Below are 144,179 nucleotides of genomic sequence, written 5' to 3'. Positions count from 1 at the left end.
TATTTTGTTTTGGGACAAATTCCGCAACACTTTTATTTAAAATGTTACTCTGATTTTTAAACAAAGCATAAACAAAATCGGTCTTTTCTGGCCATGATTTTGGGGATGTCACAGTTGGTATCAGAGCATTAGTTTAAGCGAACTAGGAATTTGTAGGATTTCTAGACTTAAACTTAGAATGCTAAGCGATGATTGTGAGGTGTGAGCACTAGCTTATTTTAGGAACTATGCCTAAAATGCTTTTACGTGCTAAATGCTTTGTGCCTGATATGCTACTATTTGTTCGGATCTATGGTCTGTTGTCGACCGGATCTGGAAACCTTATGTGTTTAGGATTCTAAACGTACGACTACGATATTAGAACCAACATATAAACATTTCGGAGAGATAAGGATGATTTGAACATCAGTCCCAAATAAAGATCTAAATTCAACTTATTCGGTGTATAGATCAAGATAGAAAGGACCCGTAGCGGAAACGTGAAAGCAAATGGAAACAGAAACCAACCCCCAGTGATTGAGCAAATACCAGTTGTGGATGCCGCTGCTGAGCCATAACGATGGCCGGAGTGCAAGCGATGATCCAGGCGATGTTGGATCGTCAAATGGAGGAAACCAGACGTTTGCTCCAGCAAAATCGAGAGGAAGCGACTATACAGATCGAACGGCCCGAGTCGAACGAAGGGCAGACTGAGGAGGGGAACTATAGTGGAACCGTTGGTCAGGTCAACCCACCAATAGTTCGACAAAACAACCAAGATGACGAAGTCGAGAGGAATGGATGCAAGTACAAGGATTTTCCGACTTGCAAGCCATCGACTTTCACTGGAAAGGAAGATCCGATCGGGGTCGTGGATTGGATCTCGGAGATGGAGTTAGCTTTCATGACGTGCGGTTGTAGAGGAAAACAACATACCACATTTGCAGTGCGTCAGTTTCGAGGAGGCGCTGTACGTTGGTGGAATACCTTGGGGAAGACTCTGAACCCCAATGAGCCCCTGCAACTGACATGGGCAGAATTTCTGGTGCAATTCAAACGAAAGTACTGCTCAGCTCAAAACCTGCTCGAGCTAGAGAACCAGTTTCTAACCCTGAAGAAGGGAAGCATGTCAATCGATGAATACACGAACAACTTCACAGAAAAGATGGAGTTTGCCTTGCATCTTGTTCCGGATGAGCTGACAAAGATCGACAAGTACGCTAAGGGACTCCCATGGGAGTATGCAGTGCCAGTGCGTCAGGCACCTACTCTGGAGGCAGCTATCTGGGCTGCCAAGTCTGTGGAGGATATGATTAAGGGAAGAGCTGCCAGCAAAGTTGAGGTTGGCGAGAAGAGGAAATTTGAAGGGTCTGATAAACCCAACAAAAAGAAGAGCAAGTTCGTTTCAAAGAAGCTCGGGGGAGGAGGAAATGAATTTAAATGGTGCGAGAAGTGCAAGAAGAAGCACTCGGGAAAATGTAGCGAGGAAATAACCTGCTACAAGTGTGGGGAAACGGGGCACTATGCCAATGAGTGCACCATCAACAAGAGGGTGTGCTACGAGTGCCGTGAAGAAGGGCATATTGCTAAGGATTGCCCAAAGAAGAAAGATGCGGGAAGGCCCAACATACCACCAAAGCCGAAGGCGAGAGCCTTCCAGATGACGCTAGAGGCTGCGAAGGAGGCAGCAGACGTCGCTTCAGGTACCTTTCTTGTAAATGGTTTGCCTGCAAATATACTATTTGATTCCAGAGCCAACTATTCCTTTGTATCACATAAATTTGGTGGGAAATTAGCATTGCCTATAGAAAAACTAGATAATGCCCTGATTGTAGAAGTTGCCAGTGGCAAATTCGTACCTGTTAGTGATCGTATTAGGAACATCGTCATCGACCTAAACGGAAACGAATTCCACGAAGAGCTATTACCCATAGAGTTAAACGGTTTCGACATCATTTTGGGTATGGATTGGCTAAGCGTCAACGATGCCGAGATATTATGCCGAAAGAAGATAGTTAGGATTAATCCCCCTAGAAAGGAGTCATTTATGGTGTATGGGGACAAACATAGAGTGAATTCTAGAATCATCTCCCTGATGAAAGCCAGAAAATGTTTGTCCAAAGGATGTGCATCATACTTGGCATTCGTAATCGATGCTAAGAAGGAAAAGAAAGAGGTGCAAAATATACCGGTCGTATGTGATTATCCGGAAGTCTTTCCCGAAGATCTTCCCGGATTACCACCTGATAGACAAATGGAGTTTCGTATAGACTTGTTACCAGGAACAACACCGATAGCAAAGGAACCTTACCGACTAGCACCAACGGAGATGAAGGAGCTTATGACGCAACTCCAGGAGCTGTTGGACAACGGTTTCATTCGACCTAGTTCATCACCCTGGGGAGCTCCGGTGTTATTCGTGAAGAAGAAGGACGGAATCATGAGGATGTGCATAGACTACCGAGAGCTTAATAAGGCAACAATAAAGAACAAGTATCCATTTCTGAGGATTGATGACCTATTCGATCAGCTGCAAGGTTCGAGTTACTTCTCAAAGATCGATCTTAGGTCAGGATATCATCAGCTGAAGGTAAGAGAGCAGGATATTGAGAAGACTGCATTCAGAACTAGATATGGACACTACGAGTTCTTGGTTATGTCATTCGGACTAACCAATGCTCCCGCAGCATTCATGGATTTGATGAACAGGGTTTGTAAACCATTCCATGATAAATCCGTGATAGTGTTCATCGACGACATTATGATCTACTCGAAAAGCCAGGAGGAGCATGGCAAGCATCTACGGGAAGTGTTGGAAGTGTTAAAGAAGGAGAAGCTTTACGCTAAGTTCTCCAAATGCGATTTTTGGATACAAGAAGTCCAGTTCTTGGGTCACGTGGTTAACCAAGGAGGGATAATGGTTGACCCCGCAAAGATCGAGGCTGTGATGAAGTGGGAACGTCCGAAAAGTCCCACGGAGGTTCGGAGCTTTCTAGGATTAGCCGGATATTACCGACGATTTATCCAAGGCTTTTCTTCGATAGCTGCACCATTAACATCTTTGACCCATAAAGGAGCTACGTATACATGGAGTGAGAAACACGAAGAGGCATTCGAGAAACTAAAGAAGAAGTTATGCGAAGCACCAATACTTTCTCTACCCGATGGAGTTAAAGACTTTGCGGTATATAGTGACGCATCTGGAGTCGGGTTGGGTTGTGTTCTGACCCAAAGAGAAAAGGTGATAGCATACGCATCTCGAAAATTGAAAGAACATGAAAAGAACTACCCCACTCATGATCTGGAGTTGGTAGCGGTAGTATTTGCCTTAAAAATATGGAGGCATTACCTCTACGGCACGAAGTGCAAGCTTTTCACTGATCATAAGAGTCTCCAGTATCTCTTTAATCAGAAAGAATTGAACATGAGGCAACGACGCTGGCTAGAGTTACTCAAGGACTACAACTGTGAGATACTTTACCACCCTGGTAAAGCAAATGTTGTTGCTGATGCTCTCAGTCGGAAAGTCAACCGTGAAAGGAAGAGGCCAAGAGCGTTGAGAATCGAAGTCGTCTCGACAATTGTGGAAAGTATCAGGAAAGCCCAAGAAGAAGCTTTAGGGAAGAACGACCGAAAGGAAGAACGTTTGGGCAAAACGTTAGTATTCGGTACAAACAGTCGAGGATTGAAGGCATTCCAAGATCGGATTTGGGTACCTAAGACGGGAGGAATAAGAGATCTTCTGATGGAAGAAGCACACTAGACCATGTACTCGATTCATCCCGGTAGCACTAAAATGTATAGGGACCTAAAACCCTACTACTGGTGGCCGACGATGAAGCTCGATGTTGCGAAGTACGTGGCCGAGTGTGTAACATGTGCAAGAGTTAAGGCACAACATCAGAAACCGTATGGGAGTTTAGAACGTTTACCTGTACCCATGGGTAAATGGGAAGACATCACCATGGATTTTGTGACTAAACTACCTAGGACAAAGAACGGACACGACATGATTTGGGTGGTCGTGGATCGTTTCACCAAGAGTGCATACTTCATAGCAGCCAACGAGAAGTGGTCTATGGATAAGCTCGCAAATGCTTACGTGAAGGAAATTGCAAGACTTCACGGCGTTCCTCTTACGATTGTATCAGATCGTGATAGTCGTTTCACGTCGAGGTTTTGGAGGAGTCTACAAGAGGAGTTGGGTACAAAGTTGTGTTTGAGTACTGCTTACCATCCGCAAACTGATGGCCAGAGCGAAAGAACGATTCAAACACTGGAAGATATGCTAAGAGCATGTACCCTCGAGTTCCAAGGGAACTGGGACGAGCACTTACCTCTGGTAGAATTTTCGTACAACAACAGTTTCCACTCGAGCATCAAGATGGCACCTTATCAAGCCTTGTATGGACATAAGTGTTGTACGCCGTCTTGTTGGCTTGAAGCCGGAGAAAAGCATTTTATGGGCCCCGAGATAGTCCATGAGACTGCTGAGAAACTAAAGGTGATTAGGGAAAGGATGTTAGCAGCTCAGGATCGTCAAAAGAGCTATGCTGACAAGAAAAGACGAATGATGACCTTCGAAGTTGGGGATTCGGTTTTGCTAAAAGTCTCACCGTGGAAGGGACTTATAAGATTCGGGAAACGAGGAAAGCTAAGTCCAAGGTTTATTGGACCGTTCAAAGTTCTTCAGAAGATTGGGAACCAAGCTTACAAGCTGGAATTGCCCGAAGAACTGGATGGTATTCATAACACCTTCCATGTTTGTTATTTGAGGAAATTCACGGGAGATGTTCCCGACATAATTCCAATCTCAGAGTTAAGGATGGATGAGAATAAGAGGCTGATCGAAGAGCCTGAGGCAATTATTGACCGTAAGACTAAGAAGTTACGACGCAAGATGGTCGACTTAGTGCTAGTCCGATGGAAACATTCGAATGGGCCGAATCTCACTTGGGAAACAGAGGATGACATGATGAGTCGCAATCCACATCTGTTTGCTGATGCATGATTCCGGGACGGAATCATCCTAAGGGGGAGAGAATTGTAACGCCCGGTTTTCAGGGCTAAGCATTTTTGACGATGTAATAGTCTAGGTCAACTATTGTAACTTTTTTTATAAAGATGAAATATTTGAGTATTATGTGAATTATGTGAATTTTTATGCTTATTATATATTTATAAATATTTAATAAATAAAAGATAAAAATAATCGTCAAAATTAAAGTGTGAGATAAGTCCGATATCTCTACATAAAGTCGTAGTGGTCGAAACAAGGATTCCGAGGATATAAAGAACGCCGAAATCCGAGTTATAAAGAGGAAGTTATGACCCGCCGAAGTTTTACGGCAAAACCGGCACGACACCGGGAGACGTAAATAGTGAATTTATGATGGAGGACTTTTTAGCCTTAGTGATGTAAGCTAAATTTGTACTATATGTTAAATCGAGAACATCCATAAAAAGAACGCCCAAATCCGACTTCGTATGAGGAAGTTATGATTTTTCTAAGATTCGGCTTAACAGTGCACGACCCGAAACTCGAGTTTTAGTTCGAGCGGTTTTTGACTTACGCGACCTAAATGAGAGTTGAATATCTCATTAATAGGAATTCAACGGTAAAAAGACAGAAGAAAACAGAGTCCGTATGTAGAAGTTATGAATTTTACGCGGACGTTTAACAGTATAATCTCCTTGTACTGTTAAATTTAAGATTGGTCGAGAATTAGCCGACGGAGTAAAAATGAAAGTTATAGATATTATTTTTACCTACGCATGGATATAAAGAACGTCAAAAACGGAGGTCGTATGTGAAAGTTACGGATTTTAGAAGTCGGAAGTATGCTGTGCGAAAATGGGTGATGTGGCACAATCTTGGCCATTGCTTTCTCCCCAAGTCTTACCACTAGATGGTGACATGTGGCACCAAGTTCAGCCAATTTTCACCCTATAAATAGAACCTCTCCCACCCTCATTTTCTTCACACCTTTCTCATTCTTTCTTCTCTTTACTCTCTCTCTAGAACCTCTCTCTAGCCCCGAAACCCCCCGAAAAGCCTAGGGAACCTCCCTAGCACGAGGCAGAAGCCCCGGAGTGCTCGAAGGCTCCGAGAAGAATAGCTTTTCAGCTCGGGAACGCTGCTCCAAGCAAAGCCCGGTTTTCTATAAAACCCGCTGTAAGTGAGCTACGTCTACGCTATTTTTAATATAACGTTTATTTAATTATAGTAACGTTATTAGGAACTGATAATAAGTATTTGGGCTATTATTATGGGATATATGAAGAGAATTGTTATCGAGATTCCGAAAGCAATTATGATTGAATGATTGAAAAGTAAGAACACAGAGAGTAAATATTAATCAGATCTTATATTGATGAAGAACTGATTACAAAGTTTAAGCAGAATGAATACTCTCGTTCAAAAGTCTCTTCTACTTCTAACCTCAGTCCCTATTTATAGGCAACCTGCGTGTACAAAAAATATACTAAGTCTAGAGCAATACGCTTCACACAAATGAAGACTTAGTAAAATAACTAACATGCGAAAACAAAGAAACAAACACTTCGACTTTTACAACACTTAGACTCTACATTATCCCCCTTTGTAAAAAGTCGAAACTATTCAGTTTGTGAGTTTCTGAACAGCTGAGTGTATTGTCTTCCGAATTTCAGCATACCAGGTAATAATCTTTTTAAGCTCCTTCTTGTCTCCTTCGTTGTTCTTCTTGCAGTTATTCATAGGAACAATGAAATTCATATATTGCGAAGAAGTATATCTTTCAATCTCTGAGACTTTAAAAAAAAACTTCTTGGGCTTCCCCTTCGTATCTTTCCCTGCAAACACCATGCCAAAGGGTTTAAGGCAAATTTCTCCATCAGCATACTTTGATAATGCTGATTGAGTTAAAGTAGTCTCCCAATGAACATTCACTTTCCTTCTTAAGCCTGTTGCAAGTTCTTCATCGGTTAACGCTAAGCAATCATAGTAGTTATCTATGAATATCTTGATATGTGCGAAACCAAGTCTGAACACTTCAGTCTCATATCCTTTCAGCTTGTTGTCTTGCATGTGTTTCAAAATCAGAGCCACTTGAATGAGATCATTACAATTCATCAAGGGAAAGTCGGCTATAGTGGAATCATAGTGCTTGTCATCAGCTCGAATCACAAAATATCGAAAATTTTGAAGCATGTTCTCGAACATCACATCCTTCTTGATTGTTAACACCTTCTTAATCTTCATTAAGGACCAGACTTCATCTTGATTCTTTGCTAGTACAGCATGAAATCTAATTTTCATGTGAATATAATCATCAACATTTTCAAATTTCTCACTGATCTTGTACTGAGCCGTAATGAACAACATTTCATTGATCGGAAAATCCAATTGGCATTTGTCCAAATTTGCAATATCATAGCTCCTTCTCGGCTTCTTCTCAAACTCATACATTTCACTTCCCACCACCTTGGATTCAGTTGTTTCATAAGAGTATAGCTTCGCAGGATCACCCTTGTTCATTGTTGGTGGATCATTTGCCCTCTGCCTCATAATGCTCTGTACTTGTCTCAACCTTTCAATTTCAGCTTCTGCTTCTGCTTTCTTTTCCTCCTTTGATTTTTCATATGCAATCCCTTTCCCTTTACCAATATCTTCTGTTAGAGGTTTCGCACCTAAGGTTCCTCCTTCTTTTGAACCAATAGGAATTCCTTTGGTAATTGGTCTTGTGGTAATTACTGTTGAGGAAATCGGCATTGTGAACACTGGCAGAGTGGTTTTAAGTTGAGTAGAAATCACCTTTCCCACTTTTTTCGCATCATCATCTTTACTTCCTTTTCTCTCTCCCCCTTGCACCCCTGTGAAAGCAGGTGGGGCATTTTTCGGTAATAGAGAAGTAAAGCTGGTGATTGGAGCTAAGGCCTTTTGAATTGCTTGTTCCAGGATGTTGACCTTGAGAGTTAAGAATTCAGGAGTGAGAATAGATTGATGAGAAGTTTGCAAAACCAAAGTTTTTAATTTAGTCACCAACTGAATTAATTTATCAAACTGCTCCTTGTTTTCCTTTTGGTTGGCTTCGAGAAATGGAGCAGGTGATTGATAATCAGTGACAACTTTGTTAAGAGTTGTGGCAACCACATCAACCCTCTTTTGTACCTCCACATTTTGAGAATTAAGATCTTGAAGCTCTTTTGCAATGTCCTTCTTTAACTCTTCCACCTTAAGATTAACATCTTCCCGGACCTTCTTGACATCCTGTACAAAAAGAACATGACGTTCTTTTGTAACAGTTTTCAACTCAGGGACAACCCCATTAAATGATTTTCCTTGAGCTTGAATGCGAAGCTCATTGTTCTTGTCAGATTGATCAACTTTCTCAAGTATTCGCTTCTCAGCTTCTTTGATCATATATTCCACCTCCAATCCCGACATGGATGACTTTGTACCAGAATCAGCTTGTGACTGAATAATGGCATTCAATTTTCGATTCAGGATTTTAAATTGCTTACCTGACATAAGCATATGATCAGGTATCTCCTCCTCCTCTGAATCAAAATGTAGGGCCTCAAAAGTCCCTCCAAAACCGCCTCCTTCGGTTTCATCATCGGACATTGGTTGCGAAGGTTGAGGAGTTTCGGCTGATTGTGATGGAAATAAGGTGGTAAATGGATGTTGTAGAGGATGATCAAAAATTGAGGAAGTAGTGATTGTAGAGGTTGGAAGAGAAAATGGTGGTAATGAAGTAGATAGATTCACAGAAGAGATGGGTAATGAAGAGATGGTGGTAAATGAAGCCTTATTGGGAAGAAATTTTCATGTGATAATTTCATTAAGGCTTTCGTTTCTCACACATAGAGTCATACGAGGCTTGAGTCAACATGCTGAAGCATGCTTCTAGGGACATCCTAACTAGTACAAAGTTGAAAGAAATGATACCTTCCCATAGAAACATACAAGCATGACTTCTTCACATTAAGCTCTGGACTAAACTAAAAACACACAATACTTAAAGAACAAAGTTAACAAGAAAAAATATTTTTGTGATTTTTGAATTTTTCGAAAATAAAAACATAACAAAATAAAATCTTTTTGGATTTTTGTATTTTTGAAAATGAAAACAACACAAAAAAATATTTTTGATTTTTCAAGTTTTTCAAAAAAAAAATTGAACCTTAGTTACCAGTTGTACGCATGCGAAGCCATGCGAAGCCTCTGAATGCACAGTAACTTCTGAATGATTCTGACTTAGAGCTACTGAATGGACCTTTCATTCGTAAATTATTGATTTTGAAACTGAATTCACATCGATCATCCCCAAACCTGCTAAAATTCTTACAAATGATTTTTCATCAAGAGGTTTAGTAAAAATATCAGCAAGTTGTTCAGTGGTTTTAACAAAATGAATTTCAATATTCCCATCTTCCACATGATCTTTGATAAAATGATATCGAAGAGCTATGTGTTTTGTCTTTGAGTGTTGTACTGGATTATGAAAAATGCGAATTGAACTTTGAGAATCACAATACAAGGGAATCTTTTTCATATTGATAGCATAATCACGAAGTTGACTCTGAATCCAAATGATTTGCGAAGTGCAAGAAGCAGCTGAAATATATTCAGCTTCAGCAGTGGATATAGCAACACAAGTTTGCTTCTTCGACTGCCAACTCACTAATTTCCCATCCAATAGTTGACACCCACCACTTGTACTTTTCCTATCCAAAGTACATCCTCCTAGATCAGAATCTGAAAAAGCTTGAATGAAGAATCCCGATTTTGAAGGATACCAAAGTCCTAACGAAACTGTCCCCTTAAGATAGCAAAAAATATTTTTCACTGCAGTTAAATGAGGTTTTATGGGATTAGCTTGATACCTAGCACAATTACATACCGAAAACATAATATCAGGTCTGCTTGCAGTTAAGTACAACAAAGACCCTATCATGCTTCAATAAAGAGTTAAATCAACAGCAGGAGTGTCTAATGAAGGAGTTAATCTTGTTCCCACTGCCATTGGTACTCTCAGCTTCGTGCTGTTGGTCATTCCAAACTTTTCAAGCAAGTTCTTTGTGTATTTTTCTTGATTGATTAAAATTCCATCCCTGTTCTGTCTTATATTTAAACCAAGAAAATTATTAATTTTTCCCATCATACTCATTTGAAATTGACTCTTCATTAGATTTTCAAATTCAATTGATAACGTTGGGTCAGTTGAGCCAAAAATAATATCATCAACATAAATTTGAACAAGCATGAGATGATTCCCAACTTTCTTGCGAAACAAAGTGGGGTCAACTGATCCTTGTTTAAATTTAGATTGTTTCAAAAAATTTGTAAGTGTTGCGTACCAGGCTCTTGGTGCTTGTTTTAACCCATAAACTGCTTTGTCTAGAATGTAGACATGATCAGGATGTTCCTCATTTATAAATCCTGGTGGTTGTTCAACATAAACTGTTTCTTCAAGTTCTCCATTTAAGAATTCACACTTAACATCCATTTGAAAAACGTCAAAGTCTTTGTGAGCTGCATAAGCTAAAAATATGCGAACTGCTTCGAGTCTTGCAATAGGAGCAAATGTTCCTTCATAGTCTATGCCTTCTTGTTGCGAATAACCTTTAACAACTAGCCTAGCTTTATTTCGAATAATATTGCCATCTTTGTCGGTTTTATTTTTAAAGATCCATTTTAATCCGACAATTGAAACATCAGAAGGTTTAGGAATTAATCTCCAAACCTTGTTTCGTTCAAATTCAGCCAGTTCAGATTGCATAGCAACAACCCAATCTGAGTGTTCCATAGCATCCTTTACTGTCTTTGGCTCTATTTTCGAAATAAAGACATTAAACATACACAATTCTTGGTTCGCATTCAGTACCTCATTTTCCGCACGAATTTGAGCTCTTGTCAACACACCATCTTGTGGATTCCCAATTACCTGTTCTTTGGGATGATTCCTTGTCCATTTCTCAAGTGGTGGAAAATCAGTATCAAATTCCAATGGTTCATCCGTTGGATTAATGTCTAAGTCCATAACTATTTTGGTATGTACTTGACCCGATGGTGCATGGTCCTTTTGGGTTGCCTTCACCAAAGCAACTTGATAGGATGAATTATGGAGAGAAATGATTAATTATGGTTTATTAATATATTATGAGAATAATATATTAAAGGAGAAATCATATTGTTTAATTAATATTAGTCAAGAATTAATTGATAATTAATTTTGTGGCTAAAAGAGATTAATTAAACTTAAGGGACTGGAATTGTAATTATACGATAATTGCAATTGGGCTATGGATTACCTTATAATATAAGGTTGGACGAATTCTATGGGGAAACCCATTAGAAATCGTCCAAGGCTTATTAAAGAAGTGTCCATGGGCTGCTTAGGGATTAAGCAGTCAGTTTAGGGTTTCCTAGTTCAAAACCCTAATAGCTTACATGTATATAAAGGACCCTTAAGCCCCAAAAACGTGGTGGACATGTTCCTTAGGGTTTTCACATGTTTTGGGCAGCCTCCTTCTCTTCTCCTCTTCATCCTATTGCTCTTGGTGTTTGTGAACCATTAGAGGAGTGACATTTGTGACTCTAAGCTTTCAAAAGTCATTACAAGGAGGATTTGAGATTGTTATTACTACATAACAATCAAGGTAATATCTTAAACCCTATTTTATGTTAATATGATTAATTGTATGCTAGATCTAGGGTTTATAGCTTTGGATATTCAATTGCATGTTCATTAGACAAACTAGATCCAAAAGCTATTAGGGTTTGCATGTACACTATAGGAACGATGTATAGTCTAAAACCCATCAGTGGTATCAGAGCCTAGGTCGTTTTTCTATTGAATAGATGCAAAAAGATCAGAAAAAACGAAATTTTTTTGTTGTCTGCGCCGCTAACTCGGCGAGTCCATTTATGGACTCGGGGAGTAGCCCCGACTCGGCGAGTACATCAGTTGGACTCAGCGAGTAGGCTGAACTCGGCGAGTCCATCAGTGGACTCGGCGAGTCCAGAGTGCTGTTGACGAGATTTTCGATTTTTTGAGATGATTTTGTTAAGGATAATTACCAAAACTCGTTTTTATTGCCTAAAATCAATTTTTTATGTTTGGAATGATTATCCATATCAAAATTAATGGATTTGGTTAAATATGGATAATATAGGATTATTATTAGATAAATATTTGACCTATTTAGTTTGAAAAGTTTCAATTTGCACCCTTAGGTTTTATAATTTAAATTTGAACTTAAAAGTTTTGTTTTTGAAATTTAAATAGTTAAACCCTAATGTTTTGAAAAGGTTTCAAAACTTGCCCTCAAGTTTTGGAATTTAAATTTTTGATTAAAAGTTTAATTTTGATGTATATTTAAATTCTAAACCCTAATGTTTTGAAATGTTTCAAAACTTGCCCTCAAGTTTTGGAATTTAAAAGTTGATTAAAAGTTTAATTTAGGAATGTTAAATTCTAAAACCCTAGTATTGTTTTGAAAAAGTTCAAATCACACCCTTATGGTTTTATTAATTAATTAAAGTGTATAATTAAAAGAGATTTAGTAAATCCATAAAGTTTTGGTGTACAATTTAATTAAATTAAAAGTATAATTATTAAATTAGAACAGCTAGTATTTTAAAAGTGTAAATTACACCCTATACTATATATAACATTAAAAGTCTAACATTATATATATGTATGAGTAAAAGTCAATCTTACCGTTAGTAGGCCTCATTCACGAAGCTGGTCTATAATGGGTGTTTAAGGAAATTGCCTATAAAATGGCGATTGAATGGGTATCCACTCTTACCCACCGCACTCTTGACTAGTGGAGGGTCGTTAGCCGAACGGGTAGGATAGGACATAAACCTTCCATTATAAGTATAATGAAGTACAAAAGTAACTAAATGCTTTTACAAAATTCCCAATCTTAGTTACTTTAGGCAAAAGTGAATTGATGCAATTCCATGAAATTACACTTTGTACCCTTGCGAAGACGTTAGTGGAGCGTGTGTGGTTAACCGACACACTAAATGGTTCTAAGCGAAGGTAGCAAAGGGTGACTCAATGTTTGTCATAGTTCGGTGGAGCGTGTGTGGTTAACCGGCACATCGAATAGGTGACTGTAACATGTGGGGGCACCATGTAAGTTTGCATGGTTATTCACACCCGCTTTGTGATCCTCGGTATCCCAGTCAGAAACTAGAGGGGCATATCGAGATTTAAACATGCCATTGAAAAGTTCAATGAATCTCAAAGGATCTAGGAATTTTCATAGATTTAAAACTTAAATTTCCTTTTAGTTTTTCATGGTGGAAATTAGTGAATCGTCATTCACTTACCTTCAAATATTCTGCAACTAAATTACGATATCCCTTTTCTAGGTTGTAGCGTATTGTGTTGGGTCCTAGCCTTAATATCTCATTTGGGTGATTTATTAAGGACTCAATCAATCAACTAACTTGAATTTGCTTTCTCCCATTTTGTAGATGTCAAGGTATGACAACTATGGTATTCCCAAATCCCGTGGAACAAGCTTTCCACATGAAGATGATATTCCACGATTCGATCGAGGAACAAGAGATCATGCTTCACTACCTCCACCTCCTCCAATTATTCTCCCTAACCCACAAGTTCGAAGGTTTGAAAAGTTCAAGCTCACTCAAGCCCTTTTGGCAAGTAAACATGAAGAAGGAAAGTCGGTGTGTGCACACGTCCTAGAGATGAAGTCACACATTGATAGGTTAAGAATGTTGGGATCCATTGTCTGTGAGGAGCTAGCTATTGACTGGGTTCTTCAGTCACTTCCTAACTCGTATAGTGAGTTCGTAAGAGAGTACTATATGATGAACCATGACATGACCCTTATAGATCTCACCTACATGCTTATTGCTGCTGAATCAGTAATGATTTGGCGCACTGGAAAAGCAAAGTTGATTGGTGAATCTGCCTTCCAGACCTCTATGGATATAGGCAATGGCAACGAAAGTCATGCCATGATCGAAAAGTTTAATCATAAGAGACAGGCAATGTCTGAAGTAGTTCCATGTGCTGTTCCAAAAGATTCAATTTGCTTTTATTGCCAAGAGAATGGGCATTGGAGGCGAAGCTGCCCTATTTACCTAAGAGATCTAAGAGATGGGAGAGTCAAAATGTATGGCTCTGCTTTAGGTAAAATCCATTGACTAACTCTTTTAAGCTCCTATTCTAGATTCTTAATACATAATGTGATAAGATTACAATTGATGTTTTGTAGGATCGAAGAAAAGAAAGGAAGCTTAAGGGAAGAAGTGAGCAGAATCTAACCATGAAGAAATGGATTTCGATCGCATTACTTAAAGATTAGATTCTTAAGCTACTACATAGAGTTAGAATAAGATTGCTAAGAAATATGTATTAGCATAGTTTTTCAATGAATTGCATTGTAAGGACAAACTTTTCCGCAATAAAATAAATTTTGATTTTATATTATTTATTTATCCTTGCGACGACGTGTATGAAAAATTGATGTTTTGAATGCTTCTATTATTAGCAATAATGGATTTGATTCTTAATTATGTGGAAATGTCGAGAATTTACCAAATAGGGAGAGTTTCTCATCGCCCAAATTTCAATTTGACAGAAACTTGGAATCATGCAACTTGGTTGCACGATGAATGAGAAATTTCATATTTGGAAATTAGACTAATTCGTTGACAAAGTGTCAAGTGAAGGACTAGGAGATAAAGTACACAAAGTTGTGTGTTGATCAAGTCCACCACAAGAGTAACAAAGATATCCGTCATGATTTACTAAAAGTTTAGTAAATATGATTATACTTATAATATTAAGTGTAATTCTGAATTGATTGAAAGAGTTTAAATCAATAGCAGAACGAATAAGAAGAATCAAGTAGGCAGCAAGATAAAAGTTTCTCTATTCTAAGAAGAAGGGAGAGTACCTTTTATTATGTTTTATGATAAGTCTTAATGATTAAGAACCATATCTCAATTGATCCTCTAAGTGAGTCTTAGTACAATTGTATGTCTGAGAAAAGGAATCAAGAATTGAAAAAAAGGGTTAAATCAAGAAGTCAATCATACTTCGTTCCAAAAACCAGTCTTAGAGTTAAGATTGTGACATTGAGTGACAAGTCTTAAGAAGGTTTATAACATTCATCAAATGTGGAAAATTGTGATGTCTTGGATTAGACAAAGACCAACTAGGACCAAATTTTATGAAGTGTTTTGTCTTGATAAAAGCTACACTAACTCTTGAATATTTGTTTGTCGATAAATGTTTATTGACAAGAGAATCTTATATGTCAAGGAGTCAGTGGGAGTCTTAATGGTCTTGAAAGGTTTCAAGAACAAATCAAGAATAAATCTTATCGACCATCACTAGCACATGACTTGAGGTTTATAACCTATCGTGTTGACACTATTTTGTTTCTGTGTCGTTCCAATCGAGTTAATTATGCATGTGAGTTCTATGAGTTCTCATTTGAACGCATAAAAGGCAAGCACCTTGATCAATGAAAGGTACATTGATAGGAAAGGGTGAGCTGCTTAACTTCTTGGAAAACATGGTGGGCACTCGTGTTGCAATAAGGCAAGAAATCAAGATTAAGAGTTCGGTCCATACGAGTTTGGATTTGTCGCATACCTTGGTTTTGACAAATTCACATGGATAGGAACACATACACCATTAAAATCTAAGTGTCATAAGATTCCCTCCTTCATGAAAATGATTGTGAGGAAATTCTTTCACTAAGAGAGATTTTAAGAAGATAGTGATTGTGATAATTGGATTCTCAAATTTGATTATGGTTACGGTATCCCTTTCCATGATTCGAATTGTGAGATTTAGCAATTAGTCTGAATTGTTTAGACACACATACGAGCTATCTAAGGCAAAAGTGTATAAGCTTAGATAAAGGATTATCAAAGCATTAGGTATTAGAAATATGAACTTAAGAAATTTAATTGGTATTGTTTTTCTGGAAGTTAAGCTGGTTTCTGAATACATGTCAAAGCTAGTGGGAGCATAAGAGTTATGCTTATATGATAATAATCATCATGATAGTGGGAGCATAAAAGTTGTGCTTGTATGATTATTATGACAAGTATTGCAAGTTAGCATTATTAATTATAGAAAACAAGAGTTATACTTTGCAAAGTCGCAAGGGTTGAAAAGTTGTTTTGCTATAATTATGGGAGAGAATATTATGCTTCATTTCAAATCTAAAGGCTTAGGTTGTGGAATGTTAATAAATTTCGTCAAGGATACATAGTGCGTTCTCAAAATTTCGATTATGATTATGGAATCCCTCTTCATAAATCGAATTGTGAGAATGTGACATATAAAATATTATGGCAAAAGATTGATAAAGTATCAGATCTTTATGTAAGACATTATGCATCGTGTCCAATACGCCTCGGGTAAAGGATCGATTGCAAATGCAATAATATTCGACCATTCTAAAATTTTCCAAATGTCTAGCGCATTAAGAGGGAAAAAGGACAATAATCGGTTTTGACTAAGATAATTAAACAACTATCAAAGGACGATCCAAAGCTCGCTGAGGATTGGTCGCTTGTGAGTAGTTGGAAGTATGATATTGGATGGACCATATCGATATTATTATGAATAGATAAGATTCTATTAAGAATGAGTTGTCATATGGAAAATATGGAAATGTTTCCATATTGGGAGTTGGATATTGAGAATCTATGTCTAGATTAGAAACTTTTATGCAAAAGGATGTTCAAAGGAATGTACTTTGAGTGAGAGACATCACATCTATGGAATTGTCTTGTAACAATTTCTGATAGAGAGCTTTGTAATTCATTGGCAATAGTCATTGTGACCTTAGTGCAGCGACATTACAAAACAATCATTGCATAAAATAGAATCTAACATATTCTATAAGTGGCAAGAATTTGATATTCTTACACTTATGATAAGGATTGGGAGTTGTGAAATGAGTATGATTGGAAATGTGTTCATTTGATCTATTTCACAAAGTAAGGACCGTAGGTTAGCATTGTGTGCATGCTAAGAGCATGGGACAAGTGTAGTTATAATTCAAGTAATAAGTTGATTACCCGAAACAACAAATAATGAGTAATCGATATGGTGATAAATAAAAGGTGTTTTATTTATACTCAAGGGTTTGGGACCATATAGGATTAGTATTATTCTTGTGTTTCACTTTGCATGTTTTGACTTCCTGAATAATTAATTATTTCAGAATAATCGAATTATTCGAACCGACCATAGTCGTTCATATGTTGGAAGTAGGTATGAATGAAGACTGTCGTGAATTGGTGTGTGGATTGTCTAAAGTGTATTAGACATAAGTAAATGTTTGCTGCAACGTTCATGAGTGCTTATGAATATGATTTGAGCATTGGATTAAACCCACACTCACTTGGATCACTTCATGGATTTTATCACGAGTGATTGGTGAGACGATAATATCTTATATTCTTGAAACCGAGATGTGTGAGTTGTATCTTGCAAGTCGGTTGCACATTGATAATATGTAAACGCACCAGTAACTTGGTGTTGTAAAACATATTGTTGTGTGTGATTCGGTGAGTAAGTGCAAGCGAGCATTGAGTCAAAGTTCATCCGTTCCTTTTATCCAAAGTAGGATAAAAGCGATATCTTTGGGCCCCTCGATGATTTAGTGATGGCACCCAAGCGCTTGGCCAAGCCGGGACTAATTTGATGTGTTCAATTGTAGTCTGTTGTCAGTCATCATAAATCGGAAATCGGGAAACAGTATAGAGAGAATGATTATATTTCATGTCTCATATCTATATGATATCTAGAATGGAGGAATATATGATCCCTTATCTAAAGGACACACGTATCTGATAAGATCAGAGTTGACAGCGGCTTTAGAAAGCTACGATTGCAGATCAGGATCTGAAGTCATACGCAGAATAGTTGCTAGACTTATCCAAGTGGGAGACTGTTGGATTAATGTCTAAGTCCATAACTATTTTGGTATGTACTTGACCCGATGGTGCATGGTCCTTTTGGGTTGCCTTCACCAAAGCAACTTGATAGGATGAATTATGGAGAGAAAGGATTAATTATGGTTTATTAATATATTATGAGAATAATATATTAAAGGAGAAATCATATTGTTTAATTAATATTAGTCAAGAATTAATTGATAATTAATTTTGTGGCTAAAAGAGATTAATTAAACTTAAGGGACTGGAATTGTAATTATAAGATAATTGCAATTGGGCTATGGATTACCTTATAATATAAGGTTGGACGAATTCTATGGGGAAACCCATTAGAAATCGTCCAAGGCTTATTAAAGAAGTGTTCATGGGCTGCTTAGGGATTAAGCAGTCAGTTTAGGGTTTCCTAGTTCAAAACCCTAATAGCCTACATGTATATAAAGGACCCTTAAGCCCCAAAAACGTGGTGGACATGTTCTTTAGGGTTTTCACACGTTTTGGGCAGCCTCCTTCTCTTCTCCTCTTCATCCTCTTGCTCTTGGTGTTTGTGAACCATTAAAGGAGTGACATTTGTGACTCTAAGCTTTCTAAAGTCATTACAAGGAGGATTTGAGATTGTTATTACTACATAACAATCAAGGTAATATCTTAAACCCTATTTTATGTTAATATGATTAATTGTATGCTAGATCTAGGGTTTATAGCTTTGGATATTCAATTGCATGTTCATTAGACAAACTAGATCCAAAAGCTATTAGGGTTTGCATGTACACCATAGGAATGATGTATAGTCTAAAACCCATTAGCATCTTCGTACATATCTTCATTTTCAGATCCTGCAACAGAAAAATTATCATTAATTTCATGAAATTCATCATTTTCATCAAGATTATTTTTCTCTGTTGTATCATTTTCCTCCTCAACATGATGTTCATCTTGATGCTCCCCCTCAAAATGATCTTCCTGTTGAAATTGCAATGCTCCCCTTCAACTTGATGATTCAGTTGAGATTGCGAATGCTCCCCCTCAACTTGATGATTCATATTTTCATTCTCCCCCTCGAAAGTTTGCTGTCTTTGTTCATTGATGATCGTATGCTCCCCCTCCATACGAACTTCAGGCACACTTTCGCAAGATATTGACCTTGTAGTGATTGTTGAATCATCAGTATGTTTTGAGGATTCTAATATTTGATTATCAGGAGCATTAACTTCCGCATCAATTGCCCTGTCAGGAATTCCGAAAATTAATTCATAATCAAAATCATTTATTTCTGAATTGTCAATTTGAGTATCTGAGTTAACAAGAATTGATTTATTTTCAAATTTACTATCTGTTTGTTTAAGATAGTAATCATCGAAGGTTAAGTTGAAAGTTTCTTCAACTTTTCTTGTTCGCTTGTTTAACACCTTGTATGCAACTGAATTTTGCGAATATCCTATGAATATGCCTTCATCAGCTTTAGCTTGGAATTTGGTCAAATTATCTTTTAGATTCATTATAAAACACCTGCAACCAAAAACATGAAAAAATTTGACATTAGGTTTTTGATTGTTGAGTATTTCATATGGAGTGACATTGAATCTTCGATGAATGAATGATCGGTTCTGAGTAAAACATGCAGTCGAGACAGCTTCAGCCCAAAGATATTGAGGTAAATTCGCATATGTTAACATGGTTCTGGCTGCTTCGCATAGAGACCTATTTCTTCTTTCAACAACACCATTTTGTTGTGGAGTATATGGTGATGAGAAATTATGCAAAATGCCTTTGCCTGTGAGAAAGGAGTCAAGTGTTTGATTTTTAAACTCTGAACCATTATCACTTTTAATTCTGCGAACACTCTTTTTAAGACTAATCTCAATCTTTTTGATAAAATCAATCATTGTCTGAGCAACTTCAGATTTTAACCTGAGAAAAAATACCCATGTGAATCGAGAAAAATCATCAACAATAACTAAAATGTACCGCTTTTTATTGATTGTAGCAACAGTCGACGGTCCACATAAGTCAATGTGAAGAAGTTCCAATGGTTCCACGATCTTTGAATGTATCACAATTGGATGACCTTTTCTATGTTGTTTTCCTTGTTCGCAAGCTGCACACAAAGTATCATTGTCAAATTTTAGTATAGGTAAACCTCGAACTAAATCTTCAGTGACAAGTTTGTTAATGTTGCGAAAGTTCAAATGCGACAATCTTCGATGCCAAAGCCAGCTAACATCATTAGAGGCTTTTGATAGTAAACACACTGCAGGTTTGCCCACGATTGGTTTGATGTCTAGTGTAAACATGTCACCATATCTTCTGGATTTGAGAAGTACTTCATTTGTCTTCGCATTTGAAATGATACTTCCTTCTTCGTTAAACATAACCTGATTTCCAGTACCCACAACAAGTTGCGAAACACTAATCAAATTATGTTGAAGACCTTCAACATAAGCAACCCTGTTAACTGTGAATTGTACATTTGTGACTTTTCCATAGCCTTTTACTTGACACTTGTGATTATTTCTGAATTTGACTACTCCTGCATTTTCCAAGCTTCGATAATCTCGCAAGTTTTCCTTTCTTCCAGTCATGTGACAAGAGCAACCACTATCAATATACCATTTCGCATCATATTGCTCGTCACACATCACCTGTATTTATTGAAAAAATTTAGGAACCCAAGACTTATTGGGTCCTTCATTAGTAGTTTTGAACAAATGCTTTGAATTTAAAAACCATGTTTTCACTTTGTCTGTGACACTATCTATTATATCAACTTCATCAGATATAGATATTGAAATATAGTTGTTCAACAGTTTTGGATTTCCATTGACTTTCATCTCATCCTTCACAACATTCGCAACTTTGATAACTGGTTTCCATTTTTGTACCGGAACTTGCGAATCATGAGATGATGAACTACCAGTAGAAGAGTTATTCACGAACTTGTCAAATGCAGTCTTTATCTGTTGCTCTGAAAACTTCCCATTTTGATATTGTCTTCCTTTCCCTTTAAGCCAACGGTTGATCGTACATACATCAGATTTTCCTTTTGTATACGAAACTTTGGTCGGTTTTGAGACTGAAGGATTTGGAAAATTTGGTTGTTTAGGTGAAAATTTCATTTTTTCCTGAGTTTTGACATCCAAAGGTGATGAATTATTCTTGAATTTGCCAACATTTTGAAACTTATGATCATTCAAAAATTTTTGCGAAGTCTCAAATTTTCTAATGTTGTCATATTTCCGAACAAATTTATTATTATTTTTCATTGGAATTATGTCAACAGAGTATATTGGTTTGTGAAAACTTGTACCCTTTTGTTTATATATTCTCTGAAATTTTGATGATTTTGATTTTGAAATTTGTGCTTTTGCAACTTTTGGTTTATCATTAGATACAACTTGCCAAAAGATTGCTTTTCTTGCTTTTCTTTTTGAAACATTATTTTTTGTTGAATAATTTCCAACCATCAATTTAAATTCATGAGAATTTAATTTTACTTCAATCTTTGGTTTTTCAACTCTTCCAAAAATTTTGTTTTCTTTTTCACCTTTAACCACCCATTTTTGTGATGATTTTCGTCCTTGAAAAACATAAGAATTTTGAGTTAAATTGTTTTCTACTGTATTTTGATTTGCAAAGAAACCTTCAGTAGTCGACCTTTTATTATCATTTTCAACCATTTTGTTGAATTTAGGTTTAATTTTCTCAGCATTCCTAGTTGTGACAAAAACTTGATTTGGAAAAATGGTGTTATCTGTGCATGTAAAATTTGGATAAACCACAGTGTTAGTTTCCAAATAATGTGCACCTTTGTCATTAAGAATTTTGTCGAATTCTTTTGTATCACCAAACACTTGATCAACAACAACTCGTTGAGGTGTTTCATGTGAATCCTTCACATCTTCTTTGTCTTCATCAGTGTCATCAGTCTTCCAGCTTTCAACTTCCACATTATCAAAATTACTATGTTGTGAAGTAGAGGGTTTATCATTTTCATCCTTTACTATCGAATCAACTATAATTTCTTTACCTTTGATCTTAGATGTGATATTAATGATTGACAATTTAGAACAATCGACATCTTCTTCCTCTTCGATCTCACTGATTTCACTCACATTATCTGAATTGTCATTGACATCAGCATAATTGAGTTGAGAATCAAGAGTTGAAGTTTCGGTTTTCTTTAAGATTTTCACTTGTTCATTCTTTGTCAAACTTTCATTGACAATACTAACCAACTCATCAGCATTCAAGAATTCATCAATTTTGACAATACCATATGCGAATCTATCATCAGGTATTATGTCAAATTGAGCAATTGTGTTTTCGCAGTCATAAGAAAAAACATCAACTTTTTCACGTTCATATTCAAGAAAAGGTAAAAGTTTCCTATGTTGTTCTTTGCTAATTTCAGATGAATGATGTAAAGCTGTTAATTTTGCATACAAACGCTTAGCAGAGTTACAGTAGATATTTCTTTGTGCAAGTAACAACCTAACTTCTTTTTCAAGATTGTTCCTATCACAATTTACATTTTGCATCTGTAATTCTAGTTTATCTACTCTGCTTCGTTTATTTTCTAATTCTCTCCTTGTCTCAACTAGTTGCAAATTTAGATTTTGAGCTTCAGTACTAGCAGACACAATAACAGAATCAAAATAAGCCACAGTATCATTAAATGAAGTTATTTCAGCATCATGAGCAGATAAAGGAATGTTAAAAGATTCAAGAATAGCACGTACCTTGGTAGTCATTGGAGATTTGTCTGTGGATTTGGACACAAAGCATCGTCCTGATACATCTTCTTCGCAAATGTCTTCAAAGCTTGCGAACATTGCACCATGAGTTGGATGCCTCATTTCTTCATCATCAGATCCTGAAGACCAGATCTGATATGTTCCACTCTCTTCTTCATCAGACTCTCCTTTCGCAACTAATGACATTCCTTTTGCCTTCGCACGCACTTCTTCAAGATTTTCTGCATAGTAGGCTTCATCTTTAATTTTGCTCTTCTTCTCCTCTTTCTTTCTCAGCATGCAGTCAGATGCGAAGTGATTTGCACCATTGCAGTAGTGACAATAAATTCCTGAATCACCTTTTAACTTCTTCACATCCTTCGCATCTTTTTGCTTTTCATCAACCTTTTCCAATTTCTTCTTCTCCTCACCTCCAGCTTTTGCGACACCACTCTTCGCATCATTTGGCTTTCCTTTTGGATTGAAAGGCTTTTTGAAAAATTTCTTAACTCTGTTGTTTGCGTAAAATGCCACAGCTTCATCATCAGAATTCATTAAGAAACCTTCATTGTCTGAACCATCTGTTTCATTATTATCAATTTCTGAAATCTTTGAAATCAAAGCCAAAGGACCTCCTAGACTTTGTTTTGATTCTTCAAATATTTCTGAAACTTCATTTTCGTGTGTTTTCAGCTGGTTGTAGAGATCATTCAAGCTGGTTGTATCAAAACTTTGTTGATTCTTTATCATCATACTCACACTTCGCCATTCCTTGCGAAGGCCCATGATGAATGTTAGATTGAATTCCATGAGAGACCTTGTGATTCCATACCTATTGCAACGATAAACAAGTTCATTCAGACGATCATAGTAGTTTTCAAGAGTTTCAGCATCCTTTTGTCTGAATTCCTTAAGTTCAACAAGACATTGCTTAACAGAGTTGATCTTCGTCTTCTCACTACCTTGATACTTCTCTTTCAGTGTGATCCAAATTTCCTTGGCTGTTTTACAACTACGAATGTAATTGTAAACCACAGGAGGTAGAGCACCTCTTAGTTCCCTCATACATCTCTTTTCGTTCTTCTTCAAGCGGTTTTGTTGTTCAACAACTTCAGCTGATGTAGCAGATTGTCCAATTGGTTAAACATTTGCTGGAGCTTGAACTGTTCCATTGATACAATTCCAAAGTTCTTCATCAATTCTATTTAAGTAATCCTCCATTTTATCAGCCCACTGATCATAGTATTCAGGGATTAACATCGGAATTTTGGTTGAAGAACCAAGTAAATGAGAGAAAGAAGTCATGGTATTCATGTTGAAGTTCGCCATTGATGAACACGAGAATTTTTTGAAAGCTTGAAAAACTTGATGAATTTGTGAATTGATCAAATGAAATGATCACTGATTGCTAATCGATCACTCGACTAAACAATTCAAAGACAGAATCGATTCAAATCTTAAGATCAAGAGTGATTTTCAAAATCAAAATGCGCAGAAAATTTTGAGTAAAGTTACTACTCAAAAAGCAAATTATTCTAAAACGAAAATCAGATCAATGCAGTTTGAATCCTGCTCTGATACCAATTGAAGAGAATTGTTATCGAGATTCCGAAAGCAATTATGATTGAATGATTGAAAAGTAAGAACACAGAGAGTAAATATTAATCAGATCTTATATTGATGAAGAACTGATTACAAAGTTTAAGCAGAATGAATACTCTCGTTCAAAAGCCTCTTCTACTTCTAACCTCAGTCCCTATTTATAGGCAACCTGAGTGTACAAAAAATATATTAAGTCTAAAGCAATACGCTTCGCACAAATGAAGACTTAGTAAAATAACTAACATGCGAAAACAAAGAAACAAACACTTCGACTTTTACAACACTTAGACTCTACATTATATAAGTATTGTTTGACGCTTATATAATAGTAATAATAGCTAGACTATTAATTAGTCTCAGCGAATAATAGACTAAACTCTAGTGGTAATAATACTAGGTTTCGTCGAAGGAAATTATTTTTAAGAAGCGAAGCGCTGTCTGAGTTCGGATTCACCACCTTTTCAAGTGAGTGCATACTTACTTTCAGCTTACACATAGATATGAAGTATTTTATATAAATTACGTGCTATGTGTGCATATTACCTGAATACTTGCTATCTATGCTGGATAAACATTTTTATACATGTTTTCAATGATTTAAACTATATATTTATTTTATATCTACGAAAATGTTGGGGTAAAACATGGGTAGATGTATTAGTTGTTGTGTGATAAAATGAAATAATGAGAGGCCTCGTTATAGATGTTATTGATGATCCAGTCATCTAGCGGAGTATAGATGACGACCACGGACTATTCTAGACAGTCCAGTGGAACACTAGCAGGCTCGCAACCTGTAAGTGTTTATTTGAACTGTGTGCTCACCAGATGTACTCCATCCCCCACATGGTTGCCTTAAGGACATTTATTGCTGAGGAATCCCCTTAGCAGTAGTGTCCGTCCTGATGATAATCCTTAGGATATGTCCCTTATGATAGATGCTTAGGGACGTAATGTGAGGATAACGGGAACGGGTAATCGGGTTATTGTTGGTTGAGGAAATTAATAAACTTATTTATTGTGGGTTGAAAACCCTATGTTCTCACCAGGCTCCCAATCCTGACCCACTCAGTTTCTTGTATTACAGGAAGTGGCGCATGAGCATAGATGTGATGTCTTGGGATGAAAGATTAATGGATTTTAGGCCTGTAAATACAGAATAATGTAGTAAGGCCTATATTGTATTGTTTATGCTTATGATCTGTATCGAACATGACATCCCGAGTCTTTTTAATGAAATGCATTTATACGGAAATGCTTTTGATAAATCTCTATCATATTTTGTTCTGGGAAAAATTCCGCAACACTTTTATTTAAAATGTTACTCTGATTTTTAAACAAAGCATAAACAAAATCGGTCTTTTCTGGCCGTGATTTTGGGGATGTCACATAAAACATCCCAGACTGACTAATCAATGGTGTGTGCCATGCAATCACCCTGAGCTCTTCCCTCCGCTTCCGGAAGTACCTGAAACCAAAACTGAAAATCGTAAGCACGAAGCTTAGTGAGTTCCCCAACCTACCACATACCCTGCATAAACACATATTACAGATATTGGGCCATGCCCGCTACTTTGGGCCTCGCCCACTACCTCGGGCCTCCCCCGCTACGACGGCCCCGCCGCTCCAGGCCCCGCTCGAATACATATCTATTTCTCTTAGGCCCCGCCAGTCTCTGGGCCCCGCCCGCTAACCATATAATACAAAATAGAATATACCACATGACTGAACATGCCCTATTGTATTCCTGTCCTAAGGCCTTGCCTGTCTTGGGCCTCGCCCCTATCCTGTTACTAGTGAGTCATGGAACCCCGTCCAAGCTCCTACTGTAAGTGAGATACGGGCCCCCGCCCACACTCACTCCATACCTATCTTGGGCCTCGCCCCTGCTCTGCTGCTAATGAGATATGGAACACCGTCCATACTCTGATATTGGTGAGATACGGGACCTCACCAACACTCACCTCCCTACCAGGCACATACATGCATCACACAGACAACAAGTATACTCTATCATGCAAACCATTCCTTGGGCACCCGCCCGACATTGGACCTTGGTCCTGAATATCATACTAGCAAACAGTGCCTAGGGCTAACCCCCGGGTCTTCCTACTCATAACTACATGGGCCGGCATTGTGGCCGTAGACCCATTCACACAAAAGGGAAACTCACATTCACTGCTGAACTTTGCTGATAACCCTCTGGCTGTTGTCCGATAATTCTCTGAACGCTACTCCACTAGCTCCCCGAGCTACCAACATCAATATATATCACTTAGGTCCAAACTGAACTCTAGAAGCCAACTAAGTCCACTCTTGTCAAAGTCAAAGTCCTGGTCAAAGTCAACCTTCCTGACTGACTCTACTCGCCGAGTCAACCTGTTGACTCGTCGAGTCCTTATACTCTGAAACTCTCACAGTACGCCTCAACTCGCCGAGTGACCCCGTCGACTCGTTGAGTTCAGCGATCTCTGGAGTCCCATCCTGTCCAACTCACTGAGTCACCACTCAACTCACCGATCTAAGTCTTAACCAGAAAAGGTTGAGGTTGTGCGATCCATCTCGTCGAGTCCAAGAATAGACTCGCCGAGTCCACGACAAAATTCAGCAGACTCGCTGAGTTGTTCTTCCAACTCGTTGAGTTCCTGCCTATCTTCATACAACTCGCCGAGTCCACCCATGTGACTCGCCGAGTAGCTTCAGTTCTTAATCTATACAGTGGCTTTTCGAGCCATGCAGGGACTCCAAACTGTAGATCCACTCTTCTAAGGCCCATCCTTCACGTAAAGTTGCAAACTTTACGTCAAACCAAGGAGCTATGGGCTTAAAACACTCTAGGGCTAGGGTTTGAGGCAAACATGCTTCACCAACACACCAAGGACTGATACTTTATAGGTCTCTGGGCCAAGACACACCTAGATCTGAAGTAGCAACCTCAGATCTGGACTTCTAGAAATGGCTCCTTAACATACCAAAATGGCCCCAAACATCATCCAAGAAAAGATCTAGAAGCAACAAAGGCAAAGCAACAGATTGTTACCTTCAAACTGAGGCTCTCAACAAAAGGGTTGGATCCTCCAGCTCCTTAGTGGCCAAATCCTTCAAATCTTCCTCTTGCAAAAGTCCCAAACTCACTTTCTTCCATCTCTCACTCAACTTAGGGTTTGGAATCGTGTATAGCAGCTTCTGGCCGACAAGGGGGACTAAGGAGAGGACATAAGGCCCTTTAAATAGGGTGCAAACCCTCGGATTAGGGCTTTTCTCGTTCAGACCAGACACGCTGAGTCCACTCGCCGATTCGCCGAGTCGGTCACTAATTCCATAACCCGGATCCCGCTCCGACTCGTCGAGTTCACCTATGGACTCAACGAGTTGACCCCTTGACCTAGGGTTTTCCTTCCCTTTCTTAGTCTTTCTGATTATGGGTGTTACAGAAAATGTCAAATCTGCCAACAACACAAATCTCTCACCATTTTTCTATGGGGCTTCTACAACCAATACCTATACCCACCCAAATTTGGAAATGAATCACTATGGAATTCATTGAGGGGTTGACCAAATTCGAGGGCTGGAACACCATTTGGATCGTTGTAGACCGGCCGAGTAGGCATGCATACTTCATCCCTCTCTGCCACCTGTTTTCAGCCAACACATAATTCAAAGAAGTGGATAGATTACACGAGATGCCTAAATTCATTATAAGTGATAAGGATCACATCTCTGTTAGTAATTTGTGGCAAGTGTTATTTCCAGTTTATGGAGTTCAACTCAAAAGAAGCACCTCTTATCACCCCCAAACCTATGGACAATCAAAGGTAGTGAATAAATGTCTCGGGACCTACCTTTGATGTTTTTATTTGGAAAAACCAAAACAATGGGTCCGTTGGTTGGCTTGGGAGGGGATTGGTATAATATCTCCTACCACACATCTACCAAAAGCACTCCCTTCAAGACTCTTTATGGATGTGACCCAACCCTAATTCTAAGGTATGAGGGACATCACACCCCGATTTATTCCATTGACTAAATGCTTGAGAACGTGATGCCATATTGGATGATCTTCGGGTGCAAGTAATTCAAGCCCAACAAAAAATACAAGTTGAAGCTAATAAGAAACACGGAGAGGTAGAGTATATGGAAGGTGACTTGTTGTCCTTGAAATCCAGGCCTTATACGAAACAAAGTTTGGTTTGTAGGAAGTATAAAAAGCTAGAAACAACATATTATTACGTGAGCATTTTTAATAAAAAAAAAAGTAAGGATGAATCCTTACAAGTATTTAGTTTAGAACAAAAGTGGAAGCCGAAATGAAAAAAAAAATCATAACTTTCTAACAAAAATACACTTAAAAAAATTAATTTTCTATTTATTTATTTATTATTATTTTTTGTGTGTGTGAAATCAGATGGGCGCGAAATGATTTTTGTCCTCGTTTAGGACACTCATCCTTTCATCCTCACCTCCATTTTCAAAGCTATCACTCCTTCTCCTCCAGAAGACTACCAAGCACCACCATCTGTCCTCCTCACAATGACCACCGGAATACCGGCTTCTTCTCCTCTGTACGAAACGAAAACCATCACCGCCTTTTGCCCTAATACCCTGTAGTCGTTATTTTGTAGCTTCTTAAAGTGGTTAATTAAGGATGTTGTAAAATCATTGCTTTTTTCTCATGATATCTCCATATTAGAACAATAGAAAACACTCCATAAAATTTTCAGGTACTATTTTGCTTTATAAATAACAATTGCTTGATGACCAATGAACTGCATTTTAGGGATTTGCATATGATGTTTGATCTTCTACCAGAAGAGGCAAATTTCGTAAACTTTGACTTCACCTAAACTAAAATTGATTCTGAATTAAGAAATTATCAAAGAATATATGTGCAATGGAGATGTCACTCTTGTATGTTTCAGCCTGTCATATCTGCTTCCAATCTAGTGTATTCCCCAAACAGTTGAATGTTGATTAGTTTAAGTTTCATCACATTATCTAGCATAATCAACCTAATTAACTTTGTGTTTCCATTTTGCAGGTGATTATACCTTTTGGAGATATACATGATGTATGCAGTATCTGACTCTCTACTTTCATTTCCCCTTATTATAGTCGATCTGTAACTCTATTTTTGAAGTAAATCAAAGTAATTAACATAGAGTGTTAGTTGTTGAGTTGATCAGCGTTTCTTGAAGTGCTACACTGTTTCATATTACAACTTTTGAGAAATTTCAGCCTTTCTTTCTAGTTCTGTAGTGACAGTTCTCTGTTGATTTGTAATTGCATCTAATGTGTTTGATGTATTGCCTCAATGACATTCTTTTTTTTTTGACTTACATTTCCGTTCTGTTCCTTACCTTGTTCTCCTTATTTCTTTACTGATAATTCTTTTCTATTAATGTGTTCGATATATTGCTATTTTTTGCATCAAAACCTCTTTTTTTATGTTGTCTAGTTTTTGGCTTTATTAATCATCTAATAATAAATGCTAGTGACTGTTTACAGGGAGAGACTGAAGTATTGGAGAAATGTTGTTCCCCTGAAATACTTCAACAGTGTAAGCAGAGCACAGGGTTGGTTAGATAAAGAGCACCTTTTATGATAAAAAGTTTCAGTGTTTTACTTGTTTAAATTCACATGAGCTACTGCAAACATTATTGTTTATCTTCGACTGCCAAAAAATTGTAAAATTTATAACATATAAACTAGGGGAAATATGTAAAAGTTTAGGAATTAATGAAGGTAGAACATATATGGATGTATTCTTTTGAGTTGATGAAGAAAGAATGATTTAATAGATAAAGCAGGGAAAATGAAGCTTTCCCCATTAAATCCTTTTTACAGATTTGCCCTCTTATATTTTTCTCCATTTTCTCAAATATTTTTAGACATCCTTTTTAAGCTTCTTTAGTTTACCCCTATCAGACGATATATAATTGCATTTATATATTAGAGGGTTTAGAGTGTAAATGTGTATTTGTATATATACTTTTGTAGTCGTGACTTATTATTGACATAATACAATTACCAAGTTTAACTTGGTATCAAAGCCAAACTCTAATCGGCTGCCATGCCACAACTTAGCCGCCTTCTCTCTTCATCGGTCAACAAACAACGACAATCCTTCTTTGACAATTCTTCTCCACCATCTCTAGTTAACAGCAAAGGTGACAACCATCACTGTGTTTCCTTCATCTGAGAAGACATCTCACAATACACACAAGTTCAGTTTCACCCTATCACCCACGAATTATGGGTATTGGAAGACAATGTTGCAACCTTTTCTCGTTACAAACAACTTGTTTGGCTATGTTGATGGCACAATTCCATGTCCTCCTGCCACCAATTTTTCCGTTGCCACATTAGGAAAAGACGGTCCCGAAGTATCAGTTTCATTACCCAATCCAGAAAACACAGCTTGGATTAGCAATGGTGCTCACGTTTGGATGCTAATCTTGTCTACCCTCTTTGAAGCATCGTTTCAACATGTTCAAGGCACTACCTCTCGCGACCTTTGGCTGTCACTTGAACACGCTTATGCTCCTCATACCTCCTCACGAGAATACACACTCAAAACACAACTTCTTAAAATAACAATGGAAGGTGACGAATCCTCCTGTGCATACCTTACATGTGCTCAAGAATACTAAGAGGCTTTAGCCAACATCGGTGAACCAGTCAAAGAAAAAGATCTCGTTATGCTTGTTATTTCCAAATTCACAGATGAATACAATGGATTAAAATCTACTCTTTTTGTCCGCCAATTTGCTACTGCTTTCTCTCTGAACTTAATGGAATTTTAGTTTATCATGACTTCATGATCAAGAAAATACCTACACTTTCACCAGCCCAAGCCTTTACGGCTACATCCTCCTCACTTACGCCTACTTCAATCCCTACCAATACACTTCATGCCATCAAACAACTTGCCCAAAAGTTGGGCTTCCAACTTCAACCGTTGGGTAACCCACCGATGCCCCAGGAAAACTTCACACAACGCTTGGTCAACAACCATGAACGTAACTTCAACAACAAGTCCAGTCAGGCGAGAGGAAATCGACAACAACAAGGAGGCGGAGGGGGCATTAGAGCCCAATTTACATGGGCATCAAACCAAACACAGCATATGGGACATGAAATAGGTGCGGTATTGGTCACCTCCCGTCTTAATGCCCTAAACGTGATCCATCAACCATACGCACAAGACCGCAGCCTACTGCAAATTTTGTAGATTTTCGTTCACAGACATCCAGCTCATGGTTGCCAGACACTGGTTCTAGCCATCATGTAGCTCCTGATCTATCATGGCGAATATAACATCCATGTTGGCAACGATAAAGGTTTACCCATCATTCATATTGGTTCTTCCAAACTATATTCTCCAAATAAATCCTTTTCTCTCAAAAATATACTTCATGTTCCAGAAATCAAACAAAATCTTCTTTCTATTCAAAATTTTTGCAAAACAACAATGTCTATTTTGAATTCCACTCTTCATTTTTTACTATGAAAGAAGAGATTACTCATACGATCCTCGTGGTTCCAAGTAATGGTGGTCTTTACTCTTTTTAGCTACCACATATAAAATCAGTTCCTAAAGTAACTTTATCCGCTAACCGAGCTTCTTCCATCACTTGGCATCAACACTTAGGACATCCTCATTCTCAATTGTTGAAGTCAGTGTTCTCTAAATATCATTTACCTTTATCAGATACTTTTGATGTCTCTAGTTGTGATTCATGTTCTATAGGAAAGTCATCAAAACTTAATTTGTTACCTTCTTCTTACAAAAGTACAACTTTTTTAGATCTATTGTTTTGTGATCTTTGGGGACCTATTCCTGTTAGCTCTTTTGATGACCATAGATATTTTCTGTTATGTGTTGATCATTTTTTGAGGTTCGTGTTAGCTCTTTTGATGACCATCGATATTTTTTTGTTATGTGTTGATCATTTTTCGAGATGCATGTGGTTTTTACCGTTAAAGTCTAAATCTAATGTTTATGACACATTCAAAGCATTCATGATTACTATTGAATGCTAATTTCAGACTCAAATCAAAACTATTCAAACTATAATTTTTTTTTTTTGGGGGGGGGGGGGGGGAGAAGAATTCTGTAACCTTTCTCAGTTTTTCTCAAAACTTGGCATCACCCATCGGCTCTCATGTCCACACACAAGTGAACAAAACAGTTTTGTTGAGCGCCATCACCGTCATGTGGTTGAAACTGGCCTCACTTTGCTCGCACAATCTCATGTCCCACAACGCTTTTGGCATTTTGCTTTTGATAAGCCTGTGTATCTTGTCAACCGTATTCTATCTCGAACAAACTCCAATACCCCCCCCCCCCTTTGAACTTGTGTACAAACATACGCCTAAATTTTCATTTACGCGTTTTCGGTTGTAGATGCTATCCACATCTTCATCCTTACAACAAACATAAAATGGATTTTAGGTCCATGTGTGTGTTTCTTAGTTATAATACTTCACATCATGGGTGCCGTTGCTACAATCCTCTAAATGACTCTACATTGCTCGACATGTTCAATTTCATGAACAATCCTTCTCGTACCACAATGTGCCTCCTACAAGATCACCAGCGCCAACATCACATCCTTATGTTTCATTTTACCATACACCACCACCCACTATAGATGACCCACATACCATTACTTCACCACCACCACCCACTACGAAACCATGTACCCACACCGACACCAATCCATCATTGGTTCCGTCAACATCCTTGCCACGACCACCATTGCTTTAAACTTATCATCGACGAACCAAACCCACAACCACCACTCATATGAACTTGATGTTACCCGATTCATCTCTGCCACATCCTTGTCCATCAAACCTTCGCCCTAATGCCAAACCAACTACCAAATTTCAAGCAACTACCTATCACACCCATGCCACCATTGAAAAGGAACCTGCTACCTTCAAAGTTTCTCATAATGATCCAAAGTGGTGATCTGCCATCCTTGACAAGTACTCAACTCTTGTTCGGAATGGCACATGGACACTGGCCCCACGTCCACCCAAGTCAAATATCATTGACTGCAAATGGGTTTACAACCTCAAAAGAGATCAAATGGGGAAGGTCATAAGGTATAAAGCACGCCCGGTTGCAAAGGGGTTTCGACAACAACACGAGATCAATTATCAAGAAACCTTTAGTCTGGTGGTAAAATCAACTACCATTCGTGTTATCTTGTCTCTTAATGACACACAAAAGTGGCCACTACATCAGCTTGATATACATAAATACTTTTATGGATGATGATCTTCATGAAACTATTTATCTACGTCAACCAGAGGGTTTTGTAGATCCTGCTAAACCGAATCCTGTGTGCCTCCTTCATAAATCCTTATACGGATTAAAGCAAGCACCACACACATGGTTTCATTGACTCTCTACTGCCTTGCAAACCCTTGGTTTTCATGCATCCAAGACCGATCCATCATTGTTCATTTACTCTTCAAAGGGTGTTGGTATACGTAGATGATATTATTCTAAATGGAAACAACTCCAGTGGCTATTGAGAGTGTTGTTCATAATTTAGCCAAACCATTGCACTTCAAGATATGGGTCCTCTATCCTACTTTTCTTGGGATTGAAATAGTTAAACAGGGACAAGACCTTCTTCTTTCTTAAAAGAAGTACATTCTTGAAATATTGGAGCAGGCAGGGCTATCTCATGCCAAACCGATTCCAACCCCGATCACCACCGATGCAAACCTATCTCTTGGTGACAGTCCAAAGTTTGATAATTCGGTCAAATATCAGGCATTTAGTATGTGACCTTATCTCGTCCATATCTTACTTTTGCTATCAACAAGGCCTGCCAGTTCATGCATTCCCTGATTGAAAAGCATTAGTCGCCTGTGATGCGAATTCTCTGGTATCTTCAAGGTACTATCTCTCATAGATTATTGTTTAAACATGACTCCGCCACACTTTTACATGCCTATACAGAGGCAACCTTTACTCCTTTAACTACCTTCTCTGATGTTGATTGGGCTAGTTGCCCGGATGACCGACGATCCAAAGGGGGATATGTCATTTATCTTGGCTCTAATCTTGTCTCATGGTGTGCACGTAAACAAAATATTGTCTCGCGCTCATCCACCAAATCTGAATACAAAGCTTTAACTTATACGGTTGTAGAACTCACATGGCTTCAAACTCTTTATGTGAGTTACCTGTTGTTACCTTTGCTTCTCCAAATTTATGGTGTGACAACTTCGACGCTACACATTTAGCAACAAATCTTGTCTTTCATGCAAGTACAAAACACGTTGAAGTTTATTTTCATTTTGTTAGAGAGAAAGTTGCTCATCATCAACTAAAGGTTTAGTTTATTTCCAAAAATGATCAGATCGCAGATGTGTTCACGAAACCTCTACCCTCACAATGATTTACTTTCTTACGAGACAAGCTACAGGTCTTTACCCGACCGTACCTTGAGGGGGGCTATTAGACGATATATAATTGCATTTATATATTAGAGGGTTTAGAGTGTAAATGTGTATTTGTGTGTATACTCTTGTAATTGTGACTTATTATTGACATAATACAATTACCAATTTTAGTGAGTTCCCTAAAATACCCCATATCATACATACATAACAGTACAAAACTAAAATGAGTCTATTTCACCCCCTTTGGTCTCTTTAAACCAGTACTGGGTCTATTTCACCCCCTTCGGTCTCTTTCAACTGGTACCAGGTCTATTTCACCCCTTCGGTCTCTTTCAGCCGGTATCGACTCTATTTTACCCCTACAGCTAAGCATACAATCATATTAGCAAGAGCCACAAAGACAACAACAAGCACAAACGTGCATACCAACAAATGCCACAAAGACACTTATCACATACAGACATATCAACAAATGTCACAAAGATAACTATCATCCTCCTAACATAATGTAATGGGCCAACATTGGTGCCTTCGACCCATGAGTATAGTGAAGAGACTCACCTATCAAACGATGATCAACTGCAACTGCTACTACTGCTACGAACATAGATGCTACCAACCACCTATACAACCATATAAAATACATCCTTAGTTTCACTTCCAAGATTAGGGGTCTGGACAAACGTCAACGTAAGTCAAAAGTCAAAGTAAACGATCAAAGTTGACCCGCCACGTCGTGGCCATCCTTGGCAACGTCCCGACCTTCAAACGACAAGACAGTTGTGTTTTTTCCAGTCGTCACATCATGGCAGCCTAGGCCACACAGTAGGAACTGGATTCAAAACATCTTAATGAGTTAAATCGAATCCTCCAATACCAGAGGTTCCGAAGTCCAGATCTGATCATTTCTAATGCCCAAATGGATAAAGTTACCACCTTTATTCCTTGAGACCCACCAAGAGGTGTAGATCTCAAGTCTTAGATCCAAGAAGGCTAAAATGGTAATGACTTAATCAAGAAGCACTTAATCCCTTAAGTTATAAGCCCATCTGCTCCAGAAGAGCTTATAACACTAAAACCATCCTAAAGTTTGATGCTTTTAAGACTTGCTTGTCCAATGAAAGTCTTGGACTCAACTTAGGTAAAAAATGGGGTTTTATGACCAAGATCTCATGCACGGCTCAAACAAACCACCAAACTTCAGACAAAACCATAAACTACTTCAAATGATCCAGCGAATCATAAAGTTGCAACCTTTATGAAGTCTCACCATCTTATCCAACAAGATCAAGAAGAAAGTGAGACAAAATGCAAGATCTAACACTCGATAATAAAAAAGGTGAAACCTTGAACACTTACAAGGGTCCAAAATGAGTTAGGTAGGGAGATAGAGGCTCTCTTGCTGAGCCTTGGCTTACTTCTTCTTGCTTCTTCCTTCAATACCTCTCAAAACACTCAAGCAAGCTTCAACAATGGAGGAAAATAGTTAGGGTTTTCTTCTGGATAAAAGATATTAGTAGAGGCTGAGGGTGAGCAAACCCTAGCCTCCTCATTCCTTTAATTATTCAATCATCATTGGAAGTCCCAGGGTAATTTTTTTTTGAATGAAATCGTTCCTCATAATATATGATCCGATGTTTCGTTAATTGTTTGTCCTTTCTCCAACGTCAATTCATCGAGAGATTTGTGTCAACTGCACAATCATGTAATACTCTCCTCCTATTGTTACGAAATATAAACTTGAAAATGTATATATTTTTTTTCTCTGAAGTCTGTGTCACCATTGCATTGTACAATGCTAAATTTATACTTGGCAATATGTTGTTTTCTCTAAAATCTGTGTTTTCTAGATACTGTGTAGGAGCAAATCTGTTTGGTTGTAAACATTTTATATTCTAGAAAGTGTATTGCTTTCTCTTTCATTTAACAAAATAATGGCAGAGGCAAAATAACTTGAGATCAAACTATAAACTGCATCTATTTTAAGTGCATGGGGGCGTAATTATCAGTTATGTAAAGGGGCATTGTACCTGAAATGGCATTGTAATTAAAAAAAATATTTTTTACAAACTTTCATATCTAATCTTAATAATATCATATGTGATGCAAGTTAATTCAAAAAGCTATTTGGTCAAAAAAAAGTCAGTTATGTTCATAGAGCATCATAATTTTATTTTATTTTTATAATTTGTGTATTACAACCATAAGAATTGTACAATATGAAAAATCTGGATAAAGAGCATTTTCGTCCTTTAATCTTAAATTTCTTTCTCTCTATTTATAAATTGGGTTTATCCCCATAGCTTAATGAATTAGACCAAACTAATATCTTTTTATGTTTGTTTCTCTCATCTTCATGTATCATCATTTCTTGGAACGATGAACCAATCTATTTCGTTGTAAACATTTTATAGTCTATAAAGTATATTGCTTTCTCTTGCATTTAACCAAATGGGGGTGGGGGCAGATGTACTTGAAATCAAAATAGGAACCACAACTGTTTATGGTTAGGGGCATAATTGTCCATTATGTATATGGGAATTGTACTTGAAATGGCATTCTACTTAAAACAAGATTTATTACAAACTTTCATATCAAATCTTAGTAATATCAGGTGTCGTGCAATGTTTTTCCAAAGAGTCAATATGCTCATTCAAATGAATGTGTCTATTTCAACCTGTGTTCCTGCCAACAGTGCAGGGGCAGTTCCGTCAATATCTTTTTTCCCTTTTAAATAATGACTTTTCTGAAACTCATTGATTCTTTATCTACCTTCACTTTTTTCAACGTCCATCCCCGTGCAAATTTAGCTGATTTGCCTTCAATGACGTCATGTAGACAGCCTTGATCCAACGTGCACCTGTAGAAATTGAGCAACTTCCTAAGAATAAACTCATAATTTATAGAAACATGCAAAGATCACACAATATGGGATATTCTAATATGATTTCATAAACAATCTCTATAATTAATCACTAATGACAACAAATAAGATGTCATGATGTTTACATCGTCCTTAACATACAGATCTAGTCATTCTATACAGAGTTTGACCATATTTTTTTTACCAAAACAGAAAAAGTATTAATGTCAAATGGATTTATTTCTAACCTAGAAACTGATACAAATTTTAATGAAATCTGAAGTTATATAAAAGGTCAAAGTTTCAAAAATATTAAGATGGCGACGATTTTCAAAAATATTACCAAAAATCAACATCTCAAAGCCAACGGGTTTGACATAAAAGGTCAAAATTTCTGAATTGATGACCGAATAAAAGGTCAAAGTTTCTGGAAAAAGTCCAAATTATAAACAATTTTGTTATGATTTCTAGTAATTCATTCAAGATTCAGCAATGCACAAGTTCACTCGAAGCCAAGATTAATGAAAACTACAACATGACAACGAAAAGGAATACACAAAGAAGTGGTGCAATAAAGTTAAAATAATATAGTTGCAACAAATATACATAGCAAGTTAATGGTAAAACTTCTACAAAAACCGAAAAGCTATTCAACTAGCGCAGTTATAGTTTTCTCTTATTTTTGTACTAGTTTTGACTGTTAGTTCAGTATAAAAATAGTATTATCAACAAACCAAAACAAACAAGTCTCAAAATTAATGTTCCTAATACTTTGGGATAGTTATTGAAAAAAAAATACATAGAAATTGAAATCTTACTTTATAAGGAATATCACATTTATAATAAAAAAAAAAAGCTGTGATGTTTATCATAAGAGATGGGCCGTAATACTTTGGGATACAAGCTGTAGAACGCTTTTTCACGTTTGTTACGAAACAATGATTATAATAACATTATTGAAATGAATGACCACTCTTTTAGTACTTATCTAAGAGACACAGATGATGGAAAAGGAGATGACGGACCTTTTCTACTACCGCCACATTATTCTCACATTTGATTGGTTGTAAATGGTCATATGATCTTCAAGCTTTGGTCAATGCCAAATACTAAGTGTTTTAAGGCAATTGAGTTGTGGTAAGATCTCTGAAAATGATTCCACATCAGTAAAACCATCAAGCATTAGAGAAACGAGAGATGGTGGAAGAAGAAAAGTTGATGATGATGATGGAGTAGGAGTAGTAGTATTCCTCACATTGTCTGCCACTGCAAATGAAACCACTCCTGAATTTTCACCCTTTAACACTAATTCAACTAGTGAGGTTGGAAAATTCTGCTGGCCCCACTCTGACATGGGCTTATTTAAGCCTCCTATACTTAGTTTGGTTAAATTAGGAGGCCACACCCCACAAGGAAAGGAGTAGTCCATACTTGGACAATCTTGTATACACAGGTATCCCAAAGATGTGAGACAAATGTTCATAAGGGAATGACTTTAGATTCTTGCAATCAAGGATGTCAAGAGATTTTAGGCGAGACAAACTGAAGTCTTTTGCTGGAATGGGTTTGGGTTGTAATTGTATGTTATCACAATCACTGACTATTAATTCAGTGAGAGGTGATGGGTGCTCCTGCACTGCTGAGAAGGTCAAGGATGTCAAGTTTTTACACCACCGTACTTCCAACTTCTGTAAACTCACAAGACTCTTGAATGCCTCAGATTCTTGTTCCCACAAGTATTTCAGTTCATCACAATTTTTAACATAAAGATGTTCAAGTGCCCTAAGATGCATTACATCTTCTCCATGTAGTTGAGTAAGTCCCTTAATATTCGCTATTTCCAATTTAACAAGTGACGAGGACAAACCAACCATGCTTCTTAACACTCCTTTGGAACAATTTCTTATAGATAAAACTCGAAGTGAAGGTATCAATCCGATCGACACTTCATCAAGTTCTGGACAACATTTGATAGAAATTTCATGAAGACGAGGAAATGATCTAGGAGTTCCATGGTTATCTCCACTATCAATTGACCATCTCTGCCAACCTTGCATGTAATTAAATTCCAGAACTTGAAGTGATGGAAAAGAATTTGTAGGTGCAGGTAATTCAAAACCCACAGTCTTCACCTCATTCATGCTTTCAACAACCAATTTCTTAAGAGAACGCAGATGTCCAAGTCTTAAATGTGTACTTCTACACCCAGATAATGTAAGCTCTGTTAACTGTTCAAACGAGGGATCACCGACCCAACTGGGAAATCTCATTCCCATGTTATTCAAAATCTTGAGGTTTTTTAACTTAGGAGGAGGCCTTAGTTCTTTAAGCACTTCATATTCAACCGTCTCATTCCGAGAATCATCAAACACATCACTCCATTCCATCTCAAGAACTTCAAGACCCTTCTTTTGATGTAAGTTGGCTTCCTTTGCTTGTATTGGATCTATCACTTTGTCGAGCCAAATAATGGAAAGACGACCTTGAAGATCTGTTAGTCTCTTAAGGTCGGATATTCTGAACCTGTTACCTTCTTCAATAAAGACCTTGGTTAGAGTTTGTAGAATCGTCAAACCACCAATCCCTAAGGGCATCTTGTTCAAATTCGGAGTATCACTTACGTCTAGATGTCGCAGGTTTATTAACTTTGCAATACTTTCTGGCAAACTAGATAGCTGATAACAGTTATGAAGCAACAAGGTCTGTAGATTATAAAGGTCACTCAATTGTTCTGGCAAAGATGTGATTTCAGTATAAGAAAAATTAAGGTACCGTAGATGCTTGAGACTACCAATGGATTCTGGTACCTTTGTGATTATCTGACTGCCTTGGTACATGTGATTCAAGCCAACGACACTTAGCACCCTCAGGAATTGTAGTTTAAGAAGAACCTTGTCCAAAAAGCCGTAGTTTTCCAAACCAACTGACATGACTAAGAAAGTTCGCAAGTGTTTAGCTCTTTGTAATTCATTAAGCTTTCTACATGATCCAGATCTTGGACCTACAAGTGAAAAGTGACGAAACTTATCAAAAGCTTCATTCATATCAGATACATCCACCTCACCATCCAATCTAAAGGAAAACTCTCCTGCAACACTTGTGGCCAAGTCATTTATCAGGTCATGCATCGTATATCCTAACTCGTCATTCGTTGATTGTTGAAAAAAGGACCTTGACTTTAGCTCTTCAAAATACTCATGACCTAAATTCTCCATTGATTTTTTTCGTTTTGATTGGGACAAAAATCCTTCTGCCACCCACAATAGGATTAATTTATTTTTGTCAAACACATAGTCCTTGGGAATTAAGGAGCAATATGCAAACAACTGCTTTAGATGTGGAGGGAGATGATAGTAGCTTAGTTTTAGAGCTGGAAGAATCTTATTTCCATCATCTATATCCCATATCTCACTCTTCAACAACTCCTCCCATTCACTAACATTTTTATTTCCCATCAACACCCTCCCTAGTGTTTTCAAAGCCAAAGGCAATCTACCACATTTGTGAACCATGCCTTCACCAAGCAACTTAAGTGTTGGGTGTTTGTCAAAGTTTTTTTCTCCTAACACGTGTTGAGCGAATAATGACAGTGCATCTTCATTTGACAAAACGCCCTAGAGGGTAAGTTTGCTGCGAGTCCATCACTGATGCAACGTTCGTACTCCTGGTTGTGGCAATAATTCTACTTCCAGGTGCTCCTACAAGAAGAGGACTTTGGAGGAGTTCCCACTTACTATGGTCTTCGTTCCAGACATCATCTAGAACAAGCATGAACCTCTTCTTTGAAAGTTTTTCTTTGAGGGCCACATGAAGCAGATCAAGATTAGCAAAGGATTCGTTTTTCCCTGTTGCTGCTTGGAAGATAGCCTTGCTAATGTTAAATACATCCAACTCTTCAGAAACACAAACCCATGCCCTGACTTCAAAGTGATCTTTCACTTTCTCCTCGTTGTACAAAACTTTGGCTAGAGTGGTTTTGCCTATTCCACCCATACCGACTATGGAAACTATGCTCACATTTTGATGGCCTTCTTCATTCCCCAACAACTTCCCCAACAATGCCTCTTTATCCCCTTCCCGACCCAGGACTTTGGACTCATCAACCAATGAATTTTCCTCCAACCGTCTTTCTATCATATTTGAGCTTTCAACATTCACATTCAAACCCAGACTATTTTTCAGCACAATAAGATCATCCAATTTGGTGGTGATCTCGTCTAGTCTAGAGCTCATCTTCTGACCATACTTAATACTGCGAGGAGTGAAATTAGTACAGCAAGTTGGGATGATCTTCAATACCTTACTGGTGCTGGTACTAGCATGAGCTTCTTGATTCAACTTGCTTTGCAGAGCTTCGGTCGCCAAATCATCGAGCACATCGTCTATGTCGTAAGTCAAATCCTGGAGATTGTTTACCCACAGTTGAACAGCTCTCTGTTTTATCTGCTTCTGGCTTGCATCAGCAATCACGGCTTGGATCATGGGCAAGGTGTTCTTCCATTTGTTCAGCTGAGAATCGATCCCCTTGGATCGAGCCAGCTTCATCAAATCACCAGAGATAAGCTTCTCACACAGCACAGTGATAACTGCAGTAGCAGCGATTTCAGCCATTGGAATCCGGAAAAGGGAAAATCGCTTTTGAAGATTTTGATTTCAGAAGGATGAGCAGATAAGAAGAAAAAGGATGGACTGAATACAGTGTAAATGTATATGAGTGGTGGACGACTTTTAGAAGCAAAAGGGTTGACAAATATATAAAAGGATTTTTCAGACATTTTTATCATCCACTGAAAAAATAATGGAAAGACAAATATACCCTCGTTAAATAGACATTCACTTTAATTTATAGAGGATGCAGGATTAAAACGAGCGAACCCTTCTTCCTCTTTCGGCCCTGTTCTTCCGCCGCCGCTGCATCCTGTCGTAAAAGGAGATTCCGAAGTTTTCATGAAAGTATGCGATTTGAGAGAGGTGGGTGTGTTTGTTATTTGTAAGAAACTAAACTAAAACAATTCCTTGTGTGCTAGGGAGAAACGAAGAATAAAACAGGAAAAGAAATTATTGACTTGCACACAAAGTTTTATGAGAACGGCAATACTTAAATTTAAAGTTAAAACTATTACATCTATATATACTAATTGGATAGAAACCTACTCAAACTCTAATACCTACATACGAGATAAAACTAAACCAAAATATAGTAACTTTCCTATATTGCCCTTGACTATAAAATTTGTTTTTCAAACCGATTAACCCAACAATCACCCCCTTAATCGGTTTGATTATACCACTCGTTCAAAACACTGTTGGTTCCTCTTCGATTAGACACGCTTCTTCCTTTTCCCATTTAGGACACTTGTTTTTATAGTGACCAAGCTCACCACATTTGTAACATCTAACGTGACTTTTACCCCGGACACGTTCATTACCATCTCGACTTCTCCCGGACCCCCAACATCTTCTCCGGTCACGTCCAAAGTCATCCAGATTTGAACGTCCATTGCCACAATGCTTACAAACATGTGATTTTTCCTCACTAGCCAACAACAACCCACCTTGAGTGTCCTCCACTTTCTCGGTTCCTCTTATATGCTCATCGTATGCCTTTAATCTACCAACCGCTTCATCAAATAACATTGAATCCAACTCGAAACATTGCTCTATTGAATCCACGATTTGAAGAAACGACTTAGGCATCGAATCTAGTAACCTTTTTACCAAATCACCTTCTTCAAGCTCATATCCAAGACTCCTTGTTTTTGAAGCTAAACCGGATAATTTTGTCACAAAATCATCGACCGTTTCACCCTCCTTCATGCGCAAACTTTCAAGTTCTCTCTTTAACGTTGCAAGCCGATCTGTTCTCACCCGATGCACTCCCAAATACCATGTTTTCAGCCCATCCCACACTTTCTTTGGTTCGGTGTAACTCGTCATTTGCAACACCATGTCTTCGGGTATCGCTTCAAACAAAAAAACTAGAGCTTATTTTGACTTTTTTTGATCCGATGTTTCACCCGCCTTTGGTTCAACCGTCTCCCATATGTCGTGTGCATCCATTATTGACTTGAGTTTGACCGTCCACACCGGATAATTCGTTAGAGTCAAAACCGGATCATGATATGTCATCGGACTTCCTTCTTTAATCAACGACATCCTTTTCTCCTTAACCCCGACTTCTTTAATCAAACTTGTTCCGAGAGCACTCTTCCACCAGACAACAAGACAAGGTCACGACCACCTTTACCGTCTTCCGTCACCCGCAAAACGAACCAATTCAAAGTCACCTGCTTTGACGTCTTCCCGTTCGTTTACTCCACGCCTCCGGTTAGTCTCTCACAAGCCCGATTAAAAGAAACCGGGGTTGCTTGTAATCAACATCGAATCACACCCCTTCAACGAAACCGCTCTGATACCAAGTGTAAGAAACTAAACTAAACAATTCCTTGTGTGCTAGGGAGAAACCAAGAATAAAACAGGAAAAGAAATTATTGACTTGCACACAAAGTTTTATGAGAACGGCAATACTTAAATTTAAAGTTAAAACTATTACATCTATATATACTAATTAGATTAGAAACCTACTCAAACTCTAATACCTACATACGAGATAAAACTAAACCAAAATATAGTAACTTTCCTATATTGCCCTTGACTATAAAATTTGTTTTTCAAACCGATTAACCCAACATTAATCTCTGAAATACCGATTATGGCCCGGAGTAAATAGAGGATGGGGCAGAGGCGGTTTTTGACGTCAGAGGTGAGGAGCCTTGGGCGGCAATGGATGACTCACCGGAGGTGGTGGCTCCGGACGTGGGCTTCGTGGAGGAGGAAGGTGATTGTGGAGTCGCGGAGATGATGGGGGGAAACGTCATCAGTGGAAGCAGAGGTCCCATATACTAATAAGCTACTCCTTTATGTTTAGATATTTTCTGGTTTAGGTCCAAACATAAATTTATTTGCAATTTTGATCCTTGTTTCATGGTTTTATAGCGTTGTGTTGTTTGTTCCTGGTCCTGGGCCGTCAACTTAAACAGCACAACCATTAAATATATGGTTATGAACATTTTACCTTTGTGTTCTTCATCACCTCATCTCTTATCAATTAAGGTTTAACTATAGAGATACATACAAGAAGCAAAATCTAACTTATTTATTTCAATAAGTTTTTTTTTTCAATAACTAGAACATCATTATCCTTTCATAATATAATAATGGCCATATAAATTAAGTTTAATTATGTTGATAAAAGTAAGTAGGTTAATCATTTTTACAAATAGGTCTCTTTCGTTATGAGGGGTAAAGGTGTTAAAGATAATAAAAAGGCCCTATCGTCACAATTATTATCAAAGTACAAAAAAATGTTAACGAGACTTTGCAGGAAAAGTCTCTCAATTTGGTGGTAAATGTTTAACTATTTCTAACATCTAAAGAATGGTTTACATTACATATTCACTGGTTATATCCTATCAAACAATAAGCACGTGGAACAAGCACATCATACATAAAACAAGGTACAAATAATCAATGAGCACTGCAGATTCATGGAAAATTGGTGCATGTTGATATGGTCTCAAATTGTTTTAGACATCATGACCAAATAAATGAAAAATAAATCTCCAGTAATCTAAAATTGGTGAATGTTGATATTGCAATTGCACTTTATCTAATATCTATCACCCTCATAGGTTAACCAAGAAATGTAATAGCTGTCTTCTCCTACTCTTAGAAAGTAGAGAGCATCACTTCCAAACAAGCTTGTTAATTTGATAATCCAAAAAAACATAGTACATGCATTTCTTCTTCGCTATATTCTTATGCAAATGGAACTTCCCTGATGAGGGTTTTCAGGCCAGTTTCCGCACCGCAATTAATCCCCTGTTGCAGAGTCATTGCAGACAAACCTTCATGGCCACAGGGGCTTGAGTAGTGCTAGGATTTGAACATATGTAAATGGGATGCCCACCACATCTTCCACATGCCTTACTGAGCCACCACGGCCCAAGTGGTTTCACTTTTCTATGTTGACAAGGTATTGCAATATATTTGGAAATATCGATTCATTTTCACTGTCACCCGCATCGTATTCAACTAACGGTTCTACCTTTCCATGAAATGCGACTTCATCGAAGTGGTCGAGAGTCGAGATATACAGAAATTATACATTGATTTTAAGTCCATAATCAACAAAATATTTAAAATCGTTATCACATTTGAGTATTTACCATACAATTATGCAAACCTTTGTCAAGAACAACATAATATACACATGAGCACATTGTCCTGTTTCCCTGCTCCCAATATCAAACGAGTTTAGGTATTCCATGTTGGCGGATTTAAGATTTCAAGGGTAATAAACTAGTTTATTTATATATAAAGATAACCATTTCTTGTACTCTGCATTTTTTTTTTATAAACTAGTTTTTAAATAAAATCCCAAAACAAACCATGTTTGATAATTACTACATCTAATTACAATTCAGTGAACCTATACAACAGCTCATCCACCATTCATCCCAAATATGGAATTTGTATTTGGTATTTACTCGTACCCTTGATTGTCTTATAACTTTTTTCAACATCCATCCCCATGCATATTTAGCCGATTTGCCTCACTGACATCATGTAGACAGCCTTGGTCCAACGTCCACCTGTAGAAATTGAGCAACTTCCTAAGAATAAAGTCACAATTTATTTGGTTTGTATTTATTTCAAAATTTTACTTTAAAAAATATTTAATGTTTACAGTTTTATATTTAACTGTTTTTAATAAACCCGTATAGTATATGGGTCTCACACCTAGTCTCTATAATCAATCACTAATGACAACAAATAAGTTGTCATGATATTTACACAAGTCTATACTATGTAGACTTACATCGTCCGTAACATACTGATCAGTTATACTGGGAATAACCACACAAAAAGACAATTAGTCATGCTATACAGAGTTTGACCATATTTTTTTTTACCAAAACAGAAAAAGTTTTAATGTCAAATGGATTTATTTCTAACCTAGAAACTGGTACATATTTGTAAAGAAATCTGAAGTTATATAACAAAGGTTACAAAGGGATTAAGATGGCCCTATTTTCAAAAATATTACCAAAATCAACATCTCAAAGCCAATGGGTTTGACATAAAAGGTCAAAATTTCTGAATTGATGACCGAATAAACGGTCAAAGTTTCTGGAAAAAGTCCAAATTGTAAACAATTTTGTTATGATTTCTAGTAATTCATTCAACAATGCACAAGTTCACTCGAAGCCAAGATTAACAAAAACTACAACATGACAACATAAAGGAATACACAAAGAAGTGGTGCAATGAAGATTAAATAATACGGTTGCAACAAATATACATAGCAAGTTAACGGTAAAAGTTCTACAAAAACCGAAAAGCTATTGAACTAGTGCAGTTATAGTTTTCTCTTATTTTTGTACTAGTTTTGATTGTTAGTTCAGTATAAAAATAGTATTATCAACAAACCAAAACAAACAAGTCTCAAAATTAATGTTCCTAATACTTTGGGATCATTATTGAAAATAAAATAAAAAATACACAGAAATTCGAATCTTACTTTATAAGGAATACCACATTTACCCAAAAAAAAAAAAGTTGTGATGTTTATCATAAGAGATGGGTCGTAATACTTTGGGATACAAGCTGTAGAACCCTCTTTCACGTTTGTTAAGAAACAATGATTATAATAATAACATTATTGAAATGAATAACCACTCTTATGTAAGAGACACAGATGATGGGAAAGGAGATGACGTACCTTTTTTACTTCAACACATGTATTGTCACATTTGATGGGTTGTAAATGGTCTTAAGATCTCCAAGCTTTGGGCAATTCCAAATATTAAGTGTTTTAAGGCAGGGGAGGTGTGGTAAGACCTCTGAAAATGATTCCACATCCTTAAAACCATTGAGTGTTAGAGAAACGAGAGATGGTGGAAGAAGAAAAGATGATGATGATGATGATGATGATGATGATGGAGTAGTAGTAGTATTCCTAACATCTTCTGCCACTGCAAATGAAACCACTCCTGAATTTTTGCCATATAAGATTAGTTGAACTAGTAAATTTGGAAAATTCTGGGGGGCCCACTCTGACATGGGTTTATTTAAGCCACCTATCCTTAATTTGCTTAAATTAGGAGGCCACACCCCACAAGGTAAGGAGTAGTCCATACTTGGACAATCAGTTAGCTGCATTTCTTACAAAGATGTGAGACTTTGAAAATGCTCATGAGGAAATGACTTTAGATTCTTGCAAAATCTGATCTGAAGAGATGTAAGGCTAGACAAACTGAAGTCTTTTGCTGGAATGGGTTTGTGTTGTAATTGTATGTTATCACAATCACCGACTATCAATTCAGTAAGAGGGGATGGCTGCTCCTGCACTGCTGAGCAGGTCAAGGATGGATGATACTGAAGCACAAGTACTGATGACCAACCTCTCAACAGTATTTGTACAATTGTAACTCTCCAATGTCTCACAGTTATGAAATTCCACAGATTTAAGTGATTCCATGCTGATCCCAATATTAGCCTCTTTCTCGGCTGATGAAACCAACTTTTTACAATTAATTACTTCCAACTTCTGTAAACTCACAAGACTCTTGCATGCCTCTGATTCTCGTTCCCACAAGCATCTCAGCTCATCACAGTTCCTGATATATAGATGTTCAAGTGCCCCAAGATGCATTAAATGTTCTCCATGTAGTTGAGTAAGTCTTTTGACATTTAACATTTTTAATTCAACAAGTGATGAGGACAAAACAACCACGCTTCTTAACACTGCTTCTGAACATTCTTTTATATATAAAACCCGAAGTGAAGGTATCAGTCCGATCGACACTTCATCAAGTTCTGGACAACTTATTAAAGAGATCTCATGAAGACGATGAAATGATGTAGGAGTTTCATGTCCGTCGCCACTATTAATCGACCATCTCTGCCAACCGTGCATATCTTTAAATTCAAGAACTTCAAGTGATGGAAAAGAATTTGTAGGTGCAGGTAATTCAAAACCCACAGCTTCACCTCATTCATCCTTTCAACAATCAATTTCTTAAGAGACCTTAGATGTCCAAGTCTTAAATGTGTACTTCTACAACCGCATAATGTAAGCTCTGTTAACTGTTCAAACGAGGGATCCCCAACCCAACTGGGAAATCTCATTCCCTTGTTATTCAAAATCTTGAGGTTTTATAACTTAGGAAGAGGTCTTAGTTCTTTAAGCACTTCATATTCAACCGTCTCATTCCGAGAATCATCAAAGTCATCACTCCATTTCATCTCCAGAATTTCAAGACCCTTCTTTTGATGTAAGTTGGCATCCTTTGCTTCTATTGGATTTATCACTTTGTCTAGACCCATAATGGAAAGCCAACCCTTAAGATCAGTATGGCCCTTAAGGTCGGATATTTTGAACCCGTCACCTTCTTCAATAAAGACCCACTAGTACATAAGAGATTTGATAATGCGGTTAATATAATTTGTTGATGCGGTTTCCTAACCGCACTAAAAAATATAGCATAAAAAAGCATATTTGTTGATGCGGTTTGTAAAGCACATTAGAAAATGGGGTAAACCGCCTTAAAAAATACCAACATTAAAATCACAAATCGCACCAAAAAATCTAAAAGCGCTGTATTAAATAATAGCATCAAAAAATTAAAAACCGCCCTATTAAATAACAGCACCAAATAATATGGAACCGCTCTATTAAATAATAGCATCAAAAAATAAAAAACCGCCCTATTAAATAACAACACCAAAACATATAAAACCGCCCTATTAAATAATAGCACCAAAATATAAAAAAGAGCCTTATTAAATAATAGCACCAAGACATATAAAACCGCCCTATTATCAAAAACTATAAAACCATACTAATAAAATACAGCATCAAAACTAAACCACACTATAAAAAAACAATATATCATTTAACAAAATCATCAATTAACAAAAACATACTATTAAACAAAACTTCAATATACAAAAAACCAACTAGGTAGTATTAATAAAACAAAAAACATTATAATTCTTACAAAGTTCTTTTCCGACTATCGTTCACCGTGTTAATTAAACGAGGTAGTATTTTTGAGACCATATCTTCAAGTTTAACGGGTAAAGCAATACTATTCTTTTTCCAAATTTGCAACAAACAAACTATATATATATATATATATATATATATATATATATATATATATATATATATATATATATATATATATATATACACACACAATATTAATATTTAAAATCTATAAATAGTTACTTTATTTTCAAAATCATGTTGAATGGTCTCAACAAACTCCATCATATGTTTTATTAATATAAATCCACATTCACATCCACCTTTTAGTTTGTAGCACTGCATTAATTCACAATAACTATTTCAAACAACTTGAAATATATTGAAAAAAAGTAATAGAAAACGTACCTTTATCATTTCCCACTTATTAACTCATCCCGGGAAAACATTATCAATGAAAGAAGCAAAGAAGTAATCATCCTTTTTCTTTTCTTGGTTCTTTTCAAAAATTAAAGAATCAACAATATAACCGCATTTGCTTTCAGAATATAAGATAAAAAGCACCCAATGCCTATTGCAAAAATATGAATTATTTAACAAGTAAGCATATATGTATAGTGTGTATATGTATGTGAACGTATTATGGAAAGAAAAAAAAAATTTACCCATGTAAATATGGAGCAAGAAAATATCGTTTGTCTTTATGATACGAAAATACTTCTTCAATATGTTTACTGACAGGTGATAGGTCCTCTCGAGTATCTAAGCGTGCAATGGAAAGCTGATAAAAAAAGCACATTCGGAATTGGGCGACCTAAAAAGAAGGCTATAAACATACATACACAATGTTAGTAAAAAGAAGGCTATATATATTACACAATGTTAGTAAAAAATAATTATATCTAAAAAGTTATTATACCATATTAAAAATAATAATAATAATAACTTACATCGCAAACCAATGAATAACGCTATAATCAAGCCAATCTCTTAAAAGTAGTTGTAACACCTCGATATATTGGATGCTAACTTGAACCCTACGGCGATACACCCCTTTGGGTGAAAAAATATTAACGACATTTTCATTCCCAAAAACCTCTGCTACTTGAAAACCAACAAATAGAATTTGAGGTCTTTGTTGTTGTAATTTGCTCAAGGTTATACATCACTCAGGTTGTAACACCGTAAAAATTAGAACAATTTTTTTCACTTTTGAAAACCATGAAATATCATTTGCATTTATAAATAAAAACATTGTATCACATTGTATCAGTACAAAACCCCAAGATCAATATATATAAACTCCATTGTGCGTGTGTACGAGTCGTGCCGGTGCCTTCCCGCGATCATCACTGGTACCTGAAACACATAACACATAACACTGTAAGCATAAATGCTTAGTGAGTTCCCCAAAATACCACATATTGCACATACGCCTTTCCAGGCCCTAGGATCTTCCGATCCAAGTGTCTCAGGGGATTTCCATCCCAGAACTCTGTTGACCTTCCGGTCCATATCATCTTGACCTTCCGGTCCACAACATCATACTCATCTCACATAACATATCACATATAGCATACATCACATATACATCATACACATAAGACCTTCCTGTCACACATAATTACCCCATCAGGTAAGGCATAGTGAGAAGACTCACCTCAGACGTCTCGATAAATCTCTGACTTGGTAGAAATATTGCCTAGCCTCCGCCTATTCACATAAAGTAAATACTCTCTTAAATATAACTCTCGAGACTAGACTCAACCCTCTATTGTCACCCTAAAAAGGGTAAAAGGCTATTTTACCCCCCTTTTGACCCAAGGACCCCATTGTTGACCAAACCCCAAAAGTCAACAAAAGTCAACGGTCAAACTTTGACTCAACTCGCCGAGTGCACTCCGGCGACTCGGCGAGTACACATATGTCCACTAACTCTTTGTCCCGCTTGGCACGTCGAGTCCCTCCTTATGTTCGACGAGTCACACCTGGCATGAATCGCAGGGCCACCCCGACTCAACTCGCCGAGTCTCAAGAACAACTCGGTGAGTACCACCTTGAACTCCAGTCCTTTAATCCCCTTCTGAATCACTAAGTTATCCCCCAACTCGGCAAGTCTACTCACTGAGTGATTTGCGTGAAGCCTTAACTCTACTCGCTGAGTCTCAAGAACAACTCGGCGAGTTCATGCCATGCACAAACGCTATTGACCTCCTGAGGTCAGATCTGTGCCCCTAATCCATAGATCTGGCCTTCCCAAGCATGAATGTCACGTAAAGTCCGAATCTTGACCCGAGGATCTGATTCGGCGAGTACATCGCTGTTCACAATTTTAATTTTTATTTTATTTTTGTTCTTTTTACGCGTTTTTATTTTTGTTGCAGTTATTACATAACCCGAGGATCTGATTCACCTCTGGTCCCTCCTCTTGAAGACCCGAAATCCGCACTAAGGAAGAGCAAAGGAAAAGCTGTTGGAGAAACCACTTCTTCAAAGAACTCACCATTGAAGAATTTGAAATCCGTTTTCAGCAAGAAGAAAGGCAGCAACCTAGGAGCATCCAGTGCATCGTTAGTCATTGAAGACCCGATTAAAGAAGACATCGAGTACGAGTCCGAGGAAGAAGAAGAACCTGCATACGAGCACGAATCCGATCCCGAGGACGATTTAGCTATCACCATGGCTAATATCGATGCAGTCCCCATGGGGGAATGGAAGAAGAGGATGCGAGATGACACTGGCCCAGGACTTGTGCAACCTGCAATTCCCGCAACTGCTACATTTGAGCTTAAGGGTCATATCCTAGCTCAACTCAAGGAGATTCCCTTTTATGGAAAAGACCACGAAGATGATTACAAGCATTTGGATGAAGTAAATGATGTGGCTGACTACTTTAATGTACCAAATGTGCCACGCGAGATTCAGCTACTTCGCATGCTTCCAGTCATATTCAAGGGTGCTGCAAAGGATTATCTCAAGTCACTTCCTCCAGGTTCGGTCACCACATGAGCCAAGATGAAAGAAGAGTTCATAGACCACTTTTGCCGCCTTCCAAAATAGCCAAGCTAAAGAAAGCCATTGCCAACTTCGAGCAACAACCCGGAGAATCTCTTTGTGAAGCTTGGGAAAGATACAAAGGTCTGCTTAGAAATTGCCCACACCACGACCTTAATAGCCAACAAGAGGTCTCCATCTTCTATGATGGAGTCAATGTCACCACAAGGCAATTGCTCGATTCACAAGGCCCGCTCACGAAGAAGCCACCTCCGGTAATCAAGGAATTAATTGAAGAATTCTCTACACATTCTTGCCACAATTAGAAAATTTTGTGCCTTGTAACCAACACTTAAATCAATTTATGAATCAAAAACATAAGAGCATGTATGATGCATACTCTATGTCAACAAAATTTCCATCAAACACCCCATGTAAGCAATTCAAATAGTCATTAAGTAATTGGAAACCTTAGAAGTTATTGTTAAAGTCCATTTTGGACTAGGACTTCCTTATTGGGCCCAATGGACCAATAAGCTTCCAATTTGGCTATCTTGGGCTTAGAACTCTTAAGTGGGCTCTAATTGGACCCACTTCCATTTAATTCAATATTTTGGGCCATATTGGGCCTAGAATGAGATAGATTAATTATATGAACCATTTTGGACCATAATTAATCTAATCTAACCTAATAGGTCATAAAAATCATATTTATATTTTTTTTAGGGCCAAAAATCATCCAACCTAACTATAACATGGGCTTAAGGGCAAAAAGCCCAAAAACCTCCTCTCACCCTCCCCATTCTCGGCCCAAGCCCAAAAGAAGAGGAGAGTTGACTTTGTGAGTGACACCTCACAATTGTTCATGGGACATCCATGCATGAAGACTCAAACATCCATGCACTCACATACTTCCAAGTCTAGCCACTCTTTTTCTCCCTCTCTCTCTTACTCTCGGTCGAGTTCAAGCACACACACACACATTTCACTCACTTCTCTCTCAAGGAAACACTCTCATAACTCATCCATATTTCTAGATCTAAGAAGGAATCAAAGGGATTTTGCACCAAAAATCATCATCTAAGGTAAGAAATCTCTTAGATCCTTAAGCTAACTACTTCATTTCATCCAAAAATCACCTCTTAATTCATTCAAACTCATGATCTAGCACCTAAGAAGCATCCAAGTTCGAAATCTTCCAAGGAAGGTTGCTAAAGCCGAAACTCTTCTCATTTTCTTCCAAAAACCGAAACCACACCCAAAGGTGAGCTTCATACCCCCTCTTTTTCGGTTTTTATAAGTTTTGTGGGGGAGAATACAAGCAAATGTGTAGATCTATGAGTATATGTATGCTTTGTGTGATTTCTATGCTTATATGTATGATCTTATGTGATTGTGGTGTTTGTACTAGTCAAAAAGAACTTAAAAACCGAGATCTACAATATGATGAATGAAATAAGTATAACTTATACCATTTCACACTAATCAAGTCTAGAAAAATAACCAAGTTGGTTAATATGAACATTTTTGGACTTAAAACCCATTTTTGGGCTCAAAATGCTAAAAATACAAAACTAAGGGGCCCAAAACGACAATATATGATTTCTGAAGGTTGAGATGAGTCTAAACAGTTTCTAATATGTATTTTTTTGAATATCAACACTTTTGAGGGGTTAAAAATGTGAATTTTAAACATAATGGGCCAAAATGGGCTTTTCGGCCCAATAAAGCCCCAAATTGCGAGATTTTTGATTTGGAGGGGCTGAAACTGCACATTTCTGTAAAAAAGGGGATTACTAGTGTACCAAATCCATTTCAAGGGTCAAAAATGCTTTTCAAATTAAAAAGGGACCAAAGATGCAAAAATTGTCCATTTTGGGCCAAAATTGTAAAAGTTGCGAAAATGGAGGTTTCAACCGAGAAAATTTCATTTTTGAAGGACTTAAGCTGTTTATCAAGTAAATTTGTGCCAAAAATGTCTTTCCAATAAGTTTTGATACTAAAGTGTCAAGAAAAATAGTTTAAGGACTAAAATGGAAATTCTTTTATACACACAGGGTTAAAAGTGTAAATTTTATCCAAGAAAGGGCTTAAAAAGATAAACTCTAACTCTTAAAACAACAAATCCCTTAAGATTAAAATACGAGTACTACGTCTACCGGCGAAACGTAATAATAAATACACCTTCAACACCAAAATCGTTATCAAACGAATTGATTCGGTCTTGAATCAATAACGAATAAAAAATCAATAAACAATGGTACTTCAATACACATGCGGAAAATTCACGAGAAGTCAATACACCATCTTTGGGCTCAAAAGTTTCAAATCGTGCTTGTTGGGCCTAGCTAGCCCAATGACATGATCTTTAGGCCCGAAGGGAACGCGCTTACATGTTATTAGGCCTTATATGACCTAATTCAGTGTAAAAGGACTTTCAATAGCTTTATTGTGCTGTTGGGCCCCAAGGGTCCTTTGGTACTCCTAGCAAAGTCAAGAAGTTAAATGCGAGTCGGGCCAAGGGCCTTTCGCATTCACGATAGCCTTGAACGACTTATGGAAATAACGGGGGCTTCGTACCCTCTTTTCTCCTCGGTTGTGGGGCTATGAGAAGTCAGGGTGGTTGGATTAAGTGAGTAGTACGGACGACGCCTAAGGGATCGTTTGTATAGTTGTAAACTAGTCATTTTCATTAATGCGTGATTATAACGACTCACAACCCGTAATTAATCCAATGTCACCTGGAATTATCGAAAACAACGTCTTATCGGAATAATACTAACTCAGCCACGTAATTTAATGTATTGGGAAAACATTGGGTTTTCCTGGGAAATTCAACGCTCTTAACTATGTGATATATACAAAGTTTAACAATTATTCACATTCACAATAATCAACAAGCATACTTACGGATCTTCACACTTTTTCTTATATACAACATTTCTTTTTAGAAAATATCGGATTTTCTGTGGTTTTCAAAATTATACAAATCATTTCTTTTCAAACCTTACTTATGAACTCACCAACATTTCATATGTTGATGTTTTTCCAAAACACTTGTATTCTCAGGTAACAGTTAAATCGAAGGAAAAATGTACCCAGTGATGTCACGTTGTTTGCTTAATTAGTATCGAACAGTTTACGTTTTGGAAATGTAATGTTTTGAAACAATGTACTAAATGTAAACAATACCGGTTGTAATATTTCAATGCATGGTGATGAATGATGTTATGTTTCATGTATATTCATTGTGATGGTATTCAATTGAGTCACAATAGTCCTCGGACGTTTTCGCCGTCTGGTTCGGGGTGTGACAATTCTAGAGAATACCACAATCCTAGAAATGAAGTAAGTCGGGGGGTAGTGAACTCGGCAAATGATGGCATGGCGACGATGATGGCTAAGCTCGATAGCTTAGATAAAAGGATGACAAAAATGGATCAAACAATCCATGCTATTCGAGTTGGATGCGAGAACTGTAGAGGGCCTCATCTCACAAAAGATTGTGACTTTGATGAAAATGGAAACAAGAAGGATCAAGTGTTCTACTCAAGCGGCGATCGATACTGTCACACCCCAAAACCGGAACGGAGAAAACGTTCTGGGGTGGATGACGTCATGTCAAGTATCACAACACATGCATTATAGTAATCAAAGTACAACAACCAATGCATTAATAGTAATAGTTTTACATGATTTACATTACAATACATCAAAGTAATACAAGTAGATATATAGGTGCAGCTTGGTACTAAACTGTCTTCATCAGAAGCTCCGGGGATGTACCTGTCTAATGCTGACCTGAGAATACAAGTTATTTGAAAAGCGAGTATCAGCATTTTTACAAATGTTGGTGAGTTCATAAGTATTTAGTGTCATTTCATTCAAATAACTTTAATAAAAGTGGCAGTTTTAGAGTGTCCATTGAATTAGAGTCCTTTCCAGAAAATCCTATGTTTTCTTTATTTTAAAAGCAGTCTTCTACCAAGACTGGACGGAGTTATGTGGTAAAAAGTAGTTTTCCCTTTATCGCTATCATTATCAAAATACAGAATTTGACTATTAGAGAAAGCAAGAGAAATTAGGGAAATAACATATGCCTCAGCAGTGAAGACTGCTGACTAAGGCAAAGGAATCATAGACTCCAGGAGAGTATCGAAACGAACGACACGCCTGGCTCAGTCTAACAAGGAGAGACACAGACCCCTGACGGTACCAAATGAAAGGTACAACTAGTAAGGTCTAAAACAAAGGAGACAGACCCCAGACCGTATCAAATGAAAGATATAGCTGGTAAGATCTAAAACAGAGAATACAGACCCCAGACAGTATCAAATGAAAGATACGTCTAGTAAGGTCTAAAACAGAGAATACAGACCCCAGACAGTATCAAATGAAAGATACATCTAGTAAGGCCTAAAAACAAAGGAGACAGACCCCAGACCGTATCAAATTGAAAGATACAGCTGGTAAGATATAAAACAGAGAATACAGACCCCAGACAGTATCAAATGAAAGATACGTCTAGTAAGGTCTAAAACAGAGAATACAGACCCCATACAGTATCAAATGAAAGATACATCTAGTAAGGCCTAAAAACAGTGTGACTCTGTGTGTGGGTTCCCAGCAGACAGTGTAAATTGCTGGTAAAATACCGTTACCTTAAAGCCATGAATTATAAGGTAACCCGGGATACTCGTAACCACACTAACCGACACTAGAGTACCTGACGCCCTGAAAGCGTCAATAAAATGTGACATTTGTCACCCCGTGGCTTGGTAGGCCGTGGACTGTAGCTAGCAGTCAGGGTGCGGGGGTGTCAATCCCGTATAGATCTATACACACAATGTCCGCTCTCCCTACAGGAGACTCTGGTTACCAACTAGACGACGGAGAAGGCCGTGTCCCGAAGATGCATCCCAATAGTGGGTAGTGGGTTTCATATGTAAGTGCTGAACTAAGGGTAGAGACTCATAACTGAACTGACTAGAGTAAACCTATATGTCTATGCTCGTATACATAACATACAACCAATGAATCAAACGACCTTCGGACGGCCATCCGATCCCACCAGACCACATCTAAACGAAGAAAAGGAAATAGGGCGGACAAGCCTTCCTAAGTCCTTCAATCATTGTTTATATGCACCTATACAAGCACAGACATACATCTAACTACGACTGAGTGTGTAACAAGCGGAAACATACAGTGTGGAATAACCGAATCGTATGTATAAACGTACAGTGTGTGAATAACCGAGTCGAGATGTATAAACAAACAGTGTATGAATAACCGAGTCGAGATGTATAAACAAACAGTGTGTGAATAACCGAGTCGAGATGTATAAACAAACAGTGTGTGAATAACCGAATCGAGATGTATAACCGAACAGTGTGTGAATAACTGAACCGTGATGTATATGCGTTACCAAATATAAGTGTATCACGAAGTGGAGACATTATCAAGTAGGAGTTCAAACTAAGTGAAAATGAAACAACGGTGTCTAATAAGTAAGAGTATACGATATGAAAGAGAACTTTGTTGAAAACCTTGAAAAACCTTTACACTTAAGAAAATCACAATTTGGTATTCTTTTTTAAAATAAGTTTGAAAACCTTAAGGATTTCCTTGGAAACCTTTCATAAACCAGTTTAAAATGAACTTTGATAAAGCAGTATAAGTAAGAGTTTGAACAAGTGAAAACCTTTTAGAAAGCCATTTATAGTATCCTACTTGGTAAAACAGTTTACAGTGTGGTAAATCTTTGTGTATGCGGGTTATCAATCACATGCGATTGATATGATAACTGGCATGTTTAACTTGTATTCCCCCCTATAAAACATGTAAAAACATTTAAAAGGTTCATTCAGGGGTATGAACTCACCTGGTGTAAGTGGTTCCGACGAAGGTGCCGGTTGGGTGCTCGGTGTCAAGTAAAGACTCGAACACACTTTGTGACCTATTTAACATATGATAACATATGTTCACATACAATTAGTACATTTAATACTAATTAAACAAATATACGCACCCTAAAGAGCGGAAAACACTTTGGTTAAGTGTTTGGGGTGTCCCGGGTAACATTTAAGGGTGTGAATGGCTTAGGAATGGAGTTTACTCTCCAAGAGTAAACTTACCTTATGGTGTTTACGGCCCAGGGACAACTCCCCATGAGTTTACGGCCGTAAACTCATGGTGAGGGGTTTCTAGGGTGCTAAAAGGTCTCATATCAATTGTGGAATTTTGCTAGGCCCAAAACTAAATTGTATGAAGGGAGTTAAAGTGTTTTAAGGGACTATAAGAGAGTTTACGGCCTATGAACCACTCCCTAAGGGAGTTCACGGCTGTGAACTCCTATACCTAGTTTTTATTGAAGTTTAAGGTCCCTATTGCACTTCTAGTAATTTATAATGAAGTATGAGGCCATTTGGGGGTATTAAAACCATCATTTGGCATGGTTTGGAGGTGTTTACGGCCTTGGCATAAGCCTGGGCCGTAAACTCCTTTTCATCCCTCATTTCCTTGTGTTTAAATGATCTAAACCCGAAATGGTAAGCCCCTAAATTATGTATTAAGCCTAAGGGTGGTTTGGGAGTGTTTTTGGGGCATTTATGCAAGGATATGAGATGTTTACGGCCTAAGCATGTGCTTGGGCCATAAAATCTCTTTTATGCCCTAAAATCTTGTGTTTTGATGTTTAAACACTCCTAGATAAATTCCTTAAATGGCTCCTAGGCTCAATGGGACAAATTTGGGTCATTTTGGTCTTGTTTAAGGGGTTTACGGCCTAAGGAGGCTCTTAGGCCGTAAACTCCATTCTAACAGCTTAAATGGTCGAATTTTGAGCTATAACAACAATGATGCATGCTTAGAATAAGTTAGGGTTGAAGGTCTTACGTTTAGGAAGCGTTTGGTTGCGGATTTGTGTCGAAAACGGGCGTTTATGAGAGAGTGTATAGAGAGAGGGTGAAAAGGGGTGGAATGAAGTCCATTCCCCCTTATATATGGGTTGGAGTTGGGGCTCAGTGGGAATCTACCCGATACTGTCGTTTAACGGGGCTTTTGGTCGCACCCGATTTAGTGGTCGTAATAATAAAAACTAACTTTTTCCAATTAAATGGAAATGTATATTACGAGTTTTTATTTATCTTATCACGACGTTAACGACATAAAAATATAAATAAATAAAACATTTATTTATTTTATGACCTCGAATTAACGGAATTTTTATAAAATGGAATATTCCGTTAACGGTAACGGGGTAATGTAACAGAATAAACTTTGGGTTGTCACATCATCCCCCCGTTAGAGGGAATTTCGTCCCGAAATTCAGGTCTAGGCAAGGAAGTAGGTATGAATGATAGGGGCAGGAGGGTACTTCCTATTCGGTTTGTCCTCGCATTCCCAAGCGAACTCTGGTCTGTGTTTGTCATTCCAACAGACCTTCACGTACGGGATGCGGATTCCGTCTCGTGTAGCTAGTGGGTTCCGACTGGTGTATCTACGAGGTTAGGGTTCTCAATAGTTCCTTATCAAGATGAGTGGGATACGAAGAGTGACGTCGGGTAACACTGATCATGTCTAAGGAGTGGATTGATCTGGTGTGAAACTTAAGGGATATCCGGAAGTAGTAGTGGTCTGACGAAGGTTGGACCAAATCTCCATGAGGATTCTCAGATGGTCCTAAGCTCTCGGAAGGGGAGAGCTTTTCAGTACTAAGAACATAGTGTACTTCTATGGCAAGATCATTACTGGCGTGATCGCCATTCCGAAGTTCCTAAGTTCTTTCTCTTACTGGGAGTGTAGTCCTTCAGGTTGGTTCTTAGGAAGCTCGGGCTGTCCTTGGTTTCGCGTTTCCTGTCAATTGGTTTTTAGAGGCTTTCTAGATCATCGGATGGGTTGTGTATCTATGGTATCTTTTTGCTGTAGAGTGTCTATCTCAAGCTCGTGCAAAATGAACCTGCACTAACGAATCTTGAGATACGGAAACCCTCAGGGTCGGGGAGATAGGGTTTCACCAGACGAGTGTTGGACTATCTCGGGAGGTGGTTCTACTATTTCTGCGTGAGATAGTATTCGTGGAACACCTAATAGTCCAATGAATCTCTAAGACTTTGGTTTATTCTAGTGCGGAAAGCGCAAGCTCCTGCATAACCCCTCGACTAACACCAAGGCTGGTGACGAGTCTATAATCTCTCCGGGATCTGGGTCATGAGGCGGAATGCAACTACGTTCACACTTTGATCAAGTATTCCTGGCTGCGGAGGTTATCCTGTGGTTCTCGGTATTCTAGTGTTTACTTCGGAGGATGCAATCTATCGCCTACAAGGCGGCGGTGACTTCCTCCATGAGAGAGGGCAAAGGATCCTGGGCACTACTCGTCGGTAACGGGGTGGACGAAGTGCCTGAGTAGTGCGAGCATCTACTGCAACTACTCTTTCGAAGGTTCTGAGTTTTCCCGGTCTAGGTCAAATCTAGCGAGTATAGGGTTCCATTACTCGGAACTTGAATCTCTTTACTAACTGAGGGTGTTAGCTACTATGTGGGCTTAACTGGTATGACACAAATTTCGGATTTGTGGTCATTGTAGTAGCTCAACCCGCAGTGGTTCTCTTGACTCCAGCTCCTATTTTATGGAATAGGATGGAGGGCTTTACTATGAGGTTCGTGGTAGAGCTCATACTCGGCTTGACCACTAATACTTGGTGTGTGCAAGCCATATATAATTGAGGTTGGCAGGATGTTTAGTTGTGCGACTCCACCCCAGACCCACAACCCAACGAGGAACAGGGAGTAGGGAGGAAGCACACATCTTAAATCTTTTTGATCTCAATTATATATCACCTTTATGCATATACCTGGTTATAGTGGTCATTCCTATGAGTTCTATTCTCTGGGCTCACGAACCTGATGTGCGAGGTGCGAAGGGTCTTTCTGGGGAATCTACGAAGTATGCTTCGGATGGTTATCGTCTTCTGGAGTATCTTGCAGTGTCTTCCGCTTCGGTTTCCATCTGACTAAGAGGGGTCGGTCAACAGCGCACGGTACCCTTCTCTTAGGTACGTCGGAAGGTTTGAGATAAGAGGGACGACTGACGGATCGCATTAGGTTTGATTATTTGTATTACGTTTAGGTTCGGAAGAACCTTTATCACCGACATGGTTTACTGAGAAAGTTCTTTTTACGCAGCACTATGGATTTACACATGGTTGCATAAGGTCGAACCATGATCGATAGAACCGTCGAAGTTGGCACACTTCGACATGATATAAAATGAAGATCGATAGGGTCATGCGCCGGCCAGGCACACAAGTCCTAGGTGTTTCGGGTTTCGTCCTGTGTATCACTGCCGCGGATACTTGGACCGATAGAGTCAACGCGGAACTATAGAGAGTCCTAAGTGTTTCTGAGTGGAGTACCTTCTCATGAATGGATTTTTACAAGGCATTTCTATAATCACATAACATATACTAGTCATGTATAATTAAGGTGGGGAGGACTGTTGACTGAGCGACTCCGCCCTAAATCCACAACCAAACAAGGAATAGGAAATGAGGCGGCATTCACTCACTCTAGGTCTATCCACCTTAACTATACATGGCCGTAACGTATATGTTTAGCCATTATAGTTTTACCTGATGAAGTTTAGATTTTATAACAGTGCTGCGACTTTCGCCTTACTGGGAAAATATTTACATTTGAATTAGTCTTTTAATGTTTTTAGTTTAGTTATCTGAGATCGAGAGACGTACCAAAATCTACCGGGTTCCATGATGTTTTTCCCTAAGCAGTAGGGTTAGGCTCCTCCTGTGCCTTGTTGTTTCCTTCAGTTGGGCAATCCTTCTTGAAGTGTCCAATCTCGCCACATAGACGAGAAGCTGGATTGGCCACCACATTAGTGGTTGATGTAATAAACTCAACCGGGGTTCTGCAGACGCGAGCAGTATGCCCCCTTCATGTGGCACCTAGCACAATAGAGTTCCCGACAGGCACCATGATGATGGTAGCTGCACTTGCTGCAGTGGCGAAGGCTTCCTAGGTATGGTCTTCTTGAAGTCGGGAGGGAAGGATTGACAGGGGTTGCCTCAGCTCGTTGCCCTTCGGAAGGTCCTTGAGCCGAGGTACCTCCCTCCTCGATCTTGAGTTTTCTCTTTAGTGGGTTCGGTTGAGGTTCTTGGGTGGCTGGGTATGCAGGTGTTGGTTGCTGCTGTCCATTGCTAGGATCGGAAATCCCGATAGGGCCCTTGCTAACATTGGCGTTGTTAGCATTCAGGTGAGCAATGACAGCTACTACGGCTGCTGAGACTGCAGCTTGGAACGTAGCTTCATCGAATAAGAGAGTAGGTTTCTTGCTTGCGGACTGGTTGCGCTTCTTCGGTGGCATGGTTCTCCTACACGGAAAGGAATTTAAGATAATGAGAGACGATGGCTAACCCTGGACATATCTGTCCTGACTGCATTAGGTATAAATTTTTCCCGTGCCTCGGGTACTGGTTGTCTGAGTGTCGACCTACATCCCTATGATGTAGTCCTGGTGTACAAGGTAGGAGTGTGAGTATCGGAAAAAGGCCGTAAGATGCGAGTCGTTCCTAATAAGTTACCTTTATACTGGGAAAGGTTTCACTCTCCGGTCTGGAGAGATTTGAGAACAGTTCGGAACGGACACCGCGGAAAGAGAGGCTTATTGAAGCCTTATGGCTAAATACCCTCAATAGGGGTGCGGGGATCCGCTCTAATCGTGTAACTGTCAACGGGAAACGACGATTTACCTAACACATAACGTGAGTAGTGTAGCCACTAACTCACTAAATTGTATTATTTCATGGGTGTATTAGCGTGACGAACACGAGGAGAAGACACTTCTCGGGTTCCATGTACTGGCTCCCTCTGTCTACCTCGTATCTTTGACTGGAATCGGCGTTGGTTTCCTTCGGGTAGTTACCTAGGGTTCGCTCCTCGTATGGACATATTGAATTTCTACTCCGCCTTGCTTCCGAATTCCGACTCCGGGTGTCATCACTTCATGATGGGTAACTGGAAACCTCGGAAGTTTAGGCGAATTTCTCACAGATGTCCCTAAATAGATATAGGCACTTGGTGAATTCAATAGTCTCAACCCAGTTCATTTATTTCCGGACAGGAAATCTTCTCAATGAACTTCTTCTGGGTCTGAATCAACTCTTCTGCCGAGCACTGAAGTGGCTAGGGTTTTCTACAGGGTTCGTGCGAGAATGGAAATGTCTAAAGAATCCTAAGAGATTATTAACATTTCACTGGATGATCCATATCGAGTCCTGCTACAGTTACATAGGGTATACCAATCATATATAGCTTAGATCCGATAGGCCTTCGAATATGTGATACTACTCGGTATCCACATCCAAACAAGGAAAAGGAAGTAGAGCGAAACCACACATTCTTAGCCTATGGGATCCTTATTATATATAACCCTGGGAGTATACTCTCTGTAGTTGTAGGTATATCAATAAGGATCTGTTTAGTTCTTCACACAAGGTTGTTTATGGTTCCTAAAATACCCCTATGGTATTTTAATTTCTTGTTTGTTTTCTTATCTTCTGAATATGATTCTGGGATTAGTGTGAGTCTTTTAGTGTTCCAAAATACTCCTATAGTATTTTAACTTTATGTTTGGCTCTAGCATTCCTAGTTGGTAAGTTTCAGACCTGTTGCACACCACTATCACTCCAAAGCACATGTTCATCGCATCTCGAATAAATGTAGTTGATCAAATGTAGTTGATCAGGTTACATTTATTCCAGCTTACGATTACATAACTGCCCAGGTTTGACGGTAATGTTCAACATCCGAAGACTTTTATTCTTGTTGTTCTTGTGATACTTGTGTTCGAGTGTTTAGATTCTAGATGTTATTATACTTTGGTAAAATATGGTTATATTTTAAAGTATATTTCTTGGCCAGAGTGTTTTATCCCATTGTATTTATAGGCTGTATATCTTTTATGAATTGATATACTTAGCTCACTATAAACAATGCTCTGATACCAATCTGTCACACCCCAAAACCGGAACGGCGGAAACGTTCTGGGGTGGATGACGTCATGTCAAGTATCACAACACATGCATTATAGTAATCAAAGTACAACAACCATTGCATTAATAGTAATAGTTTTACATGATTTACATTACAATACATCAAAGTAATACAAGTAGATATATAGGTGCAGCTTGGTACTAAACTGTCTTCATCAGAAGCTCCGGGTATGTACCTGTCTAATGCTGACCTGAGAATATAAGTTATTTGAAAAGCGAGTATCAGCATTTTTACAAATGCTGGTGAGTTCATAAGTATTTAGTGTCATTTCATTCAAATAACTTTAATAAAAGTGGTAGTTTTAGAGTGTCCATTGAATTAGAGTCCTTTCAAGAAAATCCTATATTTTCTTTATTTTAAAAGCAGTCTTCTACCAAGACTGGACGGAGTTATGTGGTAAAAAGTATTTTTCCCTTAATCGCTATCATTATCAAAATACAGAATTTGATTATTAGAGAAAGCAAGAGAAATCAGGGAAATAACATATGCCTCAGCAGTGAAGACTGCTGACTAAGGCAAAGGAATCATAGACTCCAGGAGAGTATCAAAACGAACGACACGCCTGGCTCAGTCTAACAAGGAGAGACACAGACCCCTGACGGTACCAAATGAAAGGTACAACTAGTAAGGTCTAAAACAAAGGAGACAGACCCCAGACCGTATCAAATGAAAGATACAGCTGGTAAGATCTAAAACAGAGAATACAGACCCCAGACAGTATCAAATGAAAGATACGTCTAGTAAGGTCTAAAACAGAGAATACAGACCCCAGACAGTATCAAATGAAAGATACATCTAGTAAGGCCTAAAAAAAAAAGGAGACAAACCCCAGATCGTATCAAATGAAAGATACAGCTGGTAAGATCTAAAACAGAGAATACAGACCCCATACAGTATCAAATGAAAGATACGTCTAGTAAGGTCTAAAACAGAGAATACAGACCCCAGCCAGTATCAAATGAAAGATACATCTAGTAAGGCCTAAAAACAGTGTGACTCTGTGTGTGGGTTCCCAGCATACAGTGTAAATTGCTGGTAAAATACCGTTACCTTAAAGCCATGAATTATAAGGTAACCCGGGATACTCGTAACCATACTAACCGACACTAGAGTACCTGACGCCCTGCAAGCGTCAATAAAATGTGACATTTGTCACCCTGTGGCTTGGTAGGCCGTGGACTGTAGCTAGCAGTCAGGGTGCGGGGGTGTCAATCCCGTATAGATCTATACACACAATGTCCGCTCTCCCTACAGGAGACTCTGGTTACCAACTAGACGACGGAGAAGGCCGTGTCCCGAAGATGCATCCCAATAGTGGGTAGTGGGTTTCTTATGTAAGTGCTGAACTAAGGGTAGAGACTCATAACTGAACTGACTAGAGTAAACCTATATGTCTATGCTCGTATACATAACATACAACCAATGAATCAAACGACCTTCGGACGGCCATCCGATCCCACCAGACCACATCTAAACGAAGAAAAGGAAATAGGGCGGACAAGCCTTCCTAAGTCCTTCAATCATTGTTTATATGCACCTATACACGCACAGATATACATCTAACTACGACTGAGTGTGTAACAAGTGGAAACGTACAGTGTGGAATAACCGAATCGTATGTATAAACGTACAGTGTGTGAATAACCGAGTCGAGATGTATAAACAAACAGTGTATGAATAACCGAGTCGAGATGTATAAACAAACAGTGTGTGAATAACCGAGTCGAGATGTATAAACAAACAGTGTGTGAATAACCGAATCGAGATGTATAACCGAACAGTGTGTGAATAACTGAACCGTGATGTATATGCGTTACCAAATATAAGTGTATCACGAAGTGGAGACAATATCAAGTAGGAGTTCAAACTAAGTGAAAATGAAACAGCGGTGTCTAATAAGTAAGAGTATACGATATGAAAGAGAACTTTGTTGAAAACCTTGAAAAACCTTTACACTTAAGAAAATCACAATTTGGTATTCTTTGTTAAAATAAGTTTGAAAACCTTAAGGATTTCCTTGGAAACCTTTCATAAACCAGTTTAAAATGAACTTTGATAAAGCAGTATAAGTAAGAGTTTGAACAAGTGAAAACCTTTTAGAAAGCCATTTATAGTATCCTACTTGGTAAAACAGTTTACAGTGTGGTAAATCTTTGTGCATGCGGGTTATCAATCACTTGTGATTGATATGATAACTGGCATGTTTAATTTGTATTACCCCCTATAAAACATGTAAAAACATTTAAAAGGTTCATTCAGGGGTATGAACTCACCTGGTGTAAGTGGTTCCGACGAAGGTGTCGGTTGGGTGCTCGGTGTCAAGTAAAGACTCGAACACACTTTGTGACCTATTTAACATATGATAACATATGTTCACATACAATTAGTACATTTAATACTAATTAAACAAATATACGCACCCTAAAGAGCGGAAAACACTTTGGTTAAGTGTTTGGGGGTGTCCCGGGTAACATTTAAGGGTGTGATGGCTTAGGAATGGAGTTTACTCTCCAAGAGTAAACTCACCTTATGGTGTTTACGGCCCAGGGACAACTCCCCATGAGTTTACGGCCGTAAACTCATGGTGAGGGGTTTCTAGGGTGCTAAAAGGTCTCATATCAATTGTGGAATTTTGCTAGGCCCAAAACTAAATTGTATGAAGGGAGTTAAAGTGTTTTAAGGGACTATAAGGGAGTTTACGGCCCATGAACCACTCCCTAAGGGATTTCACGGCCGTGAACTCCCATACCTAGTTTTTATTGAAGTTTAAGGTCCCTATTACACTTCTAGTAATTTATAATGAAGTATGAGGCCATTTGGGGGTATTAAAACCATCATTTGGCATGGTTTGGAGGTGTTTACGGCCTTGGCATAAGCCTGGGCCGTAAACTCCTTTTCATCCCTCATTTCCTTGTGTTTAAATGATCTAAACCCGAAATGGTAAGCCCCTAAATTATGTATTAAGCCTAAGGGTGGTTTGGGAGTGTTTTTGGGGCATTTATGCAAGGATATGAGGTGTTTACGGTCTAAGCATGTGCTTGGGCCGTAAACTCTCTTTTATGCCCTAAAATCTTGTGTTTTGATGTTTAAACACTCCTAGATAAATTCCTTAAATGGTTCCTAGGCTCAATGGGACAAATTTGGGTCATTTTGTCCTTGTTTAAGGGGTTTACGGCCTATGGAGGCTCTTAGGCCGTAAACTCCATTCTAACAGCTTAAATGGTCGAATTTTGAGCTATAACAACAATGATGCATGCTTAGAATAAGTTAGGGTTGAAGGTCTTACGTTTAGGAAGCGTTTGGTTGCGGATTTGAGTCGAAAACGGGCGTTTATGAGAGAGTGTATAGAGAGAGGGTGAAAAGGGGTGGAATGAAGTCCATTCCCCCTTATATATGGGTTGGAGTTGGGACTCAGTGGGAATCTACCCGATACTGTCGTTTAACGGGGCTTTTGGTCACACCCGATTTAGTGGTCGTAATAATAAAAACTAACTTTTTGCAATTAATTGGAAATGTATATTACGAGTTTTTATTTATCTTATCACGACGTTAACGACATAAAAATATAAATAAATAAAACATTTATTTATTTTACGACCTCGAATTAACGGAATTTTTATAAAATGGAATATTCCGTTAACGGTAACGGGGTAATGTAACAGAATAAACTTTGGGTTGTCACAGATACGACGAGAATTGGCGAAAACCGAAGAAGGATTGACTCCCGTATGAAGAATACAAGAAGGCGAAGGAGGAGAAATACAAGTAGAAGGAGAGGGGGTTTTATCAAAAGGAAGAACCGGTAATGGAGAAGAAAGCGGATTTAGAAGAATTGTTCACTAGATTCATAGCCGCATCCGAAAAAAGGCACAATGATCACGATGCTGCAATACAAGAGTCCAGAAATATGCTAAGGAATCAGCAGGCATCTATTCTCAACATTGAGAAATAGCTAGGGCAACTTGCACTCTAAGTGAACGAAAGAAGACCGGGTCAACTTCCAAGTAACACCGAAAATAATCCTAGAATGGAGAATGTGAGTGTTGTGACTTCCAGCTATGAAGAAATTTTCACACATGCACATAGGATCTCCAATAGGAAGACAGAAAAGGCAGAAGAGTCGGCTCCAGCTAGGCCCAACCAGACTCGCCGAGTCCCTCTAATGGACTCGACGAGTCCATGCGTTAATGACAAAACGGTCATTCCCTTAAAGCCATATAATCCCCCTTTGCCATTCCCAATCAGAGCCATGTCGGGTGAAAAGGTTGAAGCTTATAGATCTTTTATGGAGCATGTTAGAGCCCTACAAGTCAACGTTCCATTTGTAGAGACAATGCTTCAAACGCCCAAGTATTTTAACCTACTAAAGGGTCTCTTTGCTGCTAGGAAAGATTTAGCTGAAGTCGCGGAAATAATATTGAGTGAGTTACCCGAAAAGAAGGGCGATCCCGGGAGTATCATAATTCCGTGCCAGTTTGGAAATGCACTTGTTACTTAAGCATTGACCGACTCGGGTGCAAGCATCAACTTGATGCCTTTCTCTTTTTTCAAGAAGCTGAATTTACCGGAGCCAAGGCCGGTAAACATGAAGATCCATTTGGCAGACAAGACAACAATTCGTCCAAGAGGCGTTTGTGAGGATCTTCTCATTAAAGTCGACAAGTTCATATTTCCAGTAGACTTTGTGGTGCTTGATATGGAAGAAGACCCCGAAATTCCGATTATTTTGGGGAGGTCATTTTTAAACACCGCATGTGCATTAATTGATGTATATGAGTCTACACTAACGTTGAGGGTAGGAGACGAGTCAGCAATATTTAGAGCTTTACCAGAGATCAAGCAAGAAGAGGAAGGAAAAGAAGAGATCTCATTTATCGATTTGGATGATGAGATATTACAAAAAGAACTTGCACTTTTGCAAGAAGAAGATCCAAGCAAGTTTTTGCTACCTTCTGGAGGTAATGGAGATTTTGACAAAGACTTGGAAGAGATAGAAAAGCTGCTGAAAGGAGCCGACTCGGAAAACACAGTGGGAATTGTGAAATACGATCAGACTCGCCGAGTCACTTTCCTAGACTCGACGAGTCCAGTCGAAATTGCCAACAACTTGGACGACTTAGATCTGCTTGTTGCTAGTTCTCTGCATGTGCTGGACATGGATATTTTTCCTCATTCTTTAGAAGAACAAACAGCAGAAGGAGAAATGGATACTGAAGTTCAACATGTTCATATAGCATGTCTTGATGCAATTCCGCTTGAAGATGAGGTAAGCACTGAAAAAGAGGAGAAGGCAAGGGGTAGGAGAGTTGATGCTGATCACCCATTCATTACCAAAACTAGAGCACGAGCTTTCACAAAATATGAAGTAATTAAGTTTAAGGAAAAGGAAGTGCAAGAGAAGGTGCAAAAGAATGGGGTGAAGAAGAAAAAGAGGAGAAGGGAATTTCAAGCAGCTGAGGATGATGCTGTAAGAAAGAAGAGAAGGGAATTAAAACGGGCCTACAAAAAGAAGATTCACGCTTACAAGACGAAGTACAAACCACAAAAGATTAGGCGTGCATTCCCGATGTTGGAAGATGACGAGACGTAGATGGGAAGGAGTCCAGCTAACGACTCCTTAAAAAGAAGCGCTTGGCAGAAGGCAACCCGTTATTTAGAGTTTGCTTTCTTTTATCTTTTTAGTTTTGTTTGATTTTCGTTTTTAGGATTTTTATCTTCCAAATCGTCGGACATGTCTGCTTGAGAGTGCGTATGGACTAAGTGTGGGGTGGAATAAATTTTCTTTTCTAAATAAATGGCAAAATTATATAATTTTTGAATTGTTTGCAAGAGACTCGCCGAGTCTGACCATGACTCGACGAGACCATTCAGATTTCAGAAGAGGATAAAATCGCGACCAGATTCGCCGAGTCTGACGCTGACTCGACGAGTCCCTTTTATTTACAGAAAAAAATTATTTTTACAACCGGTAATTAGGGTTTTTAACCCTAATGAAATCAGTTTTTCCCCCTTCACTCGCCGTGCGCCTCCACTTTTGTTCTCTCTCAAGCATTCATCAACTTCTTCATCTTTTCTTCAAGTTTGTCAATTTCCATCACAAAAGGTACTTAATTTCTTCCTAAATTCTGTTAAAGGCATGATGATCTAGGGTAGCAATTTCATAGAGTACCCGATTTTGAGTTATGGTGAATTTTTAGGGTTTTGCTTTTACATCAATTATGCTGTTTTGGATGATTATTCTAGCTCTAATACATTTTAAACATGTCCCTGGACAAAACCCTTGGAAAAATTTTGAGATTTAATGGTTGAATTTTGATCGACTCGTCGACTGACTCGCACAGTTCATGCGACTCGCCGAGTCGTTCATGGACTCAACGAGTCCAGTCTGGGACCCAGGTGTGATCTATTTTGATGATTTTCTATGTTTTCTGGGTTTTGTGTTCTTTGTTTTGCAGGGACAATGTTCAACAGAGGATAAAGCTCAAGTGGACGCCAATGAGACTTTCCTTGGTTGAATTTTCCTCGAATCGAATCGGCTTCAACAATGACTAGGTGGAAGAAGAAGCTGGACGATATAAGGAAGAAGGAAGTTTATGTACCCAACAAGATTGATTGGGATTGGTTGCGAAGTGTGCGGTATGAAGAGGAGTTGGCTCCTTATCTTTTAAAGGAGTTTACTTACGAGGGGGAGACGATGGTTTGCGATGGGTGGAGCCGGGTCTTTAGAATTCAAGAGCCGGTGTATCTGGAGCTTTGCCTGGAATTTTTCTCCACATTATCTTTTCGTGGAGGAGATGATTGCTATCACCTGACAAGTTTCAGTTTCTGCCTTGGGGGCGAGTTCCATCAATGCTTCGTTATTGATCTTGCCTGTCGTTTGGGGATTTACGACCGACCCTTGGTCTCGACTGCTATCTTTCGCGCCTTCTTGGAGCACTCTCATATGGTGTTCCCCGATGGTGTTAGGAGTACGGGTTGGTGGAACACAATCGCCAACAAATTATACATTCCGAAGTCGGCCCAAGAGGGAAGCATTAGGTCGCCTACGCACCGTCATATTCATCGCCTTATCTCCACCACCATAAATCAACGGAAGGATGACGACAAGGTTTCTAACCTTGACGTCTTTTACCTTTGGAGCATCATCACACCAGACACCTTTTGCAACATTCCGTGGTGTTTGGCGTCTTATTTGTCGGAGGGTGCGGTCAAGGATCGCAAAACTTCCAAAATTAATGGTGGCATGTTCGTCACCCGGCTAGCCAACTCATTTGGGTTGATGACCCGTGGTGCATGGAATTTTATGACGGTGATTCGTTCCCCTCCATTTAATCCCATTCTTTTCCGGAGGGCCAGAATTATTGAAGATTATGGCGGTGGTCATTATGCTATCCCGCATGATGATCCGGTGGTTGGTTCCGAGGCACCGGGAAGGAGGGTTCGATCGAGGCGAGAGCGAGACGTGGAGGAGGAACCGCCGGTAATTCCGGTAGATAATGATGAAGTACCAATGGATTAGTACAATGTTGAAATGAGGCGGTTGCAAGATCAAATGGCGCGGGGCATCAACTTTAGAAATGAATCACACGTTCGACTTTTTGACCACTTCCATATTCCGCATATTGATGGGGGTAATTTCCCATACATTCCATCTTGGGATGAGGTAATCAATGCAAGGAGGAGTGGAGCTGGTGGGAGTGGAGCTGCGCATGGAGATGATGAGGAGGAGGATTAGTTTTTATTTTTGTTGTTTGAACAATTTATTTTTGTTCTTGTTTTTATTTGGTGTGTTTTGGGATTTGTTAAGACTTTTACTTTTATGCTTTATGTTTAATTTGCCTTGATGATTTTCATATTTGGATTAGGAATGCTTGCATAGAAGGGTTTAGAGTTGTAGAGAAAAGAGAGTTATAACTAGTGGAAGAGAGTCAAGAAAGGGCGGAGTTTAGAGTCAAGGTGTCGAGTCCGGTCCTAAGGGACATGAGCGAATGAGTCTAGAAGTTATGAGAAATTTTGAAGATTTATCAAAAAGCTGGAACAAATGCAGAATGCCATTTTTTTCACCCAGGGGTCTACTCGCCGACTGCAATTAACTGACTCGACGAGTCGCTTTGTATTTTCATACTTCCGAAGATTTCCACGACTATACTCGACGAGTCGTTCATATGACTCGACGAGTCACTCATGTTTATATCAAAAGGACTGCTGATTTGATGCTACTGAGTATACCACTTGACCATATATTATTTTCTATCGATTCTTGAAGAGTTTACACTATTTTTCCTGCTTATTTGGAGCTGCCCACACGAGACGAATGACACCCAAGACATGGATGAGTTGTTCCCATGTCTAAAGTCAATCGAAGAAGGAGCTGAAAAGAAGAGTTATCAACCTATCGACTGCTACCCTAGGGGAGTTTGTTCCAATTCTCTCTATAGTTTGAATTTTTATTTTTGCATGATATGCAATGAGGGCATTGCATAAAATAAGTGTGGGGTAGGGGGTTGGTCACATATTAGTAAATCTAGAATCTTAATTTGGGCTAATTTTAATTTTTTTTTGCATACCAAGAATATGAATTAGGAATTAATTTAGAAAAGTTTGGTAAAAATAATAATTAGGATTCCATGTTAGAATTATGTTGATAATTGCATGAAGACCCAAATGTTTAGTTGAGCCAATATACGTTATAGTGCATTTGTGGCCTCCCTTATTCTAGTGAAATCATGGGACAAAAACACAACCTTGCTTAGCCCGAGGGATGCAATATGTTTAGCATCGTGTACCAGAAATGTATCCAGGAAAATTATTATCGTTAGCCAATAAAGGTTGAAGTTGAGCGCCCCTGCTTAAGCATGTAGGGTTTTGAGAGAGGAAAAAAAGATAGAATTACAAGAAAAGTTTGAAGAATTTTGGAGCTTTCAAAGTGAATATCAAAGGATTGAAAATTCTGAAAATTAAAAAAATTTTGAAGATACCAAAGATCAAGAAGATAGTGAATTCAAAGAAATAAAGATCAAATGCCAAAGAAGTAATGAATTCCGAAGAACTTTATAGTGGTATCATTTATACCATGTCTAAAGTCAATCGAAGAAGGAGCTGAAAAGAAGAGTTATCAACCTATCGACTGCTACCCTAGGGGAGTTTGTTCCAATTCTCTCTATAGTTTGAATTTTTATTTTTGCATGATATGCAATGAGGGCATTGCATAAAATAAGTGTGGGGTAGGGGGTTGGTCACATATTAGTAAATCTAGAATCTTAATTTGGGCTAATTTTAATTTTTTTTTGCATACCAAGAATATGAATTAGGAATTAATTTAGAAAAGTTTGGTAAAAATAATAATTAGGATTCCATGTTAGAATTATGTTGATAATTGCATGAAGACCCAAATGTTTAGTTGAGCCAATATACGTTATAGTGCATTTGTGGCCTCCCTTATTCTAGTGAAATCATGGGACAAAAACACAACCTTGCTTAGCCCGAGGGATGCAATATGTTTAGCATCGTGTACCAGAAATGTATCCAGGAAAATTATTATCGTTAGCCAATAAAGGTTGAAGTTGAGCGCCCCTGCTTAAGCATGTAGGGTTTTGAGAGAGGAAAAAAAGATAGAATTACAAGAAAAGTTTGAAGAATTTTGGAGCTTTCAAAGTGAATATCAAAGGATTGAAAATTCTGAAAATTAAAAAAAATTTGAAGATACCAAAGATCAAGAAGATAGTGAATTCAAAGAAATAAAGATCAAATGCCAAAGAAGTAATGAATTCCGAAGAACTTTATAGTGGTATCATTTATATATTGTAATTCTAGATTATGTATGCTTGGGTTGCTCAACCAAAAATACCTTGAGGAAAGGAGGTTTTCTGCGGATGGATTCGGAGGGATGCATAAAATGAGCACTGTTCGGGATAAGTGGGCGAATGTTTATGAGGATTGTGAGTATTTGGAGTAATGGGGGGTATTTAGGAAAAAAATTTAGACACAAATGTATGCGTTGCGGTCTTGGCATAATGGCTGGGTTAAATTGGAGTTGTCATATGTGATTCTAATTCAGTTTTGCTTGGGGGCAAGCAAAAGTCAAGTGTGGGGTATTTTGATATTTGCATATTTAGCCTCATAATAAGTATAGATTTTTATCATTTATTAGCTAATTTATTGCATTTCATGGACAAAAGATACTTAAAAGTGTTTGAATTATGTTTTCAGTCCAAAAGTGAAGCTCAGAAGCAAAAGGAAGCAGGAGAAGCGGTCAGAAGCTCGGGAATTGATCAAAGAAGAAAAACACTAAAAACAACACCTACTCGGCGAGTAGGGTCGACTACTCGGCGAGTCCGAGCGAATATTCGAGAAGATAAGGACTCGGAGACTCAGAGGCTTATCGCATACGGGGATTAAGAGATGAACTCGGCGAGTTGGAGCCTGACTCGACGAGTCGGTTCGTATATAAAGATAACTCCTCAGATCGACAGAAGGATATTCTGGAACCCTTCTGGAGAGATCAGCTGTGATTGAAGAGCCAGAAAAACCCTAGAGAGCGAAGATACAACCTAGAATCCAATTACGAAGGAGATTTAAGGCAATTTTCATCATTCTACTTAATCTTTTGTTTTCCATTATGGTTAAACACTTAGAATTCGTTTGTTTGTTGTTATTTACCTTAATTATGAGCTAAAACTCTTAAACTTCTGTTTGGGGATACAAAATTGATACTATGGTTTGATTATTGGTAGGATTAACTTAATGTTGGTGATTTTTGTTATTTTAGCTTGCTAAAGAACCTTGTGTGTGAATGATAATTAATTTTCTGTTAATAGGAAGGTTATTAAATAGTATGAACATCTTTTGATTACCAACCTCATATGTTTACGTGACCACTTTATCATATGTCTAGGATTAATGAACATGAAACTAGAGTTAATAAGAAAATTAAGTAAATTCATGTGTGAGCTTGTGTGATGACCATCAACAAGAAGTTAACTAAAGGACCAAATTAGTTGACAATTGCAAGTCTAAATTAATCCGAATAATTAATCTAGTGAATTTAATTAAATTAGACAACTGATCACTGTTTGAGTTAGTTTATTCACTAAGGGTTAGTGTAGTGAACGCGAAATTAATCACTTGAGTCGGTAGCCAACAATTGAGTTAATCCATTGCACTATTACCATAAAATCAACCATAGGATCAATTGAGTTGAACTAAACAGAATTTCCTTCCCATTATTGAATCTAGTTAGTTCTTTGCTTTCCTAGTTTTTAGATTAAGTGATAGTTAGTAAGTTTCTAGTCTTGTAAAACTAGAGAAAACCCCTACTTATTAATTAATTTAGATAAAATTAGTTTTTAGTTTTAATTTACCGTTCCCTGTGTTCGATACCCTACTTATTTAGCTTTACCACAATTGATAGGTCCTCTGCCTTTGTGTGTTTATTCTTATTAAAAAGTAGGTTTAAAACTAGTTGGGTTTTACACACATCAAAAACCATGAAATATCATTTGCATTTATAAATAAAAACATTGTATCACATTGTATCAGTACAAAACCCCAAGATCAATATATATAAACTCCATTGTGCGTGTGTACGAGTCATGCTAGCGCCTTCCCGCGATCATCACTGGTACCTGAAACACATAACACATAACACTGTAAGCATAAATGCTTAGTGAGTTCCCCAAAATACCACATATTGCACATACGCCTTTCCAGGCCCTAGGATCTTCCGATCCAAGTGTCTTGACCTTCCGGTCCATCCCAGAACTTTGTTGACCTTCCAGTCCATATCATCTTGACCTTCCGGTCCACAACATCATACTCATCTCACATAACATATCACATATAGCATACATCACATATACATCATACACATAAGACCTTCCGATCACACATAATTACCCCATCGAGTAAGGCATAGTGAGAAGACTCACCTCAGACGTCTCGGTAAATCTCTGACTTGGTAGAAATATTGCCTAGCCTCCGCCTATTCACATAAAGTAAATACTCTCATAAATATAACTCTCGAGACTAGACTCAACCCTCTATTGTCATCCTCAGAAGGGTAAACGGCTATTTTACCCCCCTCATGACCCAAGGACCCCATTGTTGACCAAACCCTAAAAGTCAACAAAAGTCAACGGTCAAACTTTGACTCAACTCGCCGAGTGCACTCCGGCGACTCAGCGAGTACACATATGTCCACTAACTCTTTGTCCCGCTTGGCACGTCGAGTCCCTCCCTATGTTCGACGAGTCACACCTGGCATGAATCGCGGGGCCACCCCGACTACACTCGCCGAGTCTCAAGAACAACTCGGCGAGTACCGCCTTGATCTCCAATCCTTTAATCCCCTTCTGACTCACTGAGTTATCCTCTAACTCGGCAAGTCTACTCACTGAGTGATTTGCGTGAAGCCTTAACTCTACTCGCCGAGTCTCAAGAACAACTCGGCGAGTTCATGCCATGCATAAACGCTATTGACCTCCTGAGGTCAGATCTGTGCCCCTAATCCATAGATCTGGCCTTCCCAAGCATGAATGTCACGTAAAGTCTGAATCTTGATGCTTATATATCAACCAAAAGGCATCAAATGGTGATTTAGTCCCAAAAATGGCAACCTAGGTCCAATAACCCCAAAATGACTCATAAAGCTCCAAGGGTTAAGGTCTCTGGACCTCTTTGAGTCCAGATCCAAGGTACAAACTCGAGTAGGGACCAAATACTCTACACAATCATCTTTCAAAGGGTGAGAAAACCCTAACTCTATAAATAACCACTCAAAACTGGAGAAGCCCGAAAGAATACCTTAATATGAAGCCCTTGAACTCTGAAATCACTAGATTTGCACTTCCTTTAGCCTTCTCTTGCCTTGATCACCTTCTTCTTCAATATACACCAACAAAAGATCAACAATGGCCACTCCTTGCCTTACAAACGATCTAAGACTCTCTCTGGGGTGTAGTAGCCGCTATAGACGGCCATAAGGGCCTTTAAATAGGTCCCAAACCCTGGAAATTAGGGATTCACTAAACAGCGTGGACTCACCGAGTCCACCCATAGACTTGCCGAGTCCGGACGTGAACTAGGATGAACATCCGCGACCCTACTCGGCGAATCTTGGCACCAACTCGCCGAGTTCCTCCACAAACTCCAAAAATTAAATGAATAAATAATATACCTGGGAATCCGGATGTTACACAGGTTCATCATGTGAATGGAATTGAGGTTCGGTTTCGGTTTCGGATTCGGAATCGGATTCAGATTCGAAATCGGATTCAAAATTGGGTTCGGGTCCGGGTCCGGGTCCATATAAATCAACTTGTGGTGGATTTATAGATAACATATAGAGACAAACACAAAACATTAGTACTTAGATATGATTATATACAAACATAAAACATCTAAAAACAAACATAATAAATCTAAAAATAAGCATAAAACAAGTTTTTAAGACTAACCATATCAACTAAACCACCTTGAAAATGTTCAATAATTCCATGTTGATAATCGATGTGGTTTTCCTCAAACTAAAATAACAAACAAATTGTTATAATATTAACAAAATAAAACTAAATTAACAAAAATTAAGAGTGAACAGTCGACTACTTGTGGACGATAAACTGAAGTCGTCGTGATGTCATCAACATGTATCTGTGGTGAGCCGCGATTCGAACCCATTACCGTGCCACTATTTGATTTGCTAGTTATCTTGTTCACAAGCTACAATATTTTGTAATAGTTAAATAAACATATACTAAAATATATAGTTATTTTTAAATATAAATATACCTTTATTGCATATCTCGGCCACTGAACGATGGTATGCAGAAGATGTTTAACATACTCAACTTCTTCCGTTCGTGTGACGGCATGCACATGCAAGTTCTCATATATTTCGACAATTTCATCACCCTGTACTTTCACACAACCTTTACTTATTGGTTGTGAATGTATGACCGTTTCAGATGTTGGCCATGCAATACTATTAGCTACTTTCAATTGGGTATCAGCCACATTCACTAGCAAATCATATTTTGTCCTAACCTGCGAATCATACAACATTTTTTGTAAATATAATATAAAAAACATAACTTAAATATATATATATATATATATATATATATATATATATATATATATATATTATGTAGAAACTATAAATATATTACCTCAATAGGTGGGTATTCTGTCAACCGTCCACCAGACGCACTACTAGATTCATGGAATGTTGGGATCATGTCAACATATTGTCTCATGCTTCGACTACTTTCCACATTCTTACACAATCCACCATAAACCTGAGTATGGCCAATTATATTGGATATTGTCCGTGAACGCCCCCTATGCTCGCGTCCCAAAAGTCTAATTAATGGGTCTTCTTTATTTTGAAAATAACTCCCATCAGCTATCATTCTTTTCTCTTCTTGTTCCTATGAAAAAAAATACTTGGTAAGATCTATTAACTAAAAAAATCAAAATCTTCATAGAGTGAAAAAAAATAATTGTTTACCAAAAATTGAAAATCTTTAATCGTCCCTTGGGGAAGCTCGGACATATTGGTTTCATTGTTTATAAATGTGAAAGCCATTAAATACAACATAGACCGTTCATTTTGGGTTTTGGGTTTAAGAGTTTAGTGTTAAGGTTTTGGGTCTAGGGTTTAGTGTTTAGTGGTTAGGGTGTAAGGTTTAAGGTTCAAGGTTTAGTGTTTAGTGTTTAGGGGTTAGGCCTTACGGTTTACTGTTTATGGATTGGATTTGGAGTTTTGGGTTTAAGGGTTTAGTGTTAGGGTTTTGGGTCTAGGGTTTAGTGTTTAGTGGTTAGGGTGTAAGGTTTAAGTTTCAAGGTTTAGTGTTTAGGGGTTAGGCCTTACGGTTTACTGTTTATGGATTTGAGTTGGAGTTTTGGGTTTTAATTTTGGGTTTAAGGGTTTAGTGATAGGGTTTTGAGTTTAGGGTTTAGTACTTATGGTTTAGTGGTTAGGGTGTAAGGTTTAAGGTTCAAGGTTTAGTGTTTAGTGTTTAGGGGTTAGGCCTTACAGTTTACTGTTTATGGATTTGAGTTGGAGTTTTGAGTTTTGGTTTTGGGTTTAAGGGTTTAGTGTTAGGGTTTTGGGTTTAGGGTTTAGTACTTATGGTTTAGTGTTTAGTGGTTAGGGTGTAAGGTTTAAGGTTCAAGGTTTAGTGTTTAGTGTTTAGGGGTTAGGCCTTACGGTTTACTGTTTATGGATTTTAGTTGGAGTTTTGGGTTTTGGTTTTGGGTTTAAGGGTTTAGTACTTATGGTTTAGTGTTTAGTGGTTAGGGTGTAAGGTTTAAGGTTCAAGGTTTGGTGTTTAGTGTTTAGGGGTTAGGGCTTATGGTTTACTTCCAACAAGTTTTTTACCTAGATGTGTACAAAAAAAAAGATAGTTACTCAGATGTGAACATATCGTAAAATCAATTACCTTAGCAAGTCATTTTCCCTATAAAGAACAGGACTTAGCTATAATGAGTTTTTTTTTCATTTTACCAATAAATTGTACATTAATTGACTTTAAAGTTTAAAAAATTATTACTTGTTGCTTTTTAAATTAAAAAATTTAATTTATCTAAAAAAGAAAATAACAAATGACTATATTCTCTAAAATACAACCAATCAAAACTCAATCCGTGTGATCCATTATAGAATATCCTCATCCGTAGATAAAAATAGGATCGAATGGTTGACAATCAATTTGTTTTGATGCTTTTTTTTTTGATTTTTTGATGCTATTTTAGTTTCCGATTTTAAGTTGTATTTATTGAGGTTTTTTTAAGGCGGTTCTATTATTTAATGCTTTTTGGTTCATTTTTTAGTGCGGTGTGGTTCATTTTTTGGTGCGGTTTTGGTGGTTCTTTTTTGGTGTTTTTTTTTTGAGGCGGTTACTTTGTTTTTTGATGCGATTTTCGTAATTGAATTTTTTGAGGCGGTTGGTTTATCTTTTATTGCGGTTTCCCTGATCTTTTAATGCCATATTGTTCTTTTTTTAATGCGGTTTTTACGTTAAAAGTAGATTACCTAATTGTGGTCTATTTTTGTTATCAGAACAGGTTGTTACCTAATACATTAAATGCACACCACAAGTGATCAAACACCACTAAGTAAATGTTTTCCCTGCTAAATTTATTTTTTATTCAATATTTTCTTATAACAATTATATAAAAATTGTAATTATCAAAAGATAAGGACAATATTGTAATTACATTATCAATAGATAGTATTTGATACAAAAATCATGTAAAAACAATATTCAAAAATGAAAAAAAAACATTAATGCACTTAATCAACATATGTCCCTTCGATGTTAGATCGTACGAATGTTGTGCGTTCAATATTATCGTAATTACCGGGTTCAATACCAACCGAAAATGGTGGTAGATCATCAAAGTGGTCGTATTTTTCTTCGTCAACGACATTATCAACACCAAAAATATGTCGTTTGCCTTGTAAGACGATGTGCTCTTTTTTCTTGCTCGGGTCTTTGATAAAGAAAACCTGTGTGACATGTTTTGCGAGAATGAATGGCTCAGATACATAGCCATTATTTGTAAGGTCGACAAGTGTAAAACCATCTTAATCAACTTGAACACCTGTACATTGTACATTTGAACACAGGAATAACGAACTCATAATAGTTCAACTCCCAAATTTTTTGTATAACACCATAATAAGAATCTTTGGCTATTCTTAACAAAGTATCATGATCATGTTCGTCAAATTCGGTTGTTGATGCTATCATTGTAACTCCACTATTCTGCATTGTACTTTTTTCATCTTGATCTTTGGTGTAAAACGTATAACTGTTAATGTCGTACCCTTGATAAGTTTTAACTCTACAATCTAGCCCATGTCCCAACCTTTTCACGGTTTCATCAACATTAGTTTCTGCTACCTTCTTTTCCAGCCACCTCGAAAACTCTTTGTTATGATTGTTTATGTACCATAATTGTTCCTTACCCAGGTATTTCGACTTTAACATGTCCATGTGTTCATCAACGTAAGGAGTAAGACATTTCATATGTTTTAGGACCACTAAATGTGCAACTTGTAACTCTTCATAAGTTGGCATGGTTATTTTGAAACCGACTCCTCCCTTACCTTCAAGTGGACCCGAATGACGAGTTTTAGGAACACCAACACTTTCGACATCTTTCATATAGCCTATAAAAAATATTAATATTATATAAAATATATTATAAATTATCATAATTGTAATATATTATAAATTACCTTGGCAGAACTCAGTCACCTCTTCACAAGTATACCATTCAACAATACTGCCCTCTAGCCGATTACGGTTTCTTACGTAACTTTTTAGGATACCCATGTATCTTTCAAAAGGATACACGTACTCTAAGAATACATGACCACAAACCTTAATTTCTTGTAAGATATGAGATATAAGGTGAACCATTATATCAAAAAATGAGGGTGGAAAGTAAATCTGTAGTTCACAAAGTGTAACATAAATGTCTTTCTCCCATTGATCCAAATCTTCTACATCAATAACCTTTGAGTGAATGCTGTTAAAATACAAACAAAGCTTAATGATAGAATGTCGAACATCATCTTGTTAAATTCCACGAATTGCGATAGGAATTATATGTGTCATCAAAACATGACAATCATGAGACTTCATTCCAAACAATTTACAATCTTTCATCGACACAAATCTTTTAGTGTTTGCAGAATAAGTTGATGGGACCTTAATATCATGTAAACATCGACAAAACTTGATTTTTTTTTCTTCTTTTGATGTAGTATAACAAGCAGGTGGGAGATAAACACCGTTAGCACTCTGTTCGGGGGCAAGATCTTCACGTATCCCCATCTCGGTCATGTCTTCTCGGACGTTAACTTCTTTAGTTTTATGCTTCATATCTAATAATAAGCATATCAAGCTCTCAAATACATTTTTTCTATATGCATAACATCCAGACAATGTCTAACATCCAAATGTCTCCAGTAAGGCAATTCAAAAAAAATTGCCTTTTTTTTCCGAAGGGCATTTTTATCAACAAGAAATCTTTTTCCCAACACAACATTTATATTTGCAAGTCGTGAAAATGCATCAAATCGTTTCCTCATCGTTCTAATCTCAATGCTTCCATCAAACTCAATAGTTTTCTTCCTAAAACGGTGACCCTTCGGATGGAATCTTCGATGTCCCATGTATACAATTTTTTTGCAATTTGTTAACCATATCGAGCTTGTTTGATCTTCACAAATTGGACAAGCTTTCTTACCCTTTGTTTTGTATCCTGACAAGTTACCGTATACTGGAAAATCACTTATAGTACAAAAAAATCATGGCCCGCAATTGAAAATGTTGTTTCTTATAAGCCTCATATACATCATCTACACCCGAACTCCAAAGAGTTTTTAAGTCATCAATCAAAGGAGACAAATACACATCAATATCGTTACCAGGTTGTCTCTGCCCCTGAATCAACAACGACATCATAATGTATTTCCGTTTCATGCATAACCACGGTGGAAGATTGTAAATGAATAAAAGAACCGGCTACGTACTATGACGACTGCTTATGTTCCCAAAAGGGTTGATTCCGTCTGAACTAAGCCCAAACCGTATGTTTCTCATCTCTTTTTCAAATTCAAGATACTTCTTATCAATATTTCTCCACTGAGGTGAATCCACAACATGTCTTAGTTTCTCGTCAGTTACACGTTCTTCTAAATGCCAACAAAGTAACTTTGCTTCTTTTTCGTTTGAAAATAACCTTTTTAGTCTTGGTATAATAGGGAGATACCACAAGATTTTAGCCGGCGGTCCATTTTTTGTCACATCATCGTCTACTTCATCCGAATCTTTTTTTCCGTTTATACCTCAATTGTAACATCCGGATTCCCAGGTATATTATTTTATTCATTTATTTTGGAGTTTGTAGAGGAACTCGACGAGTTGGTGCCAAGACTCGCAGAGTAGGGTCGTGGATGTTCATCCGGGTTCACGTATGGACTCGGCGAGTCCACGCTGTTTAATGAAGCCCTAATTTCCAGGGTTTGGGACCTATTTAAAGGCCCTTATGGCCGTCAATAGCGGCTACCATACCCCAGAGAGAGACCTAGATCGTTTGTGAGGTAAAGAGTGGCCATTGTTGATCTTTTGTTGGTGTAAATTGAAGGAGAAGGTGATCAAGGCAAGAGAAGGCTGAAGGAAGTGCAAATCTAGTGATTTCAGAGTTCAAGGGCTTCATATTGAGGTATTCCTTCGGACTTTCTCCAGTTTTGGGTGGTTATTCATAGAGTTGGGGTTTTCAAACCCTTTGGAAGATGATTATGTAGAGTATTTGGTCCCTTCTCGAGTTTGTGCCTTGGATCTGGACTCAAAGAGGTCCAGAGACCTTAACCCTTGAAGCTTTATGAGTCATTTTGGGGTTAATGGACTTAGGTTGCCATTTTTGGGGCTAAATCACCATTTAATGCCATTTTGTTGATATATAATCATCAAGATTCCAACTTTACGTGACATTCATGCTTGGGAAGGCCAGATCTATGGTTTAGGGGCATAGATCTGACCTCAGGAGGTCAATAGAGTTTGTGCATGGCATGAACTCGCTGAGTTATTCTTGAGACTCGGCGAGTAGGGTTAGGGTTTCACGTAAATCACTCAGTGAGTAGACTTGCCGAGTTGGGGGATAACTTAGTGAGTCAGAAGGGGATTAGAGGACTGGAGTTTGAGGCGGTACTCGCCGAGTTGTTCTTGAGACTCGGCGAGTTGAGTCGGGGTGGACCCGCGATTCATGCCAGGTGTGACTCGTCGAGCATAAGGAGGGACTCGACGTACCAAGCGGGGCAAAAAGTTAGTGGACATGTGTGTACTCGCCGAGTCGCCAAAGTGCACTCGACGAGTTGGGTCAAAGGTTGACCGTTGACTTTTGTTGACTTTTAGGGTTTGGTCAACAATGGAGTCTTTGAGTCAAGAGAGGGGTAAAATAGTCTTTTACCCTTCTGAGGGTGCCAATAAAGGGTTGAGTCTAGTCTCGAGAGTTATATTTATGAGAGTATTTACTTTACCGAGACGTCTGATGTGAGTCTTCTCACTATACTTTACCTAGTGTGATAACAGAGTTATGTGACAGAGTATTTTAGAGTGATATGCCAGTGTATTTGCATGTTATTTATGTGTTGTGATTTATTGTGATATGTGATATGCATGATTTAGAGTTACAGAGTAAGGACCTTCGGGTCCATAGAGTTAGGGTCGGAGGGCCCACAGAGAGTTGGGGCTGGAGGGCCCCACTGAGACACATTGACCAAAGGGTCGACAGAGTTATAGCCTCGAGTGGCTATTATGTGTTGGAGTGGTATTTTGGGGAACTCACTAAGCATTTATGCTTACAGTGTTATGTGTTATGTGTTTCAGGTACCAGTGATGATCGCGGGAAGGCGCTGGCATGATTCGTACACACGCACATTAGAGTTTATATATTTTGATCTTGGGGTTTTGTACTGATACAATGTTGATACAATGTTTTTATTTATGAATGAAGATGATATTTCATGGTTTTTTTTAGTGAAAAATTGTTCAAATTTTTACGATGTTACAAGTTGGTATCAGAGCCTTGGTTTGAGGGATTCGGATGCATCTTCGGGCGTATCTGAACTCAAACTGGGGATTTGAGGAAAATTTTAATAATAAATTGTTAAGAAAGAGTAAAAAGAGGGTTTTGAGACAAACAGAGCAGAGTCGTGTGTACGATCAGCCAGCGCCCGAACGGTGATTTCCCAAAATACCCTCATAATAAGTGTTATCAGATATGCTATGTTATGCTATATGCTGAATTACGATATGCATGCTAGAGTAGACTAGGTATTCTTATTAGGACTAGAGTGGCCTGATATATGATGCCTTAGTCTAGGGGTTTTGTTGCTAGAAATACTTAAGAGTGTTTAGATAGCAGCGAGGTGCTTATGAGAGTTTTGCTAGTGAGTAGCACATGATAGAGAGAGAAGAGTACTTGGGATTTGGGGTTCAAGGAGGAGGACTTGGGATGAGTGTTGATGCGGTATGGACGGTAGTATTGGGCCCGTACTACTGAAGATACCGGGTTGGTGCGCAGTCCAAGTAAGAATCCTTAGGGCACTAAGGAACAAGTAGGGTGGAGTTATCGAGTGTGATTATACTCGAGGGGGTCCCTAATATTCTTATGTTGTATTTCAGAGGGAGACCATGGTTGGGACACGCCACACACCAAAGGGCAGCAGTACGAGCGAGGCTGAGATCCGTAGGATCATTCAGGAGGAGGTGGCTGCGGCCATCAGGGCAGAGATACCAGAGATGTTCGGGTCTATCAAGACCACTCTGATTGAGACATTTGACGAGAGATACGCTGCTCTTTATCAGGCTGCTGTTGCTGCGGCCATTACAGCTATAGCTGCGACGAGGCTGCAGGGTGGTGATACATTACTGTTCCGGGAATTCAGCAACACGAAACCACCAGAGTTCGATGGGACCCAGGACTCGATTGAAGCGATGAGGTGGATATCAGACATTGAAGGGTATTTCTTTACTTGCTCATCCCCTGAGCATTTGAGAGTTCAGTTCGCACTGAACCAGCTTCGCTTGGGAGCGAAGGACTGGTGGAAGTTTGTGACGGCACACTACACGCCTGATGAGCTTGCTGAAGTAACCTGGGAGAGGTTCACTGCTATGTTCCGATATGAGTACGTTCCCCAGGTGGAGAGGGAGCGATTGGCACAGGAGTTTCTGACCCTCAAGCAGGGTACTGAGTCGGTTACAGCGATTACTCGGAAGTTTCATGAGAGGGCGATGTTCTGCCCAGAGCACGTGTCCTCCGAGCAGGCACGTATGAGCCGGTATTTGAGTGTGTTAAGGAGGGATATACGAGAGTTCGTGGCGAACTCATCGTACCGGAAATTTGCTGAGCTTCAGGCAAATGCCCGGAAGAGGGAAATAGAGTTGGAGACCCAAGCTAGGGAGGAGGCTGAGTTTCAGGGAAAGGATCGGCGGCCGGCTCAGTCTCAGCCGGCAGCCAAGCGGGCCAAACCCGCCGATTCGAGATCTGGGAACCATAAGGGCCGCACTTGTGGCAAGTGCGGCAAGAGCCACGATGGGATATGCAGAGCGGGGTCTTGCTACAAATGTGGCAAGGAGGGGCATATGGCCAAAGAATGCCCCAAGGGATTTTCAGTTTGTTTTCACTGCAACCAGACCGGACACCGGAAGGCAGAGTGTCCACAGTTGCGAGGGTCAGCACAGGGAGCATCTCCGGGATCTGCCCCTGCTGCGGTGAGAGCTACGGATGTTCGGCCTGCGAAGGTCGAGGCACCGAAGGCACGAGGGAGAGCCTTCCAGTTGACTGCGGAGAAGGTCCGCGCAGCACCCGATGTCGTGGCCGCTATGTATTCTTGTTGGATTAGTGTCTAAGTCCATAACTATTTTGGTATGTACTTGACCCGATGGTGCATGGTCCTTTTGAGTTGCCTTCACCAAAGCAACTTGATAGGATGAATTATGGAGAGAGAGGATTAATTATGATTTACTAATATATTATGAGAATAATATATTAAAGGAGAAATCATATTGTTTAATTAATATTGGTCAAGAATTAATTGATAATTAATTTTGTGGCTAAAAGAGATTAATTAAACTTAAGGGATTGGAACTGTAATTATAAGATAATTGCATTTGGGCTATGGATTACTTAATAATATATAAGTTGGACGAATTCTATGGGGAAGCCCATTAGAAATCGTCCAAGGGATATACCAAAGGAATCCATGGGCTGCTTAGGGCTTAAGCAGTCAGATTAAGGTTTTCTAGTTTAAAACCCTAATAGCCTACATGTATATATAGCACCCTTAAGCCCCATAAACGTGGTGAAGAGTTCCTCTAGGGTTTTCACACGTTTTGGGCAGCCTCCTCTCTCCTTCTTCTTCATCCTCTTGCTCTTGGTGTTTGTGAACCATTAGAGGAGTGACATTTGTGACTCTAAGCTTTCTAAAGTCATTACAAGGAGGATTTGAGATTGTTATTGCTACATAATAATCAAGGTAAGATCTAAACCCCATTCATAAGTTAATTTGATTAATTGTATGCTAGACCTAGGGTTTAAAGTCTTGGATGAATTGCATGTACAATAGAGAAACCTAGATCCAAGCATTAGGGTTTGTATGAGCACATAGGATGTTCTTATGGCTAAAACCCATCAGTGGTATCAGAGCCTTGATTGGTTTCTATTGTATTGATGCATATTTGATCGAAATCATCACTAAAAATCGAAATTTTTTGCTTCTGAGTGTTTGACTCGCCGAGTCACTTGGTGAACTCGCCGAGTCAGCTGTACTCGACGAGTCCAGGTCTAGACTTGACGAGTCAAAGCGTCTGACAGCTCATATTCGCGATTTTCTTCCTATTTTGGCTTTGGATAATTACCATAAACGTGTTTTTGTTATAAAATCCGAATTTTATCAATATTTGGTGATTATCTTTACCAAAATAGAAGATAATTGTCAAAATTTAGATAATCATTTGTTTTATTAGATAAAGTTTGATTATTTGTAATTTAGATTTGAATTATCTTGAGAAAAAGTTTCAATTTTTCCCCTTTAGGTTTTATAGTTTAAATTTGACCTTAAAATTTTGGTTTTGAAGTTTAAATAGTTGAAACCCTAATGTTTTGAAATGTTTCAAAACTTGCCCTCAAGTTTTTAGAATTTAAAAGTTGATTAAAAGTTTAATTTAGAAATGTTAAATTCTAAAACCCTAATATTGTTTTGAAAAGTTCAAATCACACCCTTATGGTTTTATTAATTAATTAAAGTGTATAATTAAAAGAGGTTTAATAAATCCATAAATATTTGGTTCACGATTTAATCGAATTAAAAGTATAATTGTTAAATTTGACCACCTAGTATTTTAAAAGTGTAAAATACACCCTATACTATATATAACATTAAAAGTCTAACATTATATATATGTATGAGTAAAAGTCAGTCTTACCTTTAGTAGGCCTCATTCACGAAGCTGGTCTATAAGGGGTGTTTAAGGAAATTGCCTATAAAATGGCGATTGAATGGGTATCCACTCTTACCCACCGCACTCTTGACTAGTGGAGGGTCGTTAGCCGAATGGGTAGGATAGGACATAAACCTTCCATTATAAGTATAATGAAGTACAAAAGTAACTAAATTTTTTACAAATTCCCAATCTTAGTTACTTTAGGCAAAAGTGAATTGATGCAATTCCATGAAATTACACTTTGTACCCTTGCAAAGACGTTAATGGAGCATGTGTGGTTAACCGACACACTAAATGGTTCTAAGCAAAGGTAGCAAAGGGTGACTCAATGTTTGTCATAGTTCGGTGGAGCGTGTGTGGTTAACCGGCACATTGAATAGGTGACTGTAACATGTGGGGGCACCATGTAAGTTTGCATGGTTATTCACACCCGCTTTGTGATCCTCGGTATCACAGTCACAAACTAGAGGGGCATATCGAGATTTAAACATGCCATTGAAAAGTTCAATGAATCTCAATGGATCTAGGAGTATTCATAGATTTAAAACTTAAATTTCTTTTTCGTTTTTCATGGTGGAAATTGGTAAATCGTCATTTACCTACCTTCAAATATTCTGCAACTAGATTACGGCATCCCTTTTCTAGGTTGTAGCGTATTGTGTTGGGTCCTAGCCTTAGTATCTCATTTGGGTGATTTATTAAGGACTCAATCAATCAACTAACTTGAATTTATTTTCTCCCGTTTTGTAGATGTCAATGTACGACAACTATGGTCTTCCCAAATCCCGTGGAACAAGCTTTCCACATGAAGATGATATTCCATGATTCGATCGAGGAACAAGAGATCATGCTTCACTTCCTCCACCTCCTCCAATTATTCTCCCTAACCCACAAGTTCGAAGACTTGAAAAGTTCAAGCTCACTCAAGCCCTTTTGGCAAGTAAACATGAAGAAGGAAAGTCGGTGTGTGCACACGTCCTAGAGATGAAGTCACACATTGATAGGTTAAGAATGTTGGGATTCGTTGTCGGTGTGGAGCTGGCTGTTGACTGGGTTCTTCAGTCACTTCCTAACTCGTATAGTGAGTTCATAAGAGAGTACTGTATGATGAACCACGACGTGACCCTTATAGATCTCACCTACATGCTTATTGTTGTTGAATCAGCAATGGTTTGGCGTAATGGAAAAGCAAAGTTGATTGGTGAATCTGCCTTCCAGACCTCTATGGATATAGGCAATGGCAACGAAAGACATGCCATGACCGAAGAGTTTGATCACAAGAGAAAGGCGAAGTCTGAAGTAGTTCCATGTGCTATTCCAAAAGAGTCAATTTGCTTTTATTGCCAAGAGAAGGGGCATTGGAGACGAAGCTGCCCTATTTACCTAAGAGATCTAAGAGATAGGAGAGTCAAAATGTATGGCTCTACTTCAGGTAAAATCCATTAACTAACTCTTTTAAGCTCCTATTCTAGATTCTTAATACATAATGTGATAAGATTATATTTGATGTTTGGTAGGATCGAAGAAAAGAGAGGAAGCTTAAGGGAAGAAGTGAGTGGAATCTAATCGTTAAGAAATGGATTTAGATCAGATTACTTGAAGATTAGATTCTTGAGCTACTACTTAGAGTTAGAATAAGATTGCCAAGAAATATGTATAAGCATAGTTTTTCAATGAATTGCATTGTAAGGACAAATTTTTCCGCAATAAAATAAATTTTGATTTATTTATCCTTGCAATGGCATGCATGAAAATTGATGTTTGAAGGTTTCTAATATTAGCAATAATGCATTTGATTCTTAATTATGTTGTTTGTGGAAATGTCGAGAATTTACCAAATAGGGAGAGTTTCTCATCGCCCAAATTTCAATTGGACAGAAACTTGGAATCATGCAACTTGGTTGCACGATAAATGAGAAATTTCATATTTGGAAATTAGACTAATTCGTTGACAAAGTGTCAAGTGAAGGACTAGGAGATCGAGTACACAAAGTTGTGTGTTGATCAAGTCCACCATAAGAGTAACAAAGATATTCGTCATGATTTACTAAAGGTTTAGTAAATATGATTATACTTATAAGATTAAGTGTAATTCTGAATTGATTGAAAGAGTTTAAATCAATAGCAGAACAAATAAGAAGAATCAAATAGGCAGAAAGATAAAAGTTTCTCTATTCTAAGAAGAAGGGAGAGTACCTTTTATTATGTTTTATGATAGGTCTTAATGATTAAGAACTATATCTCAATTAATCCTCTAAGTGAGTCTTAGTACAATTGTATGTCTGAGAAGAGGAATCAAGAATTGAAGAAATGGTTAAATCAAGAAGTCAATCATACTTCGTTCCAAAACAAGTCTTATAGTTAAGATTGTGACATTGAGTGACAAGTCTTAAGAAGGTTTATAACATTCATCAAATGTAGAATTTGGAAAAAGGTTTTCTTATTCTTGCACATTTGAAATTGGAAAGTTGTGATGTCTTCGATAAGACAAAGACCAACTAGGACCAATTTTATGATGTGTTTTGTCTTGATAAAAGCTACACTAACTCTTGAATATTTGTTTGTCAAGAAATGTTTATTGACAAGAGAATCTTATATGTCAAGGAGTCAGTGGGAGTCTTAATGGTCTCGAAAAGTTTCAAGAACTAATCAAGAATAAACCTTATCGATCATCACTAGCACACGAGTCAAGGTGTACGACCTATCGTGTTGACACTATCTTGTTTCTGTGACCGTTCCAATTGAGTTAATTATGCATGTGAGTTCTATGAGTTCTCATTTGAACGCATAAAAGGCAAGCACCTTGATCAATGGAAAGGGTGAGCTGTTTAACTACTTGGAAGACATGGTGGGCACTGGTGTTACCATAAGGCAAGAAATCAAGATTGAGAAAGTTCGGTCCATACGAGTTTGGATTTGTCGCAAACCTTGGTTTTGACAAATTCACATGGATAGGAACACATACACCATTAAAATCTAAGTTTCATAAGATTCCCTCCTTCATAAAGATGACTGTGAGGAGATGCTTTCACCAAGAAAGAGTTTAAGAAGATAGTGATTGTGAAAATTAGATTCTCGAATTCGATTATGGTTACGGTATCCCTTTCCATGATTCGAATTGTGAGATTTGGCAATTAGTCTTAATTGTTTAGACACACATATGAGCTATCTAAGGCAAAGGTGTATAAGCTTAGATAAAGGATTATCAAAGCATTAGGTATTAGAAATATGAACTTAAGAAATTCAATAGGTATTATTTTTCTGGAAGTTAAGCTGGTTTCTGAATACATGTCAAAGCTAGTGGGAGCATAAGAGTTATGCTTATATAATAATCATCATGATAGTGGGAGCATAAATGTTGTGCTTGTATGATTATTAAGGCAAGTATTGCAAGTTAGCAATATTAATTATAGAAAACAAGAGTTATACTTTGCAAAGTCGTAAGGATTGAAAAGTTTTTATACTATAATTAAGGGAGAGAATATTATGCTTCATTTCAAATCTAAAGGCTTAGGTTGTGAAATGTTAATAAATTTAGTCAAGGATACATAGTGCGTTCTCAAATTTCGATTATGATCATGGCATCCCTCTTCATAGTTCGAATTGTGAGAATGTGACACATAAAATATTATGGCAAAAGATTGATAAAGTATCAAATCTTTATGTAAGACATTATGCATCATGTCCCACACGCCTCGGGTATAGGAACGATTGCAAGTGCTATAATATTTAACCATTCTAAAATTTTCCAAATGTCCAGCGCATTTAGAGGGAAAAAGGACAAGAATCGGTTTTGACTAAGATAATTAAACAACTATCAAAGGACAATCCAAAGCTCGCTGAGGATTGGTCGCTTTTGAGTAGTTGGAAGTATAGTATTGGATGGACCATATCGACATTATTATGAATAGAAAAGATTCTATTAAGAATGAGTTGTCATATGGCAAATATGGAAATGGTTCCATATTGGGAGTTGGATATTGAGAGTCTATGTCTAGATTAGAAAATTTTATGCAAAAGGATGTTCAAAGGAATGTACTTTGAGTGAGAGACATCATGTATATGGAATTGTATTGTAACAATATCAAATAGAGGACTTTGTAATTTCATTGGCAATAGTCATTGTGACTTTTGTGCTATGACATTATGAAAGGATCATTGCATAAAATGTTTGAATCTAGCATATTCTATAAGTGGCAAGAATTTGATATTCTTTCACTTGTGAAAAGGATTGGGAGTTGTGAAATGAGTATGATTGGAAATGTGTTCATTTGATCTATTTCACAAAGTAAGAACCATAGGTAAACATTGTGTGCATGCTAAGAGCATGGGACAAGTGTTGTAATAATTCAAGTAAAAAGTTGATTACCCGAAACAACAAATAATGAGTAATCGATATGGTGATAAATAAAAGGTGTTTAATTTATACTCAAAGGTTTGAGGCCATATGGGATTAGTATTATTCTTGTGTTTCACTTTGCATGTTTTGACTTCCTGAATAATTTAATTGGTTCAGAACAGTCAAATTATTCGAACGGGCCACAGTCGTTCATATGTTGGAAGTAGATATGAATGAAGACTGTCGTGAATTGGCGTGTGGATTGTCTAAAGAGTATTAGACATAAGCAAATGTTTGCTGCAACGTTCATGAGTGATTATGAATATGATTTGAGCATTGGAATAAACCCACGCTCACTTGGATCACTTCATGAATTATATCACGAATGATTGGTGAGACGATAACATCTTATATTCTTAAAACCGAGATGTGTGAGTTGTATCTTGCGAGTCGGTTGCACATTGATAATATGTAAATGCACCAGTAACTTGGTGTTATAAAACATATTGTTGTGTGTAATTAGGTAAGTGAGTGCAAGCGAGCATTGAGTCAAAGTTTATCCGTTCCTTTTATCCAAAGTAGGATAAAAGCGATATCTTTGGGCCCCTCGATGATTTAGTGATGGCACCTAAGCGCTTGGCCAAGCCAGGACTAATTTGATGTGATCAATTGTAGCCTGTTGTCAGTCGTCATAAATCGGAAGTCGGGAAAAAGTATAGAGAGAATGATTAGAATTCATGTCTTATATCTATACGATATCTAGAATGGAGGAATATATGATCCCTTATCTAAAGGACACGCGTATCTGATAAGATCAGAGTTGACAGCGGCTTTTGAAAGCTACGATTGCAGATCAGGATCTGAAGTCATACGCAGAATAGTTGTTAGACTTATCCAAGTGGGAGACTGTTGGATTAGTGTCTAAGTCCATAACTATTTTGGTATGTACTTGACCCGATGGTGCATGGTCCTTTTGGGTTGCCTTCACCAAAGCAACTTGATAGGATGAATTATGGAGAGAGAGGATTAATTATGATTTATTAATATATTATGAGAATAATATATTAAAGGAGAAATCATATTGTTAAATTAATATTGGTCAAGAATTAATTGATAATTAATTTTATGGCTAAAAGAGATTAATTAAACTTAAGGGACTGGAACTGTAATTATAAGATAATTGCATTTGGGCTATGGATTACTTAATAATATATAAGTTGGACGAATTCTATGGGGAAGCCCATTAGAAATCGTCCAAGGGATATACCAAAGGAATCCATGGGCTGCTTAGGGCTTAAGCAGTCAGATTAGGGTTTCCTAGTTTAAAACCCTAATAGCCTACATGTATATATAGCACCCTTAAGCCCCATAAACGTGGTGAAGAGTTCCACTAGGGTTTTCACACGTTTTGGGCAGCCTCCTCTCTCCTTGTTCTTCATCCTCTTGCTCTTGGTGTTTGTGAACCATTAGAGAAGTGACATTTGTGACTCTAAGCTTTCTAAAGTCATTACAAGGAGGATTTGAGATTGTTATTGCTACATAACAATCAAGGTAAGATCTAAACCCCATTCATAAGTTAATTTTATTAATTGTATGCTAGATCTAGGGTTTAAAGTCTTGGATGAATTGCATGTACAATAGAGAAACCTAGATCCAAGCATTAGGGTTTGTATGAGCACATAGGATGTTCTTATGGCTAAAACCCATCAATTCTTTCATGTATTCTTTTGTATATTGAGATATTGTGCTTATATTATGTTATGCGTAGGTACTTTCCTTGTGAATTCTGTGCCTGCTCTAGTGTTATTTGACTCGGGTGCGAGTCGATCTTTTTTATCGTTGGCTTTTAGCCGGCACATCAGTATTAGTCGAGAGGCGTTGAGTCGACCTCTGAGAGTTTCCATAGCGGATGAGAGAGCAGTATATGCCACCGAGGTGATTCGAAGTTGTGTACTCGAGATTTTCGGGGTAGGGTTTCTGATCGATTTAGTCCCCATTGCGATGGGAGATGTCTGTGTTATCGTAGGCATGGACTGGTTGAGCCGATTTGGAGAGATCATCGACTGCGAGCGATAGCTGGTGACCATGCGAGACCCTAGTGAGGGAGTTCTTACGGTGTACGGCGAGGGTACACGTTCCGGTTCAGCATTTTGTTCAGCCGCCAGGGCGAGGCAGAGTCTTCAGCTGGGATGTAAGGGACTTATAGCGTATGTGATGGACGCGAGGGTTGAATCAGAGAGACCGAGGTCAGTGGAAGAGGTTCTGATAGTGTGTGAGTTCCCGGATGTATTCCTGGAGGAGTTGCCGGGTGTGCCTCCCGAGAGGTAGGTAGAGTTCAGTATTGATTTGGTCCCGGGGGCTGCGTCTATCGCCAAGGCGCCCTATCGCCTTGCGCCTCCAGAGATGCAGGAGTTGTCCTCGCAGCTTCAGGAGCTGCTGGGGAAGGGATTTATTCGGCCGAGCAGTTCGCCGTGGGGAGCGCCTATCCTTTTCGTCAAGAAAAAGGATGGTTCACACCGGATGTGCATTGATTACCGGGAGTTGAACAAGTTGACGGTCAAGAACCGTTACCCGTTGCCGAGGATTGACGATTTGTTCGATCAGTTGCAGGGAGCATCTTGGTTTTCCAAGATCGATTTGAGGTCTGGATATCATCAGGTGAGGGTGCGAGATGAGGATATCCAGAAGACAGCGTTCATGACTCGTTACGGGCATTACGAGTTCGTGGTGATGCCTTTTGGGCTCACCAACGCACCAACAATGTTCATGGACCTCATGAACAGGGTGTGCAGATCGATGTTGGATCACTCGGTGATCGTTTTCATCGACGACATTTTGGTGTATTCGAGATCTAGAGAGCAGCATGAGGAGCATTTGAGGGAGATCCTTGGGGTTTTGAGATCGGAGAGGCTTTATGCCAAATTCTCCAAGTGTGATTTCTGGTTACGAGAAGTCCAGTTCCTGGGGCATCTCGTTAACCATAAAGGGATATTGGTCGACCCGGCCAAGATTGAGGCAGTGATGAGTTGGGAGGTGCCGAGGTCACCAACAGAGATCAGGAGTTTCCTAGGGCTGGCGGGCTATTATCGGAGATTCATCAGGGATTTCTCCAAGATCGCCATGCCACTCACTAAGTTGACCCGGAAGGGTGTAGCTTTTGCTTGGGGTCCAGAGCAGCAGGCCTCCTTCAAGACACTTCGCCAAAGATTATGCGAAGCCCCGGTGTTAGCCCTTCCGGAGGGAATGGAGGATTTTGTGGTATGTTGTGACGCGTCGATATCAGGGTTGGGAGCAGTGCTTATGCAGAGAGGGCATGTGATAGCATATGCATCGAGGCAGCTGAAGCCTCATGAGGCGAGGTATCCTACCCATGATTTAGAGTTGGGGGCAGTGGTGTTCGCCCTCAAGATCTGGCGTCACTACCTGTATAGGGTCCGGTGTACCATATACACGGATCACAAGAGCCTGAAGTACTTGATGGATCAGCCCAACCTGAATATGTGACAGAGGAGATGGCTGGATGTGGTAAAGGATTATGATTGCGAGATCCGGTATCACCCGGGTAAGGCTAACGTGGTAGCCGATGCCCTGAGTCGTAGGGCGGAGAGTGTTCCGATGCGAGACGTTTGTATGAGATTGACAGTGATGACTCCGGTGTTGGACACCATTCGAGGAGCCCAGGCTGAGGCCGTGAGACCAGAAAATCAGAAGAGAGAGCGAGTTATCGGGCAGGTATCGGAGTTCGTTACTGATAGCCGCGGGCTTATGACATTTCAGAGTCGGATTTGGGTGTCGTTTGTGGGCGGAACGCATACCATTTTGATGGAAGAGGCACATCGATCGAAGTTCTCGATCCATCCCGGGGCCACTAAGATGTATTTAGACCTGAAGAGGGAGTATTGGTGGCCCTGTATGAAGAGGGATGTTGCATGGTTCGTGGAGTGTAACATCCCGGAATATCAGAAGTAGAGTTGAAGGGCTAAAAGTGTTAGTGTGAGAGGGCAACTCGGCGAGTCCACGAGTGGACTCGGCGAGTAGGGTCGCGACTCTGGTCGCGTGTTAAGTGACCAACTCGCCGAGTAGCATGGGCGAACTCGGCGAGTTGGTGCTGAGTGGAGAAAACCCTAATTTCGAGGGTTGAGCCCTATATAAAGAACATCATATCTTCTCCCCAGCCTCTTTACCATTCCTTGAGTTCCAGAAACCCTAAATTCATGAGGAGACCCCATTATTGAGTGAATTAGAGTTTAGAAAAGGATCTTTGGTGCTTTAAGCTTGAAGATTTGGAGGCTTGTATCAGAAAGCTTGGGAGATCAGGAATCTACAGTTGGTTGGGCTCATTCCAGGGGTAAGGAACCATTTCCTTAAGCTTTTTCTTCATGGGGTTCATGTGTGGTGGTTGATATGACATCTAAATTGAGATAGAAGCTTGGATCTGAGGATGCTACTTCAGATCTAAGCTTGTGATGGTCCTACATGTCATAAAGTCCCGATTCTTGAGTGTTTGGTGAAGCCCTTTTGTCCCAAACCCTAGCCCTAGAGTGTAAAATGCCTAGATCGCTTTGGATCCACGTAAAGTTTGCCACTTTACATGATGGATGGCTTGTAAAAGAGTAGATCTATGGTTTAGAGCTTCTGCATGGCTTGGAAAGCCTCTGTATGGTTTCAGATCTAGGGGTACTCGGCGAGTCACAAGGGTGTACTCGGCGAGTTACTTGAAGATAGGCTGGAACTCGACGAGTTGGAAGAACAACTCGGTGAGTTGGATGAATATGGTCAGGAACTCGGCGAGTTGGAAGAACAACTCGGCGAGTTGGTTACAGATAGCCTTGGACTCGGCGAGTCGGTTCTTAGACTCGGCGAGTCTGGTCGTGAGGTCCTAACCTTTCTTCTGGTTGAGCTGTGATTCGGTGAGTCAAGGGATGACTCGGTGAGTCGAGTGTGAAAGGACTCAAAGTTGTTGGACTCGGCGAGTCTCGGGGTGACTCGGCGAGTTGAGTCGCGGATTGGGGAAGTTTTATGCATGGGGACTCGGCGAGTCATCGGGTTGACTCGGCGAGTAGAGTCAGTCAAGGGTTGACTTTGACTTTGACTTTGACCAAGGGTTGACCAGTTGACTTCCAGAGGCATTTTGGTAATTGTTGGATATTGTTTTGAGTTCAGTGTTTTGGTGGTTGGCCAGTGGTGGAGATCGTATCAGTGGTCGGGGCAGCTTGGGTTTATCTGTTCAGTCGCCAGTTGCGAGGTGAGTTATCCTCACTATATCGACAGGGTCTACGGCACCAAGGCCGACCCTTTATCGGATTGTGATCCGGGTGTCGTTGTTATGTTATTGCTTTGCTATGTTGCATCCTAGTAGTTAGGATGGTATATGCTAGTAACCGGTTAGATCAGTATCCTGGTTAGGATGATGTTATGCTATGTGATCTGTTAGATCGGTTTGATTGGATGTGATATGTTATATGATTGAATGTTTATGTGCACATGGTTGTTGGACTGGGGCTGGGTTGAGGCGGGACCTGTTTTGTGTTGTAGGCCAACATACCCAGGGCGGACCAGTTTTCCCGAAGGCCCAGCGAGCGGTCCGGATAGGCTGTAGGCCCCAAGAGGGCGGACCAGACGTGCCGAGGCTCGGAGAGTGGACCAGACCGACTGAAGGTCCGGTGCGGGCGGACCAGTCATACTGTAGACTCAGAGAGTGGACCAGGTGGATTGAAGGCCCGGTGCGGGCGGACCAATCGCACTGTAGACTCAATGTATATGGCTAGACTAGGAGGGTGGACCAGGTGGACTGTTGGCCGGTGCGGCGGACCAGTCACACAGTAGACCCGAAGTGCATGGCTGTTCTGTGTTCTGTTATGATATGGCATGTTATGCGTGTATGGTATATATGGTTGGTATTTTGGGGATATCTCACTAAGCTTTCGTGCTTACAGTTGTGGTTTAATGTTTTTCAGGTTCTTAGGAGACCGTGGCAAGGCAAAGGCGTGATCGTACCGCTCCTCATGTTTATGTTTTATGATGTGGTTCTGGGAAGACTCTGAAATAATTGTATTGAAAACCTTTTTGTAATAATTTTATGAAATCGGGTTGTTTTTGAAAAATTTAAATTGGTTGAAATTTTATGGACGTTACAAGTTGGTATCAGAGCCTTGGTTTGAGTGAATTGGAGGAACATTCGTGTGAATTCAGTCTCAAATCAGGGAGAGTTTTCAAAAGAGAATTTAAAATGATTTTCAAAATGAGTAAAGGAGGACGCGGGGGTATGATCAGCCGGAGCCAGTAAGTAACCCCAAAATACCATACATGATATTTGTTTTGAGCTTTGATAGAACAGCATGCTAGTACTAGGCTAGGGATCTTCAGGATTTCATGTTAATGTTGCCTGATTTATGATGCCTGTTAGCCTAGGGTTTCCTTTGTGGGAGATTTCCAGTGTTCCTCTAGGAGTGGGAGTTGAGTGCTTGTTATGTATGTTCTTCACTAGTGTGTTGTGGTATAATTGATATAAATATGGGTAGGTGTGGAAGGTAGTATGGGCCCGTACTACTGAAAGCACAGGACCCATACGCGTATCAAAGAAACCATGACCTCTAGGGATGGGTTGGGAGTTGGTTCCCGGGTTTATGGGAAGTATCTGATATCTTGCGATGTTTTCAGTATGGAGGTTTCGAGGCATGCTGGGAGCGGATCCGGGTCAGGATCGGGAGCAGGAGAGGGAGGTCAGGGCGGATCAGTACCGCCCGAGGTTATTGGTCAGATGAGCACATGCGAGTTGGATGCTAGGATTCGTGAGATCCTACATGATGAGGTTGTTGCGTTGTTTCGGGCTGAGTTACCGGAACTGTTTGGGTCGATCAAGACCGCTATGGTTGAGTATTTTGATGAGCGCCATGCGACTCTCACAGAGACGGCTGCCGCGGCTGTAGCAGCGGTAGGGGGAGGAGCTGGTCGGGGTTTTCAGTATCGGGACTTCGATAATACGAAGCCTCCTACCTTCGATGGGGTTCAGGACCCGATTGTTGCTATGAGATGGTTATCGGACGTGGAGGGGTGTTTCTTCACGTGTTCATGCCCTGCTGATCAGAGGGTGAGGTGTGATATGAACCTGTTGAGGCTCGGGGCGAAGGATTGGTGGAGATTGACCACGGGGTCGTATTCGGATGCGCAGAGAGCTGCGGTTTCATGGGATTAGTTCCGGGAGATGTTCAGCACTCGTTATGTTCCGCGGGTTGAGATGGAGAGATTGGCTCAGGAGTTCCTGGAGCTGAAGCAGGATTCGGAGTCGGTGACGGAGATCACCAGGATGTTCACTGAGAGGGCAATGTTTTGCCCTGAGTTCGCTTCAGAGCAGGCTCAGATGTCCCGATATCTGAGTATGCTCAAGAGGGATATCAGGCAGTTTGTGTCTACGCAGAGGTGCGAGACCTTGTTAGAGTTGCAGGAGGCCGCCAGGCGGCGTGAGTTGGAGATTGAGTTGCAGCTGCGAGAGCAGAGGCAGGCTCCGGTGCAGTCGCAGCCGGCGCCGAAACGGTCCAAGACCGTTGATTCTAGATTGGGAGATCAGAGCAGCCACACTTGTGGGAAGTGTGGGAAGGTTCACACCGGAGTTTGCAGGTCCGGTGGTGCATGCCGCAAGTGCGGAAAGGAGGGGCACTATGCGAGGGATTGTCGGCAGATAGCCCCGGGTCGGGATTTGAGGATTTGTTATCATTGTCATCAGGTTGGACACTTGAGGGCCAACTGTCCACAGGTTGCTGCAGGACCGGTGTAGGCTCCAGCACCGACCACTTTGAGGATTACGGGTGGAGGTCAGGGTGGAGCGGAGCCCCCAAGGGCTCAGGGTCGTGCTTTTCAGCTTACAACAGAGGAGGTCAGGACATTGCCGGATGTAGCTGCGGGTATGTTTCTTTCTTGATGTCTGGTAGTTTTGTGATTATTTTGGAGTATTGTATATCTGCTAGTCTCGTTGTGTGGTCTCTGGTATTGTATTCGTTGTTCCTTGAGGGTTATGGTATGGTTAAGGGTTTGGTGTTGGGAATTTTGTTGGTTATCTTTCATGAGGGTTATCAGTGGGAATTTGGCTTTTGGTCCGAATGTCGGGTATCATCTGCAGTCTGGGGAGTGGTTGCTGAAGGTCGGGTTTCTTTCGAGCCGAGATGATCTGTGTTGATAGGTGATTTTGTGAAGGTTACTCGTTCTAGTGGGAACCAGATCGCGTGTAAGGGATTGTGTTGGGTAGGGTTGATAAGGGAGGTCGGTGATGGCGACCGGTGGTTGATAGTCAGTGCTCTAAGTGGGGGAGAATTGGAAAATTCTCCGGAAGATCGATGTGCATGAGAGGTAGTTTAGCTGCTTGGGATTCAACAGTGGTTCTGTCAGCCAAGAGTGTAGGCTGGTATGAGTAAGTGGCAGGCATGCAGGGCGGGATACAAACCAAGGGTGATTGATCGTGGAAGGCCTGGGATCGGGCCGGGATTGAGTATGTAGGGTGGAGATAGAGTTCGGAACCCCTAGAGGGCTAGAACAGTATGCATGGGAGAGTTTTCCTGGAGGGATAATTCGGGATGTTGGATGCTGGTTGAGCGGTCCGGATAGACTGAAGGCCGGTGGGCGTACCAGTCAGGCCGAAGGCTCGGAGAACGGTCCAGACAGGCTGAAGGCCCTGGAGGGCGGTCCAGACCTGCTGAAGGTTCCGAGAGTGGTCCAGATGGGCTGAAGGCCTGGAAAGGCGGTCCAGTCATGCTGAAGACTCTGCATGTGTTGATAAATCGGTGCGAGGATATGGATTGAGTATGTCGCGACGTGTTAGCGTCAGAAGGTCTGGCCCCGGGTATTGATCGTGGTGAGTGGAAGGTAGAGCATGGACTTGAGAGTCCTTGCGAGTGGATTCAGAGCATGTGTGATTCATGGGATAGCGGTTATGCTATAAGAGAATGGTGTAGTAATGGGTGAGCACCGTGGCACTTGTCATAGTGACAAGGCAGCCAAGTGGATTTCCTTGATAAGGGAAGGGAAAGGAATGTAGCTCCGAGAGGGAGTATAAGTTCACGGAAGTGAAAGCAGTAGTGCAGAGTTATGATTGGGGTGTTCTAATCATGGTTGATGAGCAGTGTGTCTGTGGCTGTGGTATGGAATCACATCCGGGTGGGATGGTCGCTGAGGTCACAGAAGAAATTCCCGTGGGTGTAGAGCCAAAAGGCTCGGAAGGAATGCAGGGATGGAATCTTGGATTTCCAGTTTGATTTTGATCAAGGATTTATGTATGCGGTAGAAATTCATCCTGGGGGGGATGTTTGGAGGTGTCGTCAGTGTATCGGGTTTTCCCAACCCGAAAATGCTAGAGCCAGTTCAGCATGGGTATGAGACTGCGGTGGAGAACTCATGGGAGTTGCTCTGAGGCTGAAAGATGCGTCATCCAGTCAGCATGGAGGGGATAAAGTTGGACTCAGGCCGGGAATTTCGGTGGTTCATGGTTATTTCTAGCTTGTATGAGTCGAGTGATTGTGGTGATTTGGAGTGAGTGAGGTATCATGGAGTGGTACCCGGTTGATAATTGTGGTTATCAGAGGGCGAGGCTGGTGGCCGGCTTGAGGCCGTGATCAAAACACCGCGGGAAGAAAAATTAGGGTATGGGTTTCGGTGGTTGTGTTTTGAGGAACCTGGTCTGATTGATGACAGGTGGTGCATTGCGAGAGTAGTCCTGGAGATGTGTTGCCGCAGGCTTCGAGGACGAAGCCTAATTTAAGTGGGGGAGAATTGAAACATCCCGGAATATCATAAGTAGAGTTGAAGGGATAAAAGTGTTAGTGTGAGAGGGCAACTCGGCGAGTCCACGAGTGGACTCGGCGAGTAGGGTCGCGACTCTGGTCGCGTGTTAAGTGACCAACTCGGCGAGTAGCATGGGCGGATTCGGCGAGTTGGTGTTGAGTGGAGAAAACCCTAATTTCGAGGGTTGAGCCCTATATAAAGAACATCATATCTTCTCCCCAACCTCTTTACCATTCCTTGAGTTCCAGAAACCCTAAATTCATGAGGAGACCCCATTATTGAGTGAATTAGAGTTTAGAGAAGGATCTTTGGTGCTTTAAGCTTGAAGATTTGGAGGCTCGTATCAGAAAGCTTAGGAGATCAGGAATCTACAGTTGGTTGGGCTCATTCCAGGGGTAAGGAACCATTTCCTTAAGCTTTTTCTTCATGGGGTTCATGTGTGGTGGTTGATATGACATCTAAATTGAGATAGAAGCTTGGATATGAGGATGCTACTTCAGATCTAAGCTTGTGATGGTCCTACATGTCATAAAGTTCCGATTCTTGAGTGTTTGGTGAAGCTCTTTTGTCCCAAACCCTAGCCCTAGAGTGTAAAATGCCTAGATCTCTTTGGATCCACGTAAAGTTTGCCACTTTACGTGATGGATGGCTTGTAAAAGAGTAGATCTATGGTTTAGAGCTTCTGCATGGCTTGGAAAGCCTCTGTATGGTTTCAGATCTAGGGGTACTCGGCGAGTCACAAGGGTGTACTCGGCGAGTTGCTTGAAGATAGGCTCGAACTCGACGAGTTGGAAGAACAACTCGGCGAGTTGGATGAATATGGTCAGGAACTCGACGAGTTGGAAGAACAACTCGGCGAGTTGGTTACAGATAGCCTTGGACTCGGCGAGTCGGTTCTTGGACTCGACGAGTCTGGTCGTGAGGTCCTAACCTTTCTTCTGGTTGAGCTGTGATTCGGTGAGTCAAGGGATGACTCGGTGAGTCGAGTGTGAAAGGACTCAGAGTTGTTGGACTCGGCGAGTCTCGGGGTGACTCGGCGAGTTGATTCGCGGATTGGGGAAGTTCTGTGCATGGGGACTTGGCGAGTCCTCGGGTTGACTCGACGAGTAGAGTCAGTCAGGGGTTGACTTTGACTTTGACTTTGACCAAGGGTTGACCAGTTGACTTCCAGGGGCATTTTGGTAATTGTTGGATATTGTTTTGAGTTCAGTGTTTTGGTGGTTGGCCAGTGGTGGAGATCCTATCAGTGGTCGGGGCAGCTTGGGTTTATCTGTTCAGTCGGTAGTTGCGAGGTGAGTTATCCTCACTATATCGACAAAGTCTACGGCACCAAGGCCGACCCTTTATCGGATTGTGATCCGGGTGTCGTTGTTATGTTATTGCTTTACTATGTTGCATCCTAGTAGTTAGGATGGTATATGCTAGTGACCGGTTAGGTCGGTATCCTGGTTAGGATGATGTTATGCTATGTGATCTGTTAGATCGGTTTGATTGGATGCGATATGTTATATGATTGAATGTTTATGTGCACATGGTTGTTGGACTGGGGTTGGGTTGAGGCGGGACCTGCTTTGTGCTGTAGGCCAACATACCCAGGGAAGACTCGTTATCCTGAAGGCCCAGCGAGCGGTCCGGATAGGCAGTAGGCCCCAAGAGGGCGGACCAGACGTGCCGAGGCTCGGAGAGTAGACCAGACCGACTGAAGGCCCGGTGCGGGCGGACCAGTCATATTGTAGACTCAGAGAGTGGACCAGGTGGATTCAAGGCCCGGTGCGGGCGGACCAATCACACTGTAGAATCAATGTATATGGCTAGACTCGGAGGGTGGACCAGGTGGACTGTTGGCCGGTGCGGCGGACCAGTCACACAGTAGACCCGAAGTGCATGGCTGTTCTGTGTTCTGTTATGATATGGCATGTTATGCGTGTATGGTATATGTGGTTGGTATTTTGGGGATATCTCACTAAGCTTTCGGGCTTACAGTTGTGATTTAATGTTTTTCAGGTTCTTCAGGAGACCGTGGCAAGGCAAAGGCGTGATCGTACCGCTCCTCATGTTTATGTTTTATGATGTGGTTCTGGGAAGACTCTGAAATAATTGTATTGAAAACCTTTTTGTAATAATTTTATGAAATCGAGTTGTTTTTGAAAAATTTAAATTGGTTGAAATTTTATGGACGTTACATGGAGAGGTACCTAACCTGTCGCAGGGTTAAGGCCGAGCACCAGAGATCGCATGGCAAGTTGCAGCCGTTAGAGATTCCCGAGTGGAAGTGGGAACAGATTGCTATGGACTTTATCACCAAATTGCCGAGGACTGCAAGGGGACGTTGATGCAGTTTGGGTGATTGTAGACCGATTGACGAAGAGCGCTCATTTCCTTGCTATCAGTGAGAGCTCTTCCGCAGAGAAGTTGGCAGAGTTGTACGTGAGGGAGGTGGTATCGCGGCATGGAGTGCCGATCTCGATTGTCTCAGATCGAGACGTGCGTTTCACTTCCAGATTCTGGAAGAAATTTCATGAGGAATTGGGTACTAGGCTGCATTTTAGTACCGCATACCACCCACAGACTGACGGGCAGAGCGAGCGAACGATTCAGACGCACGAGGATATGCTATGCGCATGTGTATTGGATTTCGGCGGGAGTTGGGACACGTATTTGCCCTTGGCAGAGTTTTCCTACAACAACAACCATCATTCGAGCATTGGTATGCCACCCTTTGAGCTGTTGTATGGGAGGAGGTGTCGGACCCCCATTTGCTGGGGAGAGGTAGGGCAGCATGTGATGGGTAGTACAGAGATCGTACTTCAGATGACTGAGCAAATACAACAGGTCAGGCAGAGGTTGTTGACCGCTTAGAGTCGTCAGAAGAGTTATGCGGACAGGCGCCGGTCCGAGCTCGAGTTTCAGGTCGGCGACTTCGTACTCCTGAAGGTCTCTCCTTGGAAAGGAGTGATCCGATTCCGGAAGAGGGGCAAGTTGGGGCCCCGATATATTGTTCCTTTCAGGGTGATTGCGAGGGTAGGCAGGGTAGCCTACCGTTTGGAGCTACCTGCAGAGCTAGGTCAGATTCACGACACCTTCCACGTATCGCAGCTGAGAAAGTGTATAGTCGACGAGTCGGCAGTGGTGCCATTAGAGGATATTCAGGTGGATGTGGGCCTGAACTACGTTGAGAGACCAGTGGCGATTCGGGATCGAAAGATCAAGGTTCTGAGGAACAAGGAAGTGCCTCTGGTGCAGGTCCAGTGGCAGCACCTGAAAGGGTCAGAGCTTACTTGGGAGCCGGAGCATGAGATGCGTGAGCAGCATCCGGAGTTGTTTTCAGAGTGAGACTTCGAGGGCGAAGTCTGATTCTAGTGGGGGAGAATTGTAACATCCGGATTCACAGGTATATTATTTTATTCATTTATTTTGGAGTTGTGGAGGAACTCGGCGAGTTGGTGCCAAGACTCGCCGAGTAGGGTCGCGGATGTTCATCCGGGTTCACGTCCGGACTCGGCGAGTCCACGCTGTTTAATGAAGCCCTAATTTCCAGGGTTTGGGACCTATTTAAAGGCCCTTATGGCCGTCAATAGCGGCTACCACACCCCAGAGAGAGACCTAGATCGTTTGTGAGGTAAAGAGTGGCCATCGTTGATCTTTTGTTGGTGTAAATTGAAGGAGAAGGTGATCAAGGCAAGAGAAAGCTGAAGGAAGTGCAAATCTAGTGATTTCAGAGTTTAAGGGCTTCATATTGAGGTATTCCTTCGGACTTTCTCTAGTTTTGGGTGGTTATTCATAGAGTTAGGATTTTCAAACCCTTTGGAAGATGATTATGTAGAGTATTTGGTCCCTTCTCGAGTTTGTGCCTTGGATCTAGACTCAAAGAGGTCCAGAGACCTTAACCCTTGAAGCTTTATGAGTCATTTTGGGGTTAATGGACTTAGGTTGCCATTTTTGGGGCTAAATCACCATTTCATGCCATTTTGTTGATATATAAGCATCAAGATTCGAACTTTACGTGACATTCATGCTTGGGAAGGCCAGATCTATGGTTTAGGGGCACAGATCTGACCTCAGGAGGTCAATAGAGTTTGTGCATGGCATGAACTCGCCGATTTGTTCTTGAGACTCGGCGAGTAGGGTTAGGGTTTCACGTAAATCACTCAGTGAGTAGACTTGCCGAGTTGGGGGATAACGCAGTGAGTCAGAAGGGAATTAGAGGACTGGAGTTCGAGGCGGTACTCGCCGAGTTGTTCTTGAGACTCGGCGAGTTGAGTCGGGGTGGCCCCGCGATTCATGCCAGGTGTGACTCGTCGAGCATAGGGAGGGACTCGACGTACCAAGCGGGGCAAAGAGTTAGTGGACATGTGTGTACTCGCCGAGTCGCCAAAGTGCACTCGACGAGTTGGGTCAAAGTTTGACCGTTGACTTTTGTTGACTTTTAGGGTTTGGTCAACAATGGAGTCTTTGAGTCAAGAGAGGGGTAAAATAGTCTTTTACCCTTCTGAGGGTGCCAATAGAGGGTTGAGTCTAGTCTCGAGAGTTATATTTATGAGAGTATTTACTTTATGTGAATAGGCGGAGGCTAGGCAATATTTCTACCGAGTCAAAGATTTACCGAGACGTCTGAGGTGAGTCTTCTCACTATACTTTACCTAGTGTGATAACACAGTTACGTGACAGAGTATTTTAGAGTGATATGCCAGTGTATTTTCATGTTATTTATGTGTTGTGATTTATTGTGATATGTGATATGCATGATTCAGAGTTACAGAGTAAAAACCTTTGGGTCCATAGAGTTAGGGCCAGAGGGCCCACAGAGAGTTGGGGCTGGAGGGCCCCACTGAGACACATTGACCAGAGGATCGACAGAGTTATAGCCTCGAGTGGCTATTATGTGTTGGAGTGGTATTTTGGGGAACTCACTAAGCATTTATGCTTACAGTGTTATGTGTTATGTGTTTCAGGTACCAGTGATGATCGCGGGAAGGCGCCGGCATGATTTGTACACACGCACATTGGAGTTTATATATTTTGATCTTGGGGTTTTGTACTGATACAATGTTGATACAATGTTTTTATTTATGAATGCAAATGATATTTCATGGTTTTTTTTTAGTGAAAAATTGTTCAAATTTTTACGGTGTTACATCGATGCACCGCAAAAAACACAATTATGTTTATTCTCAAACTCCTTTCTATACAACATACAATTATTTGGACATGCATGTATTCTTTCAACTTTCAATCCCATCGGACACATTAGCTTTTTTGCTTGATATGTAGAAATGGGTAATTCATTATCTTCCGGAAGAATGTCATGCAAAACCTCTAATAGACTTGTGAAACTTTTATCACTCCATCCGTTTGTCGACTTTAAGTTAATCAACCTCAATACCACATCGAGTTTCATAAATTTGGAACCACTATATAACGGTGTTTCTACTTCTTCAAACAGGCGTTGTAATTTTTCTTGTTCAGCATCACCCATATTAGTCTCCATGTCATCAAACATTTCATTAAAATTGTCATTTGAGTCATTTGAATGGTGTTCATCATCAAAATATGAATCGTTGTTGTATGTACTATTATTAATATCTAAATTGCTCGACGATGTGCCACGATCAAGAAGTGTTTCTCCATGTCTTGACAAACAAGTGTAATTAGGCACAAAACCATTTTGCAACAAATGATACTCTATTTCTCCGGTACAATTAAACGTTTTAATGTTTTTACAAAGCTTACAAGGACAAGAAATCGATTCATTTCCTTTATTAACGCGATTTGCTTCGGCAACCCTAATAAAAGTTCGAACACCCTCTATATAAAGTTCCGAAAAACGTGAAGCTTTGTACATCCAATAATCACGACTCATCTGAAAATTAAAATAAACAAACAAAGAATGTAATATATCGATTTTCAACAAACAAGTTATGTAAATTTTAACATGTTTAATAATCTATAAAAATCAAATTAAAAAATAACAATTAAACAATCATTTTAATAAAAAGGGAGAATAAAATCAAAAGAACAATAAAATTAAATTTACCTTTAATGAAGATAACTAGACAATTTAATGAAGCTAATTTGAGTTTTTGTGCAGCTGCAGAGGGAATCTATGAAGAAGAAGAACGTTCGCATTTAAAACAGAAAGCCTCGGAATGATATACTGAATTACTAATAAAGCTCTAGCTTTTAATTATTGCGTTTTTCAGAAAATCGCATCAAAAAGTCGAAGTTTAATAATGCAGTTTATAAACAAAAACACACTAAAAGCTCATAATTTAATGGTGCGTTTACAACAAGGAGCATCAAAAAATCGATTTAATGGTGCTTTTACAACAAGTAGCATCAAAAAATCGATTTTAATGCTATTTTTCATGAACCGCATTAATAAACCTATTGTAGGATTCCTGTAAGTACTCTTTTAATGCGGTTTTCATTTAATGGGACGGTTTTTATATACAACCGCCTCAAAAAAGAAAAAGGATTCACACTAAAAAACCTCTTCTGTACTAGTGACCTTGGTTAGAGTTTGTAGGCTGGTCAACCCACCGATCCCCAAGGCCATCTTGTTCAATTTTGGAGTATTACTTCTATCAAGATGTCGTAGGTTTATTAACTTTGCAAAACTTTCTGGAAAGCTAGATAACAGGAAACAATTTTGAAGCAACAAGCTCTATAGATTATAGAGGTCACTCACTTGTTCTGTAAACATGTGATTTCAGTACAAGAAAAATTAAGGTACCGTATATGCTTGAGACTACCAATGGATTATGGTATCTTCATTATTATCTGACTACCTCGGTACATGTGATTCAAGCCCACGACACTTAGCACCCTCAGGAATTGTAGTTCTAGAAGAACCTTGTCCAAAAAGCCACAGTTACCCAAAACAACTAAAACAACTGACATGACTAAGAAAGTTCGCAAGTGTTTAGCTCTTTGTAATTCATTAAGCTTTCTATATGATCCAGATCTTAAACCTACAAGTGAAAAGTGATGAAACTTATCAAAAGTTTCATTCATGTCAGATGCATCCATCTCATTGTCCAATCTAAAGGGAAACTCTCCTACAACACTTGTGGCTAGCTTGTCAAAATACTCATGACCCAAATTCTCCATTGACTTGTTTCCTTTTGATTGGGACAAAAATCCTTCTGCCACCCACAATAGGACTAATTTATTTTTCTCAAACACATAGTCCTTGGGAATTAAGGAGCAATATGCAAACAACTGCTTCAGATGTGGAGGGAGACGATAGTAGCTTAGTTTTAGAGCCGGAAGAATCTTATTTCCATCATCTATATCCCATATCTCACTCTTCAACAACTCCTCCCATTCATCGCCATCTCTATTTCCCTTCACAACCCTCCCAAGCGTTTTCAAAGCCAAAGGCAATCTTCCACATTTGTGAACCATACCTTCACCATGCGATTTAAGTGTTGGATGTTTGTCAAAGTTTTTTTCTCCTAACGCGTGTTGAGCAAATAATGACAGTGCATCTTCATTTGACAAAACGCCTAGAGGGTAAGTTTGTTGCGAGTCCATCACTGATGCAACTCTGGTACTCCTGGTTGTAACAATAATTCTACTTCCAGGTGCCCCTACAAAAAGAGGGCTTTGTATGACTTCCCACTTACTGTCCTCTTCGTTCCAGACATCATCTAGAACGAGTAGGAACCTCTTCTTTGAAAGTTCTTCTCTGAGGGCAACATGAAGAAGATCTAGATTAGCAAAATCTTTGTTTTGACCTGTTACTGCTTGAAAGATAGCCTTGCTAATGTTAATCACATCGCACTCTTCAGAAATACAAACCCATGCCATGACTTCAAAGTGATCTTTCACTTTCTGCTCGTTGTATAAAACTTTGGCAAGAGTGGTTTTGCCTATTCCACCCATACCAACTATCGATACTATGCTTACATTTTCATCACATTCTTCATTCCTCAACAACTTCCCCAGCAATGCCACTTTATCCCTATCCCGACCCAGGATTTTGGACTCATCAACCAGTGAAGTTTGCTCCAACCGTCTCTGTGTTATATTTGACCTTTCAACATTCACATTCAAACCCAAATCAGTTCTCTTGTCAACAAGATCATGCAATTTGGTGGTGATCTCTTCTAGCTTCGAACTCATCTGCTGACCATACATAATGTTGCGAGGAGTGAAATTAGTACAACATTTCGGGACGAGCTTCAATACCTTACTACTACTGGTGCTGGCTTAAGCTTCTTGATTCAACTTGCGTCGCAGAGCTTCGGTGGCCAAATCGTCGAGTACATCGTCAATGTCGTAATCCAAATACTGAAGATCGTTCACCCACAATTGAACAGCTCTCTCTTTAATCTGCTTCTGGGTTGCATCAGCAAGCACGGCTTGGATCATGGGCAGGTTTTTCTTCCATTTCTTCAGCTGAGAATCGATTCCTTCGGATCGAGCAAGCTTCATCAAGTCACCGGAGATCAGTTTCTCACACAGCACGGTGATGACGGCGCTAACAACGATTTCAGCCATTGGGATTTGGAGAAAGGAAAGATTCGATTTTTTGTTAAGGGCTTTGATTTCAAGAGATTAGAATTTGCAGACAAGAGAAAAAGGTACGTAGACTGAGTATATTAGTGCTGGAACTCACTCGGAGCATCCACTATAGTATAGTAGGGTCCATAGTTTTCCTTGATCGGGTCCGTCCTTTCTTCTAAGACAGTCGGACATGTTTGCTGTCCTTTCTTTTTCAAAGAAATCGGTCCACCAATTTACATAAATATCTTTTATAGTTTCGTATATTCCCTTTTTGGTATATGAAATAAACACTTTATACCTTTTCTTGTAAATCATTATAAATACAATAAAATTTGAATATTTTTAATTTTTAATATATTATATTAACAAACAGAGACTCGAAATGACACCAATGTTAAATATATTTGGGCCTTTTTAATATAATGATAAAAAAACATTGCGATACAAAACAAATAATAATAATAATATTTTATTTTAATATTATACCTTATATAAAATAAATATGAGAAATGATATATTGCCCCAATGATGTATATGGAATTTGCAAAATAAATCCTTTAACTACTTTTTGTGTTTACAAAGGAATAAACTCCAAAATGATCTGTCTTTTTTGAGTATTTCCAACCTACTCTCAAATCTCATTTTCTTCTCTACTTCTTTATTCATTCATCTCCAACCCTATACTATTTTCATCTCATTTTTGGAGATATGAATAATTTTCCCCCAAATATAAAGGAACACTATTCATTTCTCCAAAATTGAGGTAAAGTTTCAATTGTTGATTTTAGTTTCTCGATTTTCTATTTTATGTTATTTATACTTCATTTTTATCTAATAATTATAATTTAGATGTAATATTTAATATTTTTAATATCTTGTTATATATTAAAATATATTAATTAATCATAAATGAATACTTTAATATTTATGTATCGAAGTCATATAAAAAACTATATACATACTAAAATTTTGAAACATGGTAATATATTTTATAAAATCTTATAATTGAATATATATATATATATATATATATATATATATATATATATAGGCTTAGGTTATTCTATTCAAAATAATTATTGTATTATTATATGTATAAACGTGGGCCAATCATTTTACTTATTTTAAAAAAGTGATTAATACATATTATTAAATTAAATATAATTGAAAAATATCATCCAATTTAACTAGAAGGGTATTTTAGTCAATTAATATATACTTAACAAAGGAAATTTGCATATTTTAAGGGATCATATATTCTATTAATTTTAAAAATCTGATTTTTACTAATTATAAGGTTTTTAATTTGGACATTCTGACAGAATATGATTGAGTATATTCAAAAATAAAAATATTCTATACCAATAAAATAATAAAAATATTCTTGAACATATTTCTTGATCATGACTTTAAAAATTTCTTGTAGAATAACAAATTCTCGAACCAGCAATTAAAGAATTAAAACAAAAATTACATTAATTCTTATAGAATACATGTAACAATTGTTAAGAATTAATGTAGGGTCCATTAAGTGTTGCGTCTAGGGCTCGGTCCATAGTCCAATTTTGTATCCGGATTGGGCCTGTCCATCCGTGATTTTATTATTAGGGTTTAGTATTTATAGATGCTTGCATGCATCTTTGTACGTAAGATTTTGGAGTCGATTATTCACAACGAATATCTTTTATCGATTGTAACCCTAAAAAGCCTCTACAGCGGAAGTTCTTTGTCGAGCTCTGCTGAGGCGTGAATCTATTGAATCATTCAACGTATTTTGATTCATTCTCGTGTTTGATATTTATGTTTGCATTATTCTGATTAACTTGTATAAGATCTAAACGATCAAAGAGTTTTTCAACTCATCAATTGGTATCAGAGCAGGAGACTGTGTAATTCATACACATCTCTTCTGTGAAAGAAGTGATTAGGGTTTATTCCGCATTCATTGATATTTATTGAGCCGTCACTCCATAATTGACGTATCTCATTAATTATTCATCTTGCCCTAATATTACATATTACAAAGTCTGATCTTACTACAGGTTAAACGATCAAGTATGGACGATTCTCAATCCAATCCTATCAACATCTCTAACAGCATCGGATCAACAACCAAGATTCCAATCCTCTACACTCAAGACTATGAAGTGTGGACGCACCACTTTGAAGATTACGTTATTGGATCGGAAGATAATGGGTATCTGATATGGGAAGCTATCACTGCTGGCCCCTTCGCTCACTCTAGCACTTCAAGAATCATTAAAACTCAAAAGGAGTATAATGATCTATTAAAAGATGTGAAGGACGTCGCTCAGGACGAAAAGGAGAAGTTCCAATGCAACATTAAGGCATTGAGACTAATTCGATTCGCTCTTCAATCCGACACATTTCGATTAGTAAGTTCTTGTGGTACAGCAAAGGAAATCTGGGATCGGCTGTGAGAGCTGTACTCTACAGATGAAGATCTGGAGCACTCAATTCAGACCCTACTTCTCTCTGAATTTGGAGAGTTCAAACAGTTGCCAGAGGAGGTTGTTACACAAACATTTGATCGGTTCAATCATCTTCTCAGCAAGATGATCAAACATGACATTGAAAGGAAGCTCATCGAACAGAAGGCCACTTTCTTAAATGGCCCAAGACCCGAGTGGAGAGCAGTGGTGTCGACGGTTAAAGCGCATGAGCAGTTCAAATCATATTCTTTGGCAAAACTGGTAGGAATTCTGAAATCCCAGGAAAAGATTGTGCTACAAGAGAAGAGCGTGGTTTCAAACTTGGGTTCTTTGGCTCTTCTATCTAAAGGTAAGAATGCAGCAGAAGAAGAAGAAGATTTGAATATGGGAGACTACGATTTAACAGCTGAAGACTATGCTATGATGGTGTCAAATCCCAGAAGATTCATCAAGAAGAAGTTCCCTACCAATAAGAACCGAAACTGGCAGGGAAGCTACAGCTCTGAGAAAGTGAAAGAGGAGCCGAAGGTTGAAGAATCAAAGAAACAAGCGAAGAGTGAAGCTGATTCTGGTGTCAGCTGTTTTTACTGTGGTGGGAAAAATCACTACGCAAAAGATTGCGTGTTGAAAAAGATGGCAGAGAAAGATGAGGAGAAGGATGAAGAAGCAAGTCTCCTAAAAAGACTGGAGGAGATTAAAAGGAAGAAGGCTACTACTAATCCCTCTATGAATGCTCTTGTTGTGCAGGATTTGGTAGATGATGATGAGTTCGGTGGCGTACAGGTGTGGTCAACCGACTCAGAAGATGATGAGGTGAGAAAGCCTTCTCATGGAAAGGCTTATGTGGCGAAGAGTAGTGATGCTGGTGGAAGATGTCTGATGGTGACAGATGTATCCCAGATGAGAGGATACAACACTGATGGTGGAAACGAAGTGGATAAGGAGTGAGAGGACGTGTGCTTTACAGCGAAGGCTTTCAGTGTGCAGATCAGTGAACTAGATGAACTGATCAAGAAGGTACAATCCATCTTTGTTTCGTTTAAAATTCCACTAACATCATATGACAAAGAATTAAATAACTTGAATTCAAGAATTTCAAATCTAGATAGTTGTTTAACTCAAACACGTGTCACGAATTCTAATCTAACTGACCAAATAAACAGGGTATCATCCAAGAGTGAGGAGCGAAGGATATGGATTGAGCAGAAGGAGTTGGAGCTGGTTAAGTCTAGGGATGAGAATATCTATTTGCAAAGAGACAATCTTAAATTGTTAAAACAGAGGAATGTTTTTTGTTTAATTGCAAAAAGACTTTATACTAACATTACTCAGCTGCATTTAAACTGTGAAATAGGCCAGAAGATACATAGCATGATTTTGCCCTTCCTTGAGTTAAAGGAGGAAGAAATCGATGCTGAAGCATACAATTGTGAAAGTGTTGTATCTTCAGACGATGTAAATCCCACTTATATGTATGGTCTGGACAAAATTGAATCTTTTATAAAGTCCAAAGACCATAAGGACATGCTTAAGAATCTTTTGGATGAAAATGATAAGTTGAAACTCAGAGCCGAAACTATACAAAAATTTGACTCATTGAGTGCCAAATTAAGTTCAGAAAATAAACTTGATGTTGAAAATGCATCTGAACTTAATGAGGACGATGACATGAGTGAAATCTCTGTAGAGGATGAGGTTGTCTGTTCAGAGTTTATTAGGAGCGAACCTGAAAACCACAAAAACTTGATTTCTGAAAATTCTGTGGAATTCGCTCGTCTGTCCAAAAATAAGTCCCCAATCCTTAAAGAGAAGGCGGTTGTTTACCAAAAGGTTAGAACCACTCCCAATCAGGTTTATAAGGTCACAGGAGTAACCGAACATCAGATAGCCGAACTCACTGCCATGGTGAATGAAGATAATGCAGATGGCTGCGATGAGTTTTTCTGGTCTGCACCGATAGACAACGCAGATGAAACAGTTGGTTTGTCGGAGCGAACTTCATGGAAGACCAAAGGTAGATATATGGCAGAACCACTAAATAAACCTACCAACTTTGACGTGCCCAGTTCCAGTGGCACAAAAGAGGTTCCGGTAGAATGCGTCTCTTCTACAAGCGAAACCTCTTCCATGGAAAGTGAACCAGTTGTTCAAAAGGCGAAACAAAAGGCAAATATTCACAAACAACCGAAACAGGTGAAAAATCAAAAGCAGCAGAGAAATCTGAGATACAAGAAAAATCTCTCAGAGCAAAAGCAATTTTGGCGCTCCCAAAATCCTCACTATCCTCACTTTGATAGAAACTCCAAGCCAAAAGGAGAAGCAAATAAGAGTAAAAGGAGCTTCGGTCCATTGGATCAAAAGAACCAGAAGAAAACTTTCGGGCCACAGAAAGAACAAAACCGGAAGGATGGGTTCGGTCCCGAAAGTAACAACAACCGAAAGCCTGGTTTCGGTCCACAAAACGACAACAGACAAAGACCAGAGTTCAGTCCGTCAAGCTTTTACAGCAGAAGACCGAGTTTCGGCCCAGCAACCTACAACAACCGAAAATCCAGTTTCGGTCCATCATCCAACAGCAACCGAAGGTCCAGGTTCGGTCCCTCAAATGGTCACAACCGAAAGGGTCATTTCGAACCTCATGTCAGGAAAGATTCTCATTCTAACTTCTATTCCTCTAATTCTTCTCGTTCTCATTCTTCTTCTAAGACTAATTCTCGTCCTACACCAAGCTCACAATCGACAAAGGATTTGAAAGGAAAAAGGAAGATTTTCTCAGCGAATGAAGACCGAAAGCAAGATAAAGCCCAAACTCTCGAACCTGAATCCAAAATACATGCATCTAACTCCAATAAAATCAAAGTGTTTACTATTAAGAGGAAAGATGAAACAACCTTAATAAAACGAACATATCTTGTTGATGTTTCTCTTACTATTCATGTTTCTGTTAAAGGCTCACGAGGACCCAAGAAACTTTGGGTTCCTAAATCTGCTTAATTTTTGCAGTTTATAAGTGACGAGCAATTCGACGAAGAATGGTACATAGACAGTGGCTGCTCACGTCACATGACAGGAAGGAAGGAAGAGCTAAGGGAGTTTTGGTCACTTCAAAACGGTGGCAATGTCAAGTTTGGTAACAACTCTTATGGAACGATAAAGGGTTATGGGATGATAACCAATGGAGACTTTACAATCAGGAAGGTGGCGTATGTAGAGGGATTGCAGCATAACCTCATCAGTGTGTCTCAACTGGTGGGAGGTACAGGTCTTAAAGTCTCATTCGATGACGAAGGTTCAGAGATAATAGAGAAGAAATCCAACACAGTCATTCTCAAGTCTGAACGAAAAGGTGAAATGTTCCCTCTGAATCTCAGACCAATCAAAGGGAATCCAGCAATATGTCTTTTGTCCAAAGCTCATTCAGACAAAAGTTGGTTGTGGCACCGAAGGCTCTCACATCTCAACTTCAAAGACATCAACAAGCTAGTCACCGGTGGTCATGTCCGGGGACTTCCACTGCTCAAGTTCGATCGTGAACACTTATGTGCTGCATGTGAAATGGGGAAACAAAGTCACCCAACAATCATAAACACCAAAGTTGTTGAACCCCTTTAGTTGCTTCACATCGACTTATGTGGTCCATCATCAATCGAGAGCATTGGCGGTAACAAGTACATCCTTGTTATTGTTGATGACTTTTCATGATTTACTTGGGTATTCTTTCTAAAGCACAAATCTGAGGCGACTCCCAAACTGAAGATCTTTATCAAGCAAGTCGAAGTGAAACTGAGAAAAGTCATTCGAAACATCAGGAGCGACAATGGACTGGAATTCAAGAACAAAGAATTCGAAGATTTCTTAGCAGAAAAAGACACCAGTCACAATTTCTCAGCCCCCTATACACCTCAACAGAACGGAATTGTTGAAAGGCGAAACCGGTCCCTGTGTGAGGCGGCCCGAACCATGCTAAGTTTTGCTTCTCTTCCTCTATATTTCTGGGCTGACGCTATTGCTGCAGCTTGTTTTACTCAAAACAGATCGTATCTCAACAAGCGTTTCTCTCTCACCCCTTATGAGATTATTAACAACAGGAAGTCGAATGTCAAGTTATTTCACGTATTCGGTTCAAGGTGCTTCATCTTCAACTCCAAAGAACATCGCAACAAGTTTGATGTCAAAGCTGATGAAGGTATCTTTCTGGGATATTCTCTTACTTCAAAGGCATACAGGGTTTTGAATAAGCGTTCTAAAAGAATTGAATAAACCTATTATGTGACGTTCGATGACAATTACGTCAAGAAGCTGAAGTCTACCGAAGAAGCAACTGGAGAGATTTTCTCTCAAACAGGTCAAGTCACAGCATCAATCGCCAATTTCTTTGATCAGTTCATGCATTTGTTTGATGAACCTGAGAAAGCCAGTCATTCTGAAGCAACGGCAGCAGACAATAAGATTGATCACCTTAAGAAGATTGTCGAAGATGCAGCCAAACAAATGGGAGAAGAAGAACCAGTTCGAAACGAACCTCCCCAGAGCGGTACTTTGGTCGAGGGGGAGAATCTCTTTTCTTCAAATCAACAGGTCTCACATGTCCAGGGGGAGAATCCAATCTTTGACGCACCCGAAAGTCCGGTAGCACCCGAAAGTCCTGTAGCACCCGAAAGTCCGGTAGCACCCGAAAGTCCAGTAGCACCCGAAAGTTTTGTAGCACCCGAAAGTCCGGATCAGCCTGAAAGCCCAGTCGAAGAAAGACATCTTGGTTCATCATCTGTCGAGGGGGAGAACTCAGATATGCTCTATGATGATGATATTCAATCAGAGTTGGAAGAAATGGTAAATGTTGAATTGGATCCATCCTATGATCCAAATTATCCTCCTCTCACCAAATGGACCAGAGATCATCATGTATCTCAAATAGTGGGTGATGTATTTGAAAAGGTTCTAACTCGATCTCAACTGTAGGCGAAGCAAACTGCTTTATTCTCCAAAGTAGAATTCTGCATGTTTAATTCTTTCATCTCCAAAATAGAGCCGAAGACCGTCAATATTGCTCTCGATCATTCCGATTGGGTTCAGGAAATGCAAGACGAACTCAATGAGTTCGAAAGATATAAGGTCTGGAGACTCATTCCAACACCAAAAGATGCCTTGGTTGTCGGTCTCAAATGGGTGTTCAGAAACAAAATGGACAAGGAGGGAAATGTAATCCGGAATAAGGCTCGGGTAGTGGTGAAAGGTTACTGCCAGGAAGAAGGAATTGATTACGAAGAGACGTTCGCTCCAGTAGCAAGGCTGGAATCCGTTCGAATATCTCTTGCCTATGTTGCACACAAAAATTTCGAGGTCTACCAGATGGATGTGAAGTGTGCGTTTCTAAATGGGGAACTTGAAGAAACCGTGTACGTGGAGCAACCTCCTGGTTTTGTAAATGAAAAGCATCCAGATTACTGCTACATCTTGGATAAGGCTGTTTATGGTCTGAAACAAGCACCTAGGGCATAGTATGAAACATTAACTAAGTTTTTAAAGATGTCTAAATTCAAACAAGGTTCGCTTGACCCAACCTTCTTTCATAAAAAGGAAGGTAACCACCTTATGATCGTTCAAATCTATGTCGATGATATCACCTTTGGCTCAACGAATCCTAGCCTAACAGCTGAATTCAGAAAGTTGATGGAGACTAAATTTGAAATGAGCTCAATGGGTCCAATTAAATTTTTCCTTGGTTTAAATATTAGACAGGGACCCGAAGGCATCTTTATCAACCAGGAAGCGTATACGAAGACTCTCCTTGCCAAATTCGGCATGATGGGAGACTCAAAGGTCAAAGTTCCTATGGTGTTTGGTACCAAGCTCACACCATCTTTGGAAAAATTGGCAATCGACATAACGCTATATCGCCAAATGATTGGTTCCCTGATGTACCTCACAGCTAGCAGGCCCGATATAATGTTTTTAGTATGCTATTGTGCCAGGTTCCAAGCAAATCCTCGTGAACCACATATGCTGGCAGTGAAAAATATATTCCGGTATTTGAAGCGAACCACCTCTCTCGGTCTCTGGTATCCCTCAAACTCAGGTGTCTTCGTTCAAGCCTACTCAGATGCAGACCTAGGAGGATGTGGTCTAGACCGGAAAAGCACTATAGGAGGCTGTCAATTCCTCGACGGGAAATTGGTGAGCTGGCAATCTAAGAAACAAACATGTGTTTCTCTGTCTACAGCCGAAGCAGAGTACATTGTCGCTGCCTCCTGCACATCTCAAGTGATTTGGATCCAAAGCCAACTCCGGGATTATGGACTCAATATGAAAAAGATCCCACTATATTGCGACTCAGAAAGTGCAATTAGGATATGTCATAACCCAGTGCAACATTCCAAGACAAAGCATATAGCACTGAGGTATCACGTTATTAAGGATCATGTGGAAGAAGGAAACGTAGAAATTCACTTTGTTCGAACCAATGATCAACTGGCTAACATCTTCACCAAAGCCCTTCCTGAAGCAAGTTTCAATAAAATCCTACAAGGCCTAGGTATGATGGAATCGGAGTCAGTACCAAAAACACCTTCTCAAAACTAAAAGTTGGAAGCGAAATGAACCGAACGCTCGGTCTATTTCGGGTTCGGTTCACACGGGAACCGAAATAAACCGAACGCTCAGTCTATTTCGGGTTCGGTCCCACTGCACTTGTTTTCGCTTATCTCAAAAAGGTGATATCTTTGGTTGTATACTTTTGTACAATTGTTTTCCAAAAATCCAAAAACATTTTTTTAAGAAACCGAAATGAACCGAGCGTTCGGTCCATTTCGGGTTCGGTTCAAAAAAAAAATTTGTTTGGTCTGTTTTGTTTTTCTCTTTACAAAAATATCAAAAATTCCAAAAATAGTTTCTTTCTTTTTGTCTCTACTTCTGTTTTTGTTAACAGTTTATGGAATATCGATGGAGCAGGTATCATTCTCACACTTTTTACTAGCTAAGTGTCCCTAGAAGCATGCTGCTGCATGTTCTCCAAAGCCTCAACTGATTTTGAATAAAGCCTTATTGACTGGGTATATACAAACCTTGTCTTCCCAATTAGGCTGCCACCTTTATTCTAATCATGAGCTACCTTACTCTTTTCTCATATGAGTTAAGAGTTTTCTGCTTGGTCACTATTTTTATAGCAGAGGTACTTTGGTTTCCTTACACCACCTCAAACATTTTTCTCCATCATATTCGCTTCATACATGTAACCCTTGAGATTCTCAGAAATTACCACTGAGGTTTATGGTTACACAATCTCTGTGTTTGTGATCTTAGCTTCGTGTCACTACGTGCTAAGTGAAACCCACAATTCAATACCTACTATGAATTGACGGTGAACAATTAAATTTGCTCTAGCTTTCACTTATGAATTAACGAATCCACCCAAGTGATTGTACCATGAAATCTCTATTTTCTTTTTGTGTGATTCTTATGAAATTGTTACATACCATAACATTTCTTCCCATAGAATCCAATTTTAAATTTTCTTGAGATTTCACACCAAGCATTTCCAAAAAGTCACTAATATACGATCCAAATCTACTTGTTCAACAGACCACATTGGTCTCACAAGTACTTCATTCGGTTTCTATCTTATGTCAAGATCTGGAATTCTGAACTGAAGCGAAAGCGACCCCTCTAAGCCTCATTAAAAGATACCTTTCAACACTTCTTAACAAGTGCTTGATCGTAATTCAACGGGAAACCACACAGACACTTTAAAGTCTCTCTTGACTTTGAAGGAAGAGATTCGTGCCCGGGATCCACTGTTTTATGTCTATATTGGCATCACAATTTCCCACATATATGTTGCTTTATTTCTTTATCTTTGACACTCTATGCACGAAAATCTTTTTGATTTTCCAAAAGTCTGGTTTGGTTCACTACAAGCTATTTTTTATAGCTCTGGTATTTAATGCTATATTCTCAACGGGATGCTATGGTTTACCTACGTGTTTGCTTCTATTTAGTGGAGACAGTTAATTTTAAAGATAAGATGATGACTCAGCCGGGAGACTAAAGGTTTCAGAAATTCAAAAAGGCATTTGATGGGAAGACGTGCAAAATAGAAATGTTTTTCTCTCTCATGCGTAATCATAGGAGCTGCTAACTGTCACGCGTCAATCAACTCAGGAACCGATTCGTTTTTCAAGAAGATTTGGGGGCGGATTTTTCTCTCACTTCTACACAAGGTATAAAGGGTAAACCCTAAGTTGTTTTACCTCTTTACTGCATCCAAATTTCTGAGCGCAAACACAGACGCTTTTCTACCACTGTTCATCTCCTTCTTCGAAGCACTCATCAATGCCGGATTCCTCCTCTGTTCATGAAACCTCCCACATTCTCCCAATCCGACCTCAGCAAAGCTTGGTCATCGATCTCAATCCAGTTTCGTATGATGCATTCATGTACCCCATCGTGGAGTGTCTCAAACACTCTCCACTGGCTCTCGCTCTGACCAAGGTCGAAACTATCCCTATGGAGTGTTTATCCCAGATTTTCTCTACTGCCCACTACGATAAGTCTGTTGATCGCATCTTCTTCGACATTCTTGATACTAAAACCTCCATCTCAAAACAGCGATTCTGCTTGCTTCTAGGGTTTGAACCTGATGAATCGAGGGTTAACCCTGAGTCGATTTCAGTGGGACAGTTGTTCTCCATGTTTACAACATGGGTTACACTGAAATCCTCACCACCGTGACGAAGTTCAAGAAGTCGTGTCTTCCTCCTCAATGGAATGGCTTTTTCACGATCCTGTTCAAGGGTCTATCAGAGAGGAGTGCAGGTTCAGATGGGGCTAGTCGTCTGTTCATGACGATTCTCTACGGGTTGTACAATGGGGTCAACCTCGACTATAGCTCAGTTTTATGGCAGCAGTTAATCCAAAGCCTTGCCTCTACTTCTCGCCAATCTGAAGTTTCATATGCCAGGTTCTGGACGCTCGTCACAAAATGGGCAATGGACAAGTATCATGTCCCGATTGTGGCTACGTCTCCACTCTCATCTATTGGCGTCTTCCACACTACGAAGATAATTGTGACAGATCCTTCCAAGTTCCTATTTGTTGGTTCTATTCCAGAATCAATGTATGTGTGTGTATCAGGGGAGAGCCGCATCATCAAGACCTACAAGGAGTTTCTTCCTTCGGGTCCCAGAGAACTCACTCCAGAGATGATTCAGTCTATCAATGACGCCGACAAACCTGCTCCCCGGGGCAAGAAACCAGAAAAGGGGAAGGACAAGAAGGTGGTCAAAGGGGCGAAAGGCCCTTCTCCTAAAAAGAGAAAACCAATGAAGGCTGTCCAATCACCTCCACCAAAGAAGAGGAAAACCCAGCCCAGGCGGAAACTCATTCTTGCCTCTTCCTCTAGTGAATCTGAGGATGAGGATTCAGACTTAGAGGAGTCGTTTCGAGGCGATTCTCCTCCCCGTTCGCCTTCACCTGAGGTACCCGTTTCAACCAAACCTGTCTCTCCTCCCCCAATCTCTATCTCTATTTCCATTCCCCCCATAACCTCCACTACTCATATTCCACCCACTTCTATTCCTGTACCACCCCCCATTTTCTCAGATGCTACAACAACAACAACCACTGGAGTTCGAACCAACGTATCTGTTCTGATGCAAATAAAGATCGTTCACCCACAATTGAACAGCTCTCTCTTTAATCTGCTTCTAGGTTGCATCAGCAAGCACGGCTTGGATCATGGGCAGGTTTTTCTTCCATTTCTTCAGCTGAGAATCGATTCCTTCGGATCGAGCAAGCTTCATCAAGTCACCGGAGATCAGTTTCTCACACAGCACGGTGATGACGACGCTAACAACGATTTCAGCCATTGGGATTTGGAGAAAGGAAAGATTCGATTTTTTATTGAGGGCTTTGATTTCAAGAGATTAGAATTTGCAGACAAGAGAAAAAGGTACGTAGACTGAGTATATTAGTGCTGGAACTCACTCGGAGCATCCACTATAGTATAGTAGGGTCCATAGTTTTCCTTGATCGGGTCCGTCCTTTCTTCTAAGACAGTCGGACATGTTTGATGTGCTTTCTTTTTCAAAGAAATCGGTCCACCAATTTACATAAATATCTTTTATAGTTTCATATATTCCCTTTTTGGTATATGAAATAAACACTTTATACCCTTTCTTGTAAATCATTATAAATACAATAAAAATTGAATATTTTTAATTTTTAATATATTATATTAACAAACAGAGACTCGAAATGACACCAATGTTAAATATATTTGGGCCTTTTTAATATAATGATAAAAAAACATTGCGATACAAAACAAATAATAATAATAATATTTTATTTTAATATTATACCTTATATAAAATAAATATGAGAAATGATATATTGCCCCAATGATGTATATGGAATTTGCAAAATAAATCCTTTAACTACTTTTTGTGTTTTACAAAGGAATAAACTCCAAAGTGATCTGTCTTTTTTGAGTATTTCCAACCTACTCTCAAATCTCATTTTTTTCTCTACTTCTTTATCCATTCATCTCCAACCCTACACAATTTTCATCTCATTTTTGGAGATATGAATAATTTTCCCCCAAATATGAAGGAACACTATTCATTTCTCCAAAATTGAGATAAAGTTTCAATTGTTGATTTTAGTTTCTCGATTTTCTATTTTATTTTATTTATACTTCATTTTTATCTAATAATTATAATTTGGATGTAATATTTAATATTTTTAATATCTTGTTATATATTAAAATATATTAATTAATCATAAATGAATACTTTAATATTTATGTATCGAAGTCATATAAAAAACTATATACATACTAAAATTTTGAAACATGGTAATATATTTTATAAAATCTTATAATTGAATATATATATATATATATATATATATATATATATATATATATATATATATATATATATATATATATATATATATATATATATATATATATATATATATATATATATATATAGGCTTAGGTTATTCTATTCAAAATAATTATTGTATTATTGTATGCATAAACGTGGGTCAATCATTTTACTTATTTTAAAAAAGTGATTAATACATATTATTAAATTAAATATAATTGAAAAATATCATCCAATTTAATTAGAAGGGTATTTTAGTCAATTAATATATACTTAACAAAGGAAATTTGCATATTTTAAGGGATCATAGATTCTATTAATTTTAAAAATCCGATTTTTTCTAATTATAAGGTTTTTAATTTGGACATTCTGACAGAATATGATTGAGTATATTCAAAAATAAAAATATTCTATACCAATAAAATAATAAAAATATTCTTGAACATATTCTTGATCATAACTTTAAAAATTTCTTGTAGAATAACAAATTCTCGAACCATCAATTAAAGAATTAAAACAAAAATTACATTAATTCTTATAGAATACATGTAACAATTGTTAAGAATTAATATAGGGTCCATTAAGTGTTGCGTCTTGGGCTCGGTCCATAGTCCAATTTTGTATCTGGATTGGGCCTGTCCATCCGTGATTTTATTATTAGGGTTTAGTATTTATAGATGCTTGCATGCATCTTTGTACGTAAGATTTTGGAGTCGATTATTCACAGCGAATATCTTTTATCGATTGTAACCCTAAAAAGCCTCTACAGCGGAAGTTCTTTGTCGAGCTCTGCTGAGGCGTGAATCTATTGAATCATTCAACGTATTTTGATTCATTCTCGTGTTTGATATTTATGTTTGCATTATTCTGATTAACTTGTATAAGATCTAAACGATCAAAGACTTTTTCAACTCATCAATTACATTTATTGTTAAAGAATAAAACTAAAAAACTTTCAAATCGGGAAAAAAACCATCAAAATCTAAAAAATACACTAATTCATTCTAAAAGAATAATGTTGCTAAGAAACACTTTTAATTTTGTTGTCCGTTCTTCAAGCATCAACTTCTGTGAAAACAAATCCAATTGTAGTTTAGAATCCAATAACGCATTAGCAAATGATACATAAAAAACTATATTCCTTTGGAAAAATATGCGGACTTGTTAGCTGCACCAAAACCAATAACCAAAAATTGTAGAACATGTATAATCAATGAGAAAAAAATCCATATTCCATTCCAACATAATTACAATTCGTGTTTTCATTCCGATAAAATTTGAATTCATGATTCTATTCCGATAGAATTGGAATGGTATAAAATACATAAACCGATTTAATGCTTCTAGAACATCAGAAGGAGCGAGATTAAGATCATCAAGAACTCATGTCTTTGATGTGTATATCATTTTCCCAGTCTCCCCCATCAGTTTACATCAAGAAAATAGGATTCGACTTATAAAAAAAGGAGAACGAATTGGATTCAAAGGGTTTTGGCTGTGTATCAAGAGTACAGAAGTAAGAATAAAGCACCATACCCACAACAACAATTAGGATTCCCAAAATGTTTCTCCAACTAAAAGGATCGTGTAATAGAAAATATCCAAATGCCAAACCTAGACATGTTTTCAGGTGACCTAACACATGATAAGTCACCGGAGATGTTTTTCCGATCGAAGTTGACAGACACCGATATTAAGCAAGACATAATAATGAATGCCTGAAATTGATACAGAAAAATAGAATTAATGATTCCAGTTTGTGTGAGATATGGAACACTGAAACTGGATTATAACATTATATAGAAAGACTATTTTAACCTTACCAGAACTTGATTTGTGTATTTAAAAGCGAAAACATTTTGATTGGTCAAAAGAGCATCTAGAAATGGAACGATGATGAACTGGATAAGAGCTTGGAGACATTTTTTTACCTGTCGTTGATCGGGACTGCCAAAACAAGGGGGAAACACGGGGATTGTCGAGCAAACACCACCAAGACCCCCATTTGATTCCTTGTTCTAACCGAGAACTTTTCTGACCTCTACATCTAACCCTATGTAACATCCGGAATTCCAGGTATCATATCTTAATTAATTAGTCTTTGTCAAGAAGAGGAACTCGACGAGTTGACGCCTAGACTCGTCGAGTAGGATCGCGATTGTTGACTGGATTTAATGAATGGACTTAACGAGTCGGCGAGTTGACTCGACGAGTCTGCGCTGTGGACAGAAACCCTAAATCCTCGGCCATGTGCCCTATTTAAGGGATCTTATAGCCCTCATTTGCGGCCACCTTCACCTTTGAGAGCACCAGAGAACCTAAGAGCATTGTGAGTGAGAAAATAAGTCATTCTCTTTATTTCTAGTGTGATTTTGCAAGAAAGAAGGAAGGAGGGCAAGCTAGGCAGATTGAGGAGCTCAGATCTACTACCATTTGATCAGAAGAGGCTGCTATAGGTATAAATCTATGCTTATTCTCGTGTATATGGTGATCTACTTGAATCTAGGGTTTTCTTATGCCTTCTTTAGCTTGGATTCGAAGCATTTGAGGTCCCAAGGTGGAATTCTTCTTAGATCTGGACCTTAAGAGGTCCAGAGAGTCCTATCCATCCTGCTTTATGCTATTCCTTTGGAGATATGAACCTAGGTTGCCATTTTAGAAGCTATTTCACCAAAAGAAGCCCTTTGAGTGTTGCATGAGTGTAAAGGTTGGACCTTTACGTGATTATTGTGTATTGGAAGGTCAGATCTATAGGTTAGAGAAGAAGATCTGACCTCAGAAGGTCTTTTGAGTGTTGCCATGGAGGGAACTCACCGAGTCCATAAGGGGACTCGACGAGTCGAGTCGGGTTGCCCCGCGATTCGTGACCAGTGGTAACCCGTCAAGTGAAAGGTTAACTCGACGAGTCGAGTGAGGACTTATGAGGATTAAGAGGAAACGCATGGACTCGCCGAGTCACACGAGTGCACTCGACGATTTTGGTCAAGTTTGACCGTTGACTAAGGTTGACTTCAATTGACCTTAGGGTTTTGGTCAAGCTGGTTTAAGAGAGGTCGAGGGGTAAAATGGTCTTCTACCCATTCTTTAGAAATGAGGACGAGAGAGAGTATTAATTAGAGATGTTATTATGTTGATAGGAGGAGGCTAGGTCGGGTTATCGAGCACGAGAGGTTATCCGACATTGTATGAGGTGAGTCTTCTCACTATACTTTACCTAGAGTGGTAATTATGTGTGACCGGAAGGTCTTATGTGCTATGATGAGTATGTGATGCATGCTGTTATATGATATGTATGTGCTATGCTATGTTATGAGTATTATGATATGGACCGGAAGGTCAACAGTGTATGGGCCGGAAGGTCAAGATGATACGGACCGGAAGGTCAAGATGATACGGACCGGAAGGTCTACCAGGACTATGGGACGGAAGTCCCCTAAGACACATGGACCAGAAGGTCTTATAGAGCTATAGCCTTGAGTGGCGTATGTGCGTAGGTGGTATTTTGGGGAACTCACTAAGCATTTATGCTTACCGTTTATGTGATATGTGTTTCAGGTACCAACGAGGATCGCAGGAAGGCGACGACATCATCTGTACACATTGATGGAGTTTTATGTATTTGAGATCTTGGGATTGTTTTATTTGATGGACATGTGTTACATTGGATTTTGATGTTTCTTATGAATGAAATTATGTTTAAAAATGAAAAAAAATTGTTTTGGAAATTCACGTTGTTACAATTTGGTATCAGAGCCTTGGTTTGAGGGATTCGGATGCACCTTCGGGTGTATTTGAACTCAAACTGATGAATGTGAGGAAAGCGGAAAGAAGCAGTGTGTACGATCAGCCAGCGCCCAAACGGTGATTTTCCAAAATACCCTTACATTATGTGTTATGAGATATCATATGATATATTATGCATGTTAGAGTAGGCTAAGTATTCCTATTAGGACTAGAGTGGCCTGATTTGTGATGCCTTAGCCTAGGAGATTACTGCTGCTATGAGATGCTTCGAGAGTGCTTAGGTAACAGTGAGGAGCTTATGTGAAGTCTATCGAAGGGTATCCTATGCTTAGCGAGATGTAGAGTACTTGTGATCTGGGATCCTAGGAAGAGGACTTGGAATGGATGTTGATGCGGTGTGGAAGGTAGTATAGGGCCCGTACTACTGAAAACACCGGATCAATGCACAATCCAAGTAAGAATCCTTAGGGTAATAGGGAACAAGTAGGGTTAAGTTCTCGAGTGCGAGTATACTCGAGCGAGTCTCTAATATTTTTATGTCATATTTCAGAGACATCAGGATTGGGACACGCCACAGACCAGAGACCAGCGGCATGAGTGACGAGGAGCTTCATCAGATGATCCACGATGAGGTAGCTGCAGCTATCCGAGCAGAGATACCAAAGATGTTTGGGTCTATTAAGACCACTTTGATTGAGACATTCAATGAGCGGTATGCCGCGGTTACTAAGGTTGCAGCTACGGCAGCTGTTGCTACTGCTAGACCTCAGGGGGGTGACTCGTTGTTGTTCCGGGAGTTCAGCAACACGAAGTCACCAGAGTTTGATGGGACACAGTACCCGATTGCTGCGATGAGATGGATTTATGATATTGAGGGATGCTTCTACACCTGTTCGTGTCTGGAGCATCTAAGGGTACGGTTCACGCTAAACCAGCTCCGCTTGGGAGCGAAGGATTGGTGGAAGTTTGTGACGGCAAACTTCACTCATGCAAAGATCTCAGAGGTGACTTGGGAGAGGTTCACCACCATGTTCAGAGACGACTATGTTCCCCTGTGGAGAGAGAATGGTTGGCACAGGAGTTCTTGTCCCTCAAGCAAGGGACGGAGTCCGTGACTGTGATTACACGGATGTTCCACAAGAGGGCGTTGTTTTGACCTGAACACGTGTCGTCTAAGCAGGCATGCATGAGTCGGTATTTGAGCATTTTGAGGAGGGACATTCGGGAGTTCATGGCGAATTCGACTTACCGAACGTGTCACGCCCCCAAACCAAGGATGGCGGAAACGTCCGGGGGTGGAGGATTTCATGTATAGTATCACAACAACGAGTATAATAGTGCTCAAAGTAATTACAACCATCATAAATATAATTGAAAAAGTTACACCAAAGTATATGTTTACATGATTCAAATCAATTACATTATGATGACAAAATGAACTGTTTGACGATTTATCGTCCCATCCTCAAAACGCTGTTGATTTCCTGTTTCACTGAATTCCTGAGAATACAAGTAGTTTTGAAAAAGTGTCAACAATTAAGTTGGTGAGTTCATAAGTTTTTGAGATAAAGAGTTTGGAAACCTTTCTTTGTAATGTGTTGTGTGTTACCAAGAAAAATCCAATATTATCCTTATAAAATGTTATGTGGTCCTAAATCCTAGGACCAAGAATAAACAAGTATTTGCCAATACTTAAAGATAGAAATGTGGTTTTAAATCGGCATAAAACCCTTTCAGATTTGAGGAAAATCCCGTAATGAATGACGTGTAGTCTTAAATGCCAAGACCGAAAGTGTACAGTAATATCCGTACTTATTGAGATAGAAAGTGATTTTAAATTGTCATAAAACCCCTTTTGATTGTAAAAATTCCCGTAAACTTTATGAGTTGTTAACTTCTTATGTGAGTCACTATAACCATACTATGACTGAATGAACCTGCCACGACATTTCTCAGGCGTCGCGAAACTGATATGACATTTGTCACCACAGATCTGCCGGTCTAGTTGTTGCATGCAGCTCAGGTGTGGGGTGTCTAACCCAATATAGATCTATACACAACTATCACGTTCTCCCTACAAGAGACTCTGGTTATAACTACCATGAATTTGAATCCCGTACTCGGACGTACGGGGAGAGAATGTCTCACAATTTAAGTTAACAAGTTTACGTGTGGTGTGCGTGAGTGTACAACCTTTTTCTGTGGGAATAAAAGCTTCCGAAATGTGTTTGTTGTGTTAATGGAAACATAAACCAGACCTATTATAGTTTATCAAAACGTTTAAATGTAATAGTTATAACTTTTTTATTATGGTTAGCTACTGTATTTGTGAAGGTAAAAACCCTTTTGTTTACCGATATGTATATATGTCTTTTACTAAAGTGAAGCAACATGCAATATAACAACTAATTAATTACCATACTTTTGTAGGTAAAAATCCATTTGTTTTCTGATGTATGACTATATACTAAGTCAAAATGTCATCTATTTGCAAAAACATATATTCACATAAAGATATACACCTTGCTCAACATGTTACAAGGTGAAATGAAATTGATAGCATTTTTCTATTGTTAACATTTTCTTTTACTGATCTTAGAAAATTTATAGAAAAATCATCAAAGGTCCAAATCAGAATCCGTAAATTCTGAGAGTTTGGGAAATGAGTCTAGTTTGTTCATAATTTTTATTATGAATTTTAATGACCTCCAACTTGTGTGAAAAAGTCCATAATCACAGACTGGTCCGGATTGATGTTTGAAATGATAGGCAGTTTTGTAAAAATCACCATAAATTGTAAAAAAATTTTGTGGAGATGTGCAAGTAGTCATTTTAAAGTTAAGAACTGGAACTACTTGCACCTAAAACAGTTTTGAAAACTAAATTGTTTAAGTTGTCCAAAACAGTCCGTGAATGGAGTCCAACTTTTCTGATGAAAGCTATTAGAAAAGTTTAGTTATGTTCTTGGTGTTTTAACTTGTATTCCCCCCCCCCCCCTTAAAACTTAAGAAAACATGAAAATACAGGGGTATGAACTCACCTTATGTGATTTCAGTAGATGAATGTTGGGGAAGGGAAGTGTTCAACTCAAGAATACTTGAAGATGCCTTGAAGATTTTTGAGAATCTAACATCAAAGTGATGGAGATTGTGTAAGAAATCGATGATTGGAGTAGAATGAAGTGTAATAATCACAAGGAGGATGAATTATACTTACTAAAAGTATAATAAAGCTTGATGATCAGCCTTGGAGTTTTGAAATAGAGAGAAAAAGTTTGAGAGAAAAGTGTTTGATCTTTTGGTGGAAATGAGAGAATGAATGAAGTGTGAGGAGAGAGGATGGATGTTCCATCTCTAAGAACGTGGGAAATGGCTGATGATTGATGGAAAGGTACAAGGAAGTGACTAGGAATGGTGGGGAGGAGTGTGGGTTAGTTATGGAGTGGGTATGTGTAACGACCCAATTTTCACGACTAAAAATTTTCTTTTAAAACATTACTAAACCACATTTATAAAAACTGTATCATAAGTCATAACATAATTTCATAGTATTAATTCCAAACATAACTTATTATCAGAGTAAAACATTCCCAGGCTAACTGACTATGATGTGTGCACTGCAACCTCTCCGAGCTCCTCCTTTGAAAACTGAGTACCTGAAACCAAAAACTGAAAACGTAAGCACGAAGCTTAGTGAGCTCCCCCAAACTACCACATACCATACAATAACATATAAGCACATATTGGGCCTTGCCCACTGCATCAGACCGAAGTCTGGAAACTGCATCGGACCGGAGTCCGGAACTGACCAGGGTCTTGCCCTCTGCATCAGACCGAAGTCCGGAAACTGCATCGGACCGAACTCCGGAACTGACTGGGACCTTGTCCCCTGCATCGGACCGAAGTCCGGAACTAACTGCATCGGACTGAAGTCCGGAACTGTCTAGAGGTGCACAAAACCTGAATCCGATCCGATCCGATCCGGATCCGAATCCGATCCGGTTTCGCTTACATCATCAAAAATCCGATCCGGTCAAAATCCGATCCGAATCCGGTCAAAATCCGATCCGGTTCCAACCAAAATCCGAATCCGATTCTAATCCGATTTGAAACCGGTTTAAACCGATTTTAGTGGGTTTTAATCGGATTTTGGGGCGGATTTGGATCCGGTTTTTAGCGAATCCGGTTTACGATCCGGTATCAAATCTGATTTGGAATATAGGATTAGGATCCGATTGAAAATCCGGTTTTAAATCCGATCCGATCCGGTTTGGTCAAAACCGGTTTTGACCCAATCCGGTTTCGGATTGGATCCGGTTTTGAATAGTGAAACCGGTTTTTATGTGCATCTCTAGAACTGTCTGAACATAGCATGGCATAAACACATCAGCTAGCATGAACACATATACTGCATACTGCATCGGGCCGTAGCCCGGAACACATAACACATAAATCCTGTCTGAGCCACGAAGGCATCAAACATACTAACTACTGCATCGGACCGAAGTCCGGAAACTACTACTACTAAACGGGCCGGCATTGTGGCCTTAGACCCGTTCATACTGGAAGGAAACTCACCTGCACTGCTGGAGTTCTGTTGATAACCCTCTGGCTGCCAACCGACAACCCTCTGAGCCGCTGCTCCTCTAGCTCTTCGAACTACCAATATCAATATGACACTTAGTCTGACAGTCCTCCAAAAGTCAACTAAGTCAACTCTGGTCAAAGTCAAAGTCCTGGTCAAAGTCAACCTTCCAGGTCAACCCTACTCGTCGAGTCTGCCTACTGACTCGCCGAGTTAATATGCTCAGAATCCTTTCATTCGCCACTCGACTCGCCGAGTCAGCCCCTGACTCGCCGAGTCTACCGATTTTCGAGTCCTGTCCTGACCAACTCACTGAGTCCCCACTCAACTCACTGATCCGAGTCTTAACTCGAAGAGTTTGGGGTTTCGCGACTTGACTCGCCGAGTCCAAGAACAAACTCGCCGAGTCCAAGGAAATCTTCAACAGACTCGCCGAGTTGTTCATCCAACTCGTCGAGTTCATCTCCATCTTCATACTACTCGCCGAGTCCACTCGAAGGACTCGCCAAGTCTATTCAGTCCTTCATATATTTAGAGGATTTTGAGTCATGCATGGACTCCAAACTGTAGATCCACTCTTCTAAAGCCTATTCCTTACGTAAAGTGGCAAACCTTACGTGTAGCTAAGGAGATCTAGGCTCAAAACACTGTAAAATAGGGTTTAAGACAAAGGGGCTTAACAATCAACCCATAGACTGATGCTTTATGATTCTCTAGGCCAAGATACACTTACATCTGAAGTAGCAACTTCAGATCTGGGTTTCTAACTCGAAATGGTTCTTAAACTTGCCCTAAAAGCCCCAAATCTCATGATAAAGGTTGATCTATATGCAAAAGAGTGAAGGTAGCGACTCATTACCTTCAAATGATCTGGAAAATCCCACAAACTCTGGACCTACTGCCAATCCTTGAATCCCCAATGGTTGCCTTCTTCCTTCTTCCTTCAAATCACCCAAAATGGCAAGAAAGCTTGAATGAGCAACAATAGAGGCTTAGGGTTTTGGGTTCTGGACTATAGGGGCCGCAAATGAGCCCTAGGGAAGAGAATAAGATGCTTAAATAGGGTACCAAGTGCCGGAATTAGGGTTTCCCAACCCAGACCAGACTCGCCGAGTCCACTTGCCGACTCGCCGAGTCGGTCACTTACTTTACACCCGGATCCCGCTCCGACTCGCCGAGTTCCTCCCTGGACTCGACGAGTCAACCCTATTTAACTTAGGGTTTTTCCTTTCCTTTCTTGACCTTTCTGATTTCGGGTGTTACAACTCTCCCCCATTTAAACTAAACTTCATCCTCGAAGTTCTCTATGGTCAACTGACCTGCAATCCGCCTCAACACCCTGCCTGGTGACTTTAGCCCTTTTGTCCATCACTCCAGCCACTCACAGTGCTAGTCACTACTGTTGGTACATACTGAATTCTTCTCTTTTCCATAATTTCCTTAACGTTACTTCCTCCGACTGAAAATTCTGTTGCCCCTCATCCGCCTACCGGATGCACTGAGACCACCCTGGTCCAACTAATCTGCCGATATCTGAGTTACCGGACTCCCACCGGTCAGTACACCCCATCACAACCTACTAGTTTCTTCCAACGACTTCTGAAGATACTTCGATTATCTATAACTGTTCTATCCACTCTGTTGCTCATACTGAAATGATGATGCTGGAACCAGCCTGCTTATCTCCCATCTGATTACTCAACTCCTACTAACTTGAGCCTTCCAACACACATACTAATACTGACCATCACACTGCAACTATCCGAAACACTGAACTGCCTGCAACACTGAACTGCCTGCAACACTGAACTGCCTGATACACTGAACTGCCTGAAACACTGAACTGTCTGAAACACTGAACTGTCTAAAACACTAAACTGCCTGAAACACTGAACTGCCTGAAACACTGAACTGCCTGAAACACTGAATTGCCTGAAACACTGAACTGCCTGAAACACTGAACTGCCATATGGCTGCTTCCCAAATATCTCGAGACCTTCCTGGTCTCCAATCATTCGTCGGTTATCTGCAACACCGAGTTCCAACTCAATTGTGGAGTCCAAGGACTCCTTACTTAGTCCCTCCCACGACTTCTGAACGAAATCATTCTCTGGAACTAGTTTCCACTAGTTCTCCTGTCACTGCGGCCCTAACAACCTTCCCGATCCAACCGACTGGGTCCATACGTCGAACCCTGACATCATCAGATCCAAGACTAAAAATGATGGCTCCCCGACTAGCGGTAGCCCTTAAAATACGCGAACCCAAGCGGTCCATTGCTTCCCTGATCTAATAACTAAGGTGACGATCTATTGCCAAATTGCCGACTTAACAATAACTGAACCATTTGGGAAATCCGAAATCTAACCCGTGGATTCCCATATCCTCACTGCTGCACCCGAACTGGTGGGTACTACTACTTTCCCCACGTCCAACAACGCGCTCATGCTGACTACCAATCTGATAAAGGCCACGGCTACACCCGCGGACTTACAACTCTCTAATACTATCTAGCTGCTAGTGAATGCTACGACTACCCCCGTAGACTTACAACACTCCACTACTATCTGACTGCTAGTGAATGCTACGACTACCCCCGTAGACTTACAACACTCTACTACTATCTGACTGCTGGTGAATGCTACGGCTACCCCCACAGACTTACAACACTCTACTACTACCTGACTGCTAGTGAATGCTACGGCTACCCCCGTAGACTTACAACACTACTACTACTATCTGACTGCTAGTGAATGCTACGACTACCCCCGCAGACTTACAACACTACTACTATCTGACTGCTTTACTAACCTACTATTCCGAGGACATCCTGACTATCCCTAGTCATGCTAGCGATCCCTCATTCTGATTTCTCAAAACCAGCCCTCAGTCATCGAATACTGCATCAACCTCGACATCTTATATCCTTGATATACTTCGCGTTTCGTCGAGGAAGTCTTCGGCTTGGTTCCCAAACCAACCGCCTACTAATCTGGATACATGAAACTATCGTTGGGAAGTTTCCAAACTCCCAACTCCTGAATCTGCACAACCATGCATGCTGTCTCTGCCACTGGTTACTAACACGGAAGCATCTTTTGCTAACCGTTCTCAAGATCCTCATTCCGACTCACTAGAGACCTACAGGTGATCCTCCAATCATGGATTCCCAACCAGCTACTAACCATCTCGATTTCATGAACTAACTGTTGGGAAGTTCCTCAAACTCCCAATCATGAACTCCTCAATACATCCATCGCTATGCTACTATCTTTTCTTCTCAGAGGCCGCGTACTCATTCTGGGTCTACGTGCTCTTATCCTTGTATACTCGGAGGGTTCTCCCCCACTTGGATCTGGCTAACTCCTCACTGCTCACTGGTCGAAAGGATTCCCCAACCTTCCTTCCATGAAAAGGGGCAATCCGCTGCCCGCCTACATTTACCTCTATTGGCGCTCCAACTAACCCTTACCAGGTCCGAACCATTCCTGCTTAACTAACCGAGCACTCTTCAATCCTTCACTGTATCTACTTAGTGACTGCATCCCGAGAACTTGCGTTTAGGGTGAACATCTCTAACCCACTTCCTTACCGACCGCTAGCTACTCCACTAAAAGCTCTGGATTGTCACTACTGAGAATATAACTGATCATTACCCGACTAACACCTTTCGCAAGTAGTGAGTCACTACTGAATCTTACACATACATGTTACAGTCACCGCATCTGAAGTAACCTGATCTAGAGGGAACGACCTCCAATTCACCATTCTAATCCCAAGGTATGCAAAAGGCATATAACTTAACCATAGGCAGGTAATATAATACCCCAACACATATGCTTATTGATATGAATACAACAACATAACAATAATATCATGAATAATAATTGACAGGAAGGTAAAAGATACGTACCCCCAACATCCAATGCTGCCCGAATCCTTGTTGAAATCATCCGGAATACTCTGCTCTGAGCCGTGGGCGCCCTTGCCCGGTCCCGAAAACCGCCGGTGGTACTCGAAGTCACAGGAGAAGGAGCTATCATCTGCTCTGCTGTATACAAACTCGGCCAGTGGGCCTCCTTGTGGCCCCTTCGACTACAATGGAAACATATCGGGTCAAGTTCCTGGGCGATGGTAACAGTACAATCTTTGCTAAAATGGCCAATCCGGCCGCACTTGAAACATCCAGCATCGCCACCACTTCTACGTCTGCACGCACCCTTGTGCGTCCTACCACACTTACCGCATCGACTGCGGCTATGATAGTCCCTCGTTCTCAAATCCGACCCCTTGGGCCTCTTGCCTGAACCTGTGGCTACATGAGTCTCATCCGTTTTCCTCTTCCCTTCCGACTCCCTGCCCGTCTCTCGCTCCTGCGTTACCTTGTCGACCCCATCCACCGTCTGAACAACAGCGGTCTGATCCTGAAGCTTCGCGGTCAACCTATCAGTGATCCTCCCGACCATGTCGGGCAGATCCTCGCAAATGGCTCGCGAGACCTCCTCAACTATCCAATCATGCAGAGGTCTCTCTTGGAGACAGGGTGCCCCACTCACTCCTGTCCCCTGATGGCAAAAACTAGAAATGGGATCTCCCTCCCTGATGGATCCCTGATCTCCATAAGCATCAGGCTCTAGACGAGCCCCAATCTGTCCTGAAACTATCCCAGCCCTTAAGGCCTCAAGATGATTGTCCATAAGCTCCACAATGGCCTCTCTAACCGAGCCGAAAATCACTAGAGTCTGATGATGTTGCGCATAATCTATGCGGAAATGAAATCCCTCATCTGATCATCAAGCTGCCCGGCTCCAGAGTCCGAGCCAGACCCCTCCCCGGTACCTGAACCGCTAACTGGTAACTCGCGCAATGTCACCATGCTGGAAATATAACACTTCCGGATCAATATACACACCGCTGCTGAGGGATCTCTCACACACTCTACAAGTTCCCTGGGCTTGTCTCGGCCCTCTTGACTCGAGTACGGATCCTATGCTTTCAATAGTACGGGCCCGTACTACCTTCCACATCTATCCGTAGTTTCCTCAAGAGTTACCTCAACTCCACCAAGTCACTCTCCTACTACTGATCTCTGCTACTACCTTCCTAGGCTTGCCCTAGGGAACCTATGACTCCACCCAAACCAGTCCTCAGCTGCTGAAGGCCTCCTTGTAATGCCAATTAGCCACCACCTGAATACCATCACATGCAATGAGGCTCGGATAATCCTTCGAGTAAAAGACTCGTCCCTACAACAGTTAGACTCAGACGAGAGCTGCGCAGTAGGGCCAAATCCAGCACTCTGAGATTATTCAACCCTGATCACATGTGATGTGATGTATTCACCTAATGGCTAACTCCCATCACTCAGAGTCCCATAAAGCACAAAGCAAGCAGCATTCGGATAAAGGAAACATACCCATGCAAAACTATTCTTATAACAAGAAAGTGTACTAGCATACAATGCTAAGCTCATACTATCAGGCATAACCTACACAGGCTATCCTACCACTGTCTACTCAATACTAGCATGCAATTCTTATCAAGCTAAAACACATAAAGCAGGCACATAAGGCATCCTCCTAGATCCTTAGTCCTATACTAGCATGCTGTTCTACTGAAACTGAAACTGAACTGATCTGAAACTGATAATCATAAACTTGTATGGGTAATTTGGGAGTACTTACTTGAGCTCGGTTGATTGCATGCACCACACCCATTTTCTCTTTTCAAAGTTCTTTTCTTTCTAAAAATTTCTTATCGCTTTTTCTAAAACTCTTTCCTTTATCATAAGTCAAAACATAATTTCATAGTATTAATCCAAACATAACATATTATCAGAGTAAAACATTCCCAGGCTAACTGACTATGGTGTGTGCACTGCAACCTCTCCGAGCTCCTCCTTTGAAAACTGAGTACCTGAAACCAAAAACTGAAACCGTAAGCACGAAGCTTAGTGAGCTCCCCCAAACTACCACATACCATACAATAACATATAAGCACATATTGGGCCTTGCGTACTGCATCGGACCAAAGTCCGGAAACTGCATCGGACCGAAGTCCGGAACTGACTGGGACCTTGTCCCCTGCATCGGACCGAAGTCCGAAACTAACTGCATCGGACTGAAGTCCGGAACTGTCTGAACATAACATGGCATAAACACATCAGCTAGCATGAACACATATACTGCATACTGCATCGGGCCGTAGCCCGGAACACATAACACATAAATCCTGTCTGAGCCACGAAGGCATCAAACATACTAACTACTGCATCGGACCGAAGTCCGGAAACTACTGCTACTAAACGGGCCGGCAATGTGGCCTTAGACCCGTTCCTACTAGAAGGAAACTCACCTGCACTGCTGGAGTTCTGTTGATAACCCTCTGGCTGCCAACCGACAACCCTCTGAGCCGCTGCTCCTCTAGCTCTCCAAACTACCAATATCAATATGATACTTAGTCTGACAGTCCTCTAAAAGTCAACTAAGTCAACTCTGGTCAAAGTCAAAGTCCTGGTCAAAGTCAACCTTCCAGGTCAAACCTACTCGTCGAGTCTGCCTACTGACTCGCCGAGTTCATACGATCAGAATCCTTTCATTTGCGACTCGACTCGCCGAGTCAGCCCCTGACTCGCCGAGTCTACCGATTTCTGAGTCCTGTCCTGACCAACTCACTGAGTCCCCACTCAACTCACTGATCCGACTCTTAACTCGAAGGGTTTGGGGTTTCGCGACTTGACTCGCCGAGTCCAAGAACAAACTCGCCAAGTCCAAGGCAATCTTCAACAGAATCGCCGAGTTGTTCATCCAACTCGTCGAGTTCATCTCCATCTTCATACTACTCGCCGAGTCCACTCGAAGGACTCGCCGAGTCTATTAAGTCCTTCATATATTCAGAGGCTTTTGAGTCATGCATGGACTCCAAACTGTAGATCCACTCTTCTAAAGCCTATTCCTTACGTAAAGTTGCAAACCTTACGTGTAGCTAAGGAGATCTAGGCTCAAAACACTATAAACTAGGGTTTAAGACAAAGGGGCTTAACAATCAACCCATAGACTGATGCTTTATGATTCTCTAGGCCAAGATACACTTACATCTGAAGTAGCAACTTCAGATCTGGGCTTCTAACTCAAAATGGTTCTTAAACTTGCCCTAAAAGCCCCAAATCTCATGATAAAGGTTGATCTATATGCAAAAGAGTGAAGGTAGCGACTCATTACCTTCAAATGCTCTGGAAAATCCACAAACTCTGGACCTACTTCCAATCCTTGAATCCCCAATGGTTGCCTTCTTCCTTCTTCCTTCAAATCACCCAAAATGGCAAGAAAGCTTGAATGAGCAACAATGGAGGCTTAGGGTTTCGGGTTCTGGACTATAGGGGCTGCAAATGAGCCCTAGGGAAGAGAATTAGATGCTTAAATAGGGGTACCAAGTGCCGGAATTAGGGTTTCCCAACCCAGACCAGACTCGCCGAGTCCACTTGCCGACTCGCCGAGTCGGTCACTTACTTTACACCCGGATTCCGCTACGACTCGCCGAGTTCCTCCCTGGACTCGACGAGTCAACCCTCTTTAACTTAGGGTTTTTCTTTTCCTTTCTTGACCTTTCTGATTTCGGGTGTTACAGTATGGTGGTTGCTTGTGTCATAATACAAAGAAAGGCAGCACTCAACCTTTGTACTTCACCCACTCTTCTTGGATAAAGTTTATCCTAAAAAAAACGTGATTAATTAATAAATATGGGGCTTTATATGTTAAAATAAAGTTTTGGGTGAAAATCCCGTGTTAAAACAATTAAAAACGGGCCTAAAACGCAAAACTAGTCAAAAACCGGGTGAAAAAGAGCTTCCTGTGAGACCTCTCGGTCCTAGGCCGAGGTTCGGTCCCTTCTGCTGCTGGGCCGAAGGCGAAATGGAGCGAAAGGGGGGTAGGAGGCGAAGGCGAAGGTACCTTCGGTTCCTGAGAGGGTTCAGTCCGAGATGTGCATTTCGCTTCTGATGCATTCGCTTCTGATGCCTTCGCTTCTGACTAGTCCGCTTCTGACAAGTTCGCTTCCTAAGAGGGGTTCGGCTCCTTAAGAGGGTTCGACTCCTTAAGAGGGGTTTCGGGTCCTTAAGTCTATTTTATCCGTTTTTACCCCGTTTTAAGCGGTTTTTGACCTGGTTAAGGGTCGGGATGGCCCGAAAGACTACAAAAAGTTTAAGGATCTTTTGAGAGAGATTTGGGAGAGATTTCACATTCTTGGAGAGATTTGGGAGAGATTTCACATACTTGGAGAGATTTCACATACAAAGAGAGATTTGGGAGAGATTTCACATACAAAGAGAGATTTGGGAGAGATTTCACATTCTTGGAGAGATTTGGGAGAGATTTGACATACTTGGAGAGATTTCTCATACAAAGAGAGATTTGGGAGAGATTTGACATACTTGGAGAGATTTCTCATACAAAGAGAGATTTGGGAGAGATTTCACATACAAAGAGAGATTTGGGTGAAAACGATTGAGAAAGGTTTCGTGTGTGACATTCGTGAGTGTTTGGCTCCGCAACACAAGGTCCGTAAGCCCCGTTAAGCCATGTTTAAGGATCTTACACACTCCCGATGAGTATGCAACATTGTTTTATCGGTTTGGTTCATTACTTAACGCAGTTTTAGATTAGTGAAATATAGATATACGAACTTTTCAATTGGTGATTTCTCATTAGCATAGCGAGTTGTATAGTAATTACCTAACGTAAGCCCTAGTACCCACGGGTTAATTGAGTCGACCGGTTTAACTTGTTAACTTTAGTTGACTTTGACTTAACCGGAAATTGACGGTTGTCACAGGACGTTTCCTGAGCTCCAGGAAAATTCCCGGAAGAGGGAGAGTGAGCTAGAGACTCAGGCCAGGGAGGAGGCCGAGTCTCAGAGGAGGGACAGACGACCGATACAGGTACAACCGGCAGCCAAGCGGGGTAAGCCCGCTGATACGAGATCTGGAGGCCAGAATGGCCGCACTTGTGGGAAGTACAGCAAGGGACATGATGGAGTGTGTCGAGCGGGTGCTTGCTACAAATTGGCAAGGAGGGGCATATATCCAAGGACTGCCCCAAGGGATTTATGGTTTGCTTTCATTGCAACCAGACGGGTCACCAGAAGGCCGAGTGCCCACAGATGTTACAGGGATCAACGCAGGGATCTGCCCCTGCTACTGCACAAGCTACTGAGGGTCGGCCAGTGAAGGCCGAGGCACCAAAGGCTTGCGGGAGAGCCTTCCAGTTGACAACGGAGGAGGTCCGCGCAGCGCCCGATGTCGTGGCTGGTATGTATTCTTTCATTTATTTATGCTGAGTTGAGATATTATGCTTATATTATGATATGCGTAGGTACTTTTCTTGTGAGTTATGTACCTGCTTTGGTGTTATTTTACTCGGGTGCGAGTCGATCTTTTGTGTCGTTAGCGTTTAGTCAGCACATCAGTATTCGACGAGAGGCGTTGAGTCGACCTCTATGAGTCTCCATAGCTGACGAGCGAGCGGTGTATGCTACTGACGTGATTCGAGGATGTGTACTCAAGATCTTCGGTGTTGAGTTCCCGATAGCTCCAATCACGATTACGATGGGGGAAGTTTTCGTTATAGTGGGCATGGATTGGTTGAGCCAGTTTAGGGCGATTATAGACTGCGAGCGGCAGATGGTGACGATACGAGACCTTAGTGGGGGAGTGTTGACTGTATATGGAGAGGGTACCCGATGTGGGACAACATTTTGTTCAGCTGCCAGAGCAAGACAAAGTTTACAGCAGGGTTGCAACAGGTTTGTAGCTTATGTGATGGATACGCGAGTGGCCGAGTTCGGTTGATGATGTTCTGATAGTGCGTGAGTTCCCAGATGTTTTTCCCGAGGAGTTGTCGGGTGTGCCTCCTGAGAGGCAGGTGGAGTTCCGCATCGATTTGGTTTCGAGGGCAGCGCCTATCGCAAGGCGCCTTATCGCCTTGCGCCGCTAGAGATGTAGGAGTTATCCTCGCAGCTTTAGGAGCTGCTGGGGAAGGGGTTTATTCGACCGAGTAGCTTACCGTGGGGAGCATCGATCCTTTTCGTCAAGAAAAAGGATGGTTCACACCGGATGTGCATTGATTACCGGGAGTTGAACAAGTTGACGGTCAAGAACTGTTACCCCTTACCAAGGATTGATGATTTGTTCAATCAGTTACAGGGAGCGTCTTGGTTCTCCAAGATAGATTTGAGGTCTGGATATCATCAGATGAGAGTGCGAAACGGGGATATCCAGAAGCCGGCGTTAAAGACTCGTTATGGGCATTACGAGTTCGTGGTGATGCCTTTTGGGCTCACCAATGCACCAGTAGCATTCATGGATCTCATGAACAGGGTGTGCAGGCCGATGTTGGTGTTGGGTTTTGATCATTCTAACACTCCTATGGTGTACATACAACCCTATAAACCTTGGATCTATGTTTTCTCTATTATACATGCAAATATTAAATATTCCAAGGTTTCATCCTAACTAGCATATTATGAATCACCTATACTACAAAGTTCTAGTTAGATGACATACCTTTTGATGTAGCTTGATGTCTTCATGCTTTAAGAGCTTAGCCTCAATAGTGTGGAAGCCTCAAGTGGAATCACAAATCACCAAAACACCTTGGAAGAACTTGATAGAATACCTATACTTGGCTCACACTTATGAAATCGGTTATTGCCCTCTTTAGTGTATCCACACTAGCCACTAGCACAATTTCATGAACCCTAAGACCCTTTATTTAGTGTGGAGGATTAAGGTTAAACCCTAATACCCATGACCTTTCATTTCCTAGGATCCATGGGTTAAAGCTCCATGGACTATCCATGATAGCTTAGCCCAACCTAAATGAACTTGGCCCACTACATATATATATATATATATATATATATATATATATATATATATATATATATATATATATATATATATATATATATATATATATATCTAAGAGTCCATATTTAATCAGTTCATTTTGATCACTTAATTAATTATAAATTAATTCTTGATCAATACTAACTAAATAATATGATTCCATATTAATATATTAGAACTTATAATATATTAATATAAATCATAATTATACTATTCTCAAAAGACTAACCATATAAATTGTGTCGGTGGAGTGCAACCCAAATGGACCATGCCGAGTCAGGTCAAG

General features: G+C 39.7%; 1 long non-coding RNA gene, 1 other non-coding gene and 2 pseudogenes across 3 annotated transcripts; 1 reads left to right on the top strand and 3 right to left on the bottom strand.

Moving 5' to 3' along the window:
• The first annotated feature begins 28,688 nt into the window (after positions 1 to 28,688).
• On the top strand, positions 28,689 to 30,113 carry LOC145108259 (uncharacterized). Its single transcript, XR_013708138.1, has 3 exons — positions 28,689 to 28,832; positions 29,309 to 29,338; positions 29,776 to 30,113. It is a non-coding gene; the product is annotated as an uncharacterized LOC145108259 (long non-coding RNA).
• Positions 30,114 to 37,104: 6,991 nt separating this feature from the next.
• On the bottom strand, positions 37,105 to 42,274 carry LOC145163803 (putative disease resistance RPP13-like protein 1; annotated as a pseudogene). The gene is made up of 2 exons (XR_013739739.1): positions 38,587 to 42,274; positions 37,105 to 37,558 (listed from the first exon to the last, which is right to left on the bottom strand). The product of XR_013739739.1 is annotated as a putative disease resistance RPP13-like protein 1 (transcript).
• A 5,671-nt stretch (positions 42,275 to 47,945) lies between these two features.
• On the bottom strand, positions 47,946 to 111,432 carry LOC145126517 (putative disease resistance RPP13-like protein 1; annotated as a pseudogene).
• On the bottom strand, positions 52,679 to 52,785 carry LOC145151843 (small nucleolar RNA R71). Its single transcript, XR_013732394.1, has one exon. It is a non-coding gene; the product is annotated as a small nucleolar RNA R71 (small nucleolar RNA).
• Positions 111,433 to 144,179: the final 32,747 nt, after the last annotated feature.

Source organism: Lactuca virosa, chromosome 1 (assembly GCF_052849685.1).
Source record: "Lactuca virosa cultivar CGN04683 chromosome 1, Lactuca_virosa_CGN04683_v6, whole genome shotgun sequence".
Lineage (NCBI taxonomy): Eukaryota > Viridiplantae > Streptophyta > Magnoliopsida > Asterales > Asteraceae > Lactuca > Lactuca virosa.
The sequence above is the reverse complement of the archived record's forward strand: the minus strand, read 5'-3'. Positions and strand labels throughout refer to the sequence as shown.